Raw genomic sequence first — 110,044 nt, 5'->3', positions numbered from 1 at the left:
CAAGCCAGTAGTTGCTGAATGCGCTAGAGGGGCTGGTTCAGGGTTAGCCAGAAATCACTATTGGTCAGACTAAGCCAAAACAAGGCAAAGCCCTTGGTTTAAACCTTTTGCTAAGGTTTGGATGGATTGAGTTTATGGGTCAATCCAGGCACTGTAGCTTGCTCAGTAAAAACAAGGAAGAGAGGGCAAGAGGAAAAAAGAGAGGAGAGGATGAAGGCAATCAAGCCTGACAAATTTTGAATTTTTGGAGGGCCCTTTGTGAACTAGAGGTATCAGTGAGATAGATCTCTACCACCTTTACAAAGCGCCCTTTGAAAAGGCATGTAGCTGAAATGCGTCAGGCTTGATTAATAAATATTCTTCACTAGCACTTAGAATTCCACTCCTTTTTTGCTTAATCAGCAAACCATTGTTAAAACAATCCATTGTTTGGACACAGGGACAAGAAAGATGTCTTTCAAGCAATCTGGTCAAATTTCCTTTTTTTCTTTCTCCAGTTTATATATATATATTAAAAAAAACCCAGCCATTTATTTTGTTTTCCCTTTCTTTTTAATGTCATAGTATATATGTTATTCACACAGCATTAAACAACATGTAAATTGGTTTTTATATTTGTACATTTTTGTTCAAAGAAACAAAAACAAGAAAATGTAATGTGTGAATCCAGTGGGTTATTAGACCCTCTAATGCTGATTAATCATAGCCAGAGCAGGAGAGATTCCTGCTCTCTGCAATATCGAAATATATACCTACCTACCTCTTATACACACACACACACACACACACACACACACTTCCTATTACAGAACAGGGATTCTAATACAGCACAAAAACTACACATATCAACCATATCAAATCATAAATCTACAGATCCAAGTAGATCCTGATGTCAATACTGAACTATTCCAACAGTCTTCCAGTGTTTTATAGCACCCCTATAGGAAACTAATAGTCTTCTTAAAAAGCCCAAGGCAGCTATCCTTCTCAAAAACTTAAAGGGATTAGACTGGTTGTATGTGAAAGGGAGACCAGTAGGAAGACTAGACTGAAACAAACAAAAACAGATGATGATGGTAGCAAACTACTTTTTCACATTCTTGCCAAGCTAACTTTAAACATGTTCATGAAGTACCTAGGAATCACATTCAATTTAAACAATATTATCTTTATCACTGTTTCTATTTGGAGGCGATTTTTTCCATTGCTGAACAACTTGTGTATTTTGATCTGGATATTTTAACATTTCGTTTAAAACTATAATTCTTTTGATATTTAAATAGCAAGGAACAAATGTGTTTCTATCTTAGCTTGCCTAAAGCCAAAAGTCAGCATTGACTGGAAATAATTTCTTCAAGTGACAGCATTAACAAGCCCAAGCATGTTCCATCTTCACTAAAACAAGTCTTTGTTTCTCCATGTTCAATCAGATACCCCTAGGAAATATTCCACCAGACAGCAATCCTATCATCTTTAATGAAAGACAAATCCTACTAGGCTCAGTTAAGGCTATTGGAAGTGTGCAAAGGATCTTCTCATGGCAGGTATGTACCCCTTGGTCTTATAGTTTCAACACACAGGATGGGTTTACAGATTGTCTTACGCCATAATATGGTCTGTTTGTTTCTGATGCAGTCTGTTATATGAACCTAGTTGTATTCATATTGCAAAAACCAAAGCTGGCCCATGGATCGAGGCTGTAATCTCTGTATTGTAATACTTTGTTCCAGTTGGGCAACATAGATTAAATGCCAAAGCAAGCAAGCAAACAAGCCAGCCTTGGGTGGCCCTTAAAATCTAGTTTATATTTGAGATATCTGATGATTCATTCTCTGACTTTCTACCTTGGTCACTTCAATGGTGAGGCTTTCCAATTCTGTTCCTAATTTTTCTTATGGCTAGTCTGTCTTTTGTTCCCTTATGCCTAACTCACATCTGCAACTACCCCTATAATGTGAGGACAGAAATATATACTACGCTACCACTGGGCCCCACATATGCTCTGCTATCTTGTATTCTGTGTGTTAGAATTCAGGTTCCAGGATGATGCTGCCTCTTAGAAGTCTGATGAATGACTGACAACATACAGGCAAAATGTTCATTTATATACTGCTTTTCATGCAAAAAATGCAGGCCAACTATTACTAACAACACTTTTAGAAACAATTTATTCAGGCACTATTTATTATTTATTGTATTTGCTATTCTATATCCTATCTTCTTGGCAGGGAGTCGAAAATATTCCAGCATTACTTTATGAAGAATTTTTGAAATAAGTTTATCCTGCTAGATATTGGAAAGATATTACATGTTAGACTTGTTCAAGAGTGTTCTGTGCTGTTAGTGCACTTCTATGTCAGTCTGAGGTTATGCTTACGAATTAAAGGAACTATTGTAGAGGCTGGTATTGGTCATATTTAAAATGTTTTAACTCTAAATAGAACTTCTGAAATGGCTTCACTGAGGTCAACAAATAATGTAATTCTTGCCTGCAGGTTTATAACTCCAAAGACCGGGACATGAATGGGGAGAAAAGGGAAAACAAGTATAGATACCATTTTTGAAAACTGCCAAGTTCCTACAACAATCTCAGTTCTGGGATAGAAGACATTTTCATTCCAACACTTACTTGGAATTTTAGTCAGCTTTTATATTTCTAATCCAATAAGAGCTCACAATTAAGAATGCTTGGATATTGCATTTTTTCTTGATTTAGTGGTTGTAGGCTTTTCATAGAATCATAACATTGGAAGATATTCTAAAGGTCATTTAGTTCAACTCCCTGCTCAGTGCAAGCTCCGCTTAAGCCCGTGTTGTTAATGCTGGCTGGGGAATTCTGGGAGTTGAAGTCCACACATTTTAAAGCTACCAAGGTTGAGAAACACTGACTTAAGCATTTCTGGAGGCTACATCTAGACTCTGAAAATCTCCAGGGAAGAGTTCATCTCTTCATGTGCCAACCTGCTTCACCAGCTGACAGCTTGTACATCAGAAAGTTCTTCCTGATGTCTACCTTGAATCTGCTTCTTTATAGTTTTAACCTACTGGTTTTGGACCTGTTCTCTGGGGCCACAAAGAGTAAGTCCATTCCCTCTTTTACATGACAGATATTTAAAGATGGCTATATATTTCATGTCAATATCTTCTATTGTCTAAACATACCCAGGGCCTTTAACTGTTCCTGATAGGGCTTTTTTCTAGCCCCTTTACCCTTTTGGTTACCCTCCTCTGAACTCACTCCAATTTGTCAGTGCCCTTTCTGAACTCTAATGCCCAGAACCAGTATTCTGTGTGGGTGAGGTTTGACCAGGGCAGAGTAGAGTGGCACAATTACTTTCCATAAGCTAGATTCTACGTTCCTGTTAATGCACCTCAAGATAGTATTTGCCTTTTTAGTAGCTGTATCGCACTGCTGGCTCACATCTCACATTTTTCTTACCCAGATGCAGAACTTTACATATCTCCCTATTAAATTCCACCCTGTTCATTTTAGTCAATTTCTGAAGCCCTTTTTTTTAAACTACTCCCTGTCTTCTGAAGTATTAGCCACCTCTCCCAACTTTATGTCTAGTACAAGCAAGAACTCCTACAGTAGCCTTTGATTAGGCTCATAAATTAAGGATATTTCATCATTATTGATCTGTAACATCTTCTACCTTCATCCAACATCACTGAACAGAGATAGCAGGCCTTCTATTGTCACAGTGACGATCGGGTCACACCAGCAGATGCTATAAATCACTAGTGAGGAAATGGGCCAAAGAAGCATCCATGCAGTTTGCCTAGCTTTGACTTAGCATATTACTTGCTCCACTCATTGGAATTTGTAAATCATGGCTTATGGCTTGTGTAAAAACCAAAGTGTTGTGGTTTATCTATATGACCCATTTTTTATTTCAGGTTCCCCAGTGGCATAAGCACAATCCATATACTCACAACACTTTGTCAGTTCAAAGGTTGACAGCTTTAGAGTTATTTTTTCAGTTCTCAACTAAAGCTGAGGAAAGTGGGTCAATAATTTCCGAAAATATTAATATTAGGAGGGGAGAGAATAATCTTATTTGGGTCACGTACCTTCATAGAAAAACAATTTAAAAAAGGGACACTTTGAACCTGGGTTTCACCTTCAGGCGAGAAAACTGGCAATGAATTTTTGATACTCCTTCCTGAAACACTATTTTTAACGTGATACTTATGATTCTGTAACAAATCAGCTTTTCTCAAACTGGAATGCTTTAAACGTGCTCCATTAATCCCTAAATAGCCAAGTAAGTGAACGGGATCACACGTCACAAGGAGGAGGGTTTTTCAAACCATGGCTTGTTGAATAAGCCATAGTCTCCTGATCCCCACACAGCATTCGTGCTGGACAAAAAGCGAACCACACGACGGCTTAGAGCGCTGGGTGAAGGAGACACCTAAAGGATCTCAGACTCCGCCGAGTCTGCGGAAAGAAGGGAACAGAGACGCCTGGAGCGGTCCCCCTCCTGCCTTACCCGGAGAAGCGTCTTCCTCCTTACGTCTCCCCCGAAGAAGCCACTTCCTACTCTACCGCAAAGACGGAGACAGACCCAGCGCTTCTCCGCGCTTTCAGGGCGAGCCCATGCGCACTCGGGCGGGCGCGGAGCCCAGAGCCATCGGCGCCGTCACGTGCCCGCAGACCCTCTGCCGCCCCCTCGCTTGCGAGAGCGTGACGTCGCCTCCCCCCTCCTTCGAACTCGCCTGCGGGAGGTCGCGCTCCCGTCCAGCCCTGCCTCGCGGGAGGCTCGCGCCCGCCCGGCCGCCCCGCCCTCTTGGCCCGGGCCTCGCGCTGGCTCGGCTCGCGGCTTCCCGTCTGCAGCCGGCTCGGGCGAGCCGGGGAGGTCAGCGCCGCCGCGTTTGCAAGGTAGGGCGCGCGGGCGGTAGGTGGCCGCTCTCGTCTTTCCCCGTTTTCACGCCTGCGGGAGGGGGGGGCGGCCTGTCGCGGACCGTGGCCCGCTGGATTGCCCTGGGGTGGCGGCGACAGCGGGGCGAGTCGCGCTCCGTTACCCGCGCGAGGGCCGCCCTGCGAGCAGGCAGCCCGGCGGCGTCCCGGAAGGTTCCCTTGTCCGCGCTGCATCTCCCACCGCTGCGGCCAAGCGCCCGCGACAGAGGGAACGGGCGGGGATGCGGGCAGGAAAAGCCCAGCCGTCTCCTGGCTGGGATTGGGCGCGAGACAAAGGGGTTAGTTGTCCCGTTGCCGGGCCAGTTGCTCACGCGCACAGCAACGCGGGCTTGGCCAAAGGAGGGGTCGCAAACCTGCGGCGACTCTGCCGCCCCCCCCCCCCGAAGTTGCAGAGGGAGGCAAAACAGCTGCTTCCCAGGCTGCCCTCCTTGCTGGAAGTCGGCGGATGCTGCTGCCGGAGGCGGGGACCGGTCTTCTCGTGAGAAAGCGCCTTTTACGGTGCAAGAAGCGGAACTTGTCCTGGCTGCTAAGCTCTTTGGAAAAACCCACTCGGGATCGGTGGGGATCTCTGGGGCGCGTCGGGCCTCATAGCTGGGCTGCGGGGTTGGAAAGGTCTGGCACCCCCAAGACGCATGCAACGAGTAGGAATGCGCACGGGCAGGCGCCAGAAATGCAAAAATCAGCGTGCCTTCTAAGCAAAGAAAAGTTATTTCGGTAGGTGGGGAGCGGGAGAAGAAAACCAAAGATAGCAGGAATCTGTCTTCGTGCAGTTGAATCAGTGAATGCTGCGTGTTAGAAAAAAAGAAAAACCCGGGAAGAGAAAGGTACTGTATTAGTTTTTTTCGCTGGCAGAGGGCAACTAAAGTCAAACACAACCGTGCTTCTGTTACGTGGAGGTCAAACGTGCAGTGGGAATGGTGGCGATGACCTTGCTTGCGTCCCAGACTTTTATCAGCCAAGACTTAATGAGGCTTTTTAGCACAATGAGATAGAAGGGCTGCGGGAAGAGGTTTGAAACAATGACTTAGAACTGCGTGTTTCCCACATTGTTTGAACAGCTTTGAGTCTAGCGAGTCACACGCTTTGAGACGAATGCTGGAGGGTGGCCATTACATGATTAGCCCGATCTCTTTTTAAACCCTGCTTTAATGAATACTGTCTGTGAAACTGTCTTGAGGCACAGCTCTCAAAATGTCTTTGGAAGATGTTAAAAGGTTTTATGCGGACCATACTCTCTGCATAATACTTTGGGGGATGCCTTTGTAGAAGTGTGTGACTTGGATTAAAGGGAGGTAGTCTTACAACCTACTTCTGGTATTCAGACCTAGTGCAGATAATTCACACTTTCACTCATTGCAGACAGTTCTGTACCCCAGTAAACAGGAAAATAAAATGCGTGTCTCTGTGCTATCAGAGATGCAAGCCAGGGAAATGCAATTGGGTCTATTTCTGCCAGTAATTCTTAGTACTTTAGGTATACACATCTCAGTTTCATGACCAAGAATTAGCAGTTTAAATTTACAGTAATTGCTGTCTCCATCCCTGTCTCTTGACTGTGATGTTCAGAATTGGCTGGAAGATGTCTTTAAAGATACCCCATATGTGCCAGGATTGTACAGCATAGTGGAAGTGGCTGCCATAGAGCTTTAGAAAATCCTTTTCGAATCTAGTTATCAACTTTTAAAAAATATTGCTCAAGGATTCCTGAAGAGGGACTTTAGATGATACTCTTAACTGTGAGTAAGCTATTGAAGTAAAGAGAAACAGAATGTTTTAAGCCTTTTAAGCCCATAAATAGAAAACTAAATTTAAATCTGCAGGTGCATTCCAAATAGCTCCAAAATCCCAAAGTGACGAAATCTGTGTGTGTGTGTGTGTGTGTGTATCAGTGGATGGATTAAAAATTTAAAACAGCTGAAACTTCTGTTTTGAACTAGTGTTTAAAAAGTAAGGCTACTGGAAAGAGATTGGATGGTGACAGCAGATGGAGTAAGTTAAAAGTTCACAGGCTAAAACAGCTTTCACAATGAATGAACTTGACTCCAGGGGGAGATTGACAGGAGCTGTGTCCAATCAACTGTGCCCGGGGCAGTTTATGCACAGCCTTGTCTTTAGCAGGCTGGCACTCGGGGAGCTTCCTAATGAATGAAGAATTGAGCTGCTTGCATTTCCAGAAGACTTGGTAATGCCTCGTTAGTCAGGGCACTAATGTGGGTTATTGATTTAAGGGATCTCTTTTATCTGCCAACTTGTCACTCTTGAGAGCATAAAGGACCACAAATGATGTTAATTTTCTCTTTGCTGGAAAGAATGTGTGTTCTGAATGCCTGAGTACGTGGCATGAGTCTGTTCCTCAGTGTTAGTGTTTTCTATTTATAGCAGTTTCCTTAGAAACTGTTCATGTTGGTGTTGGAAATGGTTATACATATATTTCTAGTTGAAATACTATTACTGTATCTCACTGTTGTCGGGTAGCTTCGTAATAGGAACCAGCTTCCAGTGAGCTTATTTTTTAAATGAAAATGTTACCCAAATGTTGTCCACAATTCCATTTATTTGGAAAGCTTAGAATAATTGTGCATTTTTTCAATGCTCAATTGTTTTTTTTTTTAATTTAGGATTTTTAATAAGTAAGGAAATAGATATGGTACCTGTTGTGTGTTGCTGAATATGTTGTGTGTTGCTAAATATGCAGTAGTTGTTATATAAATTATCCAAAGAGTAAATATTTTATTCAGTATTATGCTGGCTTTTGTATTGCATGAACTTCTTACGGGGGTGAGTACCCTGGAATGCTAGATTCCACTTTGAAATCTTTTGAATGTTCCTGTGGTTAGATTTAAAATGTGTTAACCATTCCGGCAATGAAGATTATTGTAATTATTGTACATCTTATGAAATGCCTGCAGTGTAAAGTAAGTGTGACCTTACTTTAGAATTGGGTATAGCTTACCATCTATGTATAATTTGTGTTTTTAAAAATTCTTTCTGTTGTTTGTCAGACTTCATTTTCATGGTTGCAATTTGCTTAATCTTGCTACCTTTATTTTCAAGGTTTTGGGTTATATGCAATCCGGGTTGATAACCAGATATACTTAGCTCGGAGTGTTAATGACATTTAATCCCATTCCGAACATAGATAAAATACCCATTTGAAGTATGTCACTAGTTGATATAGGTGGCATTCTGTAATACTTGGTCCATATTTGTTTGTTGCAGCTAAACCAACAAGCAGTCTTTCGATAACTTAAGTTGTTGCATTTGCTTTTGAGATGCAGCTGTTTAGGACTGAATTTTCATATTTAAATTACATAATCTCTGAAATAATGCAATTTCATATATATAGTTAAATTATCATGAATCCCTCTTGGTTTCACTTACTGAAAATTAGTAGGAAATCTCAAAGGGTTTGGTACCATTCTTTCCTTGGAAATGGTGTGGATTGAACGATGTACTTTGTACTTGAAGAATATGTCCTCTACCAACTCTCCTATTGAAATAAGATGACATTACAGCTACATAATTGTGTATATATTAGCTTAAATTTTGACATTGCATCAAAGTCATGATGAAATACAATATTTGTTGTGCTTTTGCTGCAATATTCTGTACACATTCTCAGAGTATGTCTCTAAAAGGATTACTAAATGCTATATATTTATGGAGAAAAGATCACAGACCTTGTCAAACAGATTTTAAAGTCCAAATCTATTTTGTAACCCTAAACCGGGCTTCTTTTTAGCAACACATGTACTCTTCAAGTTTCAAGTGTCATTATTTGCTAAAACTGAAAATGTTTTTTTGCATACAGCAGGGCAGCTGCGCAGCTTCCTAACGTGTAATCTTGCTTGCTGGATTTGGGCAATATGGCAGGCATCCTGCGTACAATTGTTACTAATTTCTCCAGTCCCCTTTTCAACAATGTGATATGTCACAAGGTGAAGACTGTGAAGACCCCATGCTTGCGGACATTCCTTACCCACCAGGTTCTCTGGTGTAAAGCAGGTATCAAACCAGGTATGTAACTGGTTTATATGATTTCAGTTCAATTCTGTCTGGTGTTAAATCACACAAAAGCAATCCCTAATACCGTTTTTCTGGCCTTCCAGCATTCTGTCACACTACTAATGTAACAAAGAAAAAGAATCCAGGATTCAGTTGTGTTCTACAGGAATTATAGTTATTAAAGATAAGCAGCAGATTTTGGCTCTGTTCTAATAGAGATTTGGAAACTGGATTCATCCATCTCACTAGAGGAGTAGGTGTGAAAAGCCTAGCCATTTACACCCTAAAGAGAAAGACAACATAGTACTTCCATGTTCCATCTGCAGAAGCCAACTGCAGAAGTAATTGAATAATAGGCATTAGTAACCTGCAGCTATTGCAGTGATCCTTTACCATATCTCAGTCCAGAAGACTAACCTGGAGGATACTAAGCTGGGTGTGTGCATATACTCTTTCCCAATACTCATTCGTATGAGAGCAAAAATAATCTATGATGATGAGCTGTATGTTTTATTAAAATACTGATGTCTATGTGTGTGTGTTTTTCTTTTCCAAAAAAAAGTTTTAGCACACACAGGATTTATACCTTGTTCTAAACCATGGCTTTTGAAAATAACATAGTTGATTTGGTTCACATAAGATGCAAACTTGTAATTCATAATTTACAGATCACAGTGGTTAAGTTCACATGCCAGTTCTATCAAACCCAGACCAGGTACATTATAGTTTATGAGAACTGCTGTGTATAGCAGTTAAGGAACTGGGGTAAGACTGGCGAGAGGTGGGTTCAAGTCTACACTCAGCCATGGAGACTGACTGGGTGACCTCAATCTCACACTGTTTTTTGTGTGATGGAGGAAATGTAGAATCTGAATAAATATGACTTTATGGAAACTATTATTTTAACAGTCTAATTGTATCTCTTTATTTCTTATAATAGTAGTGATTTACTCTCAGAGGAAAACAAAACGTTGTATTTCAGAATTAACACGAACAAAACCTTTCATTCAAGACCCTAGCTCACATTAATGCATGTCCTTCAGATGCTCCTTGTACTATATAAGCTATACTATATATTGTTCTTTTATTGTAATAACTGGTACTTTGCTAAGGAAGATAACAGTTGCCCTTGAAAATACAGTATGGAATTGTGCTTTAGAAATGCTTGTGTGAATTAACCGCTCTTTTAGTTAGCCAGTTGCCTAGAACAGTTCCTAGATGAATGGCTTGTTAGATATATTACACAAACCAGTCTATAACAAACTGGATAAGCAATAGACTGATAAGACTGAATTAATGTAATGGGTATGTGTCCATGCATGTTTTGTAATTTAGTCTGCAATGGCAGAATTTCACAGGGCACATTCTTCCACACATGTTTTTAAGTGATTTACATATTTTAGCATGGGACCTAGAAAACTGTTAATTCATCTTTCTAATCCCATTTATTGCCTTCCCCAATTTAGTCCCAGATGTATAGGGACTGCAGCTCTCAGTATTGCAATGTTTGCTTGTAATTGAAGGAGTTGGAGCCCCACTAGAGAAGGCACTACAGTCCCTAACATGCGTGGCTTTTGACTTTTATCCTCATCCCTATTTTGCAATAAGAAGTATGTCATTTTTGTTTATATGGTACCGTGCGCTGTAAGTGCTCTTAATGGAGTTTGAATAGGTAACATAAAAACAGTATAGGGATATGCTAATGTATCCAGTCTGAATGCATTTATGTAAAGTGATACACATCACTACTTCATTTATTATTGTTGTGTTAAGCAATTTTCTGAGATAGTAAATTGGAGGGAACGATGGACGCTCTCTTGAATGTGGAGGGTTGGCTCTTGGCTATGAACACTTCGTGCTCACTAAATTGCAAGCTGTCAACATGTTTCTTAAATCTTATAATCTCTATGCTTTAGAGATTATATTTTTTCCAATACAGAACATATTCAGTTACGTGCATTGAAGTTTTTCCTAGGTATTTTTAAAATACAGTGGTACCTCGGTTCACGAACTTAATTTGTTCCACGACTCTGGTCGCGACCCGAATTGGCCGCAACCCGAATCAAATTTTCCCATAAGGTTCAATGTAAATACGGTTAATCCGTTCTGAACTATATGTATTTTTTTTTTGTAAACCACAAAAATATGACACAAAGTACAGTACGAAGAGAGAGAACGCTAACCTTGCTCAACGCGACTTCTGGCGTGGAGGACAGGAAGGCGGGTGGGGAGGCGGTTATTGCTTGGAGGGAGAGTCCCCCTCCCTACAGGAAGCCACGACCACATGTCACGGGAGAGAAAATGGCCGCGGATTCTGTTCGTCACCCAATCCGGCGTTCGCGAACAGAAGCAAAATTTTGCGAACGGAGCTGTTCGTGACCCGAATTGGTCGTGAACAGAAGCGTTCGTGACCCAAGGTACCACTGTAATAGGAATTCCATATGAAATATAACAAGAACCTCATAGCTTCATACATTTTGGAAAACTACTCCAAACATGGATAAGTCTTGATTAATGTGACTATACCAGCCTGCTTTTAAAAATCCATTAAATTAAGTTATATAAGCGAGACAAAAAATTTCAGTCCCACCTATCAGCATTTTTGGAGAATTCACAGGAGCTTTGCAAACTTTAATCTACAATACTAAAAGCATATTAGTGAATATTTTATATCTTATTTGAGAGATGTGATATTCTTGAACACTGAAGATACTGTATGAAAATGAAGTTTGTATAAATGAAGGCCCTTAATGTGACTATCTGATTATGACATTACTTCTCTGAATAGACTTCTAAATACTGTAATGTATTGCATGGACATCTTACTGTCCATGAGTTTTCTTCAAATGTGTTGGCTTTGCAGGGTAAACCAGATAGGAATCACAGCCAGATGAGCTAATTCTACTTTACTGTAAAGCTACATTGACAGAATCTTGCAAGTATGAAAGTACAATTCCTTTCCCACCCCAGCCCGAGAAACTAGGGAGGGTCTCTTCCAATCCTCTTGCCCTGCCCACTATCCAGCTGCCGGCTACGCTGTCTCTTATCTGACTGTTCCCTTGGCAGTGTCTCTTTGCTCAGTCTCCCAAGGTCTTTCCTACGTACCATTACAAAATCAGATACATATCTGATTATTTTGACAGCCCAATATTGATATTGGGTACCAATTGGAGGCAGAGAGAATATGTAAATGAGTATCATCCTTTTGAAGTAATGTAGTTATGATTCACTTTTTAAGGAAGCCAGAGACTTGGAGGACTCATGGTTAAGTAAGGAATTTTGAACATTGTGCAGAGTTGGGGTGGATAACTTTTATGTGGCCAAAAGCCATTGTTTTATTTTCAAAACCTTTTTTCAGTCTCTAAGAGCTGAACCTGGCTATTGTGACAAAACCAAAATTCATCCAGCTGAAATTTTCAAGCCTCTGTTTACATGTGTCTGCATATACCTGTGTGTTTGGTTCATCTGTGGGTCTTAAGGGCCATGATAAGTACGTTGAGTCCCATAGAACATAACCTCTCTATTTTGCCTCTTAGTATAAAGAGCAAAAATTCATGGGAAATAATTGCATGAGTGAAAGTCAATTGATTTGTCATAAATTGGCAGTTTAATCTAGGAATAGAGGGAACAAAAAATTGGTAGTACTTGTGCAGGGTGCAAAGAAAAAAAAAGGCTGAGACATTGGTGATGTTTTCTGCAAAAAACAATGGTGAGGAATCTTGGCAGACTAATAAAGACTCGGCCTGATAATGATGTTTTAATGAAAAACCAAATAATTTGGGAGAAACCATTACTGAGAAGTCGTGGCATTTTCCTAGTTCTAGGGCACTGAGGAGTGCAATATGTAATCCTGAAAAACAGAATTCAACCGTACAGTACAGAGCTGGTTGAAATTGCTGAAGAATAGTTTGGTATTGAGTAGCAGCAGGTAAATATAGAATTCCAGAGAAGAGTCAGCAAACCCCACTTTTAATTACTCAGCGCAAAATTCTATAGCTATAATAGCAATTTCAGTCACTGGAGCATACTTGCTTTGTAAAAGGAAATTGTTTTCTTTGAAGAACATTGATATTCTATAGCCAGAAGAAAAAAATAGGTGGCATTTTCTTCTGATTAAGTCACTGAAAGACATGTTTACACATATGCTGAGGATGTTGGGAAGCGTGCCTGTCTGGAGACCGTGTTCCTTGAAGTTTGGCACGTGGCAGGAGGAGGCGGAATGGTGGCTCTCGGTGACTAAGAATAGCTCAAGTAAAAGGCTTGGAGAATAAAGTGAAAGTGAAAATTAATGGTATAATAGTGTTTTGAAATGGATCCTCTGCTTCCTTTTTTTTTTTTTGGTAAAAAAAATGGGGGAAACACAGGATTTTCAGCCATTTAATGGTGCAGGAAGTATTAATACTTCATCTTTGCCAGTAGCTAATATGAAAAGTATAGGATCAAGAAAGTGAATTATCCACACAAAAAAATACCCGATAACAAGGAAGGGTACTTTTTGCACTGAGTTTCATTTAGAATTTTGAGAGCATGTAGTGGGTACATTCACAAAATGACTCCTCGGAAGACTTGCCTCTTCCCAAAATGGTTGCCACAGTGGGCAGGGCAACATACAAGCCTCTTTTACCAATTGTTAAACTAGTTTTCCATCCTGTTCCAGTGCTTCTGCTGTGGGACACAAAGACATTTTACAAATAAATATGATGCTAGAAACTGGTTTTTTGTTCTTAGAATACTAGCTTTGTATTTATATTATTTTTCAATTAAAATAATATTTCTGAAAAAGTTAGATGAGGCAGGGAAAGGTGGGCACCAGGGATGATACTTGGGGCTCATTGGTGCCCACAAGCACCATATTAACCACCCCATTATTCTTGATGGAGGCATTTCCTGCTCAGGAATTATCTGCCTGTTGCACCTACATTCATATTAGAATAGTTGAAATTAAATAAAGCAGCCTTCCCATCTTGTTGCCCTTCAGGTGTGATGAAATTGGTATACATTATCTCTGGTCAGAAAAATCAATGGCTATATTGTCTGGCACAATGAGAGTTACATTCTGGCCCACCTGAAAGTTATTATGTTGGAGGAACTGTAGTTAAAATTAGCCTTCTAATAAAGATGCATGGAATTATTTTTATTTGTAACCACTGGCACCCAATCTATAGTTCTTACATCTAAGCCTACCATTCATCCAGGGGCTGATTGCCAGCCTCCACAGCCTGCCCTTAAATTTTCTTCTTCCTTTTCTTGCATTTTTTACTTCTGTTCTGTTGCTTCAGCTCTGTAATGTGATATATCTATACTGAAAATTCTCTGTGTGTTTGTGTATTTTTTTAAGTAGGTCTGTTTCCTTTGAAATATAGGTAAATGTGATTGCAAGGATGTGTGTTTAATATCTGCTTCCTCCATGTTATTCATTGCATTCTTTTGTCTTCATTTCATTTCGCTCTATTAGGGTCTTTCCTTCTCTTCCTGCAGAACTCTGAAAAAAGATGAGCAGCTTCTTCTAGAGCTGTTGATATAGTAAACCATTAATGAGGTACACATTTTGCAGTTTTATTCCCCACCTTAGTAATAGTGAATAGTCTTTGCAACAATTTCTTTGATAGATCTTTTAGTTTAGAATCCTCATCATTCATATAAGGGGCTACGCTTTGGCTAGTGTGTCTACTTTTCTCTTGTGGAAGGCCACTAAGAGAGTTCACAATGAGGGTCAACCAAGCCAGGTTGCCTGCCTGCCTGCCTGCCGGTTCTGTATTGATTTTCTGCTTAATTGTTAGATTTTAAGAGTAACTGAGATTTATTAATTGGACTGATTCCCAGAAAAAAACCCAGTTTTTATCTTTATTTTTAATGGCTGTGGTTTTTACATCACTTAATAATAATAATTAGCTTTGTAAATAATACAACACAGTTAAGTGGGATTCCTGTTGAACCGAACAGGAATAACATCAGTATCTTTTTCTGGCTTGTTATATTATAAGAATTATTGCCTTTGTTGCTGTGAGAAGGTCTCTGCCTCATTCTTCAGAGAAATACATTTCTGTCTTTTTCTTTTCCTGATAGGACAGGGGAAGATAAGTACATACCTGAATAGAAAATTTGGCTGACTATAAAATATTGTATGAGTTCAATTTATTTTGTCTATAGGACTGAATCTGATTTTTTGATATCATGCATTCCATATTCATGGAATGGAATAAAATAGAAAAGATTGATACAAGTATGCATCAAACATATTTTTGAGGAAACGTTACAAGAATTGCATATTTAAAAGTATATTATCTACACAGGACACTTGTACTGCAGTAGTTGTAAGGCAGTGTTCTCCAATGGGTATCTTCCAGAAATTTTGCCATATAAGAAAAATATCCCTAGGGAAGTTGTAGTAATTAGGAATCTGCACAGGAATATCCTGAGTGTGTATAACATTGCTGCTTGAACTTTGGAGTAAAATTAAATTGGATGGGAAAGTGGACTTTTCTACTTTTTCAGCTATACTAATAAATGCATGCTTAATGTACAACTCTCAAGAAACTTGAGTTTCTTCCTGGGAGGTAGTTAATTCTTACTGCCTGGATTAATTAACTAGTAATGCTGAATTTATCAACATGTGAATAAAAATTCTGGTGCAATGGCAGTAGCAGTATGGTTTCTCTGCTTCTGTGGATACAGAACACTTGGTTCAGCAAAGTGAGTGCTCAATTGTGTCTCCTATAAGCAAGTGGTACCCTGTGATGGTGCTCATATTGCAGGCTGGATCCCTACATATGTGATAGCTGCAGTTCCCACTGCTGTTCTCCATTCTGTTTATGCTTATCTGGCCCAGAATTTTTGCTGGAACTTTCCTTTTGAGGAAACATAAAGGAATCCCCTTCATGGATCACTGCCTTGTCGTGGCGAAGGGGCTTGCGTAACTCAGTGAAGCCATGAGCTATACCGTGCAGGGCCACCCAAGACGGACAGGTCATGACAGAGAGTTCTGACAAAATGTGGTCCACTGGAGAAGGAAATGGCAACCCACTGCAGTATCCTTGCCAAGAAAACCCCATGGACAATGTTAAAAGGCTAAAAGATATGACGCCGGAAGATGAGCCCCTCAGGTGTCCAATATGCTACTGGGGAAGAGCGGAGGGCAATTCCAAGTAGCTCCAGAAAGAGTGAAGCGGCTGGGCCAAAGCCGAAAGGACGTTCAGCTGTGGATGTATCTGGAAGCGAAAAGAAGGTCCGATGCTGTAAAGAACAATATTGTATAGGTACCTGGAATGTAAGATCTATGAACCAAGGCAAGCTGGATGTGGTCAAACATGAGATGACAAGATTGAACGTCGACATCTTGGGAATCAGCGAACTGAAATGGACGGGAATGGGTGAATTTAATTCGGGTGACCATTATATCTACTACTGTGGGCAAGAAACCCTTAGAAGAAATGGAGTTGCACTCATAGTGAATAAGAGAGTGGGAAAGGCAGTAATGGGGTACAACCTCAAAAACGACAGAATGATCTCAGTGCGTATCCAAGGCAAACCATTCAATATCACAGTCATCCAAGTCTATGCCCCAACCACTGATGCTGAAGAAGCTGAAGTTGACCGCTTCTATGAAGACCTACAACACCTTCTAGAACTAGCACCAAAAAGATGTCCTTTTCATCATAGGGGATTGGAATGCTAAAGTAGGAAGTCAAGGAGTAATCGGAATAACAGGCAAATTTGGCCTTGGAGTACAAAATGAAGCAGGGCAAAGGCTAATAGAGTTCTGTCAAGAGAACAAGCTAGTCATAGCAAACACTCTTTTCCAACAACACAAGAGACGACTCTACACATGGACATCACCAGATGGTCAATACCGAAACCAGATTGATTATATACTTTGCAGCCAAAGATGGAGAAGCTCTATACAGACAGCAAAAACAAGACCAGGAGCTGACTGTGGCTCAGATCATGAGCTTCTTACTGCAAAATTTAGGCTTAAATTGAAGAACGTAGGGAAAACCACTAGACCACTCAGGTATGACTTAGATCATATTCCTTGTGAGTACACAGTGAAGGTGATGAATAGATTTAGAGGATTAGATTTGGTAGACAGAGTGCCTGAAGAACTATGGACGGAGGTCCGTAACATTGTACAGGAGGCAGCAACTAAAACCATCCCAAAGAAAAAGAAATGCAAGAAAGCAAAATGGCTGTCTGATGAGGCTTTACAAATAGCTGTGGAAAGAAGGAATGCAAAAAGCAAGGGTGAAAGGGAAAGATATAAGCAACTGAATGCAGATTTCCAGAGAATAGCCAGGAGAGATAAGAAGGCCTTCTTAAATGAACAATGCAAAGAAATTGAGGAAAACAATAGAATGGGGAAGATGAGAGATCTCTTCAAGAAAATTGGAGATATGAAAGGAACGTTTAGTGCAAAGATGGGCATGATAAAGGACAAAAAAGGCAGGGACCTAACAGAAGCAGAAGAGATTAAGAAGAGGTGGCAAGAATACACAGAAGAACTATACAAGAAAGATCTTAATGTCCCTGATGTCCACGCTGGTGTGATCACTGACCTTGAGCCAGACATCCTAGAGAGTGAAGTCAAGTGGGCCTTAGGAAGCATTGCTAACAACAAAGCTAGTGGAGATGACAGTATTCCAGCTGAGTTATTTAAAATACTAAAAGATGATGGTGTTAAAGTGCTGCACTCAATATGCCAGCAAGTTTGGAAAACGCAACAGTGGCCACGGGATTGGAAAAGGTCAGTTTACGTTCCAATTCCAAAGAAGGGCAACGCCAAAGAATGCTCAAACTATCGCACAATTGCACTCATTTCACATGCTAGCAAGGTTATGCTCAAAATCCTACAAGCTAGGCTTCAGCAATATATGAACCGAGAACTACCGGATGTACAAGCTGGGTTTCGAAGAGGCAGAGGAACTAGAGATCAAATCGCCAACATTCGCTGGATCACGGAGAAAGCACGAGAGTTCCAGAAAAATATCTACTTCTGCTTCATTGACTATGCAAAAGCCTTTGATTGTGTGGATCACAACAAACTGTGGCAAATTCTTAAAGAGATGGGAATTCCAGACCACCTTACCTGTCTCCTGAGAAATCTGTATGCGGGCCAAGAAGCAACAGTTAGAACCGGTCACGGAACAACCGATTGGTTCAAAATAGGGAAAGGTGTACGACAAGGCTGTATACTGTCACCCTGCTTATTTAACCTATATGCAGAGTACATCATGAGAAATGCCAGGCTGGAAGAATCACAAGCCGGAATTAAGATTGCAGGGAGAATCATCAACAACCTCAGATATGCGGACGATACCACCCTAATGGCAGAAAGTGAAGAAGAACTAAAGAGCCTCTTGATGAGGGTGAAAGAGGAGAGTGCAAAAGCTGGCTTGAAACTCAACATTAAAAAAACTAAGATCATGGCATCTGGACCCATCAATTCCTGGCAAATAGAAGGGGTAGAAATGGAAGCAGTAACAGACTTCATTTATTTGGGCTCCAAGATCACCGCAGACGGAGACTGCAGCCATGAAATTAAAAGACGCTTGCTCCTTGGGAGGAAAGCTATGGCAAGCCTAGATAGCATATTAAAAAGCAGAGACGTCACCTTGCCGACAAAGATCCGCATAGTCAAAGCTATGGTTTTTCCAGTAGTAATGTATGGCTGTGAGAGCTGGACCATAAAAAAGGCCGAGCGCCGAAGAATTGATGCCTTTGAACTGTGGTGCTGGAGAAGACTCTTGAGAGTCCCCTGGACTGCTAGGAGGTCAAACCAGTCAATCTTAAAGGAAATCAACCCTGATTGCTCATTGGAAGGATCGATAATGAAGCTCAAGCTCAGATATTTTGGCCACCTAATGCGAAGAGAGATCTCTTTGGAGAAGACCCTGATGCTGGGAAAGATTGAAGGCAAAAGGAGAAGAGGACGGCAGAGGATGAGATGGTTAGATAGCATCACTGAAGCAATGAGCATGAAAATGAGCAAACTCAGGGAGGCAGTGAAGGACAGGAAGGCCTGGCGCAATATGGTTCATGGGGTCACGAAGAGTCGGACACGACTTAACGACTAAACAACAACAACAACAATTATGTATATGTAGTTGGATTATCTGATGCATCTGTTGTCTTCAAGGCATGCTTAACCTCTCTCATACTTGTAAAGGCTGTTTCCACAGTGTATAGGCAGAAGAGTTTTAATATGTTTCACTTGTACTGCCACACATTCACTTGAACCTTCCCAGGGAAAGTTGCACAGAAAAGAGAATCTTTATAGCATGAGTGAGCAACTCATACCTCTGGAGTCCCCTTTTTGTGGTCCCAAGAGCCTCTCTACCTTTTGCTCAAAACTAACATTTTGAAATGGCAAACGTGGAATATTAAAGTGTAAGCTTAAAAAAACCAAAACAAAACCACCAACTCCAGTTACAAAGCAAAAATGTGGCTTTGCCCACATCTTTTATATGGCTTCATCCATTATGGACCTTTTCCTCCCCACCTCCCCAAAAATTAAACGAAACCCTCAGTTACTAAGTAATTGTCCATGCCTGCTTCATAACTGTTGGCACCCTGGGACTGTTATCATGTATGTGAGTCAAGAATACCTTTCACAGTATTTGGGGCTACCTTGACATTGATAGAATCTCAGACACAGCATTGTATGCTTTAGGTCCCTTAAATGCTGTCATCTGATGGGACTTTGGAGGCACACTTTCTATGTAACTAACCCAGTCCTTTAGAATAGCCACCTACCTGAGATTTGAGGGGCATCTACCTTTTTAGCCTTCTGGAAGACCATGAAGACCCAGTTCTTCCCCAGGTATTGGACTAGGATTGGGACCTGGTGGGAAGGGATATTCTGTTTTTATTGGTTATTGTGAGCTGCCTAGGACGACTCTGTGAGATGGGCGGTCATATACATTCAATAAATAGTGAGATATGGCTTCAGATCTACTTTATACATAGATGTACTAATTTGGCCTTAGGAGGTAGCTGAGATATTTTTGTCCATGGAATAAGAGGAGAATAGCTCAGGAGATGGAGATTAAAAGCCATTGAACTTAAACTGATATGCTGATAGACACAAGATAATGCAAATTCACTCTTCCATAATTTCATCTTGGCTGTGGTTGCTCGGAATTATGGGAGCTGGAGACCCAATATATGTGAATGTGCCAGGTAGAGGAAGGTTGCAATAAGAAAATCGTGCAATAAGAAAATTGTAAAATATTATTTTTAGCATTGCGCGTGACTTCTAGGCTTGTTTCTGAAATCTTCTATGTTTGAAGCAAGGATACATTTAAATGCTTTTTAAGAAGAGGCTGACATGTAAATGGTCCTTTCCATAGGATATTACGATATTTTCAGGCTTTTAACTACTAATTCAGTTGCTGTTTATATTTCTGCCTTTACAGGTATTTCATATAAGGAACTGACTATAGGTGTACCAAAGGAGATCTTTCAAAATGAGAAAAGGATTGCCTTGTCACCAGCTGGAGTTCAAGCACTGGTTAAGCAGGGCTTTAATGTTGTTGTGGAGTCGAGTGCAGGAGAGGCTGCTAAGTTTTCTGATGACCACTATAGACAGGCTGGAGCACAGATCCAAGGCACAAAGGAAGTATTGGCTTCAGACATAGTTCTCAAGGTAATAATGACCTTTTTGCTACTGCTCCTGTGAGATCATACTCTTTTAGTGTTTCTGCAAAAACAAAATTTGAAGACTGTAGATAATAATGGTGCACACGGTGTTTCAAATTCAAAACACATTGTTCTAACTATTCTGGAAGTATTTTGAACTTGAAACAGGGTTATTTTGTATGTGGAGCACTTCCCGAATGGTCACAACAATTTATTTCAGATTCAAACAACTATTTTAGCTTGAAACATTTAATATTTTGAAATATTTTATCCAGTCCTAATAGATATTATTAAGTTTGGCTTTTTTCCATTGTAGTATAGAATTGAACAGAAATAAATTCTCAGATTAATAATGACGTTAAACATGGACCTAAACATGGAATATTTTGCTTTCTGCAGGAGAGATTCCTAGTATTTCCCAGGATGAATAACCAAGCTAGTACTTATTCCATCCAAAGGTGGCTTTTCCTATTTATGTGCTGGAGAATCCTGGAATTTCTTGAAAGCTTATCAGGCACCTGGGTTCCATGTCTACTCATAAGGCTGCAATGAGCTTTCTTGAGGGACAGCTCTTCTTATGAATTTATTTAAAATACTTATGTAAAATTCCTGTTTTTTAAAAATCTCACATTCCCAATCTTTGCTGATTATGTACAGTTGCAGAGAAAAGTTGGATGTACAAATTATACACACTGCAGCTGGATGCAACATGCCTGCCCATTGCCTCTATCAAGTGAGATTGCTGGGAATTTTTGGAGTTGGTGGGGAATATACAGGAGCTGGTAGGAGACAAAGCAATATCAGCTTCCTAAATGTAGGAAGATAGAAGGCTACAGGTGTTTAATATAAAAAACACACACATGAAAGAGGAATACCAAGAAAACTCAGCTGAATTTAGAGAGCTTGCAAATATAGTAGGCTCCTGGCATAAGGAATGTTAAAAGGAAGCCAGTGCCACTCAGTCAACAGTTTATCCTTACAGTGCTCGACAATTTTAAATAACAGGGATCCTGCCTGGGAGTGTAATTGCATCAAGTCTGTCAAACCAATATAAGTATATACAGGTAGTCTTCACTTGACAACTGCCCTATTTAGTGACTGTTTGAAGTCACAGTGGTGCTGAAAAAGTAAATTTATGATCGCTCCTTGGACCTACGACCGCTGCAGTGTCCCCACAGTCACGTGATCGCCACTTGTGTGCTTCACAGCTGGCTTCCGACAAGCAGAACCAATGAAGAATCCGGCAGTAAAACCACAAGTAGTGGTCACATGATGTCTCACTTAACCACCATAGGTGATTTCCTTAACGACCATGGTGGAAGTGAGGTGGTAAGCCCGTCAAGGCCATATGACATCTCACTTAGTGATAGAGTTCCCCGTCCCCATTGTGATTGTTAAGTGAGGACTACCTGTATGTGCATTATGGAATACCTTTTGAATTCAAATTGTTAAAACAATTGAGTTTGAAGCAGTTGGTTTGCATTTGAAATGAGCTGTTTTGATCATTTTGAAAGCATTTCAACCTCAAAACAACTTCAAAATGGTGGAAACAGCCCATTTCAAATGTGAAGCAACTGTTTCAAATGTCCAACAGCCATTTTGAACTCAGAAAGTAGGCATGTTGAATTCAAAAGTATGATTCTGAGACATTGCCCATACCATGTATAATTCAAGGTGGCGAACATACCTAATAATCCTGCTTCCTATTTTCCCCACAAAAACAATCCTGTGAGGTGGGTTGGGCTGAGAGAGAGTGACTGGCCCAAAGTCACCTAGCTGGCTCTCATGCCTAAGGGAGGCCTAGAACTCATAATCTCCTGCTTTCTAGGCCAGCACCTTTGCCACTACACCAAACTGGTTCTCTATGTAAGAGAATTGCTATATAATTGCTATATATCCTCATATGAGAATTGTTGTGCTACTAGCTATCAGGAACTGTGGATCTATCCTAATTCTTCATACATCTTCTTAAAATACTATTTGAATAGTACAGTATATTTGATCTGTGGTGGTACTTTGAACATGAATCATAGTGTCTGAGTTACAAAATTCAGTCACTTTTACTAGTTAGATTTATTATTTGAAATCTTTCACAGGCAATTCTTTTTAAAAACATGCATAGCATTGTAAATACTAACATTAACACTATGCTATGCATAGCTAGTTCTTTGGAACTAGGACAAAGCCCATCTGATAAAGCTTTGTCTTGCAGAAAGCAAACGTCAGTTGCTGTAGAGTAGATGCAGTTATCAGGCAAACTGTTGACAGAGCAAAGTCCATTTCGCTGTTACTCTTCAGTGGCAACATTGTGCTAACACTTAACTTCCACAGACTGAATCTTTAATGATGATCAATTGTCCTTCCTCAACCTTCTGTCTACATTGACAGCAGGAATGCTGGTTTTGAGTGGTAATAGATGGTCCAAAACAAGGAGGAGCCAGGTGGGGAAAAGCTACTTAGTCAGACCAATGTATTATTTAATTCAGTATTACCTAAACCAGTGTTTCTCAACATTAGCAACTTGAAGATGGGTGGGCTTCAACTCCTAGAATTCCTCTGTCAGCCATGCTGGCTGGGGAATTCTGGGAGTTGAAGTCCACACATCTTCAAGTTGCCAAGGTTGAGAAACACTGATCTAGACCAGTGGTTCTTAAACTAGGGGTAATTTGGGCGTATCCTGGAGGTAATGGAGCAATTTGTAATTACTTGTTTGTGAGTCGAGGATCCAATTTTTGAGTTGCTTGTGTAAAAATAGAGTCTGGATTTTTATGGGTTTTTTTGTGAGGGTAATGATGTTATTTGAGACCTGGAGAAGGAGTAACTGGGTCAAACAGCTTAAGAACTGCTGACTTATACCGATGGACAAAAGTTCTCCAGGAATTCTGTTAAGATATTTTTTCAGGGTATTAGGTGATCTCGGGAACTGAACTCTTCATCTTTTGCTACCATGATACACGACCTGTTAGATTAACTAACAGCAGAGTCTTTAGGAAGAGGCATTATTAAGCATGAATTGGCAACTAGGATGCCCCTACTGAAAACCTAGCTTAAAAAGCATGCAAACATTGTCCTTAAGCAAGCCAGCGCCTCATGCTCTCCAAAACAATACAAGGTAATTTCTGAAATGTTTTGTGTGAGAGTTCTCCCTAAAGGGAGAGTTCAGTGTGAACATGAATTAGTCATTGAAATCTTATGTACCATTAACTCAGGGAGTTTCCCATAGTAAAGAACTTGAAAATTAGTTGTTCCACACAATTAGCAAGTGTGTAGGTGGCCTTCACAAAAGCAAACAGGAATGGGTGCAAAGGGAGGGGGTGGTCAGGACCATAGCTATTGTTATACAGTACTCTAAAGCTGGATTCCCCCTTCCCAACACCCTTTTGAACTGGAAGAGCATTGCTAAGCAAATTGGGGCTTTTTTCCCCAGTACAATTGGCAGATGTTGTAGGCCCAGTCCAACTGACATTGCAGTGGGAGCAGAGAGTTAAAATTCTCTATCCTCCTACTAGACTTCTTATCCAGTGCCAGTTCCTGTGCTAGTTATTTCTTTTTTAAACAAGTAAGTGAGACATTTGCCAGTCGCTATTTTGAATCTAAGTCCTATTTAGGACTTATGTTTATTAATATAATAATTTATAATATAAATTGATAATAACATTATAATGTATAGTAATGTAACTATTAAGTCAAACCTTATTAAATGGCATTTTATTTATTTGTTTACCAAGTTTATAGAGCTATTCCATTTGCAGTTCACAAAATCAATATAGCAATTAAAGCATGAAATGCTTTTAAAAATTAATATAATTAGAATACAGATTTATTTTACTTTATTTTCATACTTGCAGTATGAGCTTTTGTGGTTTACTCTTTTTCCACCCTTCTCCAGGTGAGGGCTCCAATGTTTAATCCTGTACTTGGCGTCCATGAGATTGAGCTGTTTAAATCGCATGGTACCCTGATCAGTTTTATCTATCCAGCTCAAAACCCAGATCTGCTGAACAAACTAGCAGAAAAAAACACAACTGTCTTGGCTATGGATCAGGTTCCACGTGTGACCATCGCTCAAGGATATGATGCTCTCAGCTCCATGGCCAATATTGCTGGGTATGAAACCACAAATATTTTTTACTCATTTGCAGGATTCCACTAATACATAGTTTGATACTGAGTGGAATTCATATTTCAGACTAATGTGTATTTTCCTCTTCACTGAGCAGAAAAAACTCATTGTTCTTGTGCTGGTCAAGTTGTGCTGGGAAGTTCTTAGAAAGCAGCACCATTTGAGTTCAAGAGAAGAACAGGAATTTGAGACCCATTAGCTCCTTTCCCATATTGGGGATGAGAATCCAGTGGTTGAATTCTCTGTGATCAGAAAATCTGAAACTGGGGAAGCCAGAGAATGGGATACACAAAACAAAATCTGTGTAGTTAACAAATCTTATTTATGTTAGATTAATATCCAGCCTGTCCTCCAGGAGTTCAAGGTGGCCACTGTGAAGGAAGAGTCAGTCACAGTTGGTCATAAGAAAGCTGTGTTTCCCTGGTCTTAACTTCCCAATACCTTAATTGCTGACTGAAGTAGGACTTAATCTTTTGATGCCTGAAGCAATTGAAGCAGACAAAATTAATGGCAAGCAGGTGGACGCAATTGCATCAATGAGAACTTGTTCACAATTAGTAGCTGTGCTTTCAGCACTATTATTATCCTCTCATTCCGTGATTTGCATTGTGGCCAATTATGATGGACTCTTCCCTTCAATTACCAGATTCATTTAAACTATCCTTTATGCTAAAGTTAAGGAATTGGTTATGTGGATGGGAACAGAGGATAGGTGGGTAGATCACCAAGTGCTGTTACCTGAGGCCACACACAGACACCGTACTGTATCTTTGGAGAAATATAAATGCAATAATCCTGATGGCTGCCTTTGCTTCTTTTAACAGTTATAAGGCAGTTGTGCTTGCAGCGAATCATTTTGGTCGTTTTTTCACGGGTCAGATCACGGCAGCTGGCAAAGTTCCTCCTGCTAAGGTATGCGTGGGAAAAGATACACACTTGTAATGAACTGGCAGGTACAGTCACAAGTGGGTAGCAGTGCTCTTTGCACCTTCATATTCCAATTACAATCCCTTCTGGTGAGTTTTCTTCTCCAGAGACTCTCTTTTTAGCCTTTCCCCAGCAAATCAAATGTAATTTCTTTTGATGTTGGTGGAGATTTGTTGAGTTATAAGTGATGCTGAGTAATTTACTAATTAACATCTCTCAAACTGAATCTTAAGATACACAGATTGTAAAATTAATATAAAATCTGGCTTACTGTTTGTGGTAAACAGTAAAAAGGCGTTGCTATGTCTACATATTAATAACTTTGTCTGATGTACTGCAATTATGGATAGAGCGATTCTGTAATTTTTATCTTGACTTCAGGCTAAATAACATGACTATGCTAGTCATTAGAATTACAGCTGAAATAACTTTTTAAAGAGAGATGTTTCATTACAGACCTGTAGCAGAGCTATGTAATCTTTTGCAACATTTGTGTTCTATTAATACAATACAAAATACAATCTGGTGAGTTACAAATTTGTCTTTGTTGTATTTCCTACTTTACCTCTTCCAATATAGAAGACAGTTAGGTCCATTCCCCACTATGTTTCAAATAAATTGTTCACGGGCTATAGCATTCTTGAGTATTACTATAGAGGTACAGATAGTAGCACCACATTCTGCTGAAGGAGGAAGAGTAAATTCCGTTCTTCCCAGCTAACAGAGAAACCAGTTAGCTTGGCACTCAGAAACTGTCTGATGTCTGTTAACAATAACAGAACTTGTTGCCAAGAATGTTGAAAATGCTTCTCCAGGTTATGCAAATAGTTCCTTGCAAACAAGTGTTGAAAGCATGACTCAATATCCAGTAGAACTTTTTGAAATTAGATTTTTTTGAAATTGAGCCTTCATTCTTTATAATAATGATAAACAAACTTCAGATTAGTGAACAAAGTCTGGTGAAACCTCTTTAGTCTAAAGATGAGCCCAATCAAAAGTCATATTTTCTTTGTGTCAAGCAGGAGGAGGATAAATTATGCAAACTATGGTACAATGAAATGTAGCATGATGTGCTGCTATATAGAATTCAAGCAATTCAGTTTTATTTCTTCTCCCTCCATTTTCTTTTTTCCGCCTAATCATCTGTTAGTGTTCAACAATGGCTAAGAGCAGCCAGACTGAACTAGGCTTTTTAAAAGATTTTCCTCTGTTAAATTCTTCTTCTGTATTAAATTCCACAAAAATACATTTTTTGTGGTTTTGAAAAAGTTGAGGTTCCTGTAAGAATGCTTGTATTTCTTATTGTGCAACTCAGTAGTGCTGTGTTGACGATATCAGCACTGACATAGTAATGCACCTGACTAGCTGTTTGTATTTCAACAAGTGGAACCTGGGAATTGTTTTGGGCATTTCTGGATATGACTGAAGAAATTAGATTTTTAACCTGCGGTATTGACTGCCTGTATGTATGGAATCAAAATAATGAGAGGTATGGCTGTTATAGAAATCTTCATTCTTTTATATCTTGTCCAGTTTTCTGAAGCTGGGTAATCAACTGGAAATCAGACATTTCTCAGGAAGCTTCATGTAATTGGGCAAACAGCTGCAATTAGGTGCTACTTAAAACCATCCTACATCTTCACTGTATGTTGATTCACATCAGCCATTGCATATTTACAATTTAGATTGGTATAAGTAATTATAACGCATTGCTTGGATATAGGTTCTGATCATTGGAGGTGGAGTTGCTGGATTAGCATCTGCAGGAGCAGCTAAATCAATGGGAGCTGTAGTTCGTGGATTTGATACCAGGTAGATATATATAGATTTTAAAGGTTTGTTTATTTATTTTGTGCCTCCCAGTCAGTGTTGACTCCTGGCGACTGCCTGGACAAGTCCCTGCAGTTTTCTTGGCAAGATTTCAGAAGTGGTTTGCCGTTGCCTGCTTCCCAGGGCTGAGAGAGAGTGACTGGCCCAAGGTCACCCAGCTGGCTTCATGCCTAAGGCAGGACTAAAACTCACGGTCTCCTGGTTTCTAGCCTGGTGCCTTAACCGCCACACCAAACTGGCTCTCAAAGGTTTATTACCAGTAGCTAATAATCCTGCCCTCAAAGATAATCAGGGTGGCTTGCACAGATTTTCTCTCCGTTTCTTAAAATAACTCTGTGGCTTTTGTGGCTTTTATTCAGGACTACTAAATAGCCCAAGGGGCTTCATGGCTGAGTTCCACTATACTACATAGTGTAAGGAATCATTCAGACTTTAAATTTCTCTGGGTTGCACCCCAATAATTCACAAGATTTTAGAGTGAAAGAAAATCACCTTGACTTGACTCTTCATGATATGCAAACACATCCATACAGTGGTTTGCCGTTATTTTCTTTCATTATGTTTTTTGACTTCCCCATTTGGTCTCTAGTTCTGGGGCTTCCTGATGGCTTCTCCTTCAGATATTAATTAGCTCTAACCCTGCTTAGCTCTTTTTGAGAAGAGCGAAGGTTGGCTAAGTGGTGCCACCTGCTTAAAGCAATTCAGACTAACATTTTGAATTTCTCTGGGTGGTATCCCAGTATTTCTCCCAAAGAATTGAAGCCATTTTAACATTTGTACATTGGGTTTTATGAGGCACTCCATAGTACTGCATCATTGTTACACAGATAGTCCTCGCTTACCAACCACTCGTTCAGTGACTATTCAAAGTTACGACAGCGCTGAACAAGGGTACTTACAACCAGTCCTCAAAGTTCTGGCTGTTGCACAGCACCCTGCTTCCCCCGGCCTCCCCCAGGTCTGGTAAGTCCCCCAGGCTTTCCTTTGCTCATGCACAGCCTGTACTAGGCCTCCCACAGCCTCCCCTACCCCCTGTGGTACCCCCACACTCCTTACGTGGGACTCCCGCTGCTTCCTGCTTAATCACCCATGCATCTTGGGGTTATGATGGTAACCAGGACTGCAGGGATTGTCACTAAGCAATGCAGTCATGTGATGTCGCTTTTTATGACTGCATCGCTTAGTGACAGCAATCCTGGACCCCATTGCCATTGTAACCTGAGGACTACCTGTACATAATGCACAGTTGACTTGTATTGGTGGCAATGCCTAAAAATCTTTAAGAATGTTGTTACATAACACTCAGTGGTGTCTGCCATGGTCCATTATGGCTTAAGCAAGCATTCAGGTCTTTGCTGCCTTTGAGGACTTTTCAGCCATTTTTCTTCATGTGTTCAGGAATTTGTAGAAGGACGAGCAGGATTCATTTTAGCCACTCTTTCAACATTAGGATGAATAAATGAAAAGGGATTCTACACCCGTAAAGCTTCAACATACAGGTAGTTCTTGCTTAAACTATGGTAATTGGGACCAGCAATTCCATCGCTAAGGATGTGGTCGTAAAGCACAATGTCACATGACTGTGCTGATGTACAACAGCAGTTCTGGTTGTGGTTGTTAGGCGCAGCATCATGTGATTGCCATTTGTGACCTTCTGCTGGCTTCCCCGTTGACTTTGCTTGTTGGAAGCCAGCAGTGAAGTTCGCAAATGGCAATCACATGACTATGGCACACTGAGACGTAATTGTGTGCCAGTTGCCAAGCGCCCGAATCATGATCATGTAACTGCAGGGATGCTGGGACTGCCACAACTATGATGACTGATTGTAAATCTCCTCCATTTGATTCCCTTCTTATTTTCAAGTCATTGGGTACAGTCTCCCTATCTCCATCACTACCCTGAGTTAAAATTAATTTTTAATTTTAACTTTTTAATTAAATTAAAAAATTAATAATATTTTTTCTTATATTCCTTCTCCTCATAAACAAGGTCACAGTGGCACAATAAAAAGAACAATAACAGTAATCAGCAATAAAATTGTTAATTACAATATCAAACAGTAAAGACAATAAAATACAGCAATTAAAATAGTATATTTAGTAAATAGGTGAAGAGAGTTATTTATTTATCAATCATATTTGTACAGCCACCCATCTCACAGGAAAGTGAACGGTCCTTATGTGAAAATACTTTGTGTCATTGTTTTCACATGGTGACTGCCACTTTTGTTTGACATCCAGGCTGCCTGAAAATTCCAATTTTTATTATCTCCCTATGAGATTAGGAAAGCAAGTAACTGCAGACATTATCTTTTGTATGGAAATAATTCTAATTTGATAAAACTCATCTTCAAATTGGTTACATATCTGAATTTATCCTAAACTTCTACTACAGGTCATTTTTAAGGGAGAACATGACTTCATATTTTGAAGACCTGTGTGCAAAAAATTTTCTGGTATTAGTGGTCTGTATATTATTTGCTTTTTTCCTTGTTATTAAGAGTTTGCTTTATTTTCTACTTGGCAGAGCTGCTGCATTAGAACAATTTAAATCATTAGGTGCTGAGCCTTTGGAAGTTGACCTAAAAGAATCTGGGGAAGGCCAAGGAGGATATGCAAAGGAGATGTCCAAAGAGTTCATTGAAGCTGAAATGAAACTCTTTGCTAAACAGTGTCAAGAGGTTGATATCATTATTACAACAGCACTTATTCCTGGTATGTATTCTGTAGAATAGACATTCATTTTTCTCTGAATGTTTAATTGGAGCAATAATCTTTGCTCCAACTTGTTGAAAAAAGTGAGTAAAAGGCCAAAAATTGATTGGTTCTGGAATCGTGGATTTAGAACGCAAGTTCGGTACCGAACAAGGTAGTGTTTTTTACACTGTGTAGCAGGTTTGTGGCATAAATGGCCCCTTCCAAGTCTATAATTCTATGTAAATAAGATTGCTTCTCTGGAAATCTATGGAACTGAAAAAGCTTAACTATTCTTTTTATCTAGAGAAAAATGACAGAACTGGTTATTTCTATTAAGTACAACTTACAACTTTAGAATATTGTCTCTGTCTTTGCAGGTAAAAATGCTCCAGTCCTCTTTCGAAAAGATATGATTGAATTGATGAAAGAAGGCTCAGTTGTTGTAGATCTAGCTGCTGAAGCAGGGGGGAATATTGAAACTACAAAGCCAGGGGAACTCTATGTTCACAAGGTAGCTTTGTTGGATTGTGTATAGCCATACTTTTTTTTAGTATAAAGTAAGGAGTTTCTAACCTAACTGTCCTCAGCCTAGTTCTCTCATCTATGAATTGATTATTTCCTATTTCTTGTCTCCAAATATTTAGGATTCTGAATATGGTAGTTATCTCATACTTAAACAACTTACACAGTTTACACAATTTACCTACAATTGACCAAATGTTCAAATACATATCTTCTTAGTCAATATTGGCAAAATGTTGACCATTAGTATGTTTAGTGTTCCTTGGGCAGGCGCATGTTGTGTAACTGCTCGGGTCCACTTATTTCCCTGTAATATTTTTTCAGATAAATTGTGCTATAGATAAATAGACACATGATTAATCTGTAAAAGTACATAGTATTTTAATTTAACCTTTTCAAATATAGTGGATAACTCTGCCTTAAAAAAAAAAAAAAACACCCTCAAGGCATCCTATTGAGCTCCTAAGCTAGACTTGGTAGAAGACTCTCAGACATGGCTAGATTACAGTCTTGATTGTAGTCAAGAATAAAGCCAGACATAACAATTAATTGTGTATTGCCTAGGGGAAGATATAAATTCCTTTTAGAGCTTCAGTATTTCACCTTGTAGCTTCTTCCAGTTTTCTGAATTAACAGATACTTGGTGTTCTGCTTGGTGGTCTTGAAACCAAGTTGTTGTATGTTTACTTAACAGTCACCTTCATCCTGAGAATCGCTGGTTCCTACCTTAACCCTCATATTTGTTAATCAGTATAGGCCTATAGACATGGAAGATGCCCCATATAAACTCAGAAATTATTGTTTTTAAAAAGTTAATAGGAAGATAATTGTTTTATCTATGTCAACATTTATTGTCATGATTAGATGTTGATTTTGAGGAATTGGATTTCTTTTGACTCTTTTTTCAGAAATTATTTCTAAGTTTATTTAATCATATATACAAGAGTATCAGAAAGGGCATGTAGAAATTTAGCATCTTCAGATACAGTTAGATACACTTAGGCCTGGAACCTTGAAGAATTGGTCCCAGGCAGCAGCAACAATATTGGACAAGCTAGATGAATAATCCGACTTGGCATAAGGCAGTTTCTTATGCTCTTACATTTATATTTTTGGTGTCTACAGGGAATCACACATATAGGTTACACAGACCTGCCCAGCAGAATGGCTACCCAAGCCAGCACCCTGTATTCCAATAACATCACCAAGCTCCTGAAAGCCATCAGCCCGGACAAAGAACACTTTTACTTCCACCTAAAGGATGAATTTGATTATGGTACTCTTGACCACGTTGTTAGAGGAACAGTGGTAATGAAGGTAAAGGAAGCTCTTTTTTTCCTGAAGCTGAGGATGTAAGTTTTATTTACTTAATCTTATTTATAGCTCTGTATTTTGAACTTCCTGTGAATGAAACATATTCATTCCCATTTTGAAATATACCTTGCAAGGAAAGTAGTTTATTTTTCATTCATTATTTACAATTAATATTATTTTCCAGTGCTGTTGGTGTGCTACTCTGTTAGGATCTTCAGAAGAATTTAGTTTATGGAATCATAAGGGCCAAATTAAATGTTGCATGGTGATCCATGAAAGTATGGATTGACAGTTTTTATGCTTGACAAATCCCTTTGAGGTGGCCATTGTAACTGGGGATAGGGAACTTCCCGTTCACCATTTTCTTGTTACATATTTCTCATTTCCTTTTAATCTAATTGGATAAGGAAAAGAAAGCCCAAGGATGTGGTAGGCATAAAGAGTTAGAAAATGGAAGGCAAAGAAAGTCTGCATGTATCTGCATATTAGAGAAAGTTAATGGGAAAAAAATACATATAAGGCTGCTGTTATGAAAGTGGTTAAAGTTTAATTGGGAGACATAAGTGCCACTCTGCCCATGGAGAGGAAGATCTCTAGGAGGCCCAAGTATGACACCTATAATATTGAAAGTCCACTAAAATACCCATGAGAAGCTGCCACTAGTGGTGGCGGGAAGAATATACACTGATCCAATGTCTCTTCAGTCCCCTGACACCCCATAATACCAGCCTGAAATTGCTGCAATATTGGAGCTCATTTATTTTCCCCCAACCAGGGTCAGCAGAATAGGAGTCAATGTATTGCCTTTTGCAGTGGCAAAAGTTTGTAGATGTGGTAATTACTCTACCATGGAATTCCTTCCCAAAAGACAAATTGCTTTGTCTGTTACCTTCATTTATCCAACCACATGCATCCTGAAGCATTAGGACCACAAATCAGATTATCTTAGTCAGTAGTTTGAGAGATTATGGGAATTGAAATCCCAAACCATTTTCAGGGTGCCATGTTGATCAAGACTGCTTTAACTTAAGCAAAAAGAAGAAAAAAACCTTCTAGATATCAAAGTCACCACTCCCATTATATTTTCTTTTCTTGTTTTTCTTTGGCAACTTTGAAGGTAAGAGGGCCTCCAGAAGGTTTCATTGACTCAGAGACTGCGGTTTTTGAATCTTTGGTGTAAATCACTTGATCTTTTAATTAAGCCCTGAGTTCTTTTTTCTTCTTAGGATGGAAGAGTGATTTTCCCAGCACCACCTCCTAAGAATATTCCTCAAGCAGCACCTGTGAAGCAGAAGACAGTGGCAGAGCTGGAAGCAGAGAAAGCTGCTACTGTTACACCTTTTAGGAAAACAATGACCTCTGCTTCTGCATATACAGCAGGTGAGAAATAAGTGCCACTCTCTGGCTTCTCTGGAATTTGCTGTCACAGTTAAGGACTGGCCTTGCCCAATCCAAGAAAATGCAGCCTTCTCCAGTTGAGGCATCTTCCAGATGTGTGGGTTTCAATTCCCAGAATGTTCTGCAGGGACCATGTTGGCTGGAGAATTCTTGGAGTTAGAAAATTTCTGCACAGACTCAGCCATTCAAATTCAGCAGCATGACCTTAAAGTTGGCAGACTGTCAAATGGGACATCTGTTGAGCAATATGGAATTCCTGTAGACCACACTCTACTTTTTACCATCTAATCTTGGCAGACAGAAGCAGAGAGAGATATTTATTCCTCTCCTCTCTGTTAGTTCAGCCAAGACTCAGTGATGTGTGTGTGTGTGTGTCTGTCTGTCTGTCTGTCTGTGTATTTCAAATTTAGATACCACCCATCTCACGAAAAAGTGACTCTGGGCGGTTCACAATAAAACAACAATAAATATTATTTAAAATACAATAAAAACAATATAAAATACAGTAAAAATAGAATAAAACCAGACACATATGCACATAATATCTTCCAAGATGTTGATGATCAGTAAGATGTTAACATATGGGAGCATCTTCAAGGTGCTAGCCACCCCCAGGGTTGGTTGCCCCTTTTTCCGCCCCATGCCAGTTGGCAGAGCCAGGTCTTGACTGCTTTCCGGAAGGACAGAGTTGGGGCCTGCCTCCCTTCTGGGAGGAGAGTATTCCATAGGGTGGGGGCCATGGCAGAGAAGGCTCTCTTTCTGGACCCCGCCAGTCAACATTCTTTCATTGACGGGGTCCGCAGCATACCCTCTTTGCCTGACTGGGTGGGACGGGTAGATATAATGGGGGTGAGACGGTCCCTCAGGTAACCCATATACACCAGGTCAGGGTTTTCATCCAGGATTAAATCTTGGATCATAGATGTTTTGCCAGCAATTGACCTAGGTTTGGACAACAGGACTTTTAGGTAAGAGGGAATATCATTCCGTCACTTTGACTTTTCTGACTAGACTGCAAATTGCCATTTCCCCCTTGCAACTGCTAAGTGGCATCATAACTCCCTCTGCTCTTTATTACTTCAGTGCTTGCTCCCTGACCATTTCTTCATTTTCAGTCACCCTATATTTTCCTGGCACATCTCTTAACATCAGGCCGTAGCGGTTCAGATTCCCGTCTCCAGTCTCCCTCTAGTATCCACATCAATAAAAATAAAAGTGGGATGCCCTTGACCCAGAGGGTTTTCTAACAGGTAGCCACTAAGGGGTAAATCCCTTTAGAGTCATACCTTCGGCAGTCATGCTTGGGGTGGGCACCTCATTTATTCAGGGCTGTGTTAGACAAGGCCCAGGAAGCTGATGCAAAACTGAGTGGGCAGTGTCTGATGAGAACGCAGAGTGGGTGGTTTAAGGGAGCTGTTTTCCATAGCCAGCCAGCCAGCTAGTTAAAACATACTTTCTGCCTCTCTCACTGTCTACCTGGGACAAGCAGTGGTCTCAGCCTCCACTCACAGGGAAGTGATGATGATGACAGGGAGTCCCTCTATTCTGAAAGGCTAAATGTTCTTTTCTCTTTGCAGGACTTGCTAGCATACTTGGGCTGGGTGTTGCAGCTCCAAATTCAGCTTTCACTCAGATGGTGACAACATTTGGCTTGGCTGGGATAGTTGGATACCATACCGTATGGGGTGTGACTCCTGCACTTCACTCACCACTCATGTCGGTGACTAATGCCATCTCAGGTACAGCTATGAGTTTGTTTATTTATTTTATTCAATTTGGTACTGCCTGATTGAAGCGACTCTTGGCAGCTCACAATATGCTAAATAGAATAAAATCAAACATGCAACAAAAACAAGAACTAAAGAAGAAAGAGGAAGAGAAGGAGAAGGAGAAGAAGAAGAAGTAGCAGCAGCAGCAGCAGCTGGCAAACCTGGCAACAACTCAAACATCCCACAACTTCCAATAGCCAGCAGGGTGCTCCAGCCAGCCTAGCCCAAAGCTTGGGATAACAGCCAGGTCTTTATGGCCCTCCAGAATGCCAACAGAGTGGGAGCCACACGGATCCCAGGGGGAACCTTATTCTAGAGGACAGGCACTGCGACAGAGAAGGTGTGCTTCCTGGATCCTGATTGATTGAAGGAGACTGGAGTGCACCAACCCTGTCAGCTCAAATCAGCTGGGCAGATAGTGTGGGAAATAGACAGTCTCTCAAATAATCGGGCCCTATGCCATGTAGGCCTTTACAGGCCATAAACAGCACCTTGAATCGCCTCTGAAAACAAGCTGGCAACCAGTGTGGCTCAGGGAGCAGAAGTCTCACGTGGGTATATCAAGGCATAACTGGCTGTGCTGTATTCTGGACCAGTTGAAGTTTTCGAGTGATCTTCCAGGGCAGCTCCATGTACAATGCATTGCAACAGTGAAGTGTGATGTGGGTAGGAGATGAGTGACTGAAGGACCTCCCAATCCAGGAACAGGTGCAATTGGTGTACCAGATGTTCAAAGGAAACATTTACACAGCTTCATTAATATTTCTGTTTTTAACTGTGATTGAGGGGCAGTTTTATACATTAAAAATTAAAATGTGTGAATGGAATCAGTGTGTATTTGAATTATATGTATTAGTTATAATTCTCTGAGGGCACAATTGGTGGCATTTCATACTTCCTGTTAAAGAATGTACTGTATTCTCAAGCCCAAAGTTTGGCTTTCCTTATCTATGTTTGCCATTAGTATGAATGCTGTGATGTCTTAAAAACTAACATAGACGATATAAGTTATTACAAACAGTATTCTCCAACCTGGAGCATCCAGATGTTGGCCTTCAACTTCCATGTTCATTCTAGCATGACCACTACTCATATTGTCACAGATACTGGAATTGAAGTCCACCACACCTGGAAGACAACAAGATGGAAAATAATAGTCTAGACCTACTTTATCTTATCTATGATTTGCTCTTGCAGTCAACCAGTGATGAACAAAACCTATTGATACTGTTCCTAAGTATATTTAGATGTATTGCAGAATTTTCAAAGCCTAGCTCCTTGAAAGGCACAGTCTAACTCTCCCAAAGTTAATTTTTGCACTATCTAAGGCAAAGGTTAGAATATCACATGAGATGCAGTCTATATAGACTGAAGCTTTGTCTCTATTTGGGCCAAAAGATGCATTGTCATATTCATTAATAAGCTTCTAATTCTGCATTCCGCCCATGGTTGCACAGGCATGTTTAAAGTTGTAGGACTACATTAAGTTCCAATGTTTAATTGGCCAAGATATTGCCAAAACATCATGGCAGCTACTTTTCTGGTGCTCAGCCCTTTGAGGAGGCCTGGTCTGGAAACATGCACCACAGGAATTAATAGCACTCTACTTTATTGATATAGGGTATAATACTGTAACAGAATCTTGAAAGTCTAACAATATTTCCCCTTCTCTCCCTCTTAAAGGCAGGACAGTTTTAAGTTCTTTCTCATTCTGTCTGGCTTTCCTAGAATGAGCTCATTTTTTGTTAATAGTCTTTGCATATGTTGTCCAAGGTCCTCTCTGTATTCTTCTATAGCAATACAGTATATATTTTCATAACAAACAATGCATTGGGTAGATGTTTGCATCCAATATATTCTTTATTATGAAAACTTTTGCTGAATAGCTGCAGGCATAAGATATTTTTGAAATAAAGGTGTAGTAGAGAAAAGGCTGTTGCATGTTGCTAACCCATGAAAAGTTCTGAAAATACAGAATTAAGTCTCTAGAATGTATAGCAAATAACCATATAGCAAATAACTACATGCAATAAAATAATTTTTGATCTAGGCATTCTTTGTCCAGTTACATTGAATTTTATATAGTTTTTATAAGGGATAGAATTAAAGCAATCAAGGCTAAATTTAGTAATGCTTTGTTTTTTATTTTTTTTCTTTTGATCAGTTGAGGCAGCAGTAGACCCACGAGAACCATGCCTTCCCAAAGTACAAGAGCTAATTTTGTAACAGGAATGGGAAGCAAAGGAGAGAGAGTCCAAATCAACAGAAAGAAGGATTGAGGAAGTGAGAGAACTTATTTTGGCGACATTAAAAGACTTCTCATTGTAACAATACAATGATGGGTCCACCTATGTAATTAGAGACCTAAAATGCACAGTGTTGGGGAAATTTCAAACGTGCTGGTACTGCTTAGCAGTGATCTTCAGAAATGCATCCTGCAACCAGAAGCATTACCCTTTTGCTACAAGGATTTCAGCAATGTTGATGTTTCATGCTTTTCTTTTTCCATAGGACTGACTGCTGTTGGCGGATTAGCACTGATGGGTGGGGGATACTACCCTGGAACTCTGCCTCAGAGCCTTGCTGTTCTTGCTGCCTTTATTTCCTCCGTCAACATTGCAGGTACCAAGCAGGTTCTAGCTTTCCCACTTCCTGTCTTCAGGACACCTGCGTTTTCAAAAGTGGTGCTGATAGAATAGCTGGAGAGATGCAGTTCTGTGGAGTCCTTGGGATTCTTTGAGCTTGGTTGTTTCCTTGCAAACGTTTCATTACCCAGCTAGGTAACATCTTCAGTGAGCACTGAAGATGTTACCTAGCTGGGTAATGAAACATTTGCAAAGAAACAACCAGGCTCAGAGAACCCCAAGGACTCCACAGTTCAACCCTGAGCTACACATATTCGCTTCTATAGGTACAGTTTTCTTGGTGCTCAGGGAGTTTGAGAGAACCCAGCAAACAAAGTGAGTTTGACGCTTTGGGGCAAGAGCAGCAAAATTCAGCAAATATCTTAAGCAGAATGCCTTTCCATTCTAGACCTGACCTGGCTTATTTGTCTGTTTTTGTACAATTTCTGGCCAGTGCCACAAGATTTTCCAGTAATCCTCAGCTAAAGGTTTCTCGGGGCCTGAGTGGCTCCATTGTTTTCATATAGCCGGCAGTATGCCTCAAATATGGCCCATGCCCCAATAATAGTAATTGTTCTGAATTGTTCCTTGCTTTTCTTGCCTGCATGAAAATGTTGCACAGCCACATGATGGTCCTTCCTAGGGAGGGTGACAGTTTCCTATTGAACTGAACTTGTGGCTTCAGTATAACCATCCCCCCATTTTAAAGCACTTCTTAGTTTTTCAGAATCTAATTATTATTTTTTAATGATTTTTTTGTGGCATAGGTGGTTTCCTGGTCACTCAGAGAATGCTGGATATGTTCAAGCGCCCTACTGACCCTCCTGAATACAACTATTTATATTTGTTGCCTACTGCTGTGTTCGTAGGAGGTTATGGAGCAGCCTTCCAAAGCGGGTATAACATTGAACAGGTACAAAGGTTGCTCAGGGACCCATAGAACCATTTCATTTTGTATAAGAATAAGTCTACAGTCTTGTGAACATGTTACAAATGTCATCTGATGCTGATTTGCTAAAGTGTAGTCCATCTTACTCTTGCCTGATGTCTTTCTATGCTGGCTAGGATGAAAAGAGAGTCTAGCATGTGTAGATGAAAAATACCCTTTATAATACCTCCTATGGATTGGAGGGTGATGATTTTTTTTTTGTGTTTCGTGTTTTGATGTGTGTTTTAAGTAAAACACTATTTAGTGTTTTACTTAAGACCATCTGTTGTTTTCTTCCTGAGTTGAAATTGGAACTGGCAGCTTCAATAGTTACACCTTTAGCAGCCGTGTCACAATGCCATAGCTAGAGAAATGTAACTTCTTGGTATAATCTTGGCAGGAAGAAAGAAGAAAGAGATCTTAAGAATATCTTCATTTTCAAAAACCTCACTTCATTTCCAGTGTTAGTGCAAGCCTTTACACTGGGACGATAGTAACCTGAGTTAACCAAATTGGCAGGTGGTGGCCTCAAATGTTGTTCTACTCCTTGCAGCAAATTCCACAGTCATGCTTCAGGAGTCTGCTGCTACTACAGTTATGCTTTAATATCAGCAACTATCTTCAAAAAAGGCTTTTAGGTTAAAAGGAAATCTTGGTTAACTTAACCATGGTTTGTTGGTTTAGAGGGGATTTGGCTTCAAGGAGAAATTGTGCAGAAGGAAGTGCACATTTTTCAGTGTATTTCTTTATCCCCTAATCAAATTAGCATCTGCACTATCCCAATTACAAAAGCCATTGAGCAGAGCACAACCTTTTTCAGTTGCATTGGATGACAAAGCCTGATCTTCTAGTGAAGGCAAAAATACACTGCACAGATTTTTTAAAAAGTTTTGATCACAAATGAGCGTGTTTCTTTTCCTTTGTGGCCACCCTTCATGCCGAATTTGTTATGTTGAGAATGGGTTTGATTGCATCCAGAGGTCTTCTATACAAGTGATATAATCAGTTCTGTCTTTTCTTGGTGTTTGACGATATTGGAACAGTGTTTTGAACAGGAAGAACAGACTTCCTTTGTGCATTTTGCTAGCACCACTCCATTGCAAACTGCCAGATTTGCTCAAAATCTCAACTGGACAGAAATATATTTGAAGAGAAAGTAGTATGGGCAGTATATGCTATGAGGATTTTGAAACCAGATTGAGTAGTGCTTTGTACCTCACTCAAATCAGAAATTTGAAGTGCTTGCTAAAGAATCTATCTATATATTTGTTTTCATCTTTTAAAGATGATGTACCTGGGTTCAGGATTGTGCTGTGTTGGTGCTCTAGCTGGCCTTTCCACCCAAGGAACAGCTCGACTTGGCAATGCTTTGGGTATGATAGGTGTTGCTGGAGGCTTGGCAGCTACCCTTGGAGGTCTAAAACCATCACTTGAGCTTCTGGCCCAGATGTCGGGTGCGATGGCCCTTGGTGGCACCATAGGTAAGTGCAGAGCAAAAGGATCGTGTGATTTGGAAGACTTACATAATTCTGTTGCCTAACAGCAGTGGCATTTGCAGTACATGATAGGAAAGGATTTCTACTTGGAAAAAGTTATAGGACTGTTAGAATTTGATCTAAGCCTGCTTCTTAGTTTCTTGTGTATAGACACTGAGATTCCTGAGAATATATTTCTAATGAAATATAATTAAAGCACAAAATGCCAATCACAGAGATCACAAGTCATGCTGATGTTGCAGAAGCAGTTGTTCCTATAGTGTGTACTCTCATCTGAATGATTAAGCAATGTTATGCCCTTTCACGGTTAACATGCAACTGTTTTTGTTCCTGCAGGTCTGACAATTGCTAAACGTATCCAGATTTCAGATTTACCTCAGCTAGTGGCTGCTTTCCACAGCTTGGTTGGGTTGGCTGCTGTTCTCACTTGTATAGCAGAGTACATGATTGAATTTCCCCATTTTGCAACTGATCCAGCTGCAAACCTCACAAAGATTGTGGCTTATCTTGGCACATATATAGGAGGTGTAACCTTCAGTGGCTCTCTTGTTGCTTATGGAAAACTACAGGGTAAATTCCCCTTTTTCTTGCATAGTGTGGCCTGTTTTCTTTATGAGTGGCTGTGACATGCGTTCAGTATCCATTTTCTTTGGTTTAAATTGCACTGAGATGCTAAACCCCATCTTTCACAACTTGGTGGCTCTAGAGATATTAGATTTCAATTACTGTAATTCTCTGCCGACATCAGGGTGTGTATGAAGATCATTAAATTGGAAGAACTGTAATGGGTCCATATATGGGCTTTACCGTGTCATAAATTCAGGGATGAATTCTGTTGCTCCTTCACATGCATCAAAATATACTCCAGATAGAAAACTAGTATGTTAGAGAGAACCATGCCTTGCTTAATAATTGACATGGTGGAAGTAGATGGTGGGTAGAGCCCAGACATAGATTTACCCACTCAGTGAGAATTACGCTCTTACATCTAAGAAACATCTGTAAGGTATAATTGAACAGAAATACTTGGGAAGGTTTTTTTCTCATGCATTTGTGATAATAACTGCAAAATTCAAAGTATTAATGAAAGTAATATTTATGGTACCCTAAGTCCTAGCACTTGTTTTAATTAAAAGACTTTAGATTTCCCTATAAGGGCAGTCTAAACATGTAGGCTCTTTTCAGTCTCACTTTCTCAGTCCACAATAAAATGGGGCTGAAATGGAAGAGAGCATACCTTAAGCTCCTGGAGGAAGCTCTAGGATATAAATCTGGTAAATAAATAAAGGTTTGTCATAAGTTCAGGAGCTTTGGTTGACCCTCTTAGCAACTTAGCATTCTTTTCATAAGGCATACTTCACATCAGTGAAATCATGGAATGATAAATAGTAAAAAAACAATGTTTAGTCAAGTATTTGATCCCTGTGGACAACAGCCTATGGTCAAACAGAGGACGTAGTTTTGCTAATATGACAAAGGGAAAAAAAGAGACCTGATATGGGATTTGTTCTTCTGACTTTTTTGTTGTTGTGTCTGATTTCTTTTCAGACCAGTTCCAGAAACTGAATTAAATTATTTTTATATTTGTAGGTATCCTGAATTCTGCCCCACTCCTCTTACCAGGACGACACTTGTTGAACGCTGGTTTGTTAACAGCAAGCATAGGTGGAATGGTTCCATACATGATTGATCCAAGTTACACAACAGGGTTGACTTGCTTAGGATCTGTGTCTGCCCTGTCTGCTGTAATGGTGAGCGTGAATTTATAATAAATTATAAATAATGAGTGAGATATTCCAAATTGTCACTGGGTGTGTTAAATAACCCGATCAGTTCTTTCCTCTGAGTATGGAGAATCCTAAAGAGTTTTTAATGAAAAGGAAACATATGTAAGAAGCAGGGTGATACATCTTTAATGGAGAATTTTTTAAAGACTTTTGTGTCTGGATGCATCTGAAAACATTTCAGAGAATGACAGCAAAAACAACAGTATGGAAAACAAAGCTTATGTAACAGGGATTAGATAGAAAGAGCATGATAGTCATCTTTAAAGGGCTTTTTTTTTTTTTTAAGGACAAGACTAGAATTCATGGGCTGGATATATTTCAATCAATTATTAAGAAAAACTTTGTCCTGATAAGAGCACAACAACCATGGAAACAATTACCTAAGAACATGATAATTCAAAGCTTTATATTAAAGCTGGGAACTTATTTATTGGGGATGTTCCAATTCCAGATGCCTCTCTGGAGATTTACATCCAAAAATTCTCTTCAACTCTGACCTTATGACTTAAGCAGCCTTCTCTACCTTTGAGCCCTCCGGTTTGATTAAAATTCCCAGAATTCCTAGCTATATTCCAAGTTGGCTAGGAACTCCTGGAATTATAACCCAGCACATCCCTTTTGAGGTAAGCTGGCTTCAGGGATATGCAGAGTTTATGCAATTAAACAAGTTCTTGGTAAAGAGAGAAAGTATCTGAATAAAGCTTGGTGGAATTCTTTTAGGCTCTCCTCACGGGCCTATTAAAAGCCCAGTTACGAATATTATGAAAAGTATATCCAGAGATAGATAATCATTAAATGTTGTTTTATTTTGATGCCCCATTGGGTATATCTAAAAGATTCTGCTGGATTTTTGTTTTAAAGCAAGAGTATGTCTGTAAGCTATGGATTGTATTCAGAAATGTTTTGAGCAAATGATTCCACCTGCTTGACAGCATTAATTTTTCAGTTCTGGCTTTGTTTCCTTTCCACAGGGAGTTACTCTGACAGCAGCCATTGGGGGGGCTGACATGCCTGTTGTTATTACTGTCTTGAACAGCTATTCTGGCTGGGCACTCTGTGCTGAAGGATTCCTGCTCAACAACAATTTATTAACGGTTGTGGGTGCCCTGATTGGTTCCTCTGGTGCCATCCTGTCTTATATAATGTGTGTGGTAAGGAGATTTTGGAAATGTCCCTTCCAACCCAATCTATTTAATTACTCTTCCTCTGCCTGTGGGAAAAGCTTTTAATTGTATATTTTGTTCCCTTTCTGCGCGTTTTCATCCTGACCCCTTTTATCTTTTTCTCCTTTCTTCTCTCTCCTCATTTTTATATGTATGTCTTTTGATGGTATTGGTACATTCATGAATGTCAGAAGCCAAGGTAGAGGTAGGACACACATTATGTTCTTGCCATGTGGCCACTTGATGTTCCGTACTAACAATAACGTATAAATAAAATTGCACCGGTAATTTAAAAAGATTTGAAAAGGGAGAGAAGGGAAATAGGAAGATTGGTGGGGGACAGAAACTTGAGAATAGATACTTTAAAAATACTAAGTAGAATGAAAATCCTCCAGGCAGTTTTTAAAGGTTGAGAAGGACCTTCAAAGACAGGTATTTGGAGGGAGGGAATTCTTTTGTGAAAGAAAGGTTGCTTTACAGAAGGCCCTTTGAAATGTTGGAATCAATGGATTGGGTGTCATAGCAGGAATAGCAACTTGTCTGCTTCAGAAGTTCTTTAAATTTGTAAGCTATTGAATATTATGTATGCTGAAATCAGACTTGTATTTATTTATTCATTCAATTTATTTATTTACAGTATTACTGCGCTGCCCATTCCCATAATAGCTCAGGATAACTTACCGAAATGTAATGAAAAACAAATGTTAATACATTATCAGAGCAATTAAACAATATGTTTTAAAACAATTAAAATAGTTAAATAATTAAAATGGTGAACAGGTTTGAATAAACAAGTATCTCTTGTGTTCCCTCTTCAGCCATAATTGGGAAGGGGTTTGCTTCAGTTCAACTCAACTCAATAGAGGAAAGTACCAAAGAGTTTAACTTTAGGAGCCTGGTTTTAAATTAACTTGTTTTAACTCAGCATACTGTAATTTAGCATTAATGCTATTGCTACTACCATATATTGCTTTGGCTGCACGTTTGCTGTGCTATGGATAGTGGGGAGCAAATAGCGATAAGTATATTTTATTTGTTTTTAAGAGTGTTTACATGTCACAATTAATCAGAAGAGCTGGTTAACATTTTTACTTCTGCTATCAGCTGCTCCTTCACAAGACGTGAAGTTTTCAATCCTACCTTCCATTCCTTGGTTACAGTTAAATGTATTATTCAAATTCAGGACACAGAATATTTTAAGCCAAATCTTACCAAAATGTAAATGAACATAAAACAAACAATGGTTTAAGTAGGTGGAAAAAATTCTCTTTTGGAGACAGAACATTCTAGGGAACTCCAGAATGTTCCATTCTTCCTGGGAATCTCACTGTTCCACTTGATCACTGAGATCTATTTAGCTCCCTTGGAAGCCTCTTTTATGTCAGAAAACCAAGATCATATTAAAATAGCCTCTTGAAAAAGCCTATAAAGTAACTTATACAAAAAAGTTCTAGTCTGTTGATGCTAGTATTTTGTGTTTTCCACATAGAGGAAAATCTCTACTGAACAGAGCAACCTCACATCAATCCATGTGGAAATAGGCTACTAAGCTTATGTGCAAGCTGGAAAATACATTGGTTTCTAGTAGATGGACTATCAGAGGAGGGATGGAGACTCTGACCTTCCCCAACCATCAACACAAAATTCCATCTGTTACTTGCAACATTTTATTGTCATCATCAAACAAGTCATTAAATCATTTGCATCTGAGGCCTGGGTAAAGAAAGCCCCTTTCCCGGACCCTTCTTATTGCCTTGCCTAGAAGCCTTTGAAAGGGTGGGTGGGGCATTTAGTCCAGGCCAGCAGTAGGTTCCAGGCCAACTCCTGGGGGTGTTCATCCTGAAGGGGGACACCAAATGAGTCTACCTTGAAGGGCTGACAGATTGGTCCACCCATAGCGGCCAGTAAATCTGACTGAGTTGTAGGCAAGGATGTATTCTTCAACCTGGCTGGCCACCTTGCCATCTGCTCAATGTATGGAATGCTGAAGTCTCCTAGGAGCTTAAGACAGTAGCTTCCCCTACTCCATATTGACGCCAAAAGCACACCATGGCTTAAGAAACAATTGCAAGTGATAAAGCACAAGGGTAGATGCTTAAGTGACTGTGGTGCAAGACCTGGAGTGAATATGGGTGCTAAAGCAGGAGTAGCAATCAGAAAGAAGCTGTACTAGATCTCCTCCTTGATGGCATCTGCAGAAAAACTACTCAAGGGAGTTTTTTTGGGTTGTCTGGCAGATGGCCAACTCTTTAGTGGCCCTGGCTAGTGCCCAGTTTGATTTGACCTCCATTTTGAGCAATTGGTGCAGTGAATCAGATTACTTGGATTCAAGCAATACCATAGCAACACTCTAGTATTGCTATATTTCCTTAGGAGATAGAACTGATTCAAATGTCACTAGACAGCATACGTGTCCACCACGCTGTCTAACAACATTTGAGTCAATTCTGTCTCCTGAAAAAAGTGCATAAAGATAAAATAAACTAGGCAGCAGCTTGATTCAGTACTTTCAGTACTTCAGCAGAAAGTTGGAAAAATATTAGTACAGTATTGCTGTTCCTCAGTTGCTATAATGTTTTTCTTAACTGGCTTTGGGGGATGTGTTCATGTTCGTATCCAAAGTGTGAATTTCCTTATGTTCATGCTTACATCTTCTGAGTATACATTTGATAAGAATTCACATATATATGTTAAAACTATGTTGAAACCATGGGATCTACGAACTACACATGAACACAGGCCATTTATTGTAGACAAGTAGCTAAAAAGATGCAGCTTTTCACTTACAGTTTTCTTTCTTTTCTTTCATTTGATGGCCACTAGATGTCGATAAATCTGCATAAATGAGTTTCTAGAAACAAAGTATCTAGTAAAACTTATTATGGAGACTTAATGATCTCTATATAGTGATACTGTTCTCCCTTCCCCTCTTTTTTAAATAAATACTTAAAAAGTAATATTTTATTATTTTTAAATAATGAAAACAGTAAATGCTAGTAATATCCCATTGACCTTAATGCTCTTTTCAGTAATCCTCTGGTTTTTTTCATCTGGTCTAGTCTGTTCTGCCCTCTTTTCCTTTTTCACATTTTTCCAGAGAAAGACCTTTGATATCTTCCAATGCCTTTAGGTAGAATTATGTTTGGTATTTGCATAATTATATCATCTTGAGGTTGGAATATTATGGGAAATCAAAACTTGGAGTGGGATGAAGGGAGGACACTTCAAAAAAAACTTTGCTGAAATATGGCTTTGTGGAATTGTGTCCATTGTGTTTGGTTTTAAATGTCAACTTATTTAAAACACCCAGTTGTGCTTTTTTCTCCCTTAGGCTATGAATCGCTCTCTTGCTAATGTGATTCTTGGAGGATATGGTACTACTTCAACAGCTGGTGGGAAGCCAATGGAAATTACTGGCACTCATACAGAAGTGAATATGGACAGTGCGGTTGATATGATAAAGGATGCCAATAACATCATAATCACTCCAGGTGAAATTGGGCTGCCCGTATTCTGTAACTGTTGAATGTAAACTGAGAATTTCCAAGCATACAAATTGAATCTAGAGGCCAGGGAGAGGCTTTCATCAGACTAACTTTATGCCCGCAGTTTGCCTCTGTTAAAAATAACTACATTCTTGTGAGTTTTAAGCAGTTGTTACTTTCTCCTTAGAATTCCCAGTAGCATTCATTTCATAACTGGGCATGTAAAAATAAATTCATAGAGATTATATCTAGAGACAGTTTAGTCTAACACTGTGTTTCTGAACCTTGGCAACTGTAAGATGCGAGGACTTCAACTCCCAGAATTCCCCAGCCAGCCAACTCCCAGAATTTCTGTTAGACCAGTGTTTCTCAACCTTGACAACTGTAAGATGCGAGGACTTCAACTCCCAGAATTCTGGGAGTTGAAGTCCTCGCATCTTACAGTTGTCAAGGTTGAGAAACACTGGTCTAACAGATAATAAAATCCCTTTCTATATAGCTTATACCAGTGCTTCCCAAACTACTTCCTTCATTACCCAAAACTGCTTGTCAGAAAGTCCTTTTTACTTAAGTCAGTTTAAATGTCTAAATAACTCAAGGCGGTGAACATACTTAATATGCCTTCCTCCTCCTATTTTCCCCACAACAACAACTCTGTGAGGTGAGTTGGGCTGAGTGAGTGACTGGCCCAAAGTCACCCAGCCAGCTTTCATGCCTCAAGAATTCTCTTTTTCCCCCAAATGAAAACAAATACAAATGTTTGGGTTTCTCAGAGCTTTTTTTTGTTTTTGTTTTTGCTTTCTAAAAGAAAAGATTAAGCGCATCCATTTTTATAGATAGAGTACGACCAAATTAAACTTGAATACAGTATGGTAGAAGATAGAGTTGTGGAAATAATATTATTATTATTTAAACTTGTATGTTGCCTGACTCCTAGTGTGCAGTATAAACAGATGCTTGGAGTCATGTAACGAAAAATCCTGTATCTTGCCTTTCTCCCACCTTAGTTTTGACACTGCTTCTGCACATTGCATTCTATGGTACAAAAACCACAGGTCCTAGCAACAATTGATTGTGTGTTTATAGAACTCTTTCCTGAAAATGTACCTTACTGTGTGCTAGGTTGACTGAATCTGTGCAAACCTTATATGATATTTTATTTACTTATCCAGTTTATATCCTAGGAGTAAACAAGCATATCTAGCACCCATCCTCCAGTTTTTTTCCCAAAATAACCCCATGGGATAAGTTGGTTGAATGAGAGTGGCCTCAAAATCACCCACTGAGTTTCCATGGGTGAAGGTAGGCTTAAACCTGGTTCTCCACAGACTTAACCAGTACACCATGGGAAAATTAGCCACTTAAGATTACTTTATTTATACAATGTTTAGGCTCCCACTGACTCTGAGTGGCTTACAATTAAATATAAAAAATGACAAAACAGAAAAAGGAATCGTGAACATCTCCTAAAGCAACATATAACCAAAAAAAGCCATCCAGCAGGGTTTAACCTTCACTCTGCCCCAGAACCTGGGAGAATAGCCAGGGTTTTAATAGGTTCCTGAAAGTCATCAGGGTGGGAGCCATCTGGATCCCTGGGGGGACATCATTTCAAAAGCGAGGTACTGCAACAGAGAAGGCATGCTTCCTGGGGTCTACAAGATGACGCTGTTGAATTGATGGGATCTGGACTATGCTGTATTGCAACAGAAAACAAAGACACATTAGGGTACCCACCAGGGGGTGCTTAATTAAGAATATGCACCAACCGTTTGTTACATATAGTACCTTTGTAATCAGAACGTGAAAGACAGTTGTGGGTCTGAATCCTGGGAGACCTCAGAGCTTTATTCAAAGGCATCATTTATCTTGGATCTTTTCCCCATTTTTGCAGGTTATGGCCTGTGTGCAGCAAAGGCCCAGTACCCGATTGCTGATTTAGTGAAGATGCTGAGGGAACAAGGCAAGAAAGTCAGGTCAGTGGATATATGGACAGTGGTTTCATAATGCTGTTGTCAATTTTTAGAATTCAGTGTTTTGACAAAACTTCTCTTTTTCTTGTTTTTGTTTTCTGATAAATATAAAATATATAATCTACCTGGAGAGCTTTTTCTAATGCCGGCATCTCTTAAACACTTATATCTCTCAGGACGGCTTGTTTACTTCCTGTGAAAAGTAAGGCAAGGCTTCTCAGAAGCCGGTAAAGGCCATTTTCTTCAATTATATTTTTTATGTATTTGCTATATTTACCTCCTCTTTTACAATAAAATGTTCAAGGTAGCATGTGGCCAAAAATTCTAATAGAGTCCCTCATACTCTTCTAACTAAGCTAAGAACACAAAACTGAATTAAAAGCATATCATTTTCCATTACTCCCTTCCATCTTCTTTGTCTTCCTTGTGTTGAATTAAGGATTGGAAACCCCACGGAGCAGGAAGCAGGATTTTTTTATAATGCACACTGATGCTCCATAAATTAATAAGGTAATACATTTGAGAGAGGCAATTGAACTGTTGACAGCTAGGCATTGGTTTATTTTGAACTGCTCTTTATTATGCTTTGTTTTACTATTTTTCATAGTTCAAGTGAATTTCAAACTGTATATTAGTGTTTTTTTTAAATGACAGCGGCATAAAATGGTATTTGAATAGATAAGTTGTTGAACTGTGCTAATGAACTAATGGCACATGGAAGTGTCATGGCATACTTAGTTTTGGTTTGTTATGTGGGAAGCTGGCTGTTGCAGTTTGTAAATCATGGCCCATGCCTTGATCTTTAACCCTTGCTAATTGATCAAGCCATAATCATGACTGTGGTGTGATCTGTGAACTTAGTCATTCTACATATCTCATTACTGTTCTTCATTGATTTTTGGAAGTCTCAGGCAGAATCTCAAATTGGAAGCCATAGGACTTGATCCTGGGAGGTTTCTACACGTAATCAATGAACTCTAGTGCATGATGCTCCTTTGAAATGGCAACTTCACTTGGCCTATATCAAGCGTCGTGTCCTTCTGAAGGCCAGAAATGGAATTTCTGGGCTGAATTCAGTCTGTGAAAAGATCTGCTGTGAGTCCTATTCTGTTCTGCTGCCATTCCTTCACCGTCCTTGCCTGAAAACGAATAGCAGCACTGGGCTCTAACTAACAATGCTGTTTTGTGATCAGTGTTGTGCTTCATTCAAAGTAGAGCAAGAGGCAAAGAAGCCTCTTGTACTTCACACTTCCTTCACCCACTTTAAAGCTGGGATTGGGTCTTCTGTACTACTTTTCTCCAATGTGGTGCTCTCCAACTCTTTGGGAGTTTAACTGCCATACCTCCCACTCAGCACATCTGGAGAACACCAGGTTGAGGGAAGTTTATTATGTATGCCATTAGAATGGGGGCATCTAAGGACATATTTCTCCCTTTCATGTGAACAGGAATACTGACTTGAAATGCCAGTTCTGTTCATACTCCCCATTTAACACTTTGAATCATGGAACTGGTCTTAGGTCTTTCAACACTCAAATTAAGTTTTCTACTACTGAAAATATGAATGCTCCTATTGTGTGAGCAATTCAGGGATAATTCTAGCAGTTAAATCCTAGTGTGAACATACTTGTGGTTTGATCTGAGAAACCATCACTTTGCTTGTTATAGCAGGAATTAACCCACCAGCTAAACAGAGTTTGACTGCCCTTTTCCTTGTCCCTCCCTTAATCTTTTTTTTTTTTTTTTGGCTCCTGTGTGGGCCAGTTTTTCACTTTGATTTTATTTTTACTCAGTGACAGCATAAAAGCCTTGGCTTTTGTGTATCAGAGCTTTGTACAGGAGAAAGGAGAACGGAACTTTTTGATGTAACTGCATTAGATCTTAAAGCCCGTTTTGGCAAGCGTTCGCCACAACCATTACCTAGAGGGCTTTAATGAAAGAAATCTGTATTTTCTGTTTGTGGTAAGTTGGGTCTTTCATCATGGTGTTTATTGAGTGCAGCTGTTCACCCTCTGCTTCCTGTAGGCCCATGGAGCCTCAGGTCTCTGGCCCACTCTGCATCCAGATGTAATGACATATTTACACATCTGTGACAGATAAAATGCCAGTATGGATACACAGTTGTCATCAGTTCATAATACCTGTGTGATGGTAAGAAAGATAGCATCTGTCACACTGCCTGACAGGTCACCTGATGTCTGTGGTGGCGAGACACTGCTTTTTTGGCAAATCTTATCCAAAGCCATAATGTGTTCTGAAAGGATCACAGTTGTGTTGCGTTAGTACTCTTGTCAGAGTTTTCTGATTCAGAAAGATGTCAGGGTAGAGGTAAAGCCTGCCTGAATTTATTAAAATATTTCTTAGCCCCACCAAAGTTCTCCTTCATAGCAGATTGCATCTTTGGTGTGTTAATAAACTCAGTCAAGAAAATAATGCCTTACATACTTTTCCTTTCACCTCTGTCCCTTCCTCTCAGTTTCCACTATCTTACCTCATATTATAATAGATGTTTTGTAAATGGATGCAGTATGTTCCTCTAAGAAATATTATTTTTCATTGAAGTCTCACAGCTAAGTAACTTTCAGGTGAATGTGGAAGCTACTGTAGTTGAAAGCTAACAGAGAGATAGGAAAGCTCTGTACAGTATATGCTCTAAGTGATATTTATTTTCATTAGTAGGTATTTTAATTGAAAAATAACAAATAACCAAGACGGAATCTTTGCAACAGTGGTGTACTGTTCCAGACTGAGCACACATACGCCAGCTTGATTTGAACTGGCTTACTGACAAGTAGCAAGCAGTCAGACATAAAGGCCAGCTGTGTAAAGGTCTTGCCTGAGTTACTCCAAAGTCAAACTTGAGCATGGGCTAAGAGGCATAGTCCACAACAGTCCAGGGGTCAAAACACCAAGAAGGTTAGCCAGCCAATCTGAGTTCAAGGAGCAGGATTCTGGAGACAGAGCAAGAAGCAAGGACACAGGAACAGATGCAGATGTGGTTCAATGACAGGTGTTCATGCCTTTGCTCTCAATATGTCCTAGGGCTGGGTGCTCTGCTGGGAGTACCTGCTTCCTCCTGCACCTGCTCTTTGCTTACTGAGTGAGCCTCAGGTGGTTGATTGCTTACAAACTTCTGAAGCCAACAACCTGCTGCATGAAGCCCCTCAGCCACTGACTCTTCCAAGTCAGAGGAGACCATTATAACTGCAGCATAAATTTGGGTGGATAGCTTTAAAAATATGGGAGAATCACATTTTCTCAGGCCAGATTTCTTGGGGTCACATAGCTCAGATACAGGAGGCTGCAGTCACTGGTTGCCAGAGCTGAAGCTAAAAGTGGGTTTGGACCAGAACTGCAGTGAACTTCCATGCTATACTCTTTTTACCTTTCTCTTTCCTGCCAAAATTAATTATTCTGCCATTTAGCAGTTAGGCTTAAAAAATATTCCCATCCGTAGCAATGTGATTTTATCCCCTAAAATTAAATGGCACATGAAAACAATTTTTGCAATGCAGTGGAAGGGAAGAAGAGTTAATTTTCTATTCCAAGCTGCCACCCCCAGAAAATAGTGTCCACTATACTGAATGTGATGCTATCTCTCTGCATGTATGGAAACAGGAGCCTCCCCCCCCCCCCCCCAAATCTGATTGTGATGGGAGGAGAGTGAAAAAGAACTTGAGATCCGGGCCTAAATGTGCTATGATCTACCAGTGTCTCATCATAAATACCAACTGACAGGGAAGCAAGTCCCACTGTAATCACCCTAGTTTAACAAGGAAAAAAAGAGATTTTGAGTTGAACAATTAGTAAAATGGGATTTCCCTGTTTGTAAATGTGGGTTTCTTCAGAGCTTGTTGGAAGCAAGTAGAAAAGATTAAACTATCCTTCCATGTCTTTCTGTGATGGAATGGAATTATGAAGGGGGAAGATTGATGTCAGGCCTAGCCCAAGGAACTCCAAGAGACAATGCCAATTCAGTCCAGCTATGTTTATTAGCTACAACCTCTATCAAGAATCTTCCCAGACTAAAATCCCAGTTCCCAAAGTCCTCCAGCCACAACAGTGTGAATTCCTCAGGGAGGTGCCAGTCTCATCCTCTTGTTCCTCCCACACGGTTCTGGCGAGCTAAGAAAATGTTTGTCTCCCTGAGCTTGGCCTTCATAATTCCATTCCATCACACTTTCTTTGTTTAAATTTAAATCACTTCTTCATTGTCTTCTCTGTGATTCACACATATGGGTTATACACATGCACAAAGCCCCATTCAGAACCTTCTGGAGTTTACAGAAGCATGTCACAGGAGCTCTGTCCCACACATATCATGCAGCTTGGTGTGGCTTTTAGTGAACTTTAATTTACTTTCAACAGCTACCACAATAGCATGTTTATGCTTGAGGTCTTCATTCTTATTGAGTTTTTATTTTTATTATCATTTCACTTTAGTTTTATTTAGTTGTTCATCTTGACTCTTGTTTGTTCGGACCTCTATCCTCTGATCACAGGCTTTTGGCCTTATGGACCCGTTTTGCAGCACCTTGAGAGCAAACTCCCCTGCTTTGGGTGAGTATGAGCTTTTTTTGCCTTTGCAAAGGTTATACATTAGACTCTTCTAAACATTGCCAGGCTTTTATGAAGCAGGATCATTACAATAATGCATCCTGCTTATGGAGCACTCTTTGGGAGCAAACTCAAAGAGTGGCAGTCTTAAGTTGTTTTGCACAATATTCTTCTCTAAATCTCCTGCACTTGGTTCTGCCCTTCATTGACTCTCCATCATACTATCCAGTCCTCATTGGCACTTGAGATTGGGAGTTGTTCTTGGAGTGACTTGGGGTAGAGCCCCCTGAGATCTTCGAAGATATCACCGTTGTATTGATGGAAATGCTTATAGCCAAGCCTTTTGTTGAGTTGATGCACACCCACTGTCTCCAAGGGGCATCTCTCTGATTTCTGTTGATTCTATACCTTCTTTTTCTTCTAGTGTGGATCATTGGTCTTCTCAATACCAGGTATTTCAAGGTTCAAGTTGGAGAATCTACACTCCCTGGAACAACCTGAGATATAGTCCCAAAGACCATTTCACCTAATGGTTTGGGACAGATCGTTCACCTGAGCTCCAGCCCTCAGGGCTTCTTGCTCAGAAATGTCTGCCTTCCCTACAGCTAGTTGCCCTTGCCTTTGCTGAGGGTCACTGCTTTCAAATTCTGTCCACTGCAGTTGTACCAAAGACACCTCGTTCATCTCCTAGGGAGCTCATTCTAACCTTTCTAAACCAGATTATTATCTTCTGACATCTACTTGACATACCCTCCCACACCATCACCTAGTGAACAAGTTGGGGTCAAGCATCCAGCTTTCACTTTGAAAGTCTCTGTTCCTGTGGCGAACAAATTGGCATTCTCTCTTGACCTTTAGTTCAGCAGTCTTCACAGACTGTAAAGGATCTTGTATACCAGTGGGTCCAAGATGCCACTGTTTCATAGTTCTCATTCTGATGCTTCTAGTCTTTCTGAAGACTGTAAGGGCCAAGCCAGCTGATATGTCATTGACGTCTTGTTGAATCAAGTTTATATAGAGTAAGATGTTAACATTCTGCATATGCATCTTGTACCCACAGATATGGTTGCCAGAAAACTGGACACTCTGCATATGTTATACTCTTTGGGGGTGGGGAGTATCTCTTTCCATGTGATTAGCTTTCAAGCCGGAATGTCAAAGTACTGTCGCTTGCTGTGGGAGAAGGTATTGTTCTGTCTTCCTATCTCATTTGCCAAAGGATAAGAGATAGATAGTTCTAAGTTTTTCAGAGGGAAGCAATTTATTTTGCCAAGCAGGAATTAAACGTGGCTTCTCATGCAGCTGTCTTGACAACCGTATATATGTCATCTTCCATTGCCTGGTTCTGCTCCACTTCAGAGACTAAAGATTGATATGCACAACCAGCTTGTGCCAGTATGAATATGGCATTTCTTTAATGATGTTGTCCTCTACACACACCTATCCCACCAGGAAGGCAACATCAACCTTTTTTTTTTTCCTGTGTGTCAAAAGTTGTGTTTTCTGACATGTGTCAGCTCAAATAATTCACCTGCAGCACTTCCTTTCACTATAGGCAAATACCTCTATTCCAGTATGCTACTGTGCACTGTGGCAGGAATGCTCCCTGTAGTTACCTTGCATCATTGGAATGCTGAAAAGCTGGGCTTTTTTTCCTCAAGCAAGTTAACTAATGGAACAGTGAAAGATGGAAAAGCTTGTTTGGAAGGTGCTCCATGATTTCTGGGGTTGACTCCCTGGCCAGACAATTCATTTTATATGGGACAATTCCATGGTAATTCCATATAAACAGGCAACATGGCATAAAATCTGTCTGCACTGCACCATACTTCAACTTTTTTCATTGCATACAGACCCTAACAGCTTCTAAACACTGAGACAAGACAGTATAAACTTGGTTATCATTAGCATATTGATGACACTGTATCCCAAACCAGCAGATGACCTCTGCACCAGCTTCATGTCCATACTAAAGAGCAGGAGAGAAAGAACCAGATCCTGTAGCTCTCCATAAAACAATGTGCACCTAGTCAGTCTTTCTAGCCAACAACTAACTGGAACCATCCACTAAATAAGGAGCAGAATTATTATAGAACAGTTCCTCCAATCTCGAACCCTTGCAGACAGTCCAGAAGGATACCATGATAGATGGTACTGAAGATTACAAGAGGCCTAAAAGGACCTAGAAAGGACCTCCATCCAGGTCTGACAAAGGTGATCAACAAGAACATCAAATGTATCTCTGCCCCATGCTTAGGCCTGAACCCTGTTTGAAATGAGTCCAGATAATCCACTTTTTTCTAGGATGCTCTGTAATTGCCCAGTGATCATGGTCTCAGTAACCTTCCACAGAAGAAAAGATGAGAGGCAGGTTGATAATTGTCAAGGAAGGCAGGTCCAAGGAGCATTCTTAAGAAGGGGGCCATCATAGCCACTTTTAGATTGCAGGGATGTCCTTGTCCTGAAGCAAGCATTAATAACCTCGCAGAGCTAGCCCAACATTCACACCATTGAGCCACAGAAGAGCTAAGAGAGCCAAGGATGGCCAAGGCGCAGATGGCCAAGGACATACTAGAGAGCACCCTATCGACTTCCTCAGAGTTCACAGTCCAAAATGAGTACCAGATAATGTGATGTTAGTCCAGTCATCACATGGAATTCTGCTCATAAAGAGACTCATTTTTCTATCATTCAGTTTCCCTAATGTTTATTCACACTTTCTTCTAATTACTTCTGATTTTGTCTTCTGGAAGAATAGAACAAATCTGGATGCACTAAATAATGGTAGAACCAGGCCAAAAGTGTGTCAGAACATTGTTGGGGGGCTCTTACCTTCCTGCTTTTCCCATGAACAATCTTTGGCAACTGTAGAATGCTTGATTAAATGGACAGTCTGATCCAGCAGATTTCTGCCTTTGCACTTTCAAATTCAGATGAGCATTGGCATCCTCCTCTCCACCATCCTAATAAGTATATAGAATTTGATAATGAAGTCAAGTTTCTCTGCAGTCACATTGGTTCTACTGCATTAATACGCTGGATCACTGAATGCGCTTTTGATTTGTTAAAAAAACAGTCTAATGTTCTTCATAAAGGGTTATGCTGAGCTATTTCAGTAATATAGCCTATTAAATACCATCTTAAATTTTAGAATTCATGTAACAGTTTGAGAATATATAAACCAGTAATATATGAAATAAATTTTTCTCCTGAGTTATTAACTATAAATATATCCCGCTTAGTTATAGTAAAAGCATAGCAAACTCTAAATAAAGTGTTTATTGTGTTATAGTCTGAGAGCCCAAAATAATACCATTTCTGTCTTTCCCATGGTTGCTTGATTCTTGTATCCTTAGATACATTTTTGTGTTTTGTGATACACTGCAGGAGTTACATTTCAGGGCTATCACAAACATCTGCAAGGCTCTGTAAACTTCTATATGTTCATTCAAGGGATTGTAAAGCTATATTTATTGGGGTGATGTTCTGTCCCTCCTTTCTTCTGTATAAGGCAGGATTGTATGTTTATTTTTTCAGTATTATACTAAGATCTGCCTTTCCTCCCTTGAGCACAGGATATACTCAGACTTGCTAAATTTCAGTACATTGCTGCATAATTTCCTTTAGTCTGTGTCCTGGCCCTTATCTAAATCGGTATTGAGATGTTCCAAAATCCTCTTTTCAAAAGAACATAAAGATGATAGGAATGATCTTTATATTTTATTTTGAATGTAGAAAAAGATGCAGACCTGCATTCTTATAACAGCAGTTTGGAATTATTTTAAAAGGCTGATCATGCAATTATGCTCTTTGCTGCTTCTTTCATTAATTATTTCTTTTAGATTCAGTACATTGCCTCATTATATATGAACTGCAAGCCCTTTTTGAGTCATATTGCCTGCTCACTTTTTTTAGCATCAGTGTATCATGAGGCCAGTATGTGCAATACCAGTGTTGCGTCAGCACAAAGCTACAGATAAGCTTCAATGCTCTTATATTGAGAGTCTGTAACTATGGGTCTAAGAGAACTAGGTGTGGCTAACGCATAGTTGCTTAGGATAATAACACAGGCTAACTTGTATTTCCCAGTTCCATGAAAATAGAGAAGTAACACTGGCCTGGTTTGGATGTAATGCTAAACCATACTTTAGCATTAAGGGAGCCTGGATATCTATCACCTTTTCCAGCCTCAGCATCACTGTAAGATTCAGAGCATTCACTTATTTAAAATAACAGCAGTTTTAATATCTTAACTCTGGTTAAATTTTGCTGGTTTCACTAAACCACACAGTTTAAAAGAAGTACAAATTCTACTTTGGAGATTAGTTTAATCTAAGCTTACTTGATGTTTCTACTTGACTCCTCCTGGTTGTGTCCGAAACAGGAGAGGGACTCATCTAGGTCAAGAATAACCTCATTTCGCTCAAGGGCAGCACTGAGAGGCATAACCTTCCACTAGCATTCCCACAAATTCCAAATACCTTAGTCTAGGAGGAAAAAGATGGTGATGAAGGGAAGCCACTGTGTTAAAAAGGTCTTACTTTGCAGGTTGGAATTGGCAGATTTGAAAATGTTAAAGACTGTTGGGTTGTAAAGACTGACTGTTTAGTAATGGCCATTTTTTTTCCTAAAATGCACATACTGCTGGTCAGAATGAGTTTTGCCTTGCCTTACCTATCACTGGAAGGGACTAATGATTTGATAGCAGGCATATTGGGCTTTCTGTCCTTTATGCTGTGCAGTCAATAGAAGAAAAGCCCCATTTGTGTGCACAGGGTTGCCCTGCTGGAGCGCAGCCAGCTTCATTATTACATAAAGCTGGAAAAAATACGCAGTGACTGTTGGCACGATGCAAGCTCATGTGTCCAACTTATCCCAGAACTTGTTTGCTGTAATTTCATTAATAATTCATGTGCAAATAGCTGTCGTAGCTTTTGCCAAATTTCTGGAGACACAAGTGATGCTAGTAAGCTACATCTGCTTGATGTCTGTTTCTTTTTTTCAATAACGTTTTTGAGCTTTTATAAGTTTGTTGCATCATATGCTATTGCACTCCCGATCATCCCAGAATGTACTTTCTCTTCCCATTCTCTATTTGAACTCAGCTGCCGGTTTTCCTGGAAACACACTTTTTATGCTTCATCAGGAATACAATATGTATAAAAAACCATATGAACATACTAACCATGTCAGGCTTATCTGGAACACATGACTCTGAAGTCAAGGCACTGTAAAGAATGGATGGGCAGTCTTATGGAATAAGAGTTAAAGACCTCATCAGGCAGTGCTGTGATTTTTTAAAATTATTTTTAATTTAGGCTTTGTTTTTTAATTTGGGCTTTTGTTGGAAGTGATTCATAAAACAATGTAACACCTATTTCAGGGCTTTGTATGTTTCTAGCCTCAATTTGATGGGAAATCCTGCTGCCAAATTTTGGCAAAAGTGGTCAGAAGGGACTGCAGAAAAAGTATACTCAGGGCCAAATGTGATGTTGTGACTTCAGTTTTTCCACCCTTGCTTTAAAGGAAACAAAAGAGTTAAGGTGTTTGTAATCTTCAGCACAGAGATCAGAATTGTGTAGGCAGTAGTTTTGCTTGTGACACTCTCTGGAAGCGAAAGTGGGACTGAAGAATCAGGATAGAAAGAGTATTGACATTTGAATTTTGGTGTTGGGAAGATTCCTGAGAATAATAATGTGACTTCTGGTGGGGACAATGGCGGCTTAATCATCTCTCTGTGAGAGGGAAGATGGTACCGTAGCTGGATTGGTGGCTGACAGCAAGTGCTGGCCACCCAACTTGCTCCGGATCAAGGAGGAAGCGAGTAAATTGACCCATATGGTCTCTGGATGGCTGTTCCTTGAAAACTCGTTGTGGAGATGGAAGCTTCTGCAAAGAGCTTTCAAGTCAAGCAGCCAGGAGGCAGGGGATCCATGTTTGTTTGAAGCTGTGGCGCAGCCTTTTTTATGAACACTAGAGCTGACCGAACCTCATTTCCAAACACTGTGGAATATAACTGTCTTGCACGTTCCTCCACAACAGATAAGTAATTCTCTTGGGGCTTATCCTTATTTTTGGGACTCTACTTTTAAAAGAAGAAATAGAGTATTAATTTGAATTTGATTAATTCTCAAAAAGCTGGATGACAAGTGGAATTTAAAAGACACTTAAAAGGTTATTTACAGTGAAGAGGGAAGAGTTATTTTTTATAAGTTTATTTTTTTTACGAAACTCCTTTTGCAGTGATGAGGTTTGCTTTTTACATGGGAAAGTTTCTTGATTTGTGAGATTATGTCTGTTGATTGGCTGGGTTTTTAAAACAGAAGAAGACTGTAACTTGATCCCTGTATATTTTTCCTTGACACAATTCCAATGTGAAAGACACTAGAGGGCATGAATTGTCAGTTTACTTTTGCTTGTAATTAATTATATCTGGCTATACGTTTTACTTGTCTAAATGGGGAAAAAAAAGAAATGGTTAAAAGAGGTCCTTTGGAGCAGCCATTAGAAAATAAAATAACTCTTTTAAGTTTATTCCAGTCAGCTAGGAGCTAAATTCAAGTCCCTTGAAAAAAAGGTAGAGGAAAGAGTAGATAAGATGGATAACTTTGAAAAAGAGGTGGAGATTGATTTGAAATGTGGAACTGGAGTTCAGAAAAATGTTGGACTATGAAGGTGGTATGAATAAAGAAGTTGTGGATTCAAACATGGACTTTTCATGCCAAAGGATGATATGGAAAAAGATGCCAGAATGGACATTTTTATTATATATAAAAAAAGAATAATAATAATAATACCATGACAGCAAAGAAAAGAAATGAATGGATCATTAAACAAATCAACTCAGAGTTATCACTTGAGGCACAAATGATTAAGCTCAAATTATCCTACTGTGGACACATTATGCAAAGACTTGAGAAGTCTAGTTCTCTTGAGAAGTCTATTGTGCTAAGAAAGAGAAGAGGATGACAGCAGCAAGGTGGATGGACTTGATTACAGTGGCAATGGGTGCCCTGTTGAAAGACCTGAAGGGCCTGATTGGGGACAAATCAACTTGGAGAAGATCTGTCTGTGTGGCTACTAAGAGTTGACACCACTTTGATGGCACATAATTAAAAATCAAATCTTTAAGGGCTTGATCCAATTCTGGCTAAGGAAGGCAAATCTGAATCAAATATAATCTGTTATAGATGATACTGACAGCAGAGTCCCCCTGTGTCTCAGACCAGTGTTGAAACCTGACCTAGAAACTGGCCAATGACCTATTGTTAGGCAACATCTTTATTGGACTCACTGGGTTTCTCTTGGCTGCACTTCAATAATACAAGTAAACAAAAATCCCTCTACCCTGAAAAAAAAATGCAGTTACTTTTGAAATCTTGACAGCTCTCAATTTGCAGATGTGTATATTCCTTCAAAATATTTGGCATGATTTCAAGAAAGAATATGTTGCTTTCAGAATTGCTAATAGTGTATAAAATCCAAATATGCATTATAATTAAAAACTACTTAAATATAACGTTATTAGTTGCCTGAATTCTAATATACTTCAGTGCAGAAATTCTGAAAGCTCTTGCACTTCACGTTTTCTGGAAAGAATCAGGATTGTTTCACATGGCTTGAGTTACTGAGTAGCTGGCTGAAACTTTAAGCTCCCTAATATTTTGTCCTATTTGTTCCGCTGTTGTATATCTGATTCTACATCTGGTCTTCGGTAGAATGATAGCAGATATTTCCTCTCCTCCCCCACCCCCGCCCTTTCTCTCTCTCATGGCTCTGTGCAGTTTGCAAATGTTTTTTGTAAGCAAAATGCCCACCATCCTTACTGGCTGTTTTACCCCATTCACATACACCCTAAGTATCTAGTGCTCATAATTTACGAAGACAGTGGAAGCATCTGTACATTTTAATCCATAAGGCAAATAGCTGAAGTGAGAGAGGGATCTCAGTTGGAAATGTAACATAGTAAATAAGCTACACACTTAATAAGGTCACAGACAATTCAAAAACAGAAATTTATCTTATTTGAAACAACACAGAATCTTCACACTTGTTACACCAAAGTAAATTCCCTTTTCATAATACCTGCTGATTCTTGATTCCTATTTTTCTTTATTCTAGTATGATACAACGTTCTACTAACCAAAATATACATAACCTATAGCCCTAAAGCTACATGAAACCCCCAAAGCCTTAGATATGTTGCTCTGAACTTCTTCAAAAGTTGTCATTGAAATGTAATTCTTTCTACAACAGAAAGAGGAAAGTTACTAATTTCATTGAGAATAATCATATTACTTGTTTCTATTAATCTAATTAAAACTTCATCAGCTTTAATTTTTGCTGTAGCCTTGCACAGTTTTTGAATATGCCCCCCTGTATACCACTCAGAGGGCAAATGAACCCAGGACACCTTGTAAGGAAGAGAGAGGGAGAGGGAGGGAGAGAGAGAGAGAGAGAGAGAGAGAGAGAGAGAGAAGTCCTTACTTCGATGTGACGTTGAATAAATTATTTTCTCAACCTTAGGCTTCCATCTCTAAACTGTGGATTATACTGTGAAAATTTGCTGTGTTAATGAATAACAGAATGGCTAAAGCATTTCTGATGTTTTTTATGTATCCTGTCACCATTTCTTCCACTATTTTAGGTTTGGTATTCATCCTGTGGCAGGTCGTATGCCTGGACAACTGAATGTATTGCTTGCAGAAGCCGGTGTACCATATGACATTGTTCTAGAAATGGATGAAATTAATGAAGACTTTCCAGGTGAGAGAAAGAAGATAACCTTGCTTTATTTTTGCCTTAGATGGTTTGTTTTTCTAAAAGGTAGTCTAATATTATACGAGTTTGTGCACATTTTAAATAATAATAATAATAATAATAGTCATTATTATTATTATTATTATTATTATTATTATTAAATGTATATGCCGCCCGACTCCCAGTATTATGTTTGCGTCCAGTGCTTTCTTTAGAATTAATGCTTAAACCAACTGACAATAAACTTGCTAGAGTCAAGCTTGAATCCTGTTGACTTCATGAACATGTCCATGAAGTTCTCTTTAGAATAGTGCAAAAGTACTTTGCCTTTTTCTGGATTGGTTTTCTGTTTTTGACATCCCAATCTAACATACAGTGTCAAGATTTCCTGACAATCTCCCATCCAGGTACAAACCAGGCCCAAACCTACTTAGTTTTTTGGGATAAGCTAAAGTCAGCTAGACTTTACAAGAGACGACTCTACACATGGACATCACCAGATGGCCAATACCGAAACCAGATTGATTATATACTTTGCAGCCAAAGATGGAGAAGCTCTATACAGACAGCAAAAACAAGACCAGGAGCTGACTGTGGCTCAGATCATGAGCTTCTTACTGCAAAATTTAGGCTTAAATTGAAGAACGTAGGGAAAACCACTAGACCGCTCAGGTACGACTTAGATCATATTCCTTGTGAGTACACAGTGAAGGTGATGAATAGATTTAGGGGATTAGATTTGGTAGACAGAGTGCCTGAAGAACTATGGACGGAGGTCCGTAACATTGTACAGGAGGCAGCAACTAAAACCATCCCAAAGAAAAAGAAATGCAAGAAAGCAAAATGGCTGTCTGATGAAGCTTTACAAATAGCTGTGGAAAGAAGGAATGCAAAAAGCAAGGGTGAAAGGGAAAGACATAAGCAACTGAATGCAGATTTCCAGAGAATAGCAAGGAGAGATAAGAAGGCCTTCTTAAATGAACAATGCAAAGAAATCGAGGAAAACAATAGAATGGGGAAGACTAGAGATCTCTTCAAGAAAATTGGACATATCAAAGGAACGTTTAGTGCAAAGATGGGCATGATAAAGGACAAAAAAGGCAGGGACCTAACAGAAGCAGAAGAGATTAAGAAGAGGTGGCAAGAATACACAGAGGAACTATACAAAAAAGATCTTAATGTCCCTGATGTCCATGCTGGTGTGGTCACTGACCTTGAGCCAGACATCCTAGAGAGTGAAGTCAAGTGGGCCTTAGGAAGCATTGCTAACAACAAAGCTAGTGGAGATGACAGTATTCCAGCTGAGTTATTTAAAATACTAAGAGATGATGCTATTAAAGTGCTGCACTCAATATGCCAGCAAGTTTGGAAAACGCAACAGTGGCCACGGGATTGGAAAAGGTCAGTTTACATTCCAATTCCAAAGAAGGGCAATGCCAAAGGATGCTCAAACTATTGCACAATTGCACTCATTTCACATGCTAGCAAGGTTATGCTCAAAATCCTACAAGCTAGGCTTCAGCAGTACGTGAACTGAGAACTACCGGATGTACAAGCTAAGTTTTGAAGAGGCAGAGGAACTAGAGATCAAATTGCCAACATTCGCTGGATCATGGAGAAAGCACGAGAGTTCCAGAAAAACATCTACTTTTGCTTCATTGACTATGCAAAAGCCTTTGATTGTGTGGATCACAACAAACTGGCAAATTCTTAAAGAGATGGGGATACCAGACCACCTTACCCGTCTCCTGAGAAATCTGTATGCGGGCCAAGAAGCAACAGTTAGAACCGTTCATGGAACAACCGATTGGTTCAAAATAGGGAAAGGAGTACAACAAGGCTATATACTGTCACCCTGCTTATTTAACCTATATGCAGAGTACATCATGAGAAATGCCAGGCTGGAAGAATCACAAGCCGGAATTAAGATTGCAGGGAGAAACATCAACAACCTCAGATATGCAGATGATACCACCCTAATGGCAGAAAGTGAAGAAGAACTAAAGAGCCTCTTGGTGAGGGTGAAAGAGGAGAGTGCGAAAGCTGGCTTGAAACTCAACATTAAAAAAACTAAGATCATGGCATCTGGACCCATCAATTCCTGGCAAATAGAAGGGGTAGAAATGGAAACAATAACAGACTTGCTTTATTTGGGCTCCAAGATCACCACAGACAGAGACTGCAGCTGTGAAATTAAAAGGCGCTTGCTCCTTGGGAGGAAAGCTATGGCAAACCTAGACAGCATATTAAAAAGCAGAGACATCACCTTTCCGACAAAGATCTGCATAGTCAAAGCTGTGGTTTTTCCAGTAGTAATGTATGGCTGTGAGAGCTGGACCATAAAGAAGGCTGAGCGCCGAAGAATTGATGCCTTTGAACTGTGGTGCTGGAGAAGACTCTTAAGAGTCCCCTGGACTGCTAGGAGGTCAAACCAGCCAATCTTAAAGGAAATCAACCCTGATTGCTCATTGGAAGGATTGATAATGAAGCTCAAGCTCAGATACTTTGGTCACCTAATGCGAAGAGAGGACTCTTGGGAAAAGACCCTGATGCTGGGAAAGATTGAAGGAAAAGGAGAAGGGGATGGCAGAGGATGAGATGGTTAAATAGCATCACTTGAAGCAATGAACATGAAACTGAGCAAACTCAGGGAGGCAGTGAAGGACAGGAAGGCCTGGCGCAATATGGTTCATGGGGTCACAAAGAGTCGGACACGACTTAACGACTGAACACACAAACAAAGTCAGCTAGGATTACAATCATATAAAAATATAAAAATAAAAGAGAAATAAACAGCACCCACTAATTAGAACTTTTTTCAACAAACAAGACATCTTAAGAGCCCAAACCCTGTCTGAATGAAAATATAGTTGTCTGACCTCAGACAAACGGCAGTGGTGCAACTAGCCTGGCTCCCTTAGTAGGAAGTTGCAAAGCCTGGGAGCCCTGGTTAAGAATGTTTTCTCTTGTACACTGCAACTATCAACCTAAATAATAGCAGTTTGAAGGCAGTGCACTCTATTAAAAAAGCCACTGTTGTTCATTTTTTGAAACTTTACACTTTTCATGCTGTTCCTCATTAATTTTATGCAATGTTTTGCAGCTTGAAGAAGAACAAATGTGTTATTTCCAGGATCAAGTTTGGGGAATGTCATTCTTGCCCATTTGCAGTTCTTAGTGGGATTAGGGGCTTCGGGATAAGAGGTATCTAACCCAGAATATAAGATGTTACTAACAGCAGGAACTGGAGTTCTGTTCATAAATTGTTATGTGTTTTTTCCTTGTATGTTTATTGCAGAAACGGATCTGGTCCTTGTCATTGGAGCTAATGATACAGTTAATTCAGCTGCCCAAGAAGATCCAAATTCTATCATTGCTGGAATGCCTGTTCTTGAAGTTTGGAAGGCAAAGCAGGTGAGTTACAAAATATTGTAGTAGAAATTCCATGCCTTATTGATTTCTTTAAAGCCATTTACTTATTCAGAAATCTGCTAATACCCCACAGCTCTCCTATCTTTTTTTCCTTGAACAGCTTGGGTAGAAATGTGCTATTAAGTGTACAAGAGTCAGCTGAGAAGGAAAAGAACACAATTATTTGAAAACTGTCTACTGTTGGCAGTGCTGGTATTAGCACCCCTTTTTCTCCCTCCCACCCCCAGTTTTTAGTGGGCTGGTGGGTATACTGTTAAAACCAAGGGTTTTTGCGGGGGGAAAGTAATTGTGTTGTTGGCTGCAGTCTTTGATATATTGGTCAAGAACCCACATCTTCTTGAAATCATTCAGTCTTTGAAGAACTATTTTTTGGATGAATGAAAAAAGTGGATACCTTCAAAATTATTTTCAGAGAGCTTTTGGCTTTCCTTGGTTTTAATTGACAAAGGGTTTCCCCCCTTATTTTTGCTTTTTATTAACTATCCGAGGGCCAGCAATTACCAGCTAGAGCTCTGTGCATCCTCTACCACCAGAATTCATGGATAAGCCTTGGAAATTATGCTACATAAGAAATAGTGTCCTTTCCATGTTTTTTGGGGAAATAATGCTTTGGAAAAATATCTTCCAAAGTGCTGTGTTTCATACAAGCAGCCTAAGACTCATTTTAAAGAAAGGGAGAGATAAAAGAAAAATCAGAAGAATTAACTTCAGTTGAGGACTTCAGGGAACTCCATGTGGTGAAAAAGTTGCTGTGACGCAGCAGTTAAAAAGATCAAGGCAATCTTGGGCTGTATTAAGGGAAGCATTGTGCCCAGATTATGGAAGGTAATGGTTCTGTGGTACTCTGTGCTGGTTAGATCACACTTGGAATATTGTGTCTAGTTCTACCTGGAGCAGGTTCAGAGGAAGTTATCATAGTGATAAAGAGTTTGGAAACCAAACCCCAGGAGGAAATTTTAAAGGGGCTGGGCATGGCTAGTTTATAAAAGAAAAGGCTGAAAGGAGATCCGGTAGTCATCTACAAATATCTAAGAAGCTCTCGTGCAGGAATGGGTAGATTTAATTCTGTTACAAAACTGAGGATAGGACAGGGAACAGTGGGTTGAAATTAAAAGAAAGGTAATACATGGTGATTATTATGAGGAATTTCTTGGCAGTAAGAACTGTTAAAACAGTGAAACAGTCTTCCTAGAACAGTGATGGGCTCTCTCTTGCTGGAGGTTTTTAAAGAGGCTGGATTCTTCCTGTTAATGTTGATTTAGTGGATTCTCCATTAAGCAAGGGATTGGAATAGATTGCCTATAAAGTCTCTTTCAACTTATACTGTCTATGATTCTGTGATATAATTAAAATAAATTACCTGTGCCCATCATCTCTGAATTACATTGTGATGAAGTTTTCAGTAGCTGTATACCTTGTTTGTTTAGAAAATGTATGTGGCTGCCCATCTTACATATGACCTTTGGGTGGCTAACAACAGTCAGTAAAAAGTATAATAAAATCTCTGTAAATCAATCAAAAGCAGAATTAAAGTAATTGAAGCACTGTATAAAAGACTTACCACACAAGCCTAACAAACAAATTAGTACATCTTTTCTTAATATTGATTTTACTGAATGTCTACAAGGATGCTGTATATCTAACACAAAAGTCCTTATTTCAGGTGATCGTTATGAAGAGATCTCTAGGTGTTGGATATGCAGCAGTTGACAATCCAATCTTTTACAAGCCCAACACTTCCATGCTTCTAGGGGATGCTAAGAAGACTTGTGATGCTCTTCAGGCCAAAATGAGGGAGTTCTGCCAGAATTAAATGTTAAAAGTGCTCTTTGGCCAGTATGAACAAAAAATCAAAAAAGTGTTATGTATCGACATTAAAAGATAAAGGTTAGAAGGTGCTCTTGAAATGAAGATCTTAAAAAAAGGAGGAACATTAAGGTCCAGAAATGCAGTGAAAATTTATATAAGAGAGCAGGAAAAACAAAGAAGCAAAACATTGAAACATTGAAGTGAACTCTCTTGAGCAGATCAGAACCTGGAATAAATACAGCTGAATGCAGTATATTTTAGAGGAATTTTCCTTTGGTAGCCACAATTTAACACAATGAGACTCAGGAATTTGGAGGATCTGTCTTTTTTGTATGACATAAGATATAAGGGAAATGAGCATTAGAAGCTCTTTGGCTCCAGACTTTGCTAATGATTCCAAGTGAATAATTTGGCTAATCAAGATTTCAGACCCTGAACTGGATATTTGTCAGCCGTTCTAGGTAGACCAGGCCTGGAAATCAACTCCACAGGAAGACTACTTTTATTGAGACTGGCTATAATAACAGAATCTTGCATATCTGATTGTGCTGTACCTCTTCTTCCTTCTTATACTTCAGTGAATTAGGGAGGTGTTTGCCTGAGCCGCTTCTGAATGTTATCTTCTTGTTCTGGACTTAAAAATGTTTCAGCACCTTTTGCCTAAGTAATGGTTCCTGCATATCTCCATCAAGGTCATCTTCCTTACTCTCTACACTATTTTACTAGCATCTACTTACACTGTTCTAAACAAAAATGATGATGAAGGTGGTGGTGATGACGGTGATGACGATGGCCACTTTTGAAATGTGTTTGGATTTCGGACTCTTGGAAATACCTTTTAATTCATAATTTATTTAGACAAACATGCAAACCAGTCAGCTTTGAGATACCCACACAGACACAATCACACACACAAAATTCAGATAACTGGTCTTCCTTTTACTTTAAATAATACAACTGTTGAAGCTTCAGTATAGCGGCAAATAGATTTTAATGGCTTCCAGCACAGTTAAATATGTGTGAAACTCAGATGTTTAACTAAATAAAATAAATTTGTCATGTTTGCATAATGATGTAGCAAGCATCTGTGGTGACAGAGGCAAAATAAATAGCTGTAACTGTGTTAGAAAGCCTTAACATCTGGGCAAAGTAGCCTACTATGAAGTGAGTTAAACTTAGCCCAACTTGACTGTTTATAAATCCTGATTTTATCATTGGGCTTATGACCTCTTAATTTAATAGCAAATGAACATTATTCCCATTTAGCTACCTCCTGTCTTTATACGTTGAGCTTCCTGTATGTGGAATATCAACTTATAACAGTGAACTAAATCCAGTTTGAGCTTCCAGGTCCACTGAATCAAGGAAAAAAAAATGTTTTTAATGAAATTCCATTTGTTTTAGTAGGACCTTTGTAGAAAAAGCACTCAGCTAGGTGATGTTCATGTTTTTCTTTTTTTAATCCTGTCCTTTTTTAGTTGTTTAGCAAAAAAAAAAAAAAAAAGTGAAACTTCAGTAGATTGTTCTGATGTATAAGGATACTTGAGCCACAACAGGGCAGCTCTGTTTTAGCAAGATTTGTTTTGGGACCTTAATTTCATTGTGTTGGTGCCATACATTTCTATGTACAGCCTGCATGCAAATGTGACCAAGAAGAGGAGCATCAATGAAGTTCGACTTGGATTGTTTAATGCTGCCTTAAAGCTGTAGCCTTCATCTTGTTTTAATGTATTATTTTAATTGGAAGATACACAGACCATTTCTAAGAAAATGCAAAGTACAATTGTCAATGTTAGAATTGTGTTTATACTATGAAACAGGAGAGAATTATTTAAAGAAAATAATAAAGTAAAAATATCTATTCTGCAAAATTCTCTGACATCCTGTTTGTTTTTATTGCCAAATAGAGGTGTAGATTTTAGTGGGCACCAAGTGTTAATATATATATATATTTAAACTTATAGTTCATTTGCATATCTCATTTTCTGGCCAGCTAATTAAATCTCATTTGGAAGTTTGCTGTCTATCTCAGGGAATAGTTTATTTACTGTATATCAAATATGATAGCATGTACAAAAAGTAAAATGATTTATTATATATTCTGTTTACAAAAAAATCAATTCTGTTTTACTTTGTTTCAGTGAATGATAACAGAAGAATGGTTGAATTTAAAATACGCCATCAGTTTGCTTTCTTTCAAATCTGGAACACAAGTCTGTTTTGTTAGTTCGGCTCATTTTTCCAGCTTGGTGCAATGGTTAAGGCAGTAAGCTAGAAGCCGTGAGACCATGAGTTCTAGGCACAAAGTCAGCTAGGTAACCTTGGGCTAGTCACTCTCATATTTTCCATATAAGTCAGTATGTCATCGCTGAGGTTTCTTAGGTCAGCCTTCTAGATGGATAACCGTACCATATGTCCCAGATTTGTGTTTCAGTTCAGGCATCCTGGTCAGTTTAGAAAAAAGCCCAAGAAGGTAGTGCTGTACATACCCACAAAGGGGGGAGATGTCTTAGCAATCTGTCCCAACTTGTTCCCCCTTTGCCTGTGTAACCCTACACTCTACCTTTCCCTAGGGGAACTGTCAGGTTCAGCCCAAGAAGCTCAGTGGAACGATTCTGGAACAGTTCATTTACTTTATTAGCTTACACCTACTAGACAGAATCTTGCCAGACTAACTCTAACCCCCAACAACAGCAACTAAACACTCTGAATTCCTTAGGGTGGTGCCAGTCTCATCCTCTTAGTTTTCACATGCTCAAGCTGCGGGCTGAGGAGATGCTTGAGATTCTTCCCCCCCCCCATGACCTTGGACCTCCTCAAGTCTTCCATCACAGGAACATAGGCCTAACCATCTGTCAAAATTCACTTCCCCCTTGCCTGTGAAAACTTGCTGCTCATGACCGTATCCCAGTTGAAATGGTTTGAAGATTGGGTGAGCCTACCACTCTAATTTTTGGAGCATTCTGGGCCTTAAGATAATGTTCTGGAGTTTACTGGCTAAAAACTAAGAGCTATTTGTGAGCATTCTGCATCTGCCAAAAGATCAGTATTGTGCACCAAAACAAACTTCTATACTAGGGAAATAAGAATTATCAATTTGTGTAAATTGGGTACTTTGAGTATGTGCCATTTTTTATGTATATTTTTTCCCCCACATACTGCATCATGACTCCCTTTGCTAAATTGAAAACTAAAATTTCCCAAGATTGAAAAGTCAATTTAATTGGCTTTTAAACATCAAATGCAAGAGAACTGCATTTCCTTTACTTCAGGCTTCAAAACATCTTGGCCCAGACCTTGACAGTAATAGAAGATGTATGTAGATTGATCTTCCCGCTTCTGGGGAGAATTCCTCAAACCCTTTAGTGAATGGAGACCATGCTCTTAACTGCAAGTTAAACTTTATTTACTGCATAAGAGCAGAATACAAGATTCTGCCCACCCTCCACATGAAGACAATGGTTTATACAGTACCCTTGTTTACATCCTTAAGCATTTGAAACAAGTCCCAGTTGGAGTATTCTTAGCAGTGGAAATTGTTAATTCAGCATGCTTCAGCGGTTTCCAAATTTCTCACTTCCTTGTTCTTTTTGACAGTTTCCTAACATTAGCTTGCTACATTCCTAAAATATATATGTTTAGCAATTTAAGCAATAAGCAGGCTCTGAGAGAGGAGACCTGAGGCTTCCAATCAGGGTAGGAGCCTTTTATCCAATATTTCTCCTTCATCACCCTGGGGATATGTTCTCTATAAATGTTCTCTGGAATTTGGTGCATGGTCAGCACTATAAATCCAGCACATCTGGAAGGCATCAAGTGGATGCATGTCTTGGGATCATTCCCATCTTTAGGAAGAGTGAGGTGACTTCCCTGAGTAGCTGATTCTGGATGAAAGGGAGACATTTTTAAATCATTATTGATACTTTACTCCACAAGAGGCATATGTAAGATTTTTCTGTCTCAGGTACTAAAACAAGTTGATTGCCCTTAGGTAATACGACCTTTTGTCTTGGGGACTCCAGAGTAGAAAAGGACTATGGAGACATGGCCATTTACTGCAACTCAACCAAGGCCTTTTCTTTAAATGGCATATTTCTCCATTCTAAGATTTGGTTGATTCTAGATTTGAGGAACATTAGTGAAGTGCTCTTTGGGTGCCCTTTTCTATATCACATATATATCATTGTATCAATCATATATCAATATATCATTCAAAAATTCCCACAAATCCTCAAAAAGGTGCTGTACTATGAATTTAGGAATTGTGGGAAATTAGAAATGGCTTGTGCCTGTCCACCACAGAGGTTGAACAAACATCAACATTAGGGGGTTGTAATCTACTAAATCATCATGGAGAAGGTCTATCTATATGGTCACTTAGAGATGTCACCAACTTGGTAGCACGTAATCTGAAGCATAGTGAGATACATATTCCTACTCTAGCATAGTCTCATTCTTATTTCATTCCCATTTTACAGTATTTTCAAAAAAGTATCTTAATGCAAAGCCTCTAGCTGAATTCACATAACGGTGCCAAGCTTGTTAGCCAAACCATAGTTTATTTAATAAACTACAAATACCTAGTTTGCCCAATACTAAACCATAAATCAGTGGCTGAATTTATACAACACACTACATTATGTACTATTGTTCCTTAGGTTTTGGCTTATTGACTTGGTCAAACCAGCTCAAATGCTAAGGTAGAGAGTGGCACTGCGAGTGGAAACTCTCAAATCAATAGAAGTCCAAACTCTCTCAGTCCTACAGGTTGAACCAAATGCAAAGAGTTAATTGCATCCTTTCTGCTATTTCTGCTGCCAGGAAAACTTCTGCATTGGAGAGTTTGAACGATGTGAATGTCAGGGTCCCCCCTCTTGTTTAAATGTGCAGATCCCTTCTTGCTGCTTGTTTTTTCACTGGCTGCTGTTCCAGCAATTGTAGTCCGGTGACCAAAATTCTGCTCCTCTAGCAGTGACTTGCATAATCCAGCTGGTCTGAAGTCTCTTAAGAGAAACAAATAATTCTGTTACTTAGAGCTTCAGTCTACAAACATGTGATCCTTGTTAAATGAGAAGGTAGAATGTACCACAACAGCTGGGTAATGAGGTTAATCAGCCATTTAAGTTATTTTACCACCCGTATACCCCCAATTAACTAAATTGCAAAAAATATGTTTATACCAAAAACACTGCTGCAAATTTAGAGGATGGGCTTTTTTCATGCTAATAATCACAGGTTTCTAAAATGGCATACATGTATATGATGAAGAACGAGGAAGAGAAATGCTTTAAAAACATTTAGCTTGCCATTTTTATTAATTTGGCTCTTTTCCCTTCAGAATTCCATTACAGTTTTATCTACCAGCAATTATTTTGGGTTCATGGATATACTCTGAGTTCCAGGATATTTTCCTAACTTCCGTAACACTTGTCTGGAGTGTATGTCTTCAGTTCTACAGACCACCATTCTTGAGTGTGTCTCCAAGGAAAACAGCTTGGAATAAATGACAAGCTGTTTAGGTTAGATGAGGGGAGGGATCCTGGAAATACACTTAAGATTAGACCACGCGTATTAAAGCAATATTATAACAGCTGAAAGACGAAGCTCTTCTGAAAATAAAGATTATACACTTCTGTCTGGATGTCCTTGGGCCCTAATCAGTGTCAGGCTCTGCAACAGGCAGGCCGAAAAACAAACCCCCTCATCATATCACGCGTGGATGAGCTTCGCTGTGAGAAGTAGGTGAGCACAGTGCAAAACAAGCGGACCCTGCCACAACATGGAGCAACAGCAACAACATTCATTTTTGGATGGCACTGCTTCAGATTAGAGACTGCAAGTGGCAACAGCCATATTTACCCCAAACCACACAGGAGCCTGGAAGCCTTCATGGACGTGAAGCCTGTTGATGGGGCACAAGATGCCTACTCACACACATGGTTTTACCACTTTCCAGTTACCAAAGTGGCTAAAGAAATTGGAAATGTTTTGTTTAGGTTGAAGAGGGAACCTTTTAGGATTCCCATGCCAAGAACCAAACCAGGGCAAGAAACGACAAGCCCACATCCCAGTTCCATGCTAAGTGAACCATTCTACCCATAGTATGAGTCAGCAACTAAGTGGCCCTGATGGGTGGAATGCATCCACACGTAAGAGTCTGGTTATTCAATTTTCTGGTAGGGATGTACAAAACATTTTGCATTTGAACTGCCTTGAGTTTTAAAAATCCCACTTTGAATTCAACACACTGTTTCCTGGGCAGAAGAGCTCTTTGGCTGTTTCAGTTAAACAAAATGGCACTCCTCCATTCCGTGTCCAGGAGCCAAACATCCTTTACCACATCTATGAGGGCAATTATCTCATTTATGGGGCACAAGTTAAATAGCATACGCAGCTCAGTCTGGAAACTTTTCATCATTTCTGCTCATTGGGCTAACCACTGATTGGTTCAAATATTGTGAAGCTGCTGTGGCAGAACCACCACCTTGCATTATGTGAGCAGAATTGGCTTCCTTCCTTATGTGGTTAAGTTGGCTTCCTCTGTCTGCTAGCTTGGGGGAAAATGAGAGGCAAAGCTTCCTATTTATTTTTAGATTTTTCTTTTTAGTAAAATATATCAATGCAGGTGGCCAATCCAAACTGGGAGCATGGCATCCAAGGGTGGGCGGGGGAGAGGTTTAATTAATCTTTCCCATTCTTAAGTGTCTCAAGAAAGATTCTTTCCACTGTGTGCCAGTCATACTGTGTCTCTGTATATGTGTCTTTAAGTCAGTGTTGACTCCTGGCGACTGCCTGGACAAGTCCCTGCAGTTTTATTGGCAGGATTTCGGAACTGGTTTGCCCTTGCCTTCTTCCTAGGGCTGAGGGGGAGGGACTGGCCCAAGGTCACCCAGTTGGCTTTGTGCCTATAGTAGGACTAGAACTCACAGTCTCCCAGTTTCTCGTCTGGTGCCTTAACCACTCCACCAAGCTGGCTCTCAAATCATACTAACAATCTCTTATTTACAAAATATAATTTAGAGAGCCACTCTGAGGTCTTGTACCAACAGAATCCTGGCAAGGCAGCCTTTCTGTACTGGTCAGCAAAGCAAAGGCAAGTGTGGATTGGCCACTGCAGTCAATCACTGTTTGAAAGTTGAGTTCTGTGACGGAGAAGCTTTGTTTTTCAACCATTTTTTCTCTTCAGCTCCTTTTCTTGAAAGTGTAAATTTGTAAAATGGGACAGTTGACAGACCTTGATGTTCCCACAACATTTTTGGTGCCTTTGAGTCAGCTGATTTCTGGCGACTGTCTGGACTAGTCCCTGCAGTTTTCTTGGCAAGGTTTTTCAGAAGTGGTTTGCCATTGTTTCCTTCCTAGAGCTAAGGGACAGTGACCGGCCCAAGGTCACCCAGCTGGCTTCATGCCTAAGGAGGGACTAGAACTCACAGTCTCCTGGTTTCTAGCTTGATCCCTTAACCACTGCACCAAACTGGCTCTCCCACAACATACTAACCCCCATAATAAGTTCAACATATAGAAAAAGGGCCACAGCTTTCCTCTCAAAACTGTTTGTCCTTTTCTAGAGCTTTGATACATTGAGAAAAAATGAGCAAGAAAACTAGGTGTCCGAAGCCAGCAAGGAGCAGGCATTGTTGCCTTTAGTAAGCCACTGGATCTGAAGGACAGGACAGGAGGAGGGTCTCAGGAGAAATGGCAGAGCAGCTCAAATCACAACTCTTGGCATTTGCTTGGTTGTTTTCCTGCAGACATGTTCTGGACCGGATGGGCAAGGCAAGCTATTTATAAACAACAATCAAAGTTCCCTTTCCTATGCCCTGATGATGTTACCTGGTCTGGTAATAAACATCCTGCAGGAAAACAATGAAGCTTAGAGAACACCTCAAATCCAACAGTTCAGCCCAAGCTATGTATTGGAATCATGACTCTATTGGTGCCCTGTCATCTATTGTCAGTGTAGCAGTGTCTGGGGGGAGGGTGGTGGTAGAGAGGCGACCAGGCTGACATCAGCACCGCCACAACACAAGCCTTGCCCCTTTTCTGTGTGCATTGCAGCATTGAACATGCTTAGAAAAAGGGCTGAGCTTAGGGCACAACATCATGATGCTGTTTTCTCATTTAGACGAAGGTGGCAAGTTCCTGTGGATCTGGGTTCACTGTAGTTTCAGTTCTAAAGACACACACTTAGATGGTAGCCTTATTTAACACTAGGGCTAGGCAATGCTTCAAATTCAAAAGGGAAAAAGGTGCTTCAGAGCATGTGTGTAAGGCGTATATCACCTGCCTTAAACCAAACAGGTGTGGCGGACAGCCACACAGTCCCAGGATAAGATGCAGCTGCCTTAAGGGATTGCCCGCAGGTGCTCTGTGAATGCCCTCGAGCATCCTGAATAACCTTTTCCCTTTTGAAACTAGACTGCTGCACAGCTGTATTTGATATCCTGCCACTTTCTTCCAAATTAAGGTGTGCTGTAAACAAAACAAAACAAAGTTACAGCAATATACAACAATCAAGGAGGGCAAATAAAACACTACCCAGGATATGCAAGAGCCCAAAGAGGTATTTTTAATAATACCTTAAATGTGGACAAAAGAGGACAGCCAAAAACAGGGAATACCAAATATAATGAGGGGGGTGGGTGGAATTGTTTGATGTATGAAAACATGGAAGAAGGAGAACGTTTGCTAACTGGAAAAATGTTTGTTAAAAGTTGGATTCTGGATGAAATGTCTGAATGTTATGGGTGAAGCTTTTATAGAAGTTTATCTTATTTATTCAACCCCCCCACTGCCCGCCCCCAAGATTCCATGTTTAGTTAGAAATGACAGCAAAGTGGGAAGCTGGTTTGGGGTTGAAAGATGCTCAGTAATAACTTTCAAGAGATTGAAATGAATGAATGAATGAATGACTCAATCAATCAATCAATCAATATATCAATATATCAATGAATCACAGTACTGGAACACAAATCTGTCTGAAAGCATAAGCAGACTAGTATAAATAATGTGCTTGCAAAGAATGTAGCAAGACAGAGAGAGCTGTGCAATTTTTAGACTTAGCCTAAAGGAGGCCTAGTCAACTTCTAGTCAATTTTTTATTTTTTTATTTTTTTATTTATTTAGCATTAAGAATGGATGTTCATTTTTCCAGAACTTCAAAAGTGAGCTCAGTGCAAAAACCAAAATGCTATTCCCAGTCTAATGTTGGAGGCAGGTGAGGGTTTGCTAGATTGCTCTTCCTCCAAATTTACCCCAACAAGGACTATGTTGAAAAAAAGTGAATTGGGTCAAAGCTACCATAAGCCTCCATGGCTGACAGGAAACTTAACTGGGGGTCTCCTCACTTCAAATCCTATACCTTAATCACTACATCACTGTGGCTCTCACTGAGAGCATCCTACAATTGGGCAAACTGTGCCTCTGTCAAAAGAGATGATGAATCCTATGGCCTGTGTAAATGATATACTCTGAACGCATTGCATACTTTATCTTGTTTGCAGATACATACATGCATTCATATTTGCTGTTAGAAGAAATACTAACTTGAGGAGATTAGTTCCAAAAAATGGTATGGGAAAAATAATTACCGCTAAATATGTAGACATACACCTACTCACACGTCTTCTGCTGCTGGTGCAATTAAACTGGAACACCACAAGATGGATTCTAAGGAACAAGAAAAGCACAGCTTGGCCTCTTATGTAATCTGATCCCATGAGAGCAGCCTAAGAAGTGAGACTGAATGTTCATATTAGTCGTGAAGAATAGATGAGGCTTGAGAATAAACCTAGTTAGGAAAGGGGTAACCATTTATTCAGTTCACAATTAAATGTTAATATAAACTATGGTTTTAGTTCACACTTTTACACATTTTAATGCACCTCTAAAGAAATGCAAACATGCATATACTGTATAAAATATACAGTATATAATATACAGTATAAAATACATGTATTTTATACATGTATAAAATATACAGTATATATTTATATATACATAAACTGCAAAAGTGCACATTATGGGAAATCATGTATAAAATGCATTAAATGAGCAGAATTTATTGATTTAAAAAGTAATATGGAAAAAGTGAATTAAAAATATGCACATTGGATGATTTAAAAAAAAAGAGGTGCAAGCAGAAACAGATATTGGACAAAGTGGATTTATGCTTGGAAGTAAAAACTAGAATCTGGGAAAAGTTTCATTAACCCTCAATCATAGCTCTATGGTCCCATCTGTAAACATCAACATTCAGCATGAAGAAGCTAACCCTATTCCTCATTTTTATAATAATCACATCTATCTAGGGGATTAAAGGATTCTTATAAAGTGCATCATTAGAAATATTAAAGTGGACTTTACCCCTGTTGATCAGTTGCAACTCTAAGTAGCCAAATTCCAGGGAAATGCAAGTATATTTCTTTGAGAATAATTCTACTTGTTCTCTTGCAATATACAAGGGAGTCTGCATGTTGATTATATCGTGTGCATTGTATCATGCATCTGATGTACTCTCTCTTGATCTTGTTTCTAATTTTAGTTTTTAATGGTTTTTGAAGAATGTTTTAATTGTATGCTGCTCAGAGTCACATCAGAAAGAAAGAAAGAAAGAAAGAAAGAAAGAAAGAAAGAAGAAAAGAAAAAGAAAAGAAAAAGAAAAGAAAAAGAAAAAGAAAGAAAAGAAAGAAAGAAAGAAAGAAAGAAAGAAAGAAAGAAAGAAAGAAAGAAAGAAAAGACAGACAGACAGACAGACAGACTTTGTATTTGCCTCAACCCTTAAAACGATGGGGATTTTGCTTGATGTTATGACCAAGCAGAATCAGATACAGACCTGAGGGGTCCCTGAGCTGTGCCATGGATTTTCCTGGCATTAGGCAGTCGATGTTTCTGAGCCATCACTTCAATTTCCCACAGTGCCCCTGCCAAAAGGTTTTGTGGTGTCATTGTAGGTAATTTAAACCACTAGCTTTCAAACATGGCTGCTTGGCTTCAGCGCTGATGTGCTCTGCCAAGACACTTGGGATTCAATGCTGATTTAGCCTCATACTGATCAGTCTGTAACTTTGGCACAACTGTTTGGATGTGAGTGATGCAGAATGAGAAGGGACGATTCATCATCAGCTTTCCTACTTCATGGGTTATATCTTTGGAACTCTATGTGATTCTTAAGGAAGCAATGAAATGATGCAGTTGCTTACCTCTGTGTGTGAGCAGGAGGGCAGATTTCAGATGCAGATAATAAGGAAACGACAAGATTCCACCGAATTGATCAACTTTTCTGATTTAGAAACTGCCTCGCTATCGACCAAGTGTTGCTTAGAATATTTTCATTTGATGTGACATTAAAAAAAAATGCTTCTGTGCAGATTGAACAATTTCTCAGGAAAGTGAAGGAAACGAGGCCCTTTGTTGCACTCCGAAGCAGAGAAGGGGACCCAAACAGGCAGCTATTTTTGTCCAATACACCCTCTTGCCACTGACATTCAACACACTCCATCAGTTACACAATGAAAACAAGGGCAGCTGAGGTTGAAAGTGTCAAGTGTGGATTTCCGGGCAAGAGGTGGATATGCGTGCCGGAGAAAGTGGGTGAGAGTGTTCTAACCTTTAGAAAAGCCTGCTTGTTTTACTTCTAATTTTACAGATGAAAAAACGCTGTTTACACATTTTCCCAGCATGTTCAAGCTGTTGATCTGCCAAGGGAATGTCTTGCACCATAGTTCTTCCAGCTAAAGAAACAAAGGGCCTTTTCACAGTACAAATATGCAAAGTTTAAATGACCCTCCCACCCCATGGAAAAGCTCAGCAACATTTGTATCTTTCCTGCCCCCACCACCCCCCGTAAGCAAGTTCTGAGCCTTCCGATCAAGTTTCTGCCACAACGTTCCAACTTATGTCGAAAGCCCAAGATGTGACAATAATACACAGGTGGTTCCAGAACAAAAAACTAACCCAAAGGAAAAAAAAAAACTAACCAAAAGAGAAAAGAAAGAAAGAAAAGAAAAGAAAGAAAAAAGAAAAGAAAAGAAAAGAACTGCTTGACAGCAACTTGATCATAGACTTCAACTGGCTTTGTAATGAGTCTAAGGACCTTTAGTTTGGGACTGTACAACTCCTTCCAGACCAGGGGATTCACTCCAAAAAGTAGTGGGTGGGATCAGGACAAAATTAAATTTGATTTCATTTCCATTTAAATTGAATTAAAATTAAATATAGTATATGTTTATTCTCCAGTCAAGCATTTAATACTTTTACTCTTCTGTCCCATTAACCTAACAATTTGGTAACAACATTTTGAGCTCTCTCGTAAGTTGCATCCAAAACTTATGGGGACCACATGTGGCCCAGGAGCTTCGGGTTATATACCTCTGCTGCTGTGGGTTTCAGAATCCTCTTTCTTTCTCTAACTACAAAGAAGAACAGTGGTGATGGATCCAGGTTTTCTTTTCCCTATTCCTCAACACCAGTGTTTCTCAACCTTGGCAACTTTAAGATGTGTGGATTTAAGTTGAGAAACATTGCTCTACACAAAGGACAGGCCCAGGCTTGTCAAGACAAAAATGGATATGAGTCCACATCTCAGGCTGATTTTCCTGTTATCCAGCCTGATGCTAAACAGGCACTATAAAAAGTATCTTGAAACCACTTGATCAGTTCAGCCAAAGTACTTATCAATCAGTTTGAATGTTTCTCCTTGAAGGCTATTCCCACCACCCTAAAAACAAAACAAAATACAGCTTGATAGATAACTTTGCTTTGACTGCCAAATTTGTGCTGGAAGCCCCAGGTAACTCCTCAATAGCTGAAAAGAGTTAAAGTTTTGTATATCTCTTTCTGACTATCTAGCAGATATTCAGATTTTTGCAGCCCAGTTCTGGGAGCCCTAATTTATCCTCAAGTGGCTGGCAAGGAAATAAAGGCCAGGCTCTACTGAGAAACCCCAGGGAATTGACCTTGAAGTATCCTCAAACTTTAAGGTTTGTAATAATTGGGAAGCTATGTCTGATACATTCTAGATAGCAAAGTCTCTGTTTCTGACTCATTTCTTCTGGATCTTTTAATAAATATACTGAATGAGAAATTGGATATGATGTGTGTATTCTAGGCTATGTCTGTATTCTAGCTTGCATTTTATGTATTCTAAGTGTGTATATTCCAAGTTATGTGTGTATTCTAGGCTTGGAAGTGAGATGATTCAGATGCTGTGTTGCTGGGTGCACACACTCAGGTGGTTAGGGTTTCTTAAAAAAATACAACGAGATGGTATGACTTGGAGGAGTGTAAGTAGTACAACCCTGGCTGTGATTACTGTGGAGAAAGATTGGTCCTGCTGCAAAGGTGCAACCTTCAGGCCTGGAGTTCTGTGTGCTCAGGATGAAGTATATTAATTGTTGCATAATGCATGAATGGTGGCAGCGTCTCCATCTCTGAAAATATGACACAGGAGGCCTAGCAGGCTATCTCACCTTGTAGGCTTAGAGGTACCTTTTGCTTTGTCATAGAAACTTTCCCAACCTGGTGCCGGAGGCACCAGACTGAGGAAAGCTGATCAGGTTGGTTGGTTGGTTGGTTGGTCGGTCGGTCGTTCATTCATTCATTCATTCATTCATTCATTCATTCATTCATTCGTTCGTTCGTTCTGATTGATTGCATTTATATCCTTCATTCTACAGAGATAGTAGCATACATGAAGATCACCCCTAATTTTATCCCCACAGAAAGGTAGGACTGAGAGAGAATGGTAAGCTCAGTCAGCCAATGAGCTCCACGATCATTTGGGGATGTAGATCCTGGTTTCTCCAGTCCAAACTTACCACTTTAACTCTTATAGTGCATTGGCTGTCAGTCTGTTAAATCCCATCTTGGTGATGTGAGTCTGATCATTTTTAATTAGCAAAGTATCCATGACGCATCATAACATAGAATGTATATATTGTGTAATCAAATGTTTCCTCTTTTTGGTTATGAACTCACTGCCAATCCATTCACTGAATCTCTCTTTCTTGTAATATTATAAGAGTGGGAGAGAAATGCTCTAACTTGTCTTTCTCTTAATTATTTAAATTTTAAACCCATGGGTTTCAGCAAACAGTAGTCAGACCCAAAGGCTATTTCTGACCAACTTTCCAGTGGTCCTGATGACATGGAAATCCTCTTGTTTTCTAAGGGTATTCCAATCTTCTTATGTATGTAATAGTATACATTTTTATAGTAAACATCACCCTGTCCTCCCCCCCCCCATTTTAATGAAGGAATGAAATGCTAATTATAATTTTTCTTGTTTGATTTCTAAAATGAAAAAAATATGAAAATATAATAGCTGCCTCAATGGTAAAATCTCTGTCCAGTGATTTTAGTTTGTTTGTTTGTTTTCAGATCTGGAATCTTGTGCTTAAAGTTAGCGTGTCTATTGGCTTGCATAACTGCAAACAGCTTCATCAAGCCATCACCTTCCTGAAAGCTTTTTCAAGAAAAATGTCAATTTGTATTGGAAGATTAGGATTTTGATGTGCAACAAAGTAAGAACATTATTTGCCCGAACAGGTTTAACTGTTCACTTAACTTATTCCTCAAGACTATGTTCACGGGCCCATGAATCAAGCCTAATAGTTGGATTATGGAGAGTTAAACATCTGGATGAAAGCAGATATATCACATCAATTTATTTTACCTTTCTCTGCAGCATGCCTTGAAAGTTAGCATCATTTTTTTGTATTCAAAGCACGCCAACATGTATTGTCAGGTCCTCTAGGAGACCCAGAGAGCCCCTAGTCACTTTCAAATGTTATGACCCCTAGCTGTAATATAAGGATACCACATCTGGGCTGCAAAAATCCAGATGGTTACCACATTATACCCCACTCCATTAGCTCGTAGCTTTCTTAACCTCTTTTTGCTTAACTCAATCGTTCATTCTCTTTAATTGCAGACTCAGATGGTAAATCTTGCGAGAACTGTTGCTAATAAAAGATAATTCAAACACTAGGAATTAAAGCCTGCCCAAATCTATGGCTACCAGATCTGCAGAAATCCAGATGACCACCAGATGACAGCAAAGAGGTATTGAAAACATTATTTGCTGGCAACTAATGGTCATACAAATAATCACAGTTCAAACATGGCAGGCTTAATCAAGACCCCCTTTAATTATAAACTCGACTAATCTGAACTGAAATACCTACAGACACACAACCCTATAGGCATCCAACTGGATAGCTATAGAGTTTGTTCGTTAATCCAGCATAATCCAGAGTTCAAGCCTGAGGCCAATCAATGCAGCCTAATCAGTCACATGCATTGACTGATGTCATTTCAGAGTTTGTTTATTCATAGATCTTTGTCATGTAAGTAGTCAGGTAGGCTAGTGATAATTCTTAAAATAATCTTCTTGTATCATGTATGATGACCAACAAGAAATCAACCCAATTATCAACTCAAGCAAACAAATTTCCCCCATGATTATAAAAACTGCACAACATGAAATGCTTTTTAAGGACAAGGAGCTTGACACTTTAAATGGCACAGTCTAGCCAAAACGTAATCTTGTTAGTTTCAGTTGAAGAGATATAAATGCAAACTTAATAATTTGCACCTCACTGAAATCAATGGGTCTTAAACGAACTTTAGACTTAGGGTTAGGGTTTTCAAAATCTTAAAATTTAAACCTGTAGTAAAATGCCATTTGCTGTAAATGCATAGAACAAATCTACAGGCCATAATCTGATTATGCCTGAGGATCCAAGTTCAATCCCTGGAATCTCTACTTAAAGCTGGAAAAAAGTCCTCCTTTAAATTTTGGAAAGCCACTACTTATCCCAACAAACAATATAAATTAGAGAGACCAGGATTCTGATTTGGCGAAAATCAGCTTACTATATTCCTCCTATGTGCCTAAATAAATGCTAACAAGTCATTGGGTCCATTTTATTACTCATTGATGTAAAGTTTGGGGAAGGGAAATTGGAAAATTTACAACATAAAAAGAAAAAAAAATGTTCTAACAAATATTAGTTCAGTATTCAGTTCTTGAGCTAAGACACAACTTCTATCTTTGGCTTGAAATGAAGAATTTCCTCCCTAACAGCTGCTCCTGCAGTTAGTAGAATTGAGCTATAATATTTAGAAACAATCTAATACTATAGAACAGATACTGTGGACATTAGGGAAGCTTGGATTCCTACACCGCATATAAATAATGCATTATACAGTGATAGATTCACATGAACCTAATATAGTTATATTACGGACAGAAAAATAATGTTGCTGTTGGGAGCGCAGAGCAGGACCGTAGTCAGAATAGAATATTGCAGGTCAGCAGCAGAAGATACAGAACTGTCAGTTGCAGTTTGACAACATCTGGAGTTCGTTGGATTTAGTGATTATAAGATTAAAAGCAATTTTACTGGTAGAATTGGTAATGTATTAGTTGCTTTCTCACCCTAACCAAAAGACCACCTTTCCCCCCCAGTTCCTACAGCCTCCTCTGGCTACATCCCTGAATCTCAAAGATGAGATTGCTAAAAATCAGTGGAGCAATGTTTTGCTGTTTTAAGAGAATAAACACATGAAAACTGTAGCGTAAGCCCTAAAATGAGTTTAATGTGGTTAAAATAAATCCCAAGGAATCAGTCTCATCCATTTTGCATAATTATTTCACTCATTATGAAATAATTGACCCTCCCTAAAAACATTGTATGGCACCTAATTTCCAAAAGTTTGCATGCCCTGTACAGGCATTCACTCTGCATATACTGTATATTGGACTTTGAATCCCCTAATTCAAAGGCTATGTTGTCTGAGAGTTATGGGAACTAAAGACCAACACATTTGGAGAACACCAGACTGAGAAACATCTTCCTCTCCTTATTCTATTTTATAACAAGATTACAATAAATAAACCAGGCTGAGAAACATTGCCTTAAGCCATTCCAAAGTCTGTATAGGTGATAACCTACTGATTTTAACCTACATATTATCTTAATTGCACTCTCACGCTACCTGACTCTGTGGTCCAAGCACAGTGGGAAATCTCCCCCATTTCATTCCCCCCCTTTTTTGCTATAGACTCATTCCAACTGGATTTAAGGGACTGTTTTGTATTGAGACATAGATATCTACTACAGAGCAAACTCTTGTCTTACTGTACATTTCAGTTGAGCATTAAATTGAGTGCATGCCAATATGAAATGTCAGGTAGATGGAAAGCAGAAACACCAAGTGGTGAAAAGCAGAACACAGTAGTGTTTCTTACAGAAAACAGTAGTATCTACTAAAAGCATCATATATGTTATTGTTGCCATAAAATACCCTTCCCCAATCTAGCTTTCTCCAGATGTATTGGAATGGCAATTCCATTCAATGGCATTCAAAGCTGCCCATCTGGAGATGCCAGATAGAAACCTACTGTTGCATTGGCTGATCTTGAACTCAAAAATGTAGATTTAAATTCAACATTTGTAGCAAATGTTAGATAGGCATTTTGTGTATTTCAGACCCTGGATCTATAGCATACTATTCAGAAGTGCCAATATACATGCGTTTACCTCTGTTGGAACTTTCCAAATTTCCTGCCCCAGCTGAACTTTTAAAACTATTAAAAGAAGCTGGCATATGGGAAAGCCTCTAGCAGCACCTTTATTTCCAAAAATGCTTCTAGACTCCAGACAAGCCTTATTGATGGTGGCTGCAGCCTGGTGTTTTGTTTGTAAGTATGCCTATCTGCCCAGAAAATGACAAAACTAAGATGGGGTGATATGGCATAGATGGTAAAGAGCATTGTGATAAATTAGGCTGACTCTTAGCAGCTATTTTGCAAGAACATCACAACATGGTTTCAATTTTGCAAACATGTCCACCAGATCATGAAGATTGGTGAATTTTATTCCAGATAACTTGATGATGTGACCTTCCTGCTGATTCTGGAACACTCCCATACGTATATTTGGCATGTGCAAAATTAGTATGCCAGTAATAAAGCTAGTTTAGAATTTGGTTCCTAATAGGCAAGTTTTAAGACTACAATGAGTATTACATATAAAGAAGCATTTAGATATTTGTCCCTTCACATGCAGTTTGAAATACTTCAGTCAATTCAATATATATCATCTAATGCTTGTATTCATATGCTTTTAGATTTTGAGAGATTATAGGATTATATGCCATCAATTCCCTGTCAACTCTTAACGGCCACATAGATAAATCAGAGATGATGTGGGAAGAAGTAATTAACTTTCAGAATTTGCTGTCATTGTGAGAGCCCAAAAGTTTAGATGGTTTTAATAACTGATTAAATCAGGGATTTAATTTAATGTAATCATTAAATTAAATCTCAGTAACCTTTTCAAACCTAGATTCATCAAGCAAACTTGCAAGATTTCAGTAGTTTTATGCAAGATTTCATAAAATAATGTCAATATTTCATGATATCTCAAAAGATTTTAGGGCATTTTAAAAATGTTTTTGTTAGTGGTAGTGTAAAATTTCTCCCTTCATATCAAAAGAGCCAGTTTGGTCTAGTGGTTAAGGCACCAGGCTAGACAGCAGGAGATTGTGAGTTCTAGTCCTACCTTAGGCATGAAAGCTGGCTGGGTGACCTGGGGCCAGTCATTCTCTCTCAGCCCAACTCACTTCACAGGGTTGTTGTGGGGAAAATAGGAGGAGGAAAGAGTTCACCGCTTTGAGTTATTTATAAAAATAATAAAGGTGGGATAAAAACATCTAAAAAAAAAGTCCATTCAATCTTTTACTGGTTCTGTTTATGAAACTGTGAAATGATTACAGGCTGTGCATTTGAAGACCCCCCCACCCCCACCCTACCCCCAGCTTGATAATATGGTCTCTGAAAAATCCTTTGGTTACTTTTCTCATTTTGGTTTAGGACTTTATTTGGCTTTAAGCATGTAGGTTCCTGACTGATATTTTCATTCTTTGCCCCATTTGTGTGTCAATTTCTCCATGTCCTGTTTCATCCATGAATATTTTTCCCCTCTTATCTGCTTGCACTATTTTTTTTTTAAAAAACTTCTTTATTACACTTGACCAATGACTCATCCAAACTGACATCTGCTGTTTTAAGACATCCCTTCTCTGAATATTTGGAGGTTGTTATTTTGCCATTCTACAAATATTTCTGCTACCCCTGCAAAATAACTTACAGGACTCTGGCATAATGCCATGGTATTATTCAAGACAGTATAAGGTTCACATTGGGGGGAGGCGGTTGCCTCCTCTGGCCTGGGGAAACTGACTGAAGGAATCATCTTAATACATACTGTTTGTACATCTTCTGACTTTGACTCTCTGTGGCAGTGGAATGTAAGCACAATTATCCTGCGCAGATAATAAGAGCATTGAAAAAAGTCTTACTGATAAGCCTTAATAAAAGTGATTTGTTTGTTTATCTGTATCTGTGTAGCTTGCTGGCTTCACTAATGATCAGCAAATATATAGAATATTCAGACTTACGTCTTGATATGGGGCTCTTTGGCCAAAGACCACAACTGAGGGGCAGTTAGTACATTATATATACTAATATTAATTTCCCAATGTAGATAATCTTGACACCTGGAATATGGATTAACCAGTTCATAGAAGATGCACAATGGTGTAGCTAGAAAAGTTTAGATCCTGAATTTAATGGATTTAGAGGAACTGCCTTTTGACAGATATCTATCTGTCTGTCTGTCTGTCTGTCTGTCTGTCTGTCTGTCTGTCTATCTATCTATCTATCTATCTATCTATCTATCTATCTATCTATGGAATAACTTTGTTATTATTTTAAACATAAGGAAAGAGAATGTCAGGGTGTATGCTGGTTTCAGCATGCCTATATTAATCCAGTTAACAATATGGTGCTGTTCAATCATTGCCTGCCACCATCTGGCATTCTTCCAGTGCCCACTTTTGGGCTTCCTAGACTGCAGGGTCCTGGACAAATAACTCAAGAATCAGCCTTAATTCCCACAACTGGGTGGGAGGAGTTCCCATGGCAGGGGCATAAGAAGAGTTCTCTTGGCGTTTTGGCAAACCTGTCAGACACAGCCTCCTAATAGCGAGTCAGCTCAAGAACTGAGCTCTGCCCCCAAGGTATAGCAACTGACGACTGGTAGGAGAAAGGGAGGTCTGGAGGAAAAAAAAAAAAAAAGAACAGTCAGAGTCTCTGGGGGCTCAACTTTCTTTGGCAACTCTTCACCTCATTTCCAGGCAAGCCACAGCAGCAGCGGTGGGAATGATCACTTCAGCACCCGTTCCTACCTGCTGTAGACTCTGTTACTTGCTAAGCATGCTTCCTGGGGTCACTAGGGTGGCACTATGATGGGATCAAGGGGGTCTCATGGCTAGCACCCCCTGAAACCTAGCACTGTTCCTGCATAAAAATTCAAAAGCAGCATGCCACATACAAGTCAGATCACTGATCCATCTCCTGCCAGTAGATGGTAGTAACTCTTCCTAGATTCAGATGAGGAGGACTGTTGCTTTGATGAATGACCATTACAAAATGAACTAAACTTTTAAGTCCTGCTTGCTTGTGTGGATCTCCTAGAAGTATCCAGATGGTCTTTTTGATTAGATCCAGCCAGGCGATCACCACCACCAATAGGCAAGACCTATTTGATCACTTTACCCCTAGTGATTAATGGATCCTGTGGGGTTCCAGAGGAAGCTTGTTTTTTTTTTTTTTCCCCCTGCAAGAATCTGATGGGTGGTTTGACTGAGTCCTAGGCCACAGCCTGGAATGGGCATGTCTCCAACCATACCTTTATAGGGAAAGTTGTTGAGAAGGTGGTTGGAATCTGGCTTCAGAGGATGGATTATCTAGACCTCTTGCAGTCAGGTTTCAGACTGGGAGACAGCTTAGTCACACTTGCTGATGACATCTAATGTAACCAGGATGGGGTAGTGCAATAGTCTTGGTTCTTCTCCTTGATCTCTGAGCAGTTTTCAATACCATTTACCATAGTGTCCTTCTGGACTCTCTAGGGGGGTTAGGAGTGGAAGACCCAGACTTATTGTGGTTCTCCTCTTTTCTCTATGGTTGGGTCTAGTTGGTTTTGGCAAGAGGAGAGAGATTGAGTCAGAGACCCCTGATGAATCACTGTTACAAGATCCCCACTTGAGACAGGGTTGCAGCTGGTGTGTCAGCTGGGCCTCCAGGCCTCCACCTGCTCATAAAGTAGCAGCCATAAATCCAGGAAGACACCCCAAGTTGCAGTCCTGCTCCTTTAGGGGTAGTGTCACCTTTCAAGAAATAATACCAGAATTATCAGAGAGCCTCAATGTACAAAAAGCAATTCTGCCCCTAAAGGCACAACAGTTAATTAAGCCTATCGGAAGACTAATACACCTGTTTTAGCATACCATTCAGAAAACCCTCCAAAACCCTTGCTGTTTGCTGCCAAATTTCAGTTGTACAATCGGCAGACCTTGGAAGCTGCAAACCTGGGGTTGGAACTGTATGTGGTCTGCAGTGAGTGGGTTGCCTAATCCTGTAGTGAAAACAGGTATGTTAATTTAGCAGTGAATTAAATGGAACTTACTTTGAAGTGGGGGTGGGCAGAAGCCAGGGCACCCACCCTGTGGAACATTATTCCCCTTGAGGTGAGACTGGCCCCATCCTTGATAGCCCTCCGGAAGACCCTCAAAACGTGGTTGTGTCCGCAGATTTGGGGATCTCAAGGAAATGGAAGTGGCTACATTGCCTGCAACACTGAATATGCTCTCTCCTAGTCTTTTAATAACATTGCTGTTTTTTTTTAATTGTGGAATGTTTTTAATGTTCATTTTATGGCTTGTTTTTTATTGTACAGTATACCGCCAAGAGTCGTGTTTTGTGAGATGAGCGGCTATATAGATACGATGAATAAATAAATAAATGTTGTAAAGGTTAAGGTGCTTGCTGAGGAGTGGAGAGACCCAGGTTCTAGTCTTCCTAAAGTAAGGAAGCCAGCTGGATGACCTTGGGCCACTCACTCACACCCCTCATCAGTGTCAGGCTCTGCAACCAGCCGGTTAATAAACAAGCCTCCTCATGACATCATGTACTGAGAGCTTTGCTGTAAGAACTAGGAAGAACAAGAGAACTCTCCAACCATGCAGGACAAACACTACAGTAAGAACAACAACTCCTCTCCAAGGAGTAATATAAGAATTGCAGCCTAAAGACCTGTCAACAGCAGCATAAGATGCTTTATAATACGAGGGATATTCAAAAAAAGGCAGGAAGGTTTTCAATTTATCTCCCTTTCAGACAAATCCATTGGTCTTCTCTTCCTTCTTCATTTTTGGGATAGGAGAGATAGGATCCTCAAGTGAAACCAGCTTTCTATGAAACATGAACAGGCATTTTGATTTATTCTGCTGGATTTCCTTGCCCCCAAATCAGTGTGAATTTTAATATGTTGTCCTCCTCTTAACAACTGTATACCTCCTTCCATAATTAATATGCCCCTAATTTGTTAGGCCAAAATGGAGCACTTGTATTAGTATAATTTAGTTTCTGTTTACATTTTCCCAGGCTCTTCTGGTGCCACAGGGAATCATTAAGGGCACTGTAATAATGTATACCATTATTAGGCTCTGCAAATGACTCCCTGAGGCACCAGAAGGAGTGTGGGAAAATAGAAATACAAACAGTCGTGAATACCTGCAGCTCAAACAATAAGGATCTGAAACTCTTTTCTCTCTGACCACTAGGTTTTATATACCACAGAAACAAATGAGAACTTGCAAAACCTCTGCAGAAAGGAGCAGAAAGCCCCCTCCCCCAGAGTTCAATTTGTAAAACTGTAGTCTTATCAGCGTTTACATTTAATCAATCTCATGATAGTCCTCTCATGATGAAATTGTAGGTCCCATTAATTTAGAATATTAGCCTTGTTCAGGCTTTGCTTTGCTGTTCAGTCCAACATATGCACAGTCTAGTTCTTCTCTTAGTTGCAGAGGTGAGCTAAACAAAGAGACAGTCTCATCTAATTGCACAATTTTCTGCAGCAAGGAGATTTCATGGGCATATGAGACCAATTCCATGTGAACTGGAACCCTGAATAGTTCTTCAGTCTCATTATGGTAGGAACTCCATGGCTTGATCTCTATCTACCTGATATGAATAAACTAAAATAAAAATGGATGTAAATCAGTCTTTAGCCACCTGAATATGAGCTCTTCAAAATAAGACATGAAAATGGATTTTCATCTCTGTCCCTTCTGGATCTTCAGCTGAAATATAGACATCTGCATCAAATTGGTATTGTATGGATTTCTGTCCCAAGACAATTTACTTTCCACTTCCTGTTTAAGGAAGCAATATCTACCATGAAGATTTGGGTTCTTTTTTTAACATGAGTGTGAGATGTATGTAGGATTCTTCTGGCTGAAGCATATATAACTTTAACTGCTATAATACAGTATCATTTCATCACTCAAGGAGGATATCCAACTTCATCAAAATGAATAGGAGCTTTCTTATAAATATCCACTTGCACCCTTGATAAAGGTCTAAATGCAAAATAAAATAATAAAATAAAGCCTTCTAATCAATGTTTATGCCTTGACCCACTACATGCTCTAATTTGGCCTTGTCCAGTGTATGTTTCACTAAATGATTCCACCACTACAATTTATTTTACTATGTTGATGGGGGGTGCTAGGAGTTATAGTTAAACTATAGTTAAACGTCTGGCTGGAGAAGGCTGTTTTATGGTATTAAGAAAGCACTTCTTTGAAAATAATGCTATATTGAAATTAAGAGGACCTCTTCCAAAGCAAAGTATCAAAACCCATAATCTTAAGCACACTTATCTATGAGTATTTACCTATTCAGTGGGACATGTCTGAGAAACAGTGCATAAGATTAGGCGAATGTACAGTACTTAATACAGTATAGACTAAGCAAGAGTGTTAAGACAATTTATTTCCAAGTTTTTTTGTTAACATAATAAAAAAGGCTTTGATTTTTTAAAATGACATGTGGCATGTAAAAGATTATCCCATTGTGAATGGAGAATGGAATTTGAAATACACACATTTGGGAGTGGGGAGTGTGGAAATCTAGATGACAGCAATCACCATGTAGAAAGACGCTATCAAGTAGAAGCCAACAAGCAGAAAGATTGGTTCCAAGAGATTGGCTTAGGCAAGAAGTTGTCTAGATTCACATGCCATGTTAAGCCATAATATACTTTGCTTGATATTGGCTTAGCATGTAATTTGAAACCATGGGCCTAACTCTGCAGGATATGTGCACATAGATGCTACAAGCATTAAAGTGAGGCTCCATTAAAAGTAATTCTATTGTTTGCTGGTGTTTCTGTAAGGTTCTTTTCCTTCTGCATTCTTCTCTTCCCTTTTGGATTCTGACCATTACTCTGATTCCAAATTCTTGTTCACATAAATACCTGGCAATTTTTCACTCTTGGCATTTTTAGGTCTCAGAGTTTCTGGAAACTCTGGCATGGAGTTTAAGCACGTTTAAGCAATATTGTTGCTTCCTCACTTCATGTTTTATTTTAAATTATATTTCCTTAATAATTTTCCTAAGTACATCTCTCTATAAAAGAAATGGGCATCTCTCTCTGCCCATTTTCTATTCCACTTGGATGCTTCATTATGTCTTATATTGAGTAAGTTCAGGCTAACACATCTTCCTTCCTAAGACCTGAACCTCCAATATGGGACTGAGGGCATCACTGTTCCCATTGGCATATTCCTGTCAGTACCTGCCAAGCTACCTGCTAAAAAGAAGGGAAAAAAAACACCTCAAAAACTTTTTAAAAAATGAAGCATGCACATGAAGATAGTGTGCTGCAAAGCACCGGTATCAAGCATACCCTGTCTTTCAAACAGTGCTTCTAGGCCGCACAGAGATCCCAGAGGCAGTATGAGAAAATAAAATGCTTGGGGGTTGTAGGAAGGCAGCTCAGTGCTTTTCTGCCTTCTATTATGTGGGTCCATTGTGATTTGGCCACCCCCACTATAGAAGCCATTTTGTGAGAGTCCCCATAAACATGCTCTCAATATTCTAGATGTGCCCACTGGCCAAAAAGGTTGGGAACCACATTCCAAAGCACTGATTTCCGAGCACATTGTGGCTGCAGGTTGGCAATAATTCTTACAAACACCAAAAGAGAGGAGTCTTCAGAGTCAGGGTTTGAGATCTTTGATGGATGATCTCAAGATGTAATCTGTAAGTGACAGAATAAAACTTTTTTCCAATCCATACTAGCTACTTGAAATAGGATGAGATGATCTAGTCCAGTGTTTCTCAACCTTGGCAACTTGGAGATGTGTGGACTTCAACTCCCAGAATTCCCCAGCCAGCCTTGCTGGCTGGGGGATTCTGGGAGTTGAAGTCCACACATCTCCAAGTTGCCAAGGTTGAGAAACACTAGTCGGAACTGATGGGTGGAGTTCTTCCACAGAGCGTCCAGAATGAGCATCAGTGAATGTCATCTGCAGAACATCCAATTTATTTGGAAACAGCCTCACCCTTTCTGGCACTGAAGTCATTCTGGTTGGATGAAGTTTGCCAACTGTGCCTGATCATGTTTTCCATCAGTCGAGCTGGATATCTGTGTATAATTCCTGTGGGATCAGAGCATGGTAATGTATACACACAGGAAAAGTTCAATTTCAAGTAGCTGCTAACTTCCAGTAAACATTTTTTTTTGAAATTCCTTTCAAGTCTCATAGCAAAATGATGAATTTGGACCCAGAGTTTCACAGCTTTTTGATGGCTCAAGGGATGTGCTGTAACTTAAAAAAAAAGTAGTAAAAACTACAGAAAGTTGTATTCTGCATGAAGAAACCCAGATCTGATCAGACCACAGAAGACTCTCAATTTTTACATGTCTGAGGTTACCTGTAACATTTACAGCCAAAAAGGGATTTAAAGTTATTCCTAATAATCCATTTTAATGCTCTCTGAAAAACTGTATGGGTGGGAGAGGGAAATAGGAGAAAAAGCAGCTGCAAGGGGAGAGACTTGTTTTCACTATAACTGAAAGTGTTAAGCTTCCCCCCTCCCCCCCATCTGCAGGTTCCTTTTTCACTCCATAAATCTCCTCTGGGTTATTCTCTTCAGGGCCATTAAAAGACTTTGAGAACCCTCAGAGCAGAATGTCCATCGGAGCACTGCTCAATTTTCTTCCCATTCCATCCTATGTCAATATTAATTATTTTTTTGTCTTTTTATCTGTTGAAGTCAAGGGAGTCTGTGGAGAACCCCAAACTTCAAATAATTACTAGGGTTATATTTTACCTGATCAGTTTTAGTGTCTTATATGAAAAGCATTGATCCAGCTGGTCATTTCAAAGATTGAACTATACTTCTTCAACTGGGGTCTGGACAAGGGCTACTTTCCTTTAAAAAATGCTGCCCAAGTTCCTTTCTAAGTAAACTAGGGGTATCTGCAGGAAGAGTAAAAAAAATAAAGATGGCCGCCACTATTGTGCAATCAAACCCTTGAGCTGGATGATTATGAACTTTGTTCACTTTCTGGTTGGCTTCCTTCACTGAGGTCTTTAATTCCTAATTTTTGTTTTTGTTTTACCCATATCCTCTGTCACCATGTTGATATTTATTTATATATTGAGAGACTTTTCTCAACAATAAAATGTCCATGTTACAAAATTCATATAACCGTAAACAATAATTTAAACTACAGATAAAATCCTAAAACAAGCCATCAAAAGCCATAAAAATCGACGGAGTCATCTATAAATCAGAGGTTCTTTTGAACAGTACTGTTTTTAATAATTTCTTGAAGCCTTTTAAGATAAGAGCTGTTTGGATGTCAGGGGGCAGGGAGTTCTATAATACTGGCGCTGCTTCAGAAAAATGATATTTATGGGCCTCCCTAATATTAAGGAAATGGTGAACTACTAATACATTCTACTGTGAACTGCACATCAGGCAGATCAAAATTGAGTGGAGTTAGAAATGGCAACAGAGGATGCTTCCGTTATGCACCATTCATTGAATTTTGTGGCTGTGGTGTTTCCAGAGGATAACCTGGAAACCTGTATACTTCTAACCATTTCATATTTTCACACCCCAGACCTTCTGAGAGTTGTAGTTGCAAGATATCTGAAGACACCAGGTTGGGGAAAGCTGTAAATTCCATTGCATTCACTCATCTGCCAGGCACTCAGATTGGATTATTGCACTTTTCAAATATATGGAAGGTCAGCAGCATGACTCATGTTCAGAATTGCCAATCCTCAGTTATTGACTTTGATAGAGGTAGCTTTTCAAACCTGATGAGAACTTGCTAAAGACTTCAGCTAGTTGATTCTCATGCTAATGGCAGTTTTTTTGGAAGTGGGAGAATCCTATCTTGTGAAATTTAGTGGATTATTTAGATACGATTTTATACATTGGATGGAGATGATGTGTTGATCTGAATCTCAGTGTGACAATTTCTGGCATAAACAGTCTACCACTGATAGAATAATCCCTAGGCTCTGCTGGTTTTGTTTAACCTGCTTTTTTAAAAGATTATTTTTCAGAGTTGAGAGAGACATGCATACACTGTACATTGCAAATTCCATAAATATTTTCCTCATTCATCAGTTGTATAGAATTAGCTATGCCTAGCAGCCGGAGCAGCAGAAACAGGCCATACGGCATGCAAAGAGACCACCAGCACAACCTGGGAATGGCATGCAAAGTGAGAGTTTGAGCCAAACATGAACTTTTCAGGCCCAAATGATTTCTGTGGGAGAATGATAAGGAGGAGCCTTTGAAATTCATTGGTGGCACAACACAAGTCAAAATGTCATTCCTTAAGCAGGAGTAGAATCCCACTGAAATCAATGAGGCACAGGCATAGCCATTTGTGGAAGGGCAAGGGGGCCAAGTGTTGAAACATAACACTGCCATGTTGTGACACAAACCACATGATGTACATAATTGATATCAGTATTGAAGTACTGTATGAAACGATGGGGTTTGCATTGTGATACCATGATGCACATTTCATCATTTTTTCAATGTTGTGGTTTGACACAACATTGCCTATAGCACAGGATTGCTGCCACAAAGTGCTAAAATCTAGCTCAGTTATCTTGCCACAAAGTGCTAAAATCTGGCTCAGTTATCTTGTCCTGAAATAAAATCCTTCATTTCTTCAAATAAACAGAATTTCTTTCTGTAAATCAGAGTCCAAATTCCATCCAGCATTGACCAATACAACTATTGGTATAGTTTTTGAATGATAGGAGTTCATTAATTATTGTGTACAGCTTTCATGAACCTGATGCTCCCCAGGTTTATAGCAAGGAAGTAGAACTGCTAAAAAAGTGCAACCAGTGTTCCCATACAACATGCACCTCCAGCAGCAATACATAATACATCACTACTTATAAAATCAGCATGACTGCAATATTGTGCATAGGTTCTTGGGACTCCATTGAACTCAAGGCGTAACTTCAGTGCTAAAAGATGCTGACCTTTAACAAAAAAATCCTGAGCCACTGGACAGCATCATTTACTTTTAATTAAATGGAGAGAATCTTACAGTGAATGGCTAAGGCATGAATAAGAACCCTATTTTAAAAAACGGAAGTATGTAAGAGTCGCTTTGTGTGAGATGGGCAGCCATATAAATGTGATATATGAATGAATGAATGAATGAATGAATGAATGAATGAATAGATAGATAGATAGATAGATAGATAGATAGATAAAATGTAAACTTTGCTGATTTTTTAAAAAACATTATCTCTTCCTAAATGTCAAATCTGTGCAAATGGGTACTATCCAGATGCATTGAATTACAACTCCCACAATCCTATCAGCATGGTCAATAGGAGTTTTACTCCAATGCATCTGAGATCACCAGATGGAGGAAGACTGTTATATGATGATTGAGTAAAATTGCAAGCCTCATCATCATTTTGTTCAGCTTCCAGAGTAAAAGGGCTTGTTAATTCTTCTGGAACTCCCACAGATACCATACCACTCTAGGTGTGAAAAATATCCTTTTGCAATGTTATTACAACATCTGTATTAATGAGTCTGGCCTCCCAATGAAATTTATTGTACTGTTTGAAGTGAATATACAACACATTTCCTCAAAGAATGCATTGTTCTTTGTTAACTTTAGTACATTTTATAAGGTGCACAACCTCTGGGCTATCTGTGTCCTCCAAAACATTCCACAGAGCTCCTACAAAAGTTGCTGATGAATTGTAATTTTAATGTGACAAAAAGTGGAAATTATTGGATACATAGTAAGTAATCAAATACTACTACTATTACTACTACTACTACTACTACTACTACTAATAATAATAGCAATTGTTGATAAGAAAGACAAAAAAGTCTGGAAGGTGGGCATTGCAATACCTGGAGACAGCGGAATAGAAGAGAAAGAACTGGAGAAAATCACAAGATACAAAGACCTGCAAATAGAAGTAGAACAACTATGGCAAAAGAAAGCAAAGATAGTACCAATAGGCACCTTGGGTGCAGTCCCAAACATCTGGAGCACCACTTGATGACCATCGACATTGACAAAATCACCATCAGTCCATTGCAAAAGGCAGCCTTACTTGGAACAGCTTACATCCTGCAATGATGCCACTAACACCATCAAACAACATCTGCCTATCCCAGGTCCTTGGGAAGGACTCGATAGGTGGATAAAAATGCCAAATTCAATCTAAACATCTGGCTGACTGTGCGACCAACCATACTAAAGTATTACATTTATATGCCACCTGACTCCCAGCAACTATGGGAGACAGACTATTAACTGCTTTTAATATATATTTTAAAGGCATTTAAATAGAATTTAATTTTTGATTTTAAAAAATTCTACCCCTTTATGTAATATGTCTCCTGGCATGCCATTCATGACCAAGTGCCTGTCCAAAAAGTTGCATACCTTTACAGAAATTAATGAAGGAAAGATTTTGTTTTTTTCTTTGTAAATAAAGAGGTGTAACTGTGAAATAAGGAAAAATACAGAGGCACCCTTGGAGGAAGGGGGTTTAAAAATGTTAAAATGTTGGCCACAATTGTGCATTTGAAGTCCCACCCTTTTTTGTGTGTATCACCATCTTGCCTTTTTTTATTCCCCTAGTAGATTCTTCTGTACAGATACCTATAGGAATTCAGGAATCCTGAGATTTGTAGACATATACAGATTAAACTCAAAGAGAGGAAACACCGTTGGGGGGGAAAAAAACCCTGACCTATTCAGGTAGTACTGAGGATGCTCAGTGATTATGGAATGTTGAGTGTGAGTTCTGGAAAAAGTAAAGGAGAAATGAAATATCTTGGAAGAGGGTATGGATGCTTGGAAGAACTCCCAAAAATAAATTACAACATATCATTGCAAATTCTATACCTAGATGATTACTAGCAATACTTTAATAATTTTTTTTCCCCTTCCTGCCTGGAGGAACATTATTTTTGTCAAAGTTGGTCATGGTCTACATTACACATGAATAAGTCTGGATCCAGAATTGGTGCAGTTTGTGAATGGGTAAGATTGGAAATTCGACCAAGGTCCACATAAGACAAGACTAGAATGGGCATTTTGGGGGGATTTTGGAAACACATTTTTAAAATAATTATTTTTGGTTTCTGAGAGAACAGGCACATTAATCCTGCTGGAGGCTTTGTGTACTTATTTTATAGCTTGAAAGCCTGGAAGATATATGTTATTTTACTGAGATTCAGAGGCAGCATATTTTTGATTGACAGATGCTGGGGAGAAAAATAACAGGAAAATGCTATCAGCTTCTTTTCATTTTGTAATCTTCTAGAGGCATCTGTTGCCAACCCCAAAATGGAGTAAATGGATTTTGATCAAGCAACATGGCTGCCATATTCTTAGGTTCTTTCAGTGAATGTACAACTGCATTGCGTGCAATTGGGCCACCACTTCCTGCTCCTCTCTACTTACTTTATTTTTCCTTGCTTGGCATGAGAATGTAAGGCTCTTAACCCAGGAACTGGCCTCCTTGTTTACTCCATTGGGTCCCATATGCCTTGATTACACTACAATAAGTCATTACCGTCACCCATGTCTAGCCAAAACATCCAGATGATTGAATGCATTTTAATACAATCTCAGCTCAGAAAGAATGCAGTACCTTCCATATCACTGGGACCAGGTCATCCATATAAATACCTAAATAGGTGAATGAGACAATAGATGCCTGAGACAACACAATAGACCCCTATGAACTTAACCCAATCCATATGCAAAGCGGATTTCTCAGCTATTCTTGGATTCTTTTTCATAATAGACAAACACAAGCGGTCAGGCTGGAAAAATAGTTTAGTTTAATAAACAGGAGAAATCCAGCGTTTTGAGAGTCAGAGGTTTACAATATTTTGTTATAAATGCTTATTTTGTAATGATTAATTTTCTAATAGTTTAGGTGCCCAGGGACCTTGCATTTAGATCCTTTTTAACAGCAACAATGATCAATAAGTTATCAATAATAGTGATAACTTACCACCTATTTGGAAGTGACACCAGGTCAGAAAAAAGATTGCCTTGGATTCCGTTATAATCCTTTTCCGTTATAATCCTTTTGTCTTCTCCAATGTGGATGTTCAACTTTTTAAGACAAAGTGTTGGACTTGACCCTAGTGTGGTTTGCCAGGAGCCTCTCTCTGAAAAAGAACCAGAGTAAGGACAAAGAAGTAGTGGGCCAGAACAAAAGTTACATTTATTTGATTTAATCTATATTATCATTGAGAGCAGACTTGCCTTATAGGTCACAATCTTTCCCTTCTGACACAGCACAGTGGCAGCTTTTGAAGGGCTCTGGGAAATGGTGCTGGACTCAAATTATAATACAAATAAATCATTTAAACCATTGGCAGCACAGGGCAGAGTGGTCTAACAGCATGTGAAGTAGTCACTTATTGAAGCTAAGCAGGTTTGGTTTGGGTCAGTTCCTGTATGGGTGACTATACAACTCCTTGAACTTCCCTGAAAAATAGTCTAAATAAATAATTTCCCCACCCCCACCCCCTCTCTATATGCATCCAAAGCACTGGAGGAAAATGAAGAGAGAAGACTATTAGTTGGATAAACAGATTATGAAGAGAGGGGAACAGCTGTACAGTGTTTAATGAACTAGAAATATGGAAGGGAGGGCATTCTCTATCTTGATTATGTATAGTCTAATTGTCCTGTGGTTCAAACAAAATACAGAGTTTTGTTTCCATGTTCTATTGTCTCTATTGAGGGGTATTTTAATTAATAGCTAATAATAAGAAATCTGAATGCTCAGCACTTTTTGGGACTGCTTCCTTTCTGAGATGAACACTTCCAAGGAACAGAGCATTGTAAGAAACCCTTGTGAGTGTGAAATATTTAAAAAGGATAATGTTGAAATGTGTACACAAAATGGCAAAGTTATACAATGCAGCTGTCAATGTGTTAAAAAAAAAAGATAAGGAAGCAATCTGGGACAGCGATATAAATATTGTGTGAGATTAAGTTAATACATTTCTTCCCCAAGGGGCTGCATAAAAAAATAATAGGGAAGAGCTGGGCCTCTAAAATATGTCTGCCAGGGATGATTTACCGATAGAAATGAGAAGCATCACTAAAAGCTAAGTTAATTCTTTGCTTTGGAGCACGGCAAGCAGTGATACAGCTCCAACCCTGAATGCTGAAGGAAAAAATAGTATTAAGTTACTGATCAAGCATATACTTGGGATGAAATAAATCCAGCCCCTTCCTTCATCCCATCTGGTCTGTCACACTTGCCATCTTTTATTGATTTTATGGTAATTTTTTTGTTTGATTGTTGTGAGTCATCCAGAGTTGTTGGGAGTCAGGTAGCATACATGTTTAAATAACAACAACAACGGGTCTATGTTAGGGAGATTTACCCAGTCCTGGCAAAGATTAGTCTACAAATGAACAAAAAACGGTAAATGCATTTCTTCCATGAATGCCACTACCATGTAATGGCTGGATTGAAATGTAGTAGTATCAGTACGGAGAGAGCCAGTTTGGTGTAGTGGTGAAGGCAGCAGGCTAGAAACCAGGAGACCGTGAGTTCTAGTCCTGCCTTAGGCACAAAGCCAGCTGGGTGACCTTGGGCCAGTCACTCTCTCTCAGCCCTGAAAATGCTGCCAAGAACACTGCAGGGACTTGTCCAGGCAGTTGCCAGGAGTCAAAACTGATTCAAAGGCAGCCCCCAAAAAGTGGCTACACAAATCTGGACAGTCACTAGAGGGCAGCCAAGGAATAATAATTTTTAAAAATTCATTTGGTTAATAGTACAATAGGAAAAATTTATGTATCTTTTGTGGCTGAGAATATAAGATGCCAGCTTCCATAACTTTGTTTTGGATCCCTCTTCTCCTTCTCTCTTTTTCCAGTTTCACTCCTTCCTCTGTATTAGGCTCCCTTTTTTGGCTTTATGGAGTTGTTCCAGTGAGCCAATCCACAAAGTTCCTGAGAAGTGGTCTTGAGCTAATTGCCCAAGATGTTTTGTGGCCTATGAATCTGCCAGATGTTGAAGGGGAATTCTGTCAGCATTCTGAAGAAGAGGAGGAGGATTGTGGATGGTCAGTTACCAGACCTTAACCTGGGAGTAAGCATTTGGACTTTGGGAGTGACGTCTGAATCAGTTCACTAGACACCCAAAGCTATTAATTCACTCTACCGCACCAGTTGGAGAAGGTAAAAAGGCATAAGTCAGTGTGGTCCAATGGTGCTGTAGTGCTCAGGAGAAAAGCTGAATGCTACCTCTTTAAGTTCTGTGTACTGTCTTTGAAAAACTGATATTTGGAAGTTGTCTGTTTGGAGGTAAAATATGATTCTTTGGACACTGAGAAATGTACTTGCCCTGCCCATCTCATCCCATCCCAATTATCTTATTTTTTTTTCCTGAAAATTTTCTGAAGGTTCCTCCTGAAGTCATGCAATCCAATTTTTCTTCTTTCAAAAATATGTAATTGCCACAGATAAGAATTTATATTTTTTTGTTTCCCTTTTTTAGGGGTAGAGTCATATTTAGAAGCACATTTTATTGGATCAAGTACTACTACTATCCCTGGAAACTAAGATACTACAGTACCTAAATATGGTCAGTTTTCTTCATCATTCCTGGTTCTTATTACAATTTTCCCATTTGTAAAGGTGTTATGTCAGAAGTACTTAATAACCAACAATATTTGCTTTACTTTACAGTACCTTTCCCTTTCTCCTAAGGGAATAAGGTGATAGTTTTTAAACTTTCTGTGTTTAACTTTTCCCAAATTCACTCATCTGCCAGGCACAGGATCTGTTTAGATACTCTGAATCTAGGGGTTTCTAAGCTTTCTTAGAAATTTCAGAAATCTTAGAAATCTTCAGAGATTTCTTAGAAATTTGTCTTTCTGTAATTTCAGTTCATGAGATCTATCTCTTCCTCTAAGGCAGCAGAGAAAATGGCTTTACCATCTTCGGTGTGAGGGATTTGAATATCTTTTAGGGATTTGAAGAATGAGATCATGTCCCCTTTTGCTCATCTTCTCAAAATCAACTTATTCAGTGATGTCCACCTTTCTTTGCAGGCATGTCTTCCTTACTGCTGACCACCTTGCTGTCTTCACAATGAACCTGTTCCAGTTTGTTTCTATTTTTATTCAAGGATGGTTCTTAGATCTTGTAGTATTCCAGATCCTTAGAATATAATTCAAAACTGACTTGTGCTGGCTATCTCTACACTCTGTAGCCTTTGAGGTTCTTATCATGCCTGACTACTTATAAACTTACAGAATTAAATGATATTGCTGATTTGTGTACCATAATAATTGTATAGGCAGGTTACAAGTCCAAAATCCCTTTCTATATTAGTTTTTTCATTTGTTGCTTTTTCATTCCTGGTATAAAATCATGGAAATAGCTGCCCATAAAAACTGTGAATCAGATTATGTTTATTAACCATCTTCCCAAAAGGAAGTAGAAATGTTAAACACTTGCTGTTACTGGAAATGAATGAAACAATTGTAGAAATGAGATAGAAAGAAAGTCTTGACCACAGGGAATATGAAACAAAGGAAATGATCACATAGGTTTATAGCTGTGTGTGCAGAAAACTTGTTTGTTTTTGTATGTATGTGACAAAGAAAGAGGCTGGAACGGGTTGGTTTCTCCTGCTATTATGTGGACGTTATCAGGCAATGAACATTTGACACCTCTTCTTCCTACTCACTTGCTGAAATATCTTATCACATATTTTTAAGTGAGTTGATTCTCTTTTGGAATCCCCAAGTGCGGTTATACTTTTTAACACTTCAAAAATACATAGACAGTTTTATGCTGAGTGTATAAAAGTGCTTTTTGTTTTTCGTGTGAGATGCCATATTGCAAAAATGGGCAAGTTTCCATTTCTCCTTTACCGAGCAAATCACTTAACTATTTTCATTAACATTTGCCATCATTGGACAAGTGGCAAGATCTAGCCCAATGGACCTTTCCACCTTCTTTCCTCTGGGTTCCCTCTTTCAGATAAATATGATGTGCTCAATATTTATTGTGTAAGAGTTTTCTCAGGAATACAGATATTTCACACTTTGTTCTAGATTTTGGGTGGAGGAGATATTTTCTTATAGAATGTAAAATTAATGGATAACAGGAGAAGCTGTGAGATGTGACAATGGCCAATAAGTCAGATGGCTTTCAAAAGGAACTAGGATAATCCATGGAGGAAAAGATACCTAACTAGGATTTATCAAAGTAGATGATCATTCTTCCCAAGCTAATATCTTTCAGATATGTTAGGAAGCCAACCCCCTGAGTTCCTAAACAGCTTGGATAAATATTCCTGAGATTGGAACAATGCTCCTATGGAAATAGGAACATCAGGGGCTTTTTAGTGTACTGTAAAGCAAATAAGGTGAGACATGATTGAGGTATATATTATTCATAAGACATAGGAACTTGGTAGAAGGCATTCTCTACATTTCAAAATTGAAGTGAAGCTAAATAATAAAAGATTCAGGAGAGATAAAAGCACATACTTAACCTGTGAAATTTGCTGCAACAAGTGGTGGTAATGACCAGTAATCTGGGTGATTGAAAAGAGGATTAGCAAACTCAGGGACCATATGACTACAGGATTCAGTGATACAGCTGTTACTATTAGCTGATGTGAAATAGTTTAAATCCTTAATATTCCTCCCTTTTCACATTTCATTCATTACATTGTGCAATATTAATAACTTCAAGGCATAATAATGCAATTTAACAGTAGAAGGAAAATAATAGATTTCCCCCTTTAATTCTCTGTCTGTTCTCAGTCTAGAAATCTGTCACAATTCTGCACAGTTCCAATGCACTGGCAGGGCAAAAGAAACCTATAAACATTATCCTTGCCCATCTTTGCCTCTAAATGCTCTACAGTATTCAAGGCAGGGGCTGTATATTTTCTTCTCCACTCTATATTTTTCTGTGGTTTGTGTTGTCATGTGATATACACATTATGACAGATTATTTACTCCACTATGCATGGGAACTTAGCATAGCTTCTGTGCTCCAAGAATTTCAAAAAAATAAATCACTAGCATCTTTAACAGTTTAGATTCCTTAATTTTGTATTTATTTTATTTTTAAAGTCTGTCAAGAGTCTACATAAGGCTGGCAATACACTAAATGTGAGGAATGACTGGTGCTCTCAGCTAATCTTGCACCAAAGCAACATTAATGTATTAATCCACAATAAACAAATGAGAGAATTCCTAAGTTAATAAAAAACACAAGTTTGGGGATGTTAAGAGGTCTGCAAAATATTTTTTCATGTTAAGTCCTGTAAGTAAGGAATTAAGAATAGCAAGCACATGTAGAAATATGTAGCATCTCTAAGTAGGCCTGGGACCTGCCCCAATTTATATAGACAGATCTTCAGATGGACCAGCATCTTCCAATCTGATGCCTTCCAGTTGTATTGAATTTTAGTGGAAACTCTGGGACTTAGAGGCTAAATTCATATAACCTCTTCACCTGGCACAAGGAAAGTCCACTAACCATTTCCAGAGGACATGTCTAGATGCCACTGCCTGTTTCTCATTGTCCACCCACAGCTGAGGCAACACAAGGATAGCTTTAGGTGTGCTGCTTTGGAAGTTGTGTTTTCCCTCTTATTTGACCTCCAGATCATTGATGTGCATGGGGGAGGTGTGGAAGAGCAGGCTGCTTAGCAAAATTGCAGACACCTGTGCTGCCTTCTTTCCCGCCCATCTGAGCCTTCTCCTCAGCGTCAGCACGGCAGAGTTGCCAATAAAGCTGCAATCTTGACACAGCTGTGGGGGAGATGGAGGAGATGTGTGTTTTGGAGCTCTGCAGCTGCCAGCAGAGTACAGCAGCCAAACAAAAGAAGGGATTTTTCCTTCAGAAGGAGTGGACTGTCCAAAAGAGAGGAACAGAAGTAGAGCATCCTAGCAAGACAAACCACAATGTAAAAAAGGTGCAAGAGCTCTACTTGCTGGCTATTAACAGAAAAAGAAGAAGAAAACTCAGAGACAGGACTTAAGACAGAACAGGCTTAAGAAAGAAATGTTGATGCATAATAGTAATAGTACAGAGCAGGGTTCCTCAACCTCAGTAACTTTAAGATGCGTGGACTTCAACGCCAGAATTCCCCAGCCAGGATTCTGGGAGTTGAAGTCCACCCATCTTAAAGTTGCTGAGGTTGAGGAACCCTGGTATAGAGTGTACTATATAGGTAATTGCAATAGAGTAATAGGTAATAGTATAAACATTGTCATAGTAATAGTAATTGAAGAGTAATTGTATATTATAATAGTAATTATCCTAATAATAGTATAGAGATAGGAATAGAATATAGGAAATATTCACACATCACTTTTACGCAAAATAAAACATCTCCCCAATCCTTATAGGGAGATATAAAACAACCACCTGTCCAGAGTCAAGTGCCTTTGTGTCTCTTTTGAGTCAGGGTCAATCTAACTGGTACAGTTTAAAAAAGAACCCATGACAGGAGGTCTTCTGTCCATAATGACAAATTTGGGGCTTCAGTTGGTTCTTCCGGTTTATTGTGGGCCTGCCCATCCATGTGATGCCTGATCTGTTCTTCCACCCTCTAATTCTCTTTTGGAGGAAGACTGGAACCCAGCTTCCATTACCACTTTTTTTTTTTTTTAGTGGAGTTCAAAGAGAGTGCAAAGTCTTGACAATGACTAGACTGTCCCTGGCTTAAGGCATGTAATTGGAAGTGTAATTGAAATGTCCTCCTTCTTATATTTCTGTAGCCTGCCTGGTAAGGAATTCCCTTCCCAGGGGCTGCTGCTCCCAGGAGACCCAATTCCTCCCTTCCTCTCCGCACATCATGTTCTAACACCAATCCCTACAGGTCAACCCTTTTCTCAAATGCCAACTCTTCAATAGCACTTATCCAGTGACCAATCTGGTGTAGTGGTTAAGGCACCAGGCTAGAAACCAGGAGACCATGAGTTCTAGTCCTGCCTTCAGCATGAAGCCAACTGGGTGACCTTGAGCCAGTCACTCTCTCTCAGCCCTAGGAAGGAGGCAATGGCAAACCAGTTCTAAAATCATGCCAAGAAAACTGCAGGGTCTTGTCCAGGCAGTTGCCAGGAGTCAAGACTGACTCAAAGGCACCCCCCACCCCAAAAATGGCTACACAAAACTGAACAGCCACTAGAGGGGAGCCAAGAGATACAAAAAAGTCTTTGCTGCTGCCTATTGGCTGACTGCTCAAAGAGTTGTTTGGCTGAATCACAGTTTCAAGGAATAATAATTTTTAAACGTTCATTTGGGTGATAGTACAATAGGGGGAAAAATCACAATGCATTGAGTAATCAGGGAGTTGTGCATGCCACTTGGAGGAGTTTGATGGGGAATGCTGATAAGCCAGGCTGAAATTTCATTTGAGGGAACCATCAAGCAGAGCCCTTAGAGTGTTGTGCATAAAGATCTTTTCTAGGTGTGCTGTAAGAGCACACTGTGGGACAGCAAGATTTAGGGTAGCAAGATTGCCTGCCATCCCTGGACAAGAGAGAACATTACAAAGCAACTGTATGGATCTGGTCAGAGTCTCAACATTTCTAAACAGCATCAGCTTGAAAGAGAGTTACGAGCCAATTGGACTAAAAGTTGGTGTAGTGTTGATTCCCATGAAACTGGATGTTTGAAAGGATACGTGATTGTGGGCATTTTTAAACTGAGCTTTATAACTTAGCTCTGCCATATCTATGTATGCCTCTATATTTCCATAGATTCTACATTTTTATCAATTGATCAGCATGTGCTGAGTGACTATTTTAATGAGAATGCTGGGGCTGATATATATACAGATCCAGCTACGGATGGCTCCCTGCTGCAGATCTTATGAAAAGCCAATATTGTTTTGAAACAATTTAATTTAAGAGATTATTAGCTCTATGAATGTCTGTGCCTTCTGAGGGCATAGCTAGGGTGATAAATCAAGCACTTATGTTAAATGAAGTAAAAAAAAAAACACCCTGATCATATCATCTCTTAATAAAACAACCAGCAATTGCTGGCAATCAACCCAAAAGACAGGGAAAGGCAGATGGGATGAAGGAGTTAGGCTAAATTATAGGCTCTCTGGGGAAAACAATTGCTTGATCAAAGCCAATGATCTTTCAGTAAGGGTTGGTAACTTTTTAATTTGATTGACAGCAACACATTTTAAAAAATGGCCAAAATCTTGCAAGATTACTATATACAGTATCAAGAAATTTAGAGACCTTGAAAGATTTCAGCTATTTTAATTCCTATCTGTCTGTCTGTCATCTTCTCCCTGGCTTTCCACGTTGCAGTAAAAGCTCAAGAGAAGATGTCATAAGCGTAGTCCCCTCATTGGTCATTTTCAAATCGTTATGATGTAACTTTAGAGGGAGAGGTTGAAATATAATTGTACTTGTAATTGCTGTGAAGAATATCGGAAGCCACTTCTTTGTATCTTTTTTTCTTTCTTTTCTATTTTTCTGAAATTTATTTTCTTTTCTTGCGCTTTTTGCTTGCTTTCTTTTTTCTCTTTTCTTTATATTAGTTTCTATTAGTTTTTATCTTCATTTTCAAAAGTTTTAAATATTTTATATATATATAAAGAGAAAACAGATGTACATTTTTAAGTATCCTGAGAATAAATACTCAAAGCTCTTTTACAAGAGAAGAAAACATGAAAGACTTCAAGGCAGATTTCACCACTGGTTTAATTGGGGGTATGACTCCAAAAATTTCCAGTCAGCTTGCTAGCTGGGCATTCTGGTCCCAGGTGCTGGGAGAGCACAGTCTGCATTATGCTGATGGCAGCCCGCTAGAGCATCTTCCACTGAAAGGGGCTTTAGAACGGATCCACCTGACCAACAGAAAGAACAGCAATAGCTAAAGATATAGAAATCAAAGTCAGATCATCAGTCCCCTCATGGCAGCCTCCTAACAGAAATATACCCTCATTTTTGTTATCTAAAGTGGTTATTGTGCATGTGAAATGAGTGCATGGTGGACATGGGCCAGCAGCCCCAGCTGGCATTAATTGGCAGCATGGTTTGCTGCGTCCATAAAAAAGCTGAGAAGAGGATTACACACATTTCTCATCCATACAGGTGGTCTCAATTGTTAGAGATGAGACGGTTGGCAAAGGCAGAAATGTGAGGAAGTCTGGGAGAGGGCATACATCAGTTTTAGTGGGAGAAACTCACATTCACAGCTGTTAATCTATTATTCCTTGCAGACACTAAATTTGCATGCATGAGGGTGGCACCCTAGCATAGATTTGTAGTCTGGTGCAGAACAACCATCAGAAGCAGAGATTTCCTGGGCCCCCAAATAAATAAATCACCAAGACTAATCAGTGTGAGGCCACCAACCAGCTCAAACTTATTTATTCATATTTGATGGAACTGATGTTTAAGGGGAAGCATTTGGGAGCTCCCATTATTAAATCCATAAAAGGCATAAAAGGATAAAAGTGCTACTGGATCTGGTCACTTTTTAGCTTATCCACAGGGGAAAGTTGAAAGGTGTCATCTGGAGTTCATGCCTACTATAATAACTGCTGCAGCTGGAATGCCTGGCAGGCCAAGCAGAAAGCAAATGGTCTTGTTCTGGCCAGGGGCCACCATGAGGCAAAGCTGGGCAAATGCTGGGGCTCACAGAGCCTTGGAAGGCCCTCTGGGGTAACCAATATTTCCTTTTCTTTCATAAATGCAATAATGCTGGGATTTAGAGGCATTCTAGGAGGAAAAATGAAAAGCAGAATGCAACCAATTTGCTGGAGTTTTGAATTTGCCTGTCATTGTAGCTAATTATAATCAGAAATATGCCATGGACAAGAGCTTGCAAAAAGCATTTTTTTTTTGGCCTGTCAAAATCTTAGCAACTTCCAACTTGTCCTTAGTCAGATGAGCTGTGATATAGCATCTGAGAGGAAAGTGGGATGGGAGAGGGAAAAATATCCCTAAAAGTACATTCTCTTGCATCAAATGGAAAGAGAACTGTAGGAAAAAAGAAGGATATTTTTCTTTCTCTGAACAGAACTTGTTTAAATATGATCTCCTCTATCACTGTTAAAGGATAACAAGTATCTTGATAAGAATGATAGATTCTTCTTGACTTATTTCTTGCAGACCTCCCCTTACTGTTTTTTTGTTTTTGCTTTTTTTGCCAGTAGAGTACAGTAATACTCTTCTAGGGATCCTGAATGGGACCCTCTGCTGGGACAGAAAACATTTAGGGGGCTGAGAGGTAGGGAAGAGAGACTGCATGGAAATTAGCAGTGGACTTTATTGCTTTCCCACCCTCTTAAAAAAGACACTATCTCCCTTTTTCTGTGGCTGGTGGAACTGCCATAGCCATGTAACTGAATGGTTGCCTTTTCTGAGGCAAACACAAAGAAAACTAAGCAGAAACATGTGTGATTTGGTTGGAAAAAGTGGATTTGATCTCTGAACAATAGCTCTGGTGAATAGCTGCCTCCGCACTTGCTTTGGCATACCTGTTCAATTTGTTGATTGGCAAATAAGTACATAATAATTAAGCAAAACTTTAAAAAATAGTATCAGGACCCCCAGCTATTATAGCAATACAGTGAGCTTAAAACAACAACAACAAAAGGCATCCCCAATGCACCTGAGAATACAGTAAAGAAAGAGCAACTGATTTCACAGCTTTACTTTGTTTCCTCAGGATCTCCTGTTCAGAGTGATACATTTGACCAATCCCATCAAATCAGGAGCCACCTAACAAGTGGAATGATGGCCCATCCCTATATCTGGCATGAATTTATATCAGAACGTAAAGGCATGGGGGCTAATACATCCTAACAGGTTTGAAGACTTTATAATGTCTTTGAGACAAGATTACACAGAACCTGGGTTTGGGGTGATGCTATACTTTTGAGTTTGGGTGCATATCAAGTGAATTTCCCTTAGCAAACAAAAACTCAGTCTTCCCATGCTGTTGGACAAAGTGTGCCATTTACACAATATTTAGAAGAACCTTCCTTTCCTCCCTTCCTCCTTCCTCCCTTCCTCCCTTCCTCCCTTCCCCCTCTTTCCTTTTGGTTGGCATTATTTCCTTTGAAATGATCAAGCCTTTTATTTACCAAATAATGTACACCAAATTGAAAGTAATTCCCCCCCTCCCCAATTTTCCCAAGGTCTGGTTCAGTTAATCTTCCAAGAGTGTTGAAAACTGAGCTTTAATTAACAAGTTCATTAGTTAATCCTGGTCACTGATCTACAATGTATACCTGATACCATGTCAGCCAAGCATTATGGGGCATGACAGAAAGGCTATCTTGTTGGCATGTCAGTTGAGAGGCCTTCTGTCAGGGAAGGGAGTGTTGGGGTGGGAGAAAAAAGAGGTTTCAGAAAATGGAGGGCATTAAATGGAACATGATACAAACCCAAAGGA

At 39.4% G+C, this 110,044-nt stretch overlaps 1 protein-coding gene across 7 annotated transcripts; it reads left to right on the top strand.

Moving 5' to 3' along the window:
- Positions 1-4,498: 4,498 nt before the first annotated feature.
- Positions 4,499-69,207, top strand: NNT (nicotinamide nucleotide transhydrogenase). 7 transcript variants are annotated; one of them, XM_088152812.1, is made up of 22 exons: positions 4,502-4,885; positions 8,739-8,941; positions 20,341-20,570; positions 24,453-24,670; positions 25,511-25,598; positions 27,337-27,425; positions 29,971-30,158; positions 30,518-30,651; positions 31,788-31,979; positions 33,203-33,356; positions 34,952-35,113; positions 37,655-37,765; positions 38,535-38,680; positions 39,981-40,176; positions 40,528-40,761; positions 41,782-41,942; positions 42,950-43,129; positions 46,473-46,632; positions 48,521-48,602; positions 61,804-61,922; positions 65,215-65,330; positions 67,012-69,207. In XM_088152812.1, the coding sequence occupies exons 2-22, from the start codon at positions 8,791-8,793 to the stop codon at positions 67,159-67,161; spliced, it is 3,261 nt and encodes a 1,086-aa protein (XP_088008938.1). In that variant the 5' UTR covers positions 4,502-4,885; positions 8,739-8,790; the 3' UTR covers positions 67,162-69,207. The 7 variants fall into 7 exon arrangements, with proteins under 7 accessions (XP_088008941.1, XP_088008938.1, XP_088008935.1 ...); XM_088152809.1 differs by having other exon boundaries at positions 8,736-8,941; XM_088152811.1 differs by lacking the exon at positions 4,502-4,885 and adding an exon at positions 5,373-5,638 and having other exon boundaries at positions 8,736-8,941.
- Positions 69,208-110,044: the final 40,837 nt, after the last annotated feature.

This window comes from Python bivittatus, unplaced genomic scaffold, assembly GCF_059951505.1.
Source record: "Python bivittatus isolate LINGU-HERP-01145 unplaced genomic scaffold, Pbiv_v1 ctg000570_np1212, whole genome shotgun sequence".
Taxonomy (NCBI): Eukaryota; Metazoa; Chordata; class Lepidosauria; order Squamata; family Pythonidae; genus Python; species Python bivittatus.
This window is presented reverse-complemented; position numbering and strand designations above follow the sequence as displayed.

Coding starts and splice junctions, on each gene's coding strand:
- NNT (XM_088152812.1), top strand. CDS start 8,791: ATGGCAGGCATCCTGCGTACAATTGTTACTAATTTCTCCAGTCCCCTT. Junction 30,652..31,787: donor GGGAACTCTATGTTCACAAG/GTAGCTTTGTTG, acceptor TGGTGTCTACAG/GGAATCACACATATAGGTTA. Junction 33,357..34,951: donor TGCTTCTGCATATACAGCAG/GTGAGAAATAAG, acceptor TTCTCTTTGCAG/GACTTGCTAGCATACTTGGG.